Source organism: Cryptomeria japonica, chromosome 3 (assembly GCF_030272615.1).
Source record: "Cryptomeria japonica chromosome 3, Sugi_1.0, whole genome shotgun sequence".
NCBI lineage: Eukaryota > Viridiplantae > Streptophyta > Pinopsida > Cupressales > Cupressaceae > Cryptomeria > Cryptomeria japonica.
In genome coordinates this window covers 250,236,077-250,380,255 of record NC_081407.1, presented here as the reverse complement: position 1 = coordinate 250,380,255, position 144,179 = coordinate 250,236,077, and the positions used below count along the sequence as shown (strand labels likewise).

General features: G+C 35.3%; 5 protein-coding genes across 5 annotated transcripts; all 5 read right to left on the bottom strand.

Moving 5' to 3' along the window:
• Window positions 1-38,596: 38,596 nt before the first annotated feature.
• On the bottom strand, window positions 38,597-40,251 carry LOC131037196 (cationic peroxidase 1-like). The gene is made up of 4 exons (XM_057969264.2): window positions 40,009-40,251; window positions 39,723-39,914; window positions 39,358-39,523; window positions 38,597-39,257 (listed from the first exon to the last, which is right to left on the bottom strand). Exons 1-4 carry the CDS (start codon window positions 40,219-40,221, stop codon window positions 38,872-38,874), a joined length of 957 nt encoding a protein of 318 aa, XP_057825247.2. The 5' UTR covers window positions 40,222-40,251; the 3' UTR covers window positions 38,597-38,871.
• Window positions 40,252-46,808: 6,557 nt separating this feature from the next.
• On the bottom strand, window positions 46,809-48,319 carry LOC131037207 (cationic peroxidase 1-like). Its single transcript, XM_057969274.2, has 4 exons — window positions 48,107-48,319; window positions 47,821-48,012; window positions 47,451-47,616; window positions 46,809-47,350 (listed from the first exon to the last, which is right to left on the bottom strand). Exons 1-4 carry the CDS (start codon window positions 48,317-48,319, stop codon window positions 46,965-46,967), a joined length of 957 nt encoding a protein of 318 aa, XP_057825257.1. The 3' UTR covers window positions 46,809-46,964.
• A 21,136-nt stretch (window positions 48,320-69,455) lies between these two features.
• LOC131037205 (cationic peroxidase 1-like) lies at window positions 69,456-70,876 on the bottom strand. The gene is made up of 4 exons (XM_057969273.2): window positions 70,673-70,876; window positions 70,372-70,563; window positions 70,086-70,251; window positions 69,456-69,841 (listed from the first exon to the last, which is right to left on the bottom strand). Exons 1-4 carry the CDS (start codon window positions 70,874-70,876, stop codon window positions 69,456-69,458), a joined length of 948 nt encoding a protein of 315 aa, XP_057825256.2.
• Window positions 70,877-75,512: 4,636 nt separating this feature from the next.
• LOC131037216 (cationic peroxidase 1) lies at window positions 75,513-77,171 on the bottom strand. Its single transcript, XM_057969284.2, has 4 exons — window positions 76,925-77,171; window positions 76,634-76,825; window positions 76,289-76,454; window positions 75,513-76,188 (listed from the first exon to the last, which is right to left on the bottom strand). The coding sequence occupies exons 1-4, from the start codon at window positions 77,135-77,137 to the stop codon at window positions 75,803-75,805; spliced, it is 957 nt and encodes a 318-aa protein (XP_057825267.2). The 5' UTR covers window positions 77,138-77,171; the 3' UTR covers window positions 75,513-75,802.
• A 5,747-nt stretch (window positions 77,172-82,918) lies between these two features.
• On the bottom strand, window positions 82,919-84,543 carry LOC131037210 (cationic peroxidase 1). The gene is made up of 4 exons (XM_057969278.2): window positions 84,286-84,543; window positions 83,989-84,180; window positions 83,626-83,791; window positions 82,919-83,526 (listed from the first exon to the last, which is right to left on the bottom strand). Exons 1-4 carry the CDS (start codon window positions 84,496-84,498, stop codon window positions 83,141-83,143), a joined length of 957 nt encoding a protein of 318 aa, XP_057825261.1. The 5' UTR covers window positions 84,499-84,543; the 3' UTR covers window positions 82,919-83,140.
• Window positions 84,544-144,179: the final 59,636 nt, after the last annotated feature.

The window sequence follows — 144,179 nt, the reverse complement described above, 5'->3', positions numbered from 1 at the left end:
ACAAGATTATGACACTTGTTATAATCTTATGCACTCCTATGTTCTCACCTTGGCTATATAACCAAGGGGTCCCATATGTAATAATCATCTATTGTAATTCATGGGTAAGTGCACAAAGATGGTGGTAAAAAAGGGGGGTTTAAGTGGACACTTTTTTTTTGAAATCAGGTGAACCTGAACTTGAAGGCAAAATTTGAAAGTCATCCACTCAAGATATGAAGATAATAAAAGAACAAATATTGTATTACTATGAATCTAGTTTCCAAACTATGAAACATTTTCAAAATTGGATAAGATTAAGGGGGTCAAATCCTTCGTGCACGAAAAACTAACCCTATTTTTTTCTTCTGAAAAACATAACATAGTGTCTGACGTGCGCATCAAAAAAGTCATAGTTAGATTTAGTATTTTCACAAATATTTTGGTAGAACGATAGTTAAGAGTGAGAACTAGAAGATGTGTATTTTTTTGTAATTTTTTGTTGAGTATTTTGTTTTTTATGATTTTTCCAATTGAGCACATCCTGAAAATTAGGTACCTGTTCGTGCGCGAAGCATAAGTTGCACTAAACAAATCGAAAATACAATTTTTTTTTAAAAATTCTAAAGAATCAAGTGTACTACAATAATATATAAAGTTTTTAAAATTTGGATAAGTATATCAAAATTTATTCAAAAAATGGTGCACCTATGTCTGTGAGAACTATGAAGACACTGGTAAAAGAAATTCAATAATAATATGTTATTGTTGTTCAAATTGAAAAAAAATTATATGGTTAGAAAGCTCAGAAGATGGGTGAAAATATGGTGGAAATTTTAGAAATACACACTTTATGAAGTGTAAACTTGATGATGACAAAGTTGATAAAATAAAACACGTCAAAAATGAGAGAAATGGAGGGAAATCAAACTTCCAATCTGTAGCTTTGTCATCCAGGTCTATTTCCAAGCCTAAATAGTCAAAAGCGTGTATGAGGTACTTATGGTTTAAAAAGTGTGTAGGGGTACTTATAGTGTAAGAAGCGCATACGTGTTTGTTTCCCTATAAACAGCACGTACGCGCTATTGTATAATATGATATTCTATATATAATATGTGTATTTACATATAATATATGTAATATATAATATGTGTATAATATGATATTGTATATATAATATGTTTATATATATAATATACATATAATATATTAAACATATATATACACATGTAAGTGTATTGTCTCCCCCTCTCAAACACATACAAGGTGCCTCTCTCTCTCTCTCTCTCTCTCTCTCTCTCTCTCTCTCTCTCTCCCCTTCTCCCTTCCTCCATACCCCATCCCTCTTTCTCTTCTTCTCTCCCTCCCTCCCTCCATACCCCACTGCAATTGTGTCTGCACTTCTATAGAAGTGAATTTATTTCTTGTCTGCAACTTCCTCTTTGATTTTTACCATGTATCCTCTCCTAAAAAAATTGACTGATGGATTTGTGTGTGTATATTGAATAGGAGGAATTGGGTTTGAAATTGAACCATAGGTGTATTACTGTGACAAACAAGGAAACATGTAGCAATATTCTTCTCGAATGTGTTTTTAATGAGCAGAGCAGATGTGGAAAATACTGTCAACAAAGCAACATGATGAGTCAGAGTACCTGCAATATATTTTTCAGAAGAAAACAATAGGTAGGAAGAGAAAGAGGGAGAGTAACACAGATGATGTCCTATAGAATGATAGTGGTGGGTATGTGAGAGTTCCCATGTTACACAATGCCTGTCACCTAAAGAAATTAAAGTTTGTTGTATGCATGGCAGTGGTAGTATATGATGTTCATCACTTGTCAAACAACTTGGAACGGTATATACCCATGAAAGAAATCAAGTGTGTAATTCCTATAGTCACAATCAAGATCAGTCTTATAACCTTGCAAATTTAATAGCATTATATGTTTTAGAACTTAGGTAGTACTCTTAGGGTTAGGTCAAGCTCTTACACTTTCTTTTTAGTGAAGCCTTGTTGTTTGTTCACTTGGAGTCTCATTGTATGATGTTCTATTCATAACTTTAAATTTAATATATCATTTTATGAGCCCACCATATGACCCCTTAGGTGTCATTAGAGGTTGTATTGTTTCCTAAGAGGTCATATGGTATCCTGTGACCCCTTAAGACCCCTCCTCTTCCCCCCCTACTCTCCCCCCTCTCCCTCTCTCTCTCTCTCTCTCTCTCCCTCTCTCTCTCTCTCTCTCTCTCTCTCTCTCTCTCTCTCTCTCTCTCTCTCTCTCTCTCTCTCTCTCTCTCTCTCTCTCTCTCTCTCTCCCTCTCCCTTCCTCCATACCCCTTCTTCTCTCCCACCCCCTCTTCTCTCTCTCTCTCCCTCCCTCTACCTCTCTCCCTCTCTCTACCTTCCCTCCCCCCTCTTCTCTCCCTCGCTCCCTCCCTCTACCTCTCCCTTCCACCCCTCTTCTCTCCCTCTCTCCCTCTCTCTCCCTCTCCCCTCCCTCTCCCCTCTCTCCCTCTCCCTCTCCCTCTCCCTCTCTCTCTCTCTCTCTCTCTCTCTCTCTCTCTCTCCCTCTCCCACCCCCCTCTCCCTCTCCCTTCCTCCATACCCCTTCTTCTCTCCCACCCCCCTCTTCTCTCTCTCTCTCTCTCCCTACCTCTACCTCTCTCCCTCTCTCTACCTCTCTCCCTCTCTCTACCTTCCCTCCCCCCTCTTCTCTCCCTCTCCCCTCTCCTCTCCCTCCCCCCTCTCTCCCTCTCCCTCTCCCCCCCCCCCTCTCTCTCTCTCTCTCTCTCTCTCTCCCTCCTCTCTCTCCTCTCTCTCTCTCTCCCTCTCCCTCCCCCCTCTCCCTCTCCCTTCCTCCATACCCCTTCTTCTCTCCCACCCCCTCTTCTCTCTCTCTCTCTCCCTCCCTCTACCTCTCTCCCTCTCTCTACCTTCCCTCCCCCCTCTTCTCTCCCTCTCTCCCTCCCTTTACCTCTCCCTTCCCCCCTCTTCTCTCCCTCTCTCCCTCCCTCCCCCCCCTCTCCCTCTCCCTCCCCCTCCCTCTTCTCTCCCTCTCCCTCCCCCTCCCTCTTCTCTCCCCCCCCCCCTCTCTCTCTATCTACCTTCCCTCCCCCCTCTCTCTCTCTCCCTCTCTCTCCCTCCCTCCCTCTCCCTCTCTCTCCCTCTCCCTCTCTCTCCCTCTCCCCCTCCCTCTCCCTCTCTCCCTCATTCATATATTTTCTACTACCAATAGCGTGTATGGGGTACTGAAACTATTAGTTCACTGGCCTGCCATAACTTTTTTAAGGCAAAGGAGCGCATACGCGGGTACTTATTACTCATAAGAATGTACACAGTACTATTCCCATTATTTGTTACCCTGCGATAACATTGTTTAGGTTTAGTAGTGCGTACGCGCTACTTATCAGTCCAGAATGGGAAAAAAGAATACCGTTGGGCTTGTCAACATTTTATGGTCTAACAATGCATACACAGTTTATAGACATAGTTTTACTTGCCCAAGAGCCTCAACGACCTCAAAATAAGTTTTTGAGGTTGTTGAAGGCCCCATTGGAACTGTGTCTGCACTTCTATCATTGTTGTATACATAAAAGTAAGTGAATTTTTTGTTTTTGCATGATTTCAAATGATTGAATTGTTGTTTTTATTAGTTTTTTGTTTTTGCATGGTTTCAAATGATTGAATTGTGATTGTTTAATAGTTTGATTCCAAAAAATAGTGATAGATGCATATTTATGGTTATTTGTTTATTTATGAACTTTTCTTTACATATATATGTAATATGATTCTATTTAGGTCAACTGATATCAACCATGGGAAAGAACAAGCGAGGAACAATGGAACAATGAGAGGCTCAAAAGGAAAGACAAAGGCAGTGTATGAAGAAATTGCATGACATAAGAACAATGGGAGAAGAAGGTATGTCATCCTCAACATCTCAATTTGATTTACCGAACGAATATAATGCACCTAATGCAATTGAAGAAGAAACATTTGATAATTTACCATTTGAACCTAATGCAATTGAAGAAGATACCGCATTGAATAATCAATTAAATGGTGAACATATGACACCTTCTCTACTTGATGAATTGAATGTACATAATGCACCGATGTTAACGCCTCCTAGGTGTTGGTTGTAATTAGGGCCAACAGATTCCTATTGCCTTAGGCAACATTGGAATCCGCCCCCTTCATATAGGGCTAGGCCCATCACCACTCGGCACTTAAGGTTTGCTCGCCACACACTCAAATGAAAATGCCTCCTTGATAGGGCCGACCCCATCAAGGTAAATTAAAAGGAAAGCAATAAAATGGTTTAAAGGATAAAGGAGGCCGACATGATTAGGGATCTATATGTCACCTATAAATGCAACACTTTCCTCTCATTTAAATCAATCAAGTTTTATGTTGACAAAACAATCTTTGGTGAAAAGCGAAATTTATACTTATGTAAGATCAAAGTCTTCCACATAGTAAGCAACGAACTTTCATATAGTGGCAGCGAACTTCATAAGGGTTGCATTAGACTTCAACCAGCAAACAGCGAACCTCCTCACATGTTGTAGCAGACCCAAATAGGAGGATGTGAACTTGATCAAACAGCAGCAAACTTTACATTGAAGGCAGTGAACTCCCTTAGGGACAGTAGATCATCATCCAACATTGAAGACTCCATTAAAGGGTTGTAATCAGACTGTAACCTAATTATTCCTCCCTCATGGTGGCTGTAAAATCAGATAAGTGTGTAATTTCCTATTGAATTCTAAATCATAAATCAGATCTGAGGATCCTTTGGTTGGGTTTTCCTCCTAGGAGGTTTTCCCAGGGTAACTGTGCATTGTCTCTAGCATTTCATTTCCTTTATTATGCTTAAAGTCTGAAAACAATAAATTAATTAATCTAAATCTAATTTTCTAAGTTTTATTCAATCTGAAAGTACTAAAACTAAATTGGTATCAGAGCTAATTGGTTAGATTAATCTTCAGATTTAAAATTCAGTTCACCTTTATTTTCAGTTTGCTGTAGGTTTTGCAAATCAGGTCAATGGGCTGAAAGTTTAAGATAGGCTTGATGGGAATCTAAATTTTACTGCATGGAAAGTTTGAATCAAGTTGGCTCTCGAGGAAGAAGACCTCCAATTCATAGAAGAAAAGGAGCTAATTGTGCCATCAGATGCTGCTGAGTTAAAAAAATTCAAAAGGGATGCTGTCAAGGCCAGGAAGATCCTCATTGATTCAATCAAAGATCACCTCGTCACCTCTATTGCCTCATTCACCACTGCAAGGGAAATGTTCAACCATCTTCAAGGTACATATGAAGTTAACAATCTTAGTAGGGCAATTACGTTAAGACAACAACTACTTAATATCAAAATGGCTAAAGAAGATTTTGTTATTTCCTACTTCATGAGAATTTATGAACTTAAGAATCAGCTAGGATTAATTGGTCATAACATGGAAGACAAAGACCTTGTCATGATTGCCCAAGACCTTGTCATGATTGCCCTTAATGGCCTACCCTTCTCTTGGGAATCATTTATCCAAACCATAAGTGGCCAGTCTGAGCTACCTTCCCTTGATCGTCTTAAAAATGATTGCATTCAAGAAGAGTCTTGCCTCTTCACAAGAGGTCAATCCAAGAGCCCTCATGTAGATGAGCATCACATGCTTGCTGTCCAATGCAAGAAAAAGGGTAATTGGAAGCAACCTTATCCTAAAAGAAATAGGGAATCAAGACCTTTTAGTTCCCAACACCATTGGAAGAAACCAAGAGATACTTCACGTGTGCGATGCTTTAGATGCGACAAATTCAGTCACTATGCTAAGGAATGCCAGTTTAACCCTAACCAAAGTGAAGCTAACCTAAATGAAGTTTCAGAACACAATGATGACTTCCTATTCATATCTGCCCTATCTAGAAGTATTCCCTTAGATAGCAATACATGGTTGATTGACAGTGGTGCTTCTAGACACATCACAGGTTACTATGACCACCTCTCAGGTCTTGTAGAAAAAGATACCAGTCTTCACGTGGTAATTGGTGATGATGTTTGTTATTCGGTAAGAGGTTCTGGTTCTACTTCTATGAATTTAGATTCTGGCATTTCATTACATCTCAGTGATATACTGTTTGTTCTTGGAATTAAAAGAAATCTAATTTCCATTTCTACCCTAGAAGATAAAGGTTATCAAATTGCATTTTTTGAAGGAAAAGTTCTTGCTTGGTCTAAGAAAGCTAGTTTCAAATCTGCTCATATAATTGGTCATAGATATGATAGTCTTTATAAGCTCTCTACTAACCCTATTCAAGCCCTCATTAATGAGGTCCTAGAATCCTGGGAGCTATGGCATAGAAGACTTGGACATTTACATTACCAAGCTCTTCCATCTCTTGAAAAGTTACTCAAAGGTATGCCTAAACTTAGTCAAGTTCATGATAACATTTGTAAAGGTTGTGCTATTGGTAAGAATGTTAAAAGTCCATTTCATAAAAGCGAAAATAGAGCTGAAGACAAACTAGAACTTGTTCACTTTGATTTATGTGGTCCTATGTCTATGACATCTCCTAGTGGATTTCTTTATTATGTAATCTTCATAGATGACTTCTCTAGGAAAACTTGGATCTACTTTTTGAAATCTAAAGAATCTGATGAAGTGCTAAGTAAATTTAAAGAATTTAAAGCATTATCTGAAAATGCCTTTGGTAAAAGAATTAAATGTTTAAGATCTGACAATGGAGGTGAGTACACCTCTGGAAGCTTTCATGATTTTTGCATTGAATCAGGAATTAAGAGGGAGTTTTGTGTTCCATACAATCCTCAACAAAATGGTGTCACTGAAAGAAAGAATAGGACCGTTGTGGAGGCTGCAAAGGCTATGATCCACGATCAGACTTTTCTATGGGCCGAGGCTTCTAGAATTGCAGTATATATATAGAATAGATGTCCTCATCATGCTCTAAAGAACATGACCCCGGAAGAAGCTTTCACAGGTTCCAAACCAGACATCAGTCATCTCAGAATCTTTGGAAGTCCTGTCTATGTTCATATACCTAAAGAAAAGCGATCAAAGTTGGAACCATCCAGAAAGAAAGGCATGCTTGTCGGATACAGTGAATCGTCCAAGGCATTCAGGATTTACATCCCAGGTCAAAGGTACATTGAGGTAAGTAGGGATGTTACATTTGAAGAAGACATTGCTTTTAAGAAATCAAAAGGCTCTTGTGTTATTGATGAATCTAATGTTAATCAAAATACAAATGTTGATACTAACCCTGAGATTCCGAGGGAGCAAGTTGAACCTCCATCCCAAGAGGATCATGAGGATCCCCCTGAGCCCATGAATCCCACTGACATTCCCAGTGACATTATCATCTCCAAAAAGAGGCCACTTTGGGTAAGAAACACCATTCAAGAAGCAGAAAGATTTGCTGCTCCAAGTGGCACCTTCCGTGAATCTAAGAGACCTTAGGTATTTTCCAACTATGTTTCCTTAATGTGTAATCTCATTGAATCTAAACCTTGCAATGTTGAAGATGCCCTAAGTCATCATGCCTGGAAGCTTGCTATGGATGAAGAATATCAGTCAATCATCAAGAATGATGTATGGGACCTTGTGCCCCGACCCAAAGGTAAATCCGTTGTTTCCTCTAAATGGTTGTTTAAAATTAAACATAATACTGATGGTAGTATTGAAAAATATAAGGCTAGATTTGTAGCACGTGGCTTTTCCCAAAAGGAAGGCATAGATTATGAAGAAAAATTTGCCCTTGTTGCTAGATATACCTCCATTAGAATGATCATTGCTATTACTGCTGCGAAGGGTTGGAAACTACATCAGATGGATGTTAAGACTGCTTTTCTCAATGGTGTCATTGAGGAAGAAGTCTATATTGAGCAACCTGAGGGATATGAGATCCAGGATAGATTAACTCACGTGTGTAGGTTAAAGAAAGCTCTTTATGGTCTTAAACAAGCCCCTCGTGCTTGGTATGAAAGAATTGATAAATATTTGTTAAGTCTAGGCTTTCGTAAAAATGATGCTGACCCTAACATTTATCTTAAAATTTCAAATAATGAAATGTTGATTTTAGTTCTTTATGTGGATGACTTATTTCTTACTGGTAAAAATGAACTTATTATTGGATGCAAGAAAGATCTAGCTTCTGAATTTGAAATGAAAGATTTAGGTCTAATGCATTATTTCCTAGGTTTAGAAGTATGGCAAAGATCTAACGAAATCTTTCTAAGTCAAGGAAAGTATACTATTGACATTCTGAAAAGATTTAGGATGATGGATTGTAAGCCAATGTCTACTCCTATGGAATCTAACTTAAAGAAGTTGAGTATTTCTGCAGCTAACTCTGATTTTGCAAATCCATCCGAGTACCGATAGTTGATTGGATCTTTGATGTATCTAGTCAATACTAGACCGGACATATGTTTTGTTGTGAATGCTCTCAGGCAGTTCATGAGCCTACCCAAGCATGTTCACCTAGTTGCTGCCAAGCATATCCTAAGATATTTGTGAGGCACTATTGGTTTTGGGCTGAAGTATCCACTTAACACTCCAATAACCTTGGAAGGTTATTCTGATGCAGACTGGGCTGGAAGCGTCAAAGACAGGAAAAGTAACTCTGGTATTTGATTTAGCTTGGGTTCTGCAGTGATCTCTTGGGCTTGCAGAAAACAATCCTCAGTGGCATTGAGCACTGCTGAAGCTGAGTATATTGCTGCAAGTGTAGCTTCCAGAGAAGCAGTATGGCTTCACAAGCTTCTTGCTGGATTGTTTGGTCAGCCATGGGATCCCACAGTCATTCACTGTGATAACCAGAGTTGTATTAAAATGTCTAACAATCCAGTGTTTCATGATAGGTCAAAACATGTGGAAACTCATTTTCATTATGTTTGGGACATGGTGCAAAGAGGTGCCATTCAGCTGAAGTATGTCAGCACTGATGAGCAGGTTGCAAATATTCTTACCAAGCCTCTAGCAAAAGTGAAGTTTGTGTACTTTAGGGATAGACTTGGTATTGTGGAAAATGAATCTCCAATTGAGAGGGAGTCTCTAGTGTAGTGATACGTTGTATTGTATAAATCCACCCTCTGCGGGAAATGTAAGGTGGTAATGTAAACTTCTCAGGGAGAAGCATAATTCTTAATCCATCCTCTGCGGGCAATGTAAGATGGTGTTGTAAATGTTAACCACCCTCTGCGAGCAATGTAAGGTCGTATTGTAAACTTCTTAGGGAGAAGTGTGATTATTAACCATCCTCTGCGGGCAATGTAAGATGGTATTGTAAATGTTAACCACCCTTTGCGGGCAATGTAAGGTGGTATTGTAAACTTCTCAGGGAGAAGTATAAACTTAAACCATCCTTTGCGGGCAATGTAAGATGGTATTGTAACCTATGACCATCCTCTGCGGGCAATGTAAGATGGTAAGCAAAGGATCCTCTCCACCCTCTGTGAGCAATGCAAGGTGGATCCAATCTATGCTTGTGTGCAAGCTAGAAGATTATGATTATGATTCTATTCCCTAATTAAGAGGGAGTGTTGGTTGTAATTAGGGCCAGTGGATTCCTATTGCCTTAGGCAACATTGGAATCTGCCCCCTTCATATAGGGCTAGGCTCATCACCACTCGACACTTAAGGTTTGCTCGCCACACACTCAAATAAAAATTCCTCCTTGATAGGGCCGACCCCATCAAGGTAAATTAAAAGGAAAGCAATAAAATAGTTTAAAGGATAAAGGAGGCCGACATGATTAGGGATCTATATGTCACCTATAAATGCAAAACTTTCCTCTCATTTAAATCAATCAAGTTTTATGTTGACAAAACAATCTTTGGTGAAAAGCGAAATTTATACTTATGTAAGATCAAAGTCTTCCACATAGTAAGCAACGAACTTTCATATAGTGGTAGCGAACTTCATAAGGGTTGCATTAGACTTCAACCAGCAAACATCGAACCTCCTCACATGTTGTAGCAGACCCAAATAGGAGGGTGCGAACTTGATCAAACAGCAGCAGACTTTACATTGAAGGCAACGAACTCCCTTAGGGAGAGCAGATCATCATCCAACATTGAAGACTCCATTAAAGGGCTGTAATTAGACTGTAACCTAATTATTCCTCCCTCATGGTGGCTGTAAAATCAGATAAGTGTGTAATTTCCTGTTGAATTCTAAATCATAAATCAGATCTGAGGATCCTTTGGTTGGGTTTTTCCTCCTAGGAGGTTTTCCTAGGGTAACTGTGCATTGTCTCTAGCATTTCATTTCCTTTATTATGCTTAAAGTCTGAAAACAATAAATTAATTAATCTAAATCTAATTTTCTGAGTTTTATTCAATCTGAAAGTACTAAAACTAACACTAGGATCATTCGTAGGAAACCAAAGTATCTAATTGACATTGATGAGAATATATTGAAGTCAATGCCCAATAAAATAAAGGAACAAACTTTTAGGAGAATGGTTAAAAGAATATGGCAAAACTATTTAAAAAAATTAAATCAAACCGCAAGATGTCAATTAATTGTTCAAATGATTAAAAATTTGAATTTTAGAGAGACAATGAAAATTCTAGGCTTAAGATCATCTGAAAGTAACAGTGAAAGAACTATTCTCAGAAATCTATTTGATGCATATCAATCTATTGGTTCAAAATAACGTAGTAAAGATTCTAATGCTACTCGACATGTCATTACATCAGCCATAATGAGCAAGAAAATAAAAAAAGATTGTTTGATAAGCAAAACAAGTAAGTCATTAAACGTTAGTAGAACAACATTAAGTAAAGCATTAAAGAGGAGGGAACAAATAGAGGAACCTAACAATAATTCTCTTTGGACATTCTCGGGTAGACTACCACACAAAGACAAGGTTGTTGTTGATGCACTAAAAACATTAATTGAAATTTTTTGGCATGACAACACAAGAGTATCACCCAGCCAAAGAGATGTTGCTAGAAGGCGAATTGGGTCTAAAAATTGTGATCCACATGCGAAACACTATTTGGATATGACTCGAACTAAATTTTATGAAAGATTCCTTCAAAAGTTTCCTCAAATAAAAATTTCTCAAAGATTTTTTGAAATAGCAAAACCTTTTTATATTAAGATTAATCATGTATGCACCACGTGTTTTTGTAGGATTTATATTGAATTTTCCATTAATTATGATATTTTTTGTCATATTTGTTCTACTTTGCACACTAATGATGTTTTGCAGGAATGTAAGATACAAGCACCTCCTAAGTCGGCAAGAGAATTTATTTCAAGTGTGCTATGTAATAGACATGATGGTTGCATTTATTATAAGATGCCTTGTTTGGAAGGTTCTTGTGCTATATGTGGTGGTTTGCAACGTTTACCAAGATGCATACATTTGGAGAGCACACATGAAATCAGTACGAAACTAGTTTCTTTCGGAAAATACAACATAGTCACATATGGAGTTAAAGATAGAAAATATTTGAAGAGATGTGAGCTAGTGGAAAAAGATATATGTGTAGATCAATTAATGAAAATATTTCAAGAGAAACTAGTTTATGAGTACATAATGCATACACATAGAGCTCGATGGTTAGATGAGCAATTTAATTTATGTAAGGACACATTTCCTCTTGGCACCATTGTCTCTATCATTTATTTCGCTGAAAATTATACACTACAACCTCAAAATGAAGTGCAATCCATGTATTATCACTCTACACAAGTTTCTATATTTGTACACATAGCATTCATGCATGCAGATGATAGCACAGAGGAGGATAGAAAGGTTGTAAGAGAGTATAACTTCTACATAAGTGATGATCGTACTTATTCATTGGAGTTTGTACAAAGATGCTTTAAAGTTTTCTATGATAGTTTAAGGGAAAGGAACATACGATACAACCGACACTTAATATGGTCAGATAATTGCACTGCACAATTCAAGAATGGAAGGATGTTTTATTGGTTGACAAGGATGCATGTGACAAGCGGTGTACAACTTTTTTGGAATTTCACTAAGGTTGGACATGGTAAGGGAGAGCACGATGGTGCAGGAGCATGTATGAAAAGAGCCCCTAGCCAGGGAGGAATTGAAGTATGAAGGTGGTGCTGAGTTGGTAGATGCAGAAACAATTGTGCGATGATGTAAGTCTATGATGGGTCCAGGTAATCCAAGTACGTCATTGGTTCATAGATATTTTTGGTTGATCATTGAATCTAACATTGAAAACTATCTAGATTATTGTATAGTTGCAGGATCGAGTGACATGCACTCATTTATGAGTTCAAATTCAAGTTGACTAGTAATTTATACAAGATAGATGGTATGCTTTTTCTCTTCATGCATGTATTGTTTGTGGGAAGAATGTGCATCACAAGAGTGGGTTGACAAATGGTCTTGTATACCGTTGGTTCCCATTGATTCGTATCAAATTCCCAAAGCACTACAATTGAGCTAGATGGAGACATTAGTGGATTTTGACCATGTATCTGACCTAGTGGATTCAGGTGATTTTTTGAGTTAATTTTTTTGCAAGTATTCTTTTTGGTTCATTTTGTTGTACATCATACTTTATTTTTGGTATTAATTAACACTTTCTAAAATGCAGGTCATGCGTATGCAGTTGTTGCAGCAGAGAACAATGAAGAAGGAACAAATTACTATTTGTGTCGTTGTGTTGAGCCTAAAAGAAACTTGACAACCACAATCATTGATAGAGAGGGTATTGAGTACCCAATAGGGTCTGTTGTTGTGACAAGAACATGGCTTCGGAGATACCCCATCAAGAATTATGATGTTTGGTTGTTCAAGGACTTTGAAACACACATAAATATTCTTCATTTCTCTAACCTTGTTGTTGCAATAAATATTCATTTGATGAAGTATCGTGGTAGACCTCATAACAAGATTTTATGGAAAGTTCATGAATCTGACCACGAGGTAATACTTGACACAATACGGGTTAGAGCCGATCCTAAATGCTCACTTGATTGATTCTACGGTTTAGAGTAGAATGATTTTGAGAATTTTGTATAAATCATCAACGAATTGTTCTATATTCATTTTTTGTATATATAAATGCCCATGAGCTGATTTTTACATGTTTAGGGGCATAATTTTATATATTTAAATTACAATGAGCTAATTTGTACATATGTGCATGCCAAATTTTGTATATTTAAATGGCGATGAGCTGAATCGCACATATTGTAATGTCAAATTTTATATAAAAGCCCATGAGATGATTTGTATATTAAAATGATGATCAGTTGAATCACACATATTGTAATGCCAAATTTTGTATAAAAGCCCATGAGATGATTTGTAAGACATTTTTTTGTATTATCAAATAACCAAGAGTTGATTTGACCATATTTTGTGACTATGTTTTGAGTATATATGATGTGTCCCTGGTCAATCATGAGCATTCTTGATTCTTGTATAATCATGGAGAATTATTTGAGTCATTATCCGGTCATAGGGGTCATAGATTGAGACTAGATACAATTTGAGCAAAAATTGTCATTATTGTCAAAAAAATTGTCAAAAAAGTTGTCAAGCAACTTCTACATTGCGTCGGTAGGGTATGACTCTCGACGTTCTGGTGCTTTGGGATGCATGATAGAGGCATGCCTAGTGTAAACCTACCCACCCAAATGTGCTCGTGATGTCGGTTTGTGAATACGACGAACTGAATCAATTCTAGCCAATCTTGCAACTTTTCATTGCATGCAACTGACGGTTTTTGGAGCAGGCAAAAAAATGTTGCTAATTGAAAATGGCTCTGAGTCATTGAAAACTGAGATAGGCCATTGTAGAGGAGCCTCACATGAACCCATGGGATCAAACGGATTGACCGTATGTGTCCTGGATTGGAAGAAACAGTCCGTCAAGTTTTGAAATTTTTTTGGACTCAAGGCACTTGAGAGATTGCACCGGTATGGTATGACTCTCGATGTTCTGATGCTTTGGGATACATGATAGGGGAATGCCTAGCATAAACCTACCCACCTAGATGCACTTGTGATGTCAGCTTATGCATATGATTAACCGAATCAATTCTAGCCAATCTTGCAAGTTTTCCTTGCATGCAACTGATGGTTTTTGGAGCAGGCAAAAAAATGCTACTAATTGAAAATGGCTCTGATTCATCAAAAAACAAGATAGGAAATTATAGAGGAGCCTCACATGACCCCACAGGATCAAACAGATCGACCGTATTTGTCCTGGATTGGAAGAAACAGGCTGTCAAGTTTTGACAATTTTTTGGACTCAGGGCACTTGAGATATTGCACCGGTACGGTATGACTCTCGACGTTCTGACTCTTTGGGATGCATGATAGGGGCATGCCTAGCTTAAAAATTCCCACCCGAACATGCTCACAATGTCGGTTTGTGCATACGATGAATCGAATCAATTCTAGCCAATCTTGCAACTTTTCCTTGCATGCAACTAATGATTTTTGGAGCAGGCAAAAAAATGATACTAATTGAAAATGGCTCTGATTCATCAAAACCTGAGATAGGCCATTGTAGAGGATCCTCATAGAACCCCATGGGATCAAACAGATCGACCGTATGTGTTATGGATTGGAAGAAATAGTCTGTCAAGTTTTGACAATTTTTTGGACTCAGAGCACTTGAGAGATTGCACCGGTACGGTATGACTCTCGACATTTTGATGCTTTGGGATGCATGACAGGGGTATGCCTAGCATTATCCTACCCACCTAGACATGCTCGCGATGTCGGTTTGTGCATACGATGAACCAAATCAATTCTGGCCAATCTTGCAACTTTTCCTTGCATGCAACTGACAGTTTTTAGAGCAGGCGAAAAAATGCTACTAATTGAAAATGGCTTCGAGTCATTGAAAACCAAGATAGGCCATTGTAGAGGAGCCTCACATGACCCCATAGGGTCAAACTGATTGACCGTATGTGTCCTGAATTGGACGAAATAGTTCGTCAAGTTTTGAGCTTTTTTTGGACTCAGGGCACTTGAGAGATCGCACCGGTACGGTATGACTCTCAACATTCTGGCACTTTGGGATGCATGAAAGGAGCAAGCCTAGTGTAAAACTGCCCACCCGAATGCGCTCGGGATGTCAGTTTGTGCACACGACGAACCGAATCAATTCTAGCCAATCTTGCAACTTTTCATTAGATGCAACTGACAACTTTTGTAATAGGCAAAAAATGCTACTAATCGAAAATGGCTCTGAGTTGCCATTGTAGAGGAGCCCCACGTGACCCCATGGGATTAAACGGATCGACCATATGTGTCCTGGATTTGAATAAACAGTCCGTTAAATTTTGACAATTTTTTGGACTCAAGGCACTTGAGAGATTGCATCAGTATGGTATGACTCTCGACATTCCAACGCTTTGGGATGCACAACAGGGGCATGCCTAGCGTAAACTTGCCCATCCAGATGCGGTCGCGATGTCAGTTTGTGCACACAATGAACAAAATTTGACCATTGCGAGTGTGAGGGTGCTCTCGCACCAAACACATTATTATTTATATTCATCTTGTTGATTACATATGCCAATATTCATTTAAATTTATAATAGGGCAACCACCAAATACAACGAATACACAATAATGAACTGAATACAAGGAGTTTTGTAGGGTTAATTCAATATTTTAGAAATTTTATCAAATTATATTCCACGATTGCAATGTTTTATATCATATATTTTTGTTGTTTATATTCATATTATTGATTATAAATGAAAGCATTCATTTAAATTTATAAAAGGACAACCACAAAATACAACAAATGCAAAATAATGAATTCATTACACATTTATTGGATCGAATATTGATATTTATATATATAAAAAAAGGCATGTCTGCCAAGTCAATACAAGTATTACAAAAATGTGGCATATGCCATATCCAAATCGATATACAATAAAAATGTAGAATATATCTACATGTATTGGTCATTCTATGACCAAAAATAACACTATATGATCCTAAACTTGTGGTGGATCATCAAAATCAAGCCTCTTCAATGCAGTACGCGACTTTCTAGATGGCTGCAAAACCACAATTCAAAAGCCAAGTTAGAATTCTTTTGTAGAAAATAGTTCACAATTAACAACATAACTATGCATTTAACTTTAATTCCTTTGCAATTGAAATGTAGATTACCTCATCGGCTGATCTAGGAGATAATTTCTTCACTTTCCTCTCCTTGTCACTCTTAGGAGTTTTCTTGAAGACATAAATGGATCCACGTTATGGCTGTAACCCGAAGGGGTCTATTGTAGATTAAATGTACAATTAACACAATGTACTAACATAAATATATCAAAACCACTTAAAAGATATAATATAGAGAAAAATGACGTACATGTGCCTGAGATGCTTCTCCAATGGAATGAGGATGGCTCACCATCGATGTGGAAACTGCCGCTATTACCTATACAAAAAATATTCAAAGATTAAATACAATTAATATAATGATAAGTATTGAACTTGTTAAAAACAATTAATTTTACATATCAAACAAAAGTGTACCGGATCTTGAGATGCTTCTCCAGTGCAAGGAGGAGGGTTCGCCATTGATGAAATAGGTATGGATATTTCCTGTATGAAAAAATTATAAGATTATAATATATCACAAGTTCACATGTATGCGTGCATATAATTATGAAATCAAGAAAATAAAGTAGAGATACATACCTCCGCCCTCTCGTGATCCGCGGGCGAATCAGGTGCATTCAACAAATCCACAAAGCTCAATGGCCGTTGTACATGTAAAATAGACAAATAACACTAATCAATCTACAAACCCCAACTAATACTTGATTTCAACATTTTCAAACAAGCGTACAACTAAAAATGTGTTCAATTACCTTCTTCCCACGTTTTGGCGTCTTAGAGGAATTCTTTTTCTTAGGACGAGCCCTAGACGCAGAGGGGGTACCCTAAAAAAACAAAATTAACATGAGATATCAGTACAGATAATAAATTAAACAAAATTTTAAAAATCTAAAATGAAATGACTTGCATATTCCATCAAAACAATACATAAAAAGAGTTGTACAAAATATGATACCATATAGCCTTGTAGGCCAAAATCGATCGCTAAGAGCATGATGTCATCAATCTGGGACATTTCATCCCCTGTCAACACTTGCAAACCTAAAATTGGAACAAGCATTAAAGATAGTATAGTACTATTCTATTTTAACATGTTACAAAATTTATACCTCAGGCATCGAAGTTGCAGCTATAGTAACTGGGGGAGGTGTATGGGATACCGTTGCTACATCCTGAAATGCATATTATTTGTCTCAATTTAAATCGATGTATAAATGAAAATTCATTTATTTAATTACAAATTTAAAGTGACTGATATATAAAATGTTATAAATTCAAATCAACACACCTGTGTCTGTGGCTCATGGGCAAACACCATGTCCATCAACTCATCTGTCAGTGCAACATCCTCAACCGTGTGAGCCTAACATCTACAACCGTAAATCATGCATAGATGATATGAGGATCCATTTGCACTAGCTGCATCATCTATCCCCGAGCATATACCCGAGAAATTGACACACATATGCTCGATGGGCTCTTTGTCGCCCTCTAATGGGTCATCATCCAATACAATAGGGTGTGCTAATGACGTCCCATGCTGGATGATGGCACCAGTCAATGTTGTGGATGCTTGAAGAGTTTGTAGCTCCATCGACTCTTTCAACTCTAATGGGACAACATGATGCACCTTGGGTTTGGGTGCTAGGGGGTGGTGACTCTCTGCGGCTAACCGCCTACGGGCTCCAGGTCTATCTTGGGCAGAGCCACCACCTCTACCATGAAACTCTCTCATGTCAAAATACTTTGGCCGCACATTGAGCACAAACTTACAATATATTTTTCTCAAAAAATATAATGGTACCTCATAATTATTACAAGGTGGATCATCAAAGACCATCCACTACCTTTGCCAAAAAAGATTCTTCATTTCCATATAGGTACACCAATGTATGGGAAACCTCTTTGCATTAAGAGGTAAAGACTGACCATTTTTGGGATCAACAAAAAGGGCACATATTTGTTGTTTAGTAATATTTTTGTTTTTTACTCCATCGTATGATAGCCCATTGGCATAGAATTGATGACACCTATCCCTAAAGCTTCCCCATTTGGTAATTTCTGTAGAAACAACTATGGCACCACTAGCTAATGTTTCTAGGCTAGAGGCGAGGGATTGATGATGGTCAAGTTCAGAAGTTTTCAATTTGACAATCAATCTATTGATTTTAGACGTATTTTGTCCTAACTGATTAATTAATTCTTCCTGTGTTTTGGGTGTGCGGTCAAAAGGAGGAATCTGGGGTTGTTCTTGTGTGTTTTCAGGAGGTGCATTCGGTTGTTCTTGTGGGTTTTCAAGAGGTGCATTTGGTTGTTCTTGTTCTAGATTAGAAGAATCTTGTTTTTGAAACAAAAAATGAAAAAACCTAATCAAAATTAATGAAATTAAATTCAAAATGTAAAACAAATTGCATAAACCAGAAAGAAAGACAAAAATAAATAAAAAATAACCTTGATCCATAGCTTGGAGGACAAATCTAGCACCCCGTTTGCGGTTTAGGAGAGGAAATGGGGAAAAAATGAAGTTAAAAACGTGCTATTCATGGGTAAATGAGACCCAGTTTTTTTTAAAAAAACTTTTTGTACCAGGCACCGCGTATGCGGTTTTATGTGGATTATTAACGCGTACGCACTCATTTTCCTATGAGCAGTGCGTACGTGCTCAATTCCCTAGGAGTAGCATGTACAAGCTCATTTTCCTAAAAGAAGCACCACGCTACCTTTTCTAGGCTCGGGAAGAACAAACCTAAGCGCGTATGCGGGAATTTCAAATTTTAAAACCGCGTATGCGCTGCTTGTTTTTCCATGCTTTTTTGGGGTTGTGTCCACTTTTTTGACCACCGTCTTTGTGCACATGCCCTCATTGTATATCCATTTATACCACATCATTGATATGATTATAGTTTATTCTTGTCACATTATTTTTCTCTTGTTTATATACTTTTCATTTGATCTCTAGATCTCGAGTGGCTACCTTCATAACCAATTCTTACAAATTAACTTTTCTTGAAATGACACTTTTTAAATTATCTTGCACACATGAGTTCAAGATGTTCAACTCAGAAATTAGGGAAGGTCATTGGGGGTTTGCATACCTATATCATCACAATGCTCCACATTCCTAACCTTTCTTTCCTCACCTTTCATACTTTTTCCAAAAACCTTATAAATGCATTTTCTAGAAGATAATTCCCCTTTCTATTGTAGGAGAGAGAGCACATATGAAAATATGTTCTTCATTGATAAATGGCTAGCTGCTCATGTAAATATTGACTCAAGAGTGTAGCCCAATCGATGTATGAATTATTGTCATAGATAAGAATCACAAATTAGAACATGCAGAATAAAAAAACTTCCACTTTAGCATTTCCCACGAGCCGATGTAGAAGGGTAATGGCATCAAATATCATCTTGAAAATGATCCCTTTTTGTTGGCAATTGATTGTCACTAATGTCAACTAGATGTAGATGAGGTTGTAGATGATGGGAATGTGGGTGAAATACATGTGTCTCATGATTGGCATGTTGTTCTAGATATGTCTCTTTGTGTATTTCATCCATTGAATGAGATCTAAATAAGTCGCAAAGTGAAAATGGAGAAAATATCTTGTTTTTGTAGATTTCGATGAGACCCCTGTTTCATCTTGGCGACATAATATTTTTTGGGGTGACTTCTTCTATCAGAAAGACCCTTCCCTTTTCTCATTGGCTCTTTATGTTATACCGATAGCTCACAGTTTTCGGTGTGACTGATGTTTTTTCTGGGCGATGTGGTTTGATTTCAGCATGACTCAGCACTTTGGTATGACACTAAAATGCCTCTTGAAGACCTTTGGAGCTATATCAAAAAGGGGCCTGTGAGGAAGATTAAAGGCTCTGATGTGACACATTTACTATCATATCAGAATATGAATGTCCATGTGTTGGTGGCTCTTTGGTATGTTTTGGTTGTGTTGTGTCGAGTGGGGTCTCTTCTTCTATTTCCAATTGGTGGGCTTTGATTGATTCTCTTGAGCTATGACTTGTCTGTGTGGGTCCCATCTTATTTTTGATCAGTGTGACCTTGCCTTTTGACAGGACCCACCTTTTTTTTTGGTGGCCCTTGGAGTCTTAGCGACATGCTCTTCCCTTGGTGGGGCCTTGGTCGGGCCCACTTTGTCTACGTGTCAAGTTCTTGTTGGGCCCTTCATGTTGAGTTGTGTTTGTATGGGTCCCTTCTCCTTCATGCTCGGTGGTGCCATATGGTGGTCATAGATTTATCCTCCTGAGTCGTGATAATTTATGTGGGCCCTGCAGTGTGAGAAGGCTTTTCGCCAAGACTTGCCCTTTCGGCAAGACCTTTTTTCCGTTTGGGCACCTCTTTGTTGCTACATCAAAATACTTCTATTTAGGTGTGACCAACAAATGTCTGGGTGACATATGCTTTGTGTCGATGTGACAACCATCCCATCTTGGTGAAGTATTTTCTTTTGGGCGAGACTTTGGGTTTTGATATAACCCAAAATGCCTTGCGTCGGCCCGTGGGAGATACACCGAAATGCCTTTTCGATGTGATGGTTAAGATGTCTGGGTGATAAAACCCTATATGCAGAATTTGATTGATTAAGATGATTCTAACACCACAGATGCAACCCGATAGACAATTGGTCCATGTGGATTATTGATGGAGGTTGACTAGAAGACAAATAAGAAGATTTGGATGATGTGGAGCATGCAGAACAAATTTCCATTCAGATGAAAGAATTTTTATTTGTAGAGATGGTCAACATTAATGGTCCAAATTGGGTAGCTTGAAAAACCAATCAAAATCAATTGAGAAAGACATAAGGGAGAACTATGATTAATGAAGACATTGTTGCAAAACAATTTGGGGCTCAAGAATCAATTGAGATCTACAGTCAAAAATTTCACTTTTCCATGAGGACAAAGGGCTTTTCTAGTTGATATGACATCCAAGTAGGTGAGTGAATGAAGATTAATAAACTTGGCAATCTATACTCAGAGATATACTCAGGAGAGAATATTATGCAATTAATGAGGGTAGCCAATCAGATAGTGAGGAAGATTTCATAGATGTTTGAGAAGATCAATCTTTAATTTCATTCTTGGAGGGAAAATTATTAGAGTACAGAGATGATCGAATAAAGATAATTTGGACGTGATAATGTAGCAATTGAATAGAGAAGTGTGTGTGGCAGAATAAGAGTGAGTTGCACAGAGAATAACAGAGTAATACGAACAAGAGGAGTTTTAGATCACGTGTGTACAAAAAATATAGAAGGGTGGTTATTTTGAAATGAGATAGAATGTTGCAAAACTGAGATAAGTGAATTTTTAGAAGAGTCAAAAGTGCACAGTTAAGTGAATGACAACAAGAAGGTACTTGGAAGACAATAAAATGAAAATCCATCAGAGAGAGATTAAAGACCATCGAGAAGAATATTTATCATAGGTGCAGACACTAGAAGGCATAAGAGAGACTTCAAGGAGTCTCATGTCAGAGTAGTAGTGTGTGGAGGACTTCTATATTGAAAGGTGTTACAAAACTCTTTTGTAACAAGGTTTTACATTATGTCATTCTAATTCTCTGAGTGGGTGCTCCTTGAGTGGGTTCTCTAGATTCAGGTGTTGGTGCTCCTTGGGTTGGATCCCTAAACTATATTGTAATTAGACTCTCTATTGTGCGGCTGGATTGGAGAAGTAGACTCCAGTAGCTATTCTCACTGAGGTTTTTCCCACATTGGGTTTTCCTTGTAAATTCTCGTGTTATGTGATTTTATTTTATGTGTGAATTTAATCTCTTTCATCTGTAGTACTAACACATTAGACTTAAAAGTTTTAAAATTTCACTGATTCACCCCCTCTCAGTGACCTAATTGTGTTCTTCACTTTTTAGCTTCGAAGGGATTTTTGATTTACCCTTCTTCTTAACCTTTAACCAGCTAGTTTCAATTTGGTTTAGGAACCATTCCCTTTTATCCAAAAAATAATTCAACCTAGACACCACATATACATTTACAAATTATTCTCTTTTGGGAAGCCTAAGCACTTGAGACACAATTTTAGAATTAATTTTGACAAGCCCCAAACCATTAAAAGTTTGAATTTTATGAGATTTTGGATGGTGGTGGTAGGCACAAGAAACAACTATCTCGGGGAAAGGGATGACATGTGGGAAACTATTGACTTCAAGGAGACCACATTCAACAACTTTCTTATCAAGAGGGGAGGTAGAATCCTCCCTCGTTCTTCTTAAAATGCCATTCAGTCTCACATCAACTAGCTTTGTGTTTGCTACACCTTCTAAACTATTTTCTATATAAGGAGGCATGAAAAAATAAAAGGTTTGGAGCTGGTGATATAAAATGGAATTTACAAAAATCTTTGCGACACCAATGGGCAGGGAGTGACCATATACTAGAGTCTCACTAAGTAGACTCATGAGGAGATTCTAAATTTTTCATAGCGATCAGGCTCCTAAGAATAATTCACCCTTAAATTCAAGAAAAGAGAACAAGAAAAGAAATTTTCCAACCTGACCTATTGGTATGCGTCTGTAATCTCCTCCCACCCTGAAAAATCATAGTTTCTTTCTGCTAGATCTTGAGATTAAATGAAATATTTTGAAATAATATCATCTTAAAAGAAGGAGAATTAAATTCATTTAATTCTGGTGACGAGGTTACCTTAATTCTCTTTCAAAATTTGCACAAACATGCTTGTATTACTTTCACCACCTAATCAACCATTAGTGCCTCATACTCACAAGTAATTTGGAATGACCACTCCTTAAGGAATGAAAAACATTCCAAGTCAGGGTGTCGATGGCTCTTTTAACTTTCAAACCATTAATGACAAGGGCGTTAGGGTTTAGGAAACTATGGAACTTCTAACTAAAAAGACAAGACCGACTCAAAGTCTTAAAGATAAGGTATCCTAAAGTGTAGCCGGATGGTGATAGTTTTGATACTTAATGTAAGTACAGATCCAATAGACAACAAGATGAGGGGGGGTGAATCATACAAACTTAATCTTCCTTAAAAATATCAGATTCAACCTCGGTAACATATACTTTAGTAATATAACAATAACTGTCAAACATGCAAACTCAAAAGCATAGAAACATCATAAACCTCATAACACCAGATTTAACGTGGAAACCCAAATAGGGAAAAACCACTGTGGGATTTTGGACCCACTAAGAAATATACTCTTCTAGAGTATGGTCAGTTAAAAGCAAATCCTGTTAAAGATTACAAACACATTGCTAGATGTGACCCGGTTAAGGGATTTCCCTCAGATCTGTTAGGATCTTCACCTTGTTAGAAGTGACCTTGTTAAAGGATTTCAAACACTCAATTAGAATGTCACCTTGCTAGAGGGTTTTACAATTAAGACTATTAAGTCCACTCGGTTAAGAGATTTTCTGTCACTTTCACAAAATAACAATAATAAAAATCTAGCTGCAACTTCATATCTAAAATGCTAAAGCAGATTCTTATTTGTTCAATACAATCTAGACATAGAACTAATCTTGTCCATCTACTGGGCTTCTATACTCTGTTATTCAAACAAGTCTTCAAGCTTCTATGCTCGGTAATCACTATGTAGCATCCTTGTGCATACACTTGCCTGCATAGATTGTTTATCAACAGTTTCCTATTTATAAACAATTAGGTAACCGCTTAATCTCCTTGATCACGTTTCCCATGATCAATCATAGCCATCAGATCTTCAATCTTGTCCAGGTTCAATGCATCTTTCGATCTAAAAATGTTTTAGCTCGCCTTGGAACTTGCATACATTTCTTGGAACTTGTGCCAGGGTATTGCGGTTCAATCTATGTTGTAGATCTTCATGCCGACTTTCCATTGCCATAGATTCATTAACAAACTATATTAACGACATACCAATCATTCAATCAGTTCCAGCTCATCAGCTTCCTTCATTAAATAACGCATGTAAACATTTAATGCATTCTATTATAGCTCAGTTACAACTCGGTAAATACTAAACTTCACTCGGTAGACATTCCGCCTTCATTAACCGATAGCGATAACCTTAGGGTTTACCGACTAGGTTCCTTAGGGTTTACCGACTAGGTTCTTTGCTTGGTAACATAGTATAGTATTAACCTTACAATTTACAACATATGTATGATGTTAAAAAAATCTAAACATCATGATCTCATCATTGTCTGACTCGGTAATAGTTTCCCATTGAATACCTTATTCATCCCCTTATTCATCATATTCTTTCTGTGTCTTTTACCGACATCTTTCTATTCTTCAAATCATACTTCTCAAGATATGGCAACATCATACTGAATTAGAAAATCAATTTCTTGACATCAATGACAAAATAATAATATCAAGACAGTAAACATCCTTAATCAGTTATATCCATAATCATCAACAACCTTCTCAATATCCTTATTGAAATGCCAACAATCTTTCATTGTCTGTTATAATGCTATATTGCCAACAGATGGTTGACAGACTTAAGAACTTAAGAACCATACAAATGAAAGGAGCTAAAGGTTCATATTGAACCCAAATGACCAACATAAAGGCTTATTTTCATATATCACCAACAATAAGAACTTAAAATGGGGAGTGGTTGGGTAGTCGACAGTTTTGTGAACTTAAGCACCATGCACGTTGGGTTCAAAAAATCAAAAGTTGGCCAACTTGGTGTCACATTTGGAGAAAGGAGTGACTAGGAAACATGACTTAGTAACAAATGAAGGCAATAAAATGCTAAAGGGAAGCCTTGAACAAGAACTTGTGTTCTAAAGGGGGAGGACCCAAAATTTCAAAATTCTAAGGTAACAGTCTATTATTAGTTTGTGCCTATTTATAGGTAGAGACTAATTTGTTTCCATTGTGCTTGTAGCAATTAATACAATTTTTTGGAATCGTGCAACTTATATTTATTGTATGATCGGTATAATTTTTTCTATTAAATTTGAACCTCTAATATCTATTTCCATTTTCTCCCCATGGTTTTTTACCACATCCTATTTCATTACTTTAGAATTTGGTTTGGTGCATCTACATATACAAGTGGGCCTTGACACTACGCATCAAATCTAGTAGCAAGAAAAGTTTCCTTTTGTTTATTGTGAGCAGAATGAAATATAGTTGTGGATAGATTTGGGTATGATAATTTCTTTGCAAACTCTTTACATTTTCTCACATCGACATTTTTTACTACATGAGAAGCTAGGATGGGATAATTCATGGGTAAAAAGTAAGGAATGCTTCAGTTTTGTTTGCAATATTTTTAATGTAATAGTTTTTCAACATTGTTGTATAGATTAGAATATAAAATGTTTAATAGAAATGGGTCTTTCACTTCCATTTTATGTTGGATTTTGTGGCCACCTAATTGACACAATTGGCTTAATACTGCATAAGATGCAGGTATATGTACTTGTGTTTATTCGATAATGGAGTGGAAGTTGCAAGGTGAAAGATTGAATTTTCTCTGAGTCATATAATTTGACTTGAAATAATGCATCTAATGAATTTTCTAAGAAAATGGAAGTAAATGTAATTGAACTCTCGATTTTCTAGGGTCTATGATAAATTTACAAGCAACTATAATTTGAGGGAGGCAATTACAAGATTTGATCCCTCTTCCTACTACAATGAATCATCAATACATGAAAGTGAATTAGTTACACTAGGTAAGTTTAGAGACTTTAATACACAATTCTTTTATTTCTTTATTTGTTTTTCCCCAACTTAAAATCTACTTAACCTTAGTTTTTTTCAATAAGGAAGTGTTAAGCTTTTGTATCTAGAAATTATACAATGATATTATATAAAAGTGCAATACATAACTCACAAGGAATTACTCTAAAAAAAGTTAAATAATTAGTTAGTTTACCTTTTGACCCAATATATCTATGAATATGCATGCCAAATGTGAGTTATTCCACAACCTCAATATGCATCTTTCTATCAACCCCTAGATGGATGATGCAAAGTTATAGCAATGCCCTTGATAATAGTAAAGATAAATTGTAATGGGGTAAGTGCACAAAGATGGTGGTCAGAAAAGTGGACACCAAAAAACAAACATGAAAAACACCAAAACGCGCACGGGGTATTTCAAATTTAAAGAACCCCATACGCATTTAGGCTCGTTTTGCTAAGCCTAACCAAAGCTAAACCATGTGCGCGATTTAAAACATACTAACCACGTACACGGTTTAAAGAATACTAACCGCGTATGCGGTTTAAAGCACACTAACCGCGTACGCGGTTTAAAAACTAAAACTGCGTACGCGGTTCTGTCTGTCAATAAAATGCAATTCACTTAGCATTCCATTAGGTTTTTCAGTAGGATATATACATAAAATATAACATTTAAGTTATATTTCTCTTTGTCTTTTATCTTTCTTATACTTTAAGTTATATTTTATGTATATATTGTTAGGATGTTTGAGAGTGGTTCCAGATCTCTAAGAGTTATAATGCAGATTCTAGTTTTTTGAGTATTCTTATAAATTTCAGACTTAGTCAAATTTTAGTAATCAGCATGCTCATATTAGCATTATGTCTCTCATCTCTTCCCTACATTCCCCCTCTCTCTTCCTTAACCACTACATTTTTGTCTCTTAGCCATCTCCCTCTCTACTTTCTTCCCTTTCTCAGGTATCTCTCTGTCTATTTCTCATCTTCCTCACCCTCTTTCTCTCTTTCATATATCCGTCTCTTTCTCTCCCTCTCTCAACTATCTCTATCTCTCACTCTCTCCCCCTCTCTTAAGTGTCTCTCTCTCTCATTCTCCCCCTCTCCCTCTTCCTCCCCTCCCTTTCTCTTCCTTTTTCAATTATTTATTTCCCTCTAACTCTCTTTCTCTCTCCCCCTCTCGCTCCATTTCTCTTTCTCTCAAGTCTCTCTCCTTCTCTTTATCACATCTCTGGCTATCAACCTTTATCTATCTCTATCTCTCTCTCCTCTTCCATCAAGTTTCTCTCCCTCTCTCTCCCTCTCCCATTCTTTCTCTCTTAAGTCTCTCTCTCCCTATCTGCCTCTATCTCTCTATCTCACTCTCCTCCTCTGTCAAATGTATCTCTTTCCCACTCTCTCCCTACCTCCCCACCTCCCTTTCTATTTTTCAGTTAAGACTCTCTCTCTCTCTCTCTCAAGTGTCTCTCTCTCATTATCTCCCTCTCCCCTCTCCCTCCATCTCTCCCTTTCTCATTACCTCTCTTTCTCACTCTCTCCCTCTCTCCCTCTCTTTGCACCTCTCTCTCTCTAGTCTCTTGTACTATCCTTCCAACCCTTCCTCCCTCTCACTCAGACTCTCTCTATCTCTCACCCCCCCCTCTCTCTCTCTCTCACACACACACACACACACACACACACACACACACATTTATCTCTTGTCTCTCCCTCTTAGTCTCTATCTCTCTATCTCACTCTCCTCCTCTCTTAGGTGTATCTCTCTCCCATTGCCTCCCTCTCCTCCCCCTCTCTCCCTCTCTAGGGTCAAAAGGTATTCTCAAGGGTCATATGGTATCCTAGGGATCCATGCATGTGTCCTAAGGGGTCATAGGACACCATATGACCCATAACGACACATAAGAGGTCATATGGAGTCCTAAGGGGTCATAAGACACCATATGACCCCTTAGCACACCATATGACCCATAATGACACCAAATGGTATCCTAAGGGGTCAAAAAACACTATATGACCTCTTAGGACACCATACGACCATCAACGACACTATATGGAGTCCTAAGGGGTCAAATAGTGTCCTAAGAGGTTGTAGGAGACCATATGACCCCTTAGGACACCATATGACCCCTTAGGACACCATATGATCCCTAATGACACCATATGGTGTCCTAAGTGGTCATAAGGTGTCCTAGGGGTCATACGACACCATAAGACACATAACGATACCATATGGTGTCCAATTGGTCATTGGACATCATATGACCCTTAGAATGTAATACAACCCCTAACAACATCTAAGGGGTCATAGGACACTATATGATCTCTTAGAATACCATAGGACCTATAATGATGCAAAATAGTGTCCTAAGGGGTCATAAAACACCATATGACCCTTTTGGGCACCATATGGTGGTGTTATGGGTCATATGGTATCCTAAGGGGTAATATGTCATCCTATGACCCCTTAGGACACCATATGATATCGTTATGGGTCGTATGGTGTCTTAAGGGGTCATATGATGTCCTAAGGGGTCAAAAGACACCATATGAACTCTTAGGAAACAATATGACCTCTAATGACACCTAAGGGATCATATGGTGTCCTAGGAGGTCATAGAATACCATATGACCCTTTAGGACACCATACGACCCATAATGACACCATATGGAGTCCTAAGGGATCATAGAACACCATATGATCCATAACGACACGTTAGAGGTCATATGGAGTCCTAAGGGGTTATAAGACACCATATGACCCCTTAGCACACCATACAACCCATAATGACACCAAATGGTGTCTTAAGGGGTCATAAAACACTATATGACCTCTTAGGACACCATACGACCCATAATGACACCATATGGAGTCCTAAGGGGTCAAATAGTGTCCTAAGGGGTTGTAGGAGACCATATGACCCCTTAGGACACCATATGACCCCTAATGACACCATATGGTGTCTTAAGTGGTCATAAGGTGTCCTAGGGGTCATACGACAACATAAGACATATAACGATACCATATGGTGTCCTAATGGGTCATAGGACACCATATGACCCTTAGAACACAATACGACCCCTAACAACATCTAAGGGGTCATATGGTATCCTAAGGGGTCATATGACACTATATGATCCATTAGAACACCATAGGACCTATAATGATGCCAAATAGTATCCTAAGGGGTCATAGAACACCATATGACCATTTAGGGAACCATATGGTGTTGTTATGGGTCGTATGGTATCTTGAGGGGTCATATAGAATCCTATGACCCCTTAGGACACCATATGATGTTTTTATGGGTCGTATGGTGTCTTAAGAGGGCATATGGTGTCCTAAGGGGTCATAGGACACCATATGACCTCTTAGGAAACAATATGACCTCTAATGACACCTAAGGGATCATATGGTGTCCTAAGAGGTCATAGAATACCATATGACCCTTTAGGACACCATACGACCTATAACGACACCATATGGAGTCCTAAGGGATCATATGGTGTCCTAAGGGATCATAGAACACCATATGACTCGTTAGGACACCATATGACCCATAGCGACACATAAGAGGTCATATGGAGTCCTAAGGGGTTATAAGACACCATATGACCCCTTAGCACACCATACAACCCATAATGACACCAAATGGTGTCCTAAGGGGTCATAAAACACTATATGACCTCTTAGGACACCATATGGAGTCCTAAGGGGTCAAATAGTGTCCTAAGGGGTCGTAGGAGACCATATGACCCCTTAGGACACCATATGACCCCTAATGACACCATATTATGTCCTAAGTGGTCATAAGATGTCCTAGGGGTCATACGACAACATAAGACACACAACGATACCATATGGTGTCCTAACATAGGACACCATATGACCCTTAGAACACAATATGACCCCTAACAACATCTAAGGGGTCATATGGTATCCTAAGGGGTCATAGGACACTATATGATCCCTTAGCACACCATAGGACCTATAATGATGCCAAATAGTGTCCTAAGGGGTCATAAAACACCAAATGACCCTTTAGGACACCATATGGTGTTGTTATGGGTTGTATGGTGTCCTGAGGGGTCATAGGACACCATATGACCTCTTAGGAAACAATATAACCTCTAATGACATGTAAGGGATCACATGGTATCCTAAGGGGTCATAGAATACCATATGACCCTTTAGGACACCATATGACCCATAACGACACCATATGGAGTCCTAAGGGGTCATATGGTGTCCTAAGGGATCATAGAACACCATATGACCCATAATGACACCTAAGGGATCATAATACACCATATGACCCCTTAGTACACCATATGATCCATAAATATTATCCAACCAATATGTTCATTTTCTTCAAATGTTCTACTTTATATCCTATCTTCTTTAAAAAAAATGAAACCCGACCACCTTGTCAATCTTCTTATCACCTTATATATATATGCAAACAAAAAGAAGATATATGAGAGGGAGAGGAAGAGAGAGGGGATGAAGGGAGAGAGAGAGAGAGAGAGAGAGAGAGAGAGAGAGAGAGAGAGAGAGAAAGATTTAATATATATATATATATAAATATTATATATATATATATTTTTATATTATATATAAATTATATATTATACACACACACACACACACACACACACACACACACACACACACACACACACACACACACACATATATATATACACAATAGCATATTATACACACTCCCAAAATTTAAACAAACTTATCCTGTACGCACTTTTTATAGTTAAGATAGAACATACGCGCTTGTTACACCATAAGTACCTCGTACGCGCTTTATATACCATAGGTACCCCATACGCGCTTTTGTCTGTTTAGGCTTGGAAATAGGCCTGGATGACAAAGCTACAATTTGGAAGTTTGATTTCCCTCCATTTCCCTCCTTTTTGCCGTGTTTTATTTTATCAACTTGGTTTGTCGACTTTGTCATCATCAGGTTTACACATCATCAAGTGGGTATTTCTAAAATTTCCACCATATTTTTACCCATCTTCTGAGCTTTCTAACCATATAATTTTTTTAAAATTTGAACAACAATAACATATTATTATTGAATTTCTTTTACTAGTGTCTCCATAGTTCTCACAGACATACATGCACCATTTTCTTAATAACTTTTGATATAATTATCCAATTTTTTTTTAAAAAAAAATTATTGTAGTGAACTTGATTCTTTACAATTAAAAAAAAAAATTGCATTTTCGATTTTTTTTGTGCAACATATGCTTCGTGCACGAACAGGTACCTAATTTTCAGGATGTGTTCGATCGGAAAAATCATTAAAACTAAAATACTCAACAAAAAATTATAAAAAAATACACATCTTCTAGTGCTCACTCTTAACTATCTTTCTGCCAAAGGTTTTGTCAAAATACTAAATCTAAATATGACTTTTTTGATGCGCACGTCAGACACTATGTTATGTTTTTCTGAAAAAATCAAGGTCTGTTTTTCGTCGAAGGATTTGAACCCCTTAATATTATCCAATTTTGAAAAAGTTTAGTAGTTTAGAAACTAGATTCAGAGTACTACAATATTTGTTCTTTCATTATCTTCATATCTTGAGTGGATGACTTTCAAATTTTTCCTCCAAGTTTAGGTTCACCTGATTTCAGAAAAAAAGTGTCCACTTATACCCCCCTTTTTGACCACCATCTTTGTGCACTTACCCAATGAATATTATTATGCTTCAACCAAGTCCCCAAAATACACTTCATTAAAATTGAAGGTACATTTCATTGAATATCTAAAAAAATTGTTAAACAAAGGTATAAAATAAATGCAAAACTAATTTGTATCTAATAAAATTTTATAATAAATTGTTGTAGATAAATCCAATATCACTAAAAAGACACATCAATTTCAGATGAGGAATATTGATCACATTTTTTGAAACATTAAAAATGGCATCAACTATTAACTTATAATTCTACCTTTTGTACCAAAAGCAATCCATTTACCCAAATGATTAAGGTGAAAAACATGATGCACATGAGTAGATAGTGTAAGGGCAACATATCCCATAATAACTTGATACTTTATAATCAAGAAATAACATTAAATCGGTTTATTACAAATAGATCTAGTACATCATAAATGAATTTAATTCTATCTCTTCCTAAAAGGCCACTAAAAGTGATTAAATCATTGAATTTACAATTTTATATGATCACAAATGCATAATGTAGTCATGTGCATTTTTCCCTATACTCATACCATAAATTTATAAGGTGTAAACAATATGAATTAATATAATGTTGTTTTATGTTGAAAATTAGGGTTTTACCATTTGGGTTGATAAATCCACTAATTTTTCTTGACCACCAAAACATCAAGGGAAGGGCATTGAACTTGATTGATCTAATCTTAAAAGGTCCCTTGTTAGAATTGAAAACTAAATTTGACTTAGAGTTGACTTGAAATGTTAGATCTAGGACAAACAATGAGAAATTGAAACAAAATAATAGTAAAAAATTGTTTCAAATATCATGTAGAGCTGTAAACCCAGATCTGAGGAAGGAAAATAGATCAGAAACCATGATGGAAAGTTCAGGCTGAATTGTCAAGACCGGGTGGAGCAGGTCGCCCTAGTCCTCCAAATATCAGGGGCAAATAGATTGGATATTTTTGGATTAGGATAACACATAGAATCCACTATTATAAGTTTGTAAGAAATTTTTTGTAGTCACCCTAGTCCTTCAAAACACTAAGTTTGATTGTGATTGTCTACATTGTTGGATTCCTCATGTGCAGCTCCTGATAAGATAAATTTTGCACATAGAAAGAAGGGAATAGGTTTGGTTAATGGAGGTTTTCCTTAGTTCAAACCCCAATTTAGGAATTAACCTTTAAATTTAAATAATAATTAAAAAGGAATTGAATTGAAGTAGAATGCTTTCATTTTGAGGGAAAGGCTAGAATTGATATGAAAATGCTTGAAATTGATACCTTGATGAATTTTTCTTAATCATCATATAAAGTTTTAGGATGCATTGTAGAATGATGTCTTTATAGAAGGTTTATCATTGATACTTGAACATGAATGCTTGATCTTGACCCGACCTTCTCCTTCAATGCTTGATGAATACTTGACTTTTTGAATTTTTGGAGTAGACTAACATGGAGCCAAATTTCTCACCCACATCAAGTGATTGTTGTGAGGTCCTATTTTGGTCTTGATTAGGAGGATTAGGGTAGTTAGGGTGCCTTGGTCTTGAGCCAGGATCGAGGCACACAAGGCATCCTGGTCCTATCCATTAGGACTCAGAATGTAATAGAGGTTGAATCACGAGTTAAAAATATAAATTTCAATAGGGTATGAGTAGCATCAAACCAAGCATTGAGCACTGGAGGTCAAAATTCCAAGGTGAGGGCTATGCTAGGACAAAATTATATAGGGATACAATTTATGATGCTACATTTATCTCCCACTTTAGTAGGAGTATGAACCTATGTTCATACTCATGGTAAAGTACAAAGTCACATTGAAAAGATTTCACCAAGATACCAAAGAGACAAGATGCACCAAGCCACCAAGGACATAAGATTTTATCCATCTAATATCAAGATAAAAGAAACAACACATGAATAAGATAGAAAGAGCATGACTACACTCGACCTAGTAAGGCTTGCGCTTACTAAGAGTCATGTAGGATCAAAAAAATTGAAAAAGATCACAAAGCAAAAGGTTTAGTTTACAAAGTAACTTGAACATTGAATTGAATTGACTGGAAAGTGGGTATTGTATCATGTACTAAACAATTTATGGTGTGTGATCAAAGTGTACAAACCAAGTCTCATGGTGTGTGCATGAAATGTAACATTGAGTTGAGTGTATTCCCCCATGTTAAAGTGATTGCACATGCCTTACTAGGAGCAAAGGCTTTAAGGTAGCATAAATGCATCCAAAAGACAAACACATTTCCATAATGAGATTCCCCCAAGAAAGGACAAATCAAAGGGCAATGGTCACAAAACATATAGGAAAAATTAAATAAGGGATCCACTAGCTAGGGACAATATGCACTTTTGATAAATAATGAACATCAAGAATAATTGCATTGAATCGACCTCATACCCCAAAGGTATTGGAAATACAAACACAATGGAATAAGATCACATAAGATAAACAAAAAAATATCTTTTTGATTCAACATGGAAGAGACCAAAAAGAGATCTCAATGCCATCGTCCCCAAGTAGACAACACAAAGACACATTTGCAAAAAATAGCACATGTACAAGATACCATTGATACGACATATAGAATAATTGAGATTCAAATAGAGGATTTTTTTCACAAGATATTTATCCACATAAATTTACTAGCATGTGTCATATTCTTATTCTTTTTTTTTCTAGTTTACTATTATATACTTACATACATTCTCTAAATGATTAGTTAAATAATATTATAAATAGCCGAAGCCTGAATAGCTTTTGACTGGAGCTATGAACCAGTGGGGACATAGTAGGGGGCCCCATCCCCATTACATATCTTTGAATTATTATTATTATTATTATGTTTGATTAGGTTGACCCCAAGACCTTCTCATCCTATGGAAGGCCAAGAGTCATAGCTTAGAGTTCCATTAGATTGACCCCAAGACCTTCCTCATCCTATGGAAGGCCAAGAGTCACAACTTAGAATTCCACTTCAGATGTCCCTATTGGGAATTGAACTTGGGTCTCCACAGTGAGAACCCAGTGTTTTAGCCAGTTAAGCTAAACCCCTTGGACAATTATATGTATTTTACATTATATTCTAAAATATAATCATTATAGTGATTTTCCATTTACAAATAAATTCAAACCTCTAATAAGATGCACTAGAGTTTTATTAGTTTTCATTAAATATTATATATTATTTTAAAATAGAAAGGGTACTCAAACTTTTAATTTCGTTATTTTAAAAAGAATATGAAAAAAAATATTAGATTGTTCTTGAATTTTAAAATTAAAATAATTTTGATCATTCAGATTACTATAATAAAAACTTGAAAAGATAATATTAAACTTATTTAAAAAAACATAAGTATTTAAATATTATAAAATAAGAAAAAAATATAAATATTTAAATATTAAAAAATAAGTGAAAAAATTCATTAATATTTTACAAACAATTAAAACTCATTAATTTAGTATTCTTTTGAAAAAATCAATTTTATTTATTAAAATTGAAAATTATTCAATTTCCAAAATTTTAAGGGAAGAAAGCATAAAATGATTCAATCTTTAAAAAAGATTCAAAACATAAAGTTCTCCCATATCGCCTAAAGTTTAAGAACCAATTAAATTGAATATAATTAATTTTTTTAATATTCTTAATTAAAAAAATTTCTTCTACACTGTAATAAAGACTAATAATAATTTTGGCATAAACTAGTTAAAGAATAGCCTTGCCAATAGTTTTATGCCTACGACAAGAATTAATAAAAAATGTATGAATTATTATCATTTATATTAAATAAAGATGAAATTTAATACCAATCAAAATTAGAAAATTTAGTTTTATTCACTAATTAAAAATTGACATTAATATTGTAAAAAATATTAATTATTTTTTTCTCAATTATTTCTTACTTCTGGTCTATGAGATGATTGATATTTCCCATATTCACCATAGATGTTGCAAAATCATTGCAGAAACTAATTGAATTGATGCCATATACCATAGGTAGTAACTGGAGCATCATTAGAGCCCCCACCAAATAATGTTTGATCAGAGTGGAGAAACCCTTTCTGTATTTTTAAATTTTTGTAGTAAGTATTATCACGAGCAGCAATGGCGAGAATACCAGGACAAGACAAAATCCCAGTGCAAACAGCTTCTAACCGACTTTCACACATCGAATTCTCTCAGAGAATTCACATTTGCTAGTCCAGCCTTTTCTCCAGTGAATGTCGACGCATCATCATATATCCAACAGTCTGGACCCATCACAACCCTACAAACAAAAGCAATATTAGCATACACTTACAAATCTATTGGCAAAGCCCTTTGTAAAGAAAAAAGAACAGTTGGGGGATTAAATCTCTACTTGAACCATCCTTCTCTCCTTTGCCAGAGCCTGAGCAACAGCAATTTTTACTATAGACAATGCTTGTGGGCATGACACAGTATAAAACGTTGGACTGAGCTGCCCATTGGCAATACTTGAAAATAGTCTGACTAAAGCAATAATACATGCAAAAATACTAGTAGTCTTCATGGTTGATTTGCTTTGCTATGCAAGTCAAACAAATCAGACTAAGACGAATATGCAATAATAAGCGGTGTGTAGAGTTTGAGAAAACATGGGCTTTTCTAATGGCTGAGAAGATTCAAAGGAATAAGCTTTTTAAATGAATGACACTGACCTGGTTAAAGGATTACATTTTCCTGCCAAATTGGACAGCTGGGCAATGGATCCAATTGGTCCAACTTGATCATACTTTAATAGATTTCATGTGTGCTAAAATAATCATCCTCCTATGAGTTGACCTAGTAGTGCATGTTTTACGGCTTGACAAGAAGATTGCAACAAAAATTAGATTAAATATGTATTTAAGAAGCATTTATTGTTTGCATGTGCATTGACTATGGATGGTTTTTATCATTATTTTGTTTACGTTTCTCAATCAAGGCGTGTAGACTTGTGGAAAAAATTGCTCTTGATCTCTACATTTAGAGTTTGTCCAAATTATTGTAGCTGTCTGTTTATTAATTAAAGAGATTTTTTTTTGATAGTTAATGACTCACATGCAAATGTGATGTCAAAATAGATTGTTTGTTCAAACATGCTAACATCTCATCGCCGCATGTTCAGGCGGTTGATTGTCCACACTGTTGTAAACTAAGACAGGGAAGAACAGTCATGGGCGATTCAGACAAACTATGAGTTCAAATATTATGAATGTAGTTGTTCAATGTACAAACATTCTTTTTAAAACATAAAATATGAACACCGGTCTGAATGACAACTTCAAAATGGATGTGTGTATATATATATATATTGGTGAGAATGTCTTTTTTTCTTTTTTTGATTTATTATGGATGATTTTAAGTATTTGTTTTAAAATATATCTTTTTTATTGTTTAAGTGTTTTAAAAGAAAAATAGAATCTAATTTTTTAAATTGTTTTCAATTATTGAATTGTTTATTAGATTTCTTAATTTATGTAATCTATTGTCTAGTAATAGAAATATATTAAGTTTATAAATTATGATAAACAATATCATATTATAATGCATCCTAAATGTATATGCTATCTTTTTAATCATAATGATCAAAGATTATCATGGTTTTTGTTGCATATTTGTTGCAATAAGAATTTAGTTGATAGCTTCTATTCAGGGAATAGAGTAAATTTTGAATTCTCTAAATATGTTTTCAGTATTCAAGGTATTATTCTATTTGAGATGTTCTCAAATATCTAGTGAAGACTCAAATTAAAATTATTTATGGTGTGAAGATTAGTCACAACCTCTTGAAGAATCCATCTACAAGAATAATTTAAGATTGAATATGAAATGGATGAGATCCAAAATCTCTACTTGCAAAGATCTACTAATCTTAAACTCATGAAAATTTTCATAAACCACGATTTTCGGTAATAATTCTTTTGGATTTGACCATGTCAATTTGTATTACCAACATTTCAAAAATGGCTACTATAAGAAAGGGTACAAATGATTTTGTAGTTGATTTCGATTAGAGGTTTATTTCTACTATGATAAAATGTCCTCTTTATCTCAAGCCAAATGAATCCATGTGTCTAGTTTTATATGATGGAGCCTTTGACTCTATAATTGGGTTTTATCTCAAAGATTAAACACCTATAGAAATTAATAAGGGCTCATGATTTAGCCACTAACATTAAAGGGAATATGAGTGCATCAGGAAAAAAATTTAAGAGGGAATGTGTGAAATTTGATCCACCTTTAATAAGTTTCATCCAAACAAGCTTTTATCAACAAACAATAAGTTGGACAAGCTTATAGGTATATTGAAGTCATATAGAGTGATTAGGAATGAAAAGGATTGCCATCTCATATTGTCGGACAATATAGTAATGATAAAATATGCCTATCTAATAGGCCCTATAAATACTGCTTGTTAAAGAAGCCTAATCCAAATGAAAAACATGCAACACCAAAGCATTAAAATTATAGGTCGGATTGTCTCTAACATGGCTAATGTTCCTAATGATTTGCTAGACCCATTACTCTGGTGCCCTAGGGCTTGGTGTCCGATGTGTTACGGGTAATGTGTGTGGAGTGATGGCTATCGATGATTCTATTGGCATTCCTTTGAGTGACATTAAAAATCGATCGACCCAGTCTCTATTCGTGATAGGTCCCTCATGGTGTTGTTTCTAAACCTTGAACCATGGTTCATACAAGCCAAGAGGATCAAAGATGCTCATCAAATTGTTACATTGCCATAAAAGTCAAAAAACATAAGATATGTTTATAAGGTGTATTTTTTTGTTTTGAATGTAGCTTATAATAGTAGGGCCCTAATAACCCCTTGTTTGTTTTCACAGATTTACTATAATTGTATTGTTTAATATCATTTGAGTGGTATTTGTCTTATATTTCAATTGCTATATAAAAATGTTGGTGCTGTGTGGAAAACTCCTCTTACCTAAAAGTATCAGTTTTGTAAATAAATTTGACCCCCCCAAAAATACAGAAATATTTAATCACATGTAAGTATTTTACTATAAAAGTATCCATTAGGCCAAACTAATAAGAGATAGGATTGAGGCTTAAAAATTTAGCTTTTAAATATTCATATTCGACAATCTCCAAGAGTGAGCTACTACATTTTTTCAAACTGAAGACAGTGGGCTTTCCAAATTCTCACGCTGAATTTTTTTTTTGAACCATAGATATAAATTACAATGTTTTGGCATTTATTTTGCAAAACATCACTAATAAGACAAAGTAGTAGAAATTATAAAAGAGGAAACTCTAGCAACCTTTCAATTCATGCACACAATATCTTGGGATCTTGTGCCGCCTTCTGACCTAATATATTTTTAAAATTTCAGTTAATTTTCCTACAGTTTGTTCGTACTTCTCCGCTGGTCCCTGTGAGAGGGCTGATGTTCCCCATATTCACCATAGCTGCTGCAAAATCAATGAAAAAGGTGGGTGGATTGGTACTGTAAGTAGTAACCAAAGCATCCGCAGAACCTCCATTAAATAGTTCTTGATCAGAGTGAAGGAGACCTTTCTGGCTTCTCAAATTTTTGTAATAAGTATTGTCAAAGAAAGTGGGAGTGACAAGGTCTAAAGGTGAGAGGTTGTCATCACCACCATTGCTTGGACAATTTGCCTGAACAGAGGTGGCAAATGCAGAATCGATATTGGTGTCATTGAAAACGCGAGATCTGAAGTTGGTGCATCTTGCTTGACCAATCGTATGAGCACCTAAAATACATGGGTGCCATTAAAGTTTTTTCTTATTATCTTTGTCATCAAAAATTTAAATTAAAACCTTAAAAAAAAAAATTCGAAGGCTTGCAAATACCTGAAAGAGCAATCATATCCTTGGTAGAAAGGCCTTGTGCTTGAAATGCAGAGATAAGTGTACTTAAATCTGAAGAAGGAGAAGGTAGATTGCTGTTGGCACCACTTAAGCTTGCACTAGTTGAGTCTCTTCTTCCCAACGGCACTGTCCATGATGGCCCTCCCAACTAGCAATCACAAAACACAAAGATAGCCCACAATAAGATTTGGCAAGGTCCTGAAGAGAAATTTGTAAATAAAAACTTTACAAACCCTTTTGATTCTGAAGAATGAGTTAAAGTCTATTTGTAAAAGGCAAACGTTTATTGGTTAGCAAATAGAGATAAAGATAACAGTAGAGAAGGTGAAGAAGGGAAGAGTGTTTACAAGTACAACTGAATCACGAGCAGCAATGGTAACAATATCAGCACAAGACACAACTCCACTGCAAACTGCTTCTAACTGACTTTTAATGGTGTCTATCACATCGTACCCTTTCACAGAATTCGCATTTGGTGCTGCAGTTTTTTCTCCAGTGACTGTCGATGTATCGTCCAAAAGTATGGATCCATCACATCCCTTTCAAGAAAAAAAAAACTCATGTTATCTACAGATCTGTGAGAAAAATCAGAATAGAAGTGAAATTCTAAGATTATGGAGATTAAATTCTTACATTTACGAAACAATCATGAAAGTGAAGACGGAGCAATGATGCGGCCATTCTTTTCTCTTTTGCCACAGCTGCAGTAACAGCAGTCTTAACTGTACTCAATGCAAGGGGACATGACGTGGCATAGAATGTTGGACTGAGCTGGCCATTGGAGGCTCTAAAACATAGAATGATGAGCAAAGCAGTAATACATGCAAACATACTAGTGGTTTTCATTGTTGATTTGCTTTGCTATGCACGTCAACAATGCAGACTGTGGTGTGGGAGAATGTAGGAAGAGATATGCTTCTTATAAGGACTGGGGAGGTTCATCTTTGCTCAATTTTCTGCACAATGAAAGTGACTGAGTGTGCCGGGAAAAAGCTTTTTATTTGTCGACCTTGACTTTGCAAAAAAAACGGGTAATCCTGCCAAATGGGGCAGTTGGGGAATGGGCCCAAACCACAACGTGAATCTATTTATGGCATGTTAAAAAGGTGGTATAGTTATGGTTTTTTTTGGATTGTTTGATTAAGATTTATACCCTATTAATTTGACATGCTTATCAGTTTTAGAAAAGAAAAATGGCAATAGGTTGTTTGGTAAAACAAGAAACATGATCTTGAGTTAGTCTACAAAATATATAATTTTTAGAAGATAAAAAGTTGGCAATTAACATAATTTACAGTGATATAATAGTACATTGAAGAAAAATAATAATGACTTTTTAATGTAATTAAGTAAATAGACATAATTATTTATACGTTAGATTAAAGATTGAAATATGATTATTAGTTAGATAGATTTGAATAAATTAAATTAGATACTTTGAAATTGATGAATAATTGTTGTTTGTTTTAGATAAATTTCAGAAATGTTTTTGAAAGTCATATGTGGATCAGAATCGGAAATTCATTTTTGGTTTGCATTGGATCAACTTCTAATTATTGATCTAGTTTACAATTGCGAACTTGTTTTATATTGGTCTTTGGCAATCTTTGGATCCTACACTATGAACTATTTGAAAAGTAGAATGCTAGACAATGATATTCTTTATGACACTCTCATGGTTTTTAATTCAAGCTGGTAGTATTAAAAAATATCTTAGTAGACAAAAAGTTTCAACACATGCACATGAATCCTACAATGATTGCTAGGCAATTCAAATGTGCTAGAATGCGTATGATGAGATATGTTATATTTCTTGCTTGACTTGAATAGAAATCTAGATGATTATTTTGTGATAATCAATGACATTCAATGATCAAATGATGGACGGATCTTCAATGTTATGCCATGATCAAAATTAATGCAAAATGGATTATTTTTATGAACAAATGTCACACCACATTTTAAAGATTTATGCAAAGTGGGATTGGAACAAAATGTAGAATGGGGTTTGTTAGCTAAATATTTGATTTTGATTTTCCATTTAAGTGGATCAAGATTACAGGTACAAGGATGGCCTTTGCTGTGAACATAACTTGGGTCAAACAATTTTGTTGAATCTATATCTAATAATATGGATTATGGTTAAAGATTGAATTAATTATCAAAATTAGATAGATAAATCAATTAATTTAAGATTGTGTGTAAATAAATATTATAATATAAAATAAACATAAAGATAGATATAAACAAAATTAAACATGAAAACTCAATTATAAAACAAAAAAGTAATCCATTTATAACTATATAAATATATAAAACATTATTTTCAGTTAAAGAAACATAAATCAAAGATGCTTCACCATTACAATTCTATATTGATTTCTCTTCTGTAAAACTAAAATAATAATTAATAAGCGTGTCACATTCCTTAGAAAACAAGTTGTTTGCATATACCTCAATTATTACATTGACAAAAGGGGATTTTGATGTTACTTTTTCATCACTGTCTCAACTAAGGCCTGTAGACATGTTGAAATTTTGCTGTTAGACACTATAAAATACAATCACAATTGTTATCTGATCTACTGTATATATATTATTATTATTACAGTGGGCATTATATATCAATTAACATTGAAATTTTGAATGGATATAGAAGTATCGAATACATCATATCAAAGGAAAGTGTTCATTCAAACATGCTGACATTTCAATCAATATATGACAAATGAACACTGCAAAGTCAAAGGATTCTTTTAGATGATGTCTGTAAATAGTATAAAATAGTTCAAAAGATGATGTACTCTTGCTAGATTTTATAAACATGCTGTTGACAACTACGTTAAAATGATTCCACACAAATGTTTACTGAAGTTACCAAAAATCATAACTAAGTTCGCACAAAAAGAGAGAAATTTACAGTCCTCCTTGCAGGGCACAAAAGCCAACCTTTACTGGCCAAACGATCTCAAATTTGAAGTATTTTTTTAATTTTTAAATCATACATTGCACAACGTATACGATAATCCATTCTTTATTACCGATTACAAATTTTCTACAAATTTAATTTGAAGGATTCTCCTCAAAAAAAATCTACTAGTTGCAAACGCTTGGAACACGATACATTATATTGAAGTAATTAACTTATTAGGTCTAGATTATACGTAGAGAAAAGAATTCTTCTAAATTCGTTAAGAAGTAGTAGTGTATACAAAATTTTATATAATTTATAGAATCGACATAGTATTTAAGGGTAGTCAATTATTTATTATAACGAGTTCAATGAGAGAAATTTGCATCGAGGATAAGCATAGTAGGGTTTTGCATAATTTTGAAGTAGATAAGACAAAATTATTATTTTTGTCACAAGTATATAAGAATGTAATGAAATTTGATCAAAGTTGCAGGATTTGTCAAGTTTCAAGATGTAGTCAAAATGTGAGTTCAAATCGATGATTACCAATACTAGAGGGATCTTAAGAAGATGTAACTATGAATTTTATTTTAGAATTTATAAGAATACAAAGAGGGTATGACTTAATGTTTGGAGTTATAAATAGATTCTTCTAAAATGGAATATTTCATTTGATGCAAGAAAAGTAATGATGTGATACATGCAATTGACTTATTTTTTAAAGAAGTTATAGCGTTGCATGGCCTTTCAAACATTATCATTTTAGACAAAGACACAAAGCTTGTTCTATACTTTTGAAAGACATTATAGAAGAAAATGAAGAATGTTTTGAAACTCAATTTATCATATTGCCTACAAATGGATGGACAAAATGAGTTTTTGAATAGGGTTCTAAGTAACTTATTGAGATGCTTGGCTACGAAAAAGATAGGTAATTGGAGCCCTACAAAAAAAATAAAAAATAATAATTCAAATAATAGGAGGTATAGTTAAAACACCATGTGTGGTTGCATATGACAATAGTCCAAGGAATATATCATACTTTAGGGACATTGATAATGAAGAGAAGAGGAGTGTAGAAGTAGAATTTTTTTTTAACACATGTAGGAAATACATGTGGAAATAAGAAGTCATCTTTCTAAAGACAATGAATGGCTAATTCAAAGAGTTAACAAATAAAAAGAGAATATATAAGGAGTTTGAGATTGGAGAGGAAGTAGTGGCATATCTTAGCCGAAATGATTTTTATCTAGAACATATAACAAGTTGAAAATGAATAATTTTATTTTTAACATAAATTTGATGGGAGTGCATTGTTTCGAACCTTGGTGGAAGGATTGGTAATTATTTCTGAATACTCCATTTTAGAGTTATGGACCTTCTATGGCCTATTCATGTCTCTCACTCATCTACACATGGTGGATCAATTTAATCCCACTTGTATCTACATTCTTCTCATGTGGTTTAGAAAAAAAGGTTTTAAAATGTTTGAAATGCTAATCAAGACCCCAAGTTGGCTCACTTTTCTTGGTCTTTTTTATACCAAGGTCTTCCTCTAGGGACCCATCTTAGACACATGGAAATTCTCGCTCTAAATCATTTCTTCTATGGTTAAGTCAAGTCACTCAAGCATAACTTTTTCTTTGTCATTTTCTCAAGAACCCTTAGAATTGGATCGATGACTTTTTTAAGCACTTTGAGCCTAATCTCTTCTCATGGAACATGATTCTTCTTGGATATTGGCCTAGCCTACCTCACAATTTTACCTAGATGTGGTACACTTTCAAGGTGAAAATATTAAATTCAACATATGGAAAGACATAAATTTTACATTTTTTAATCACCCTTCTACTAATAAATATTTCTCTCTGTATTCTATGGCTATGATTTTCTCTTATGGCTTATCAAATTTAGGTGCAAGCTAGTAATTTTGTACATGAAGTAGCACAACTTCAAGAGCTATTGGACCACTAGGGAAATACCCCTTGCACCATTGCTTGGGTTCCTCTCGACTCCATCTCTCCCCATAGGTCCTAGCATAAACATAGCCACTCTTCCAAATGGGACAATCATGGAAAGAATAGGTCTCACTCTTGTGGTCAAGTGCCTCAAAAAAATAGGAAATCTATGAAGGATGGTCTCAACCCTCACATCTACCTTCTCCTGAGTAGGACACTAACTGGCCAAACACTAACAAATTGTCTCATGTGTCACTTGCCATCTCCCTAATCTAGACTCGACCACTTTTGAAGGAGAATGCTAAAGATTAATGTGCCCAGTAGTTGGAAGCCAATTTTTTACTCTACTCCTAGTGATTTTTGGGGGAAGTCGGTTAATAATTATCTTTCTTTGCCCAACATAACCCTGGATACTTAATTTCTATGGGGCTTAGTCTCATGTTTTTAGCTTTTATGTTTTAGGGTTAGGTCCTTATATTAAGACTCATGGCTGTGACTTTTCACCATCTGCCTTTTTTTTCTAAATATTGTGTTATTTCTTCAAATTAATGCAATGTTAAATATGATATATTCATCAAAAGAAAATATTTAATTCAAAAAATGTATATGACATAAAAAATATCAAAATATCTAAGCATATTGATAATGTTTATCATCATAAATCTATACTAGTATCATGAAGGTGATATGAGAGATAATACCATTGAAATACACTAGAAAAATTAGTTAAAACAACAGTAAAAAGAAGAGGTTAATTATTATTTAGATAGTAGGAATGCAAGAATAAAGAACATAGTATGAGTATTTGGTGAAGTGGAAAGGAAGTCTTAAATAAATTCAAGTCAGGTTTCAAAAGACTAAGGTAAACCATATGTGCTTTCCTCCAACGCATGAAAATTAAACAATCATAAGTGTCTTATGAAAGATAATTCTAGGGTCTAAAGTTTCAAAACTTCTTTTCATGTGGTAAAGCATGTAGTATTCTCTTGTATTCTTCGGGTATTTTCCTAGACAATTCATATGGGTTTTAGTGTGTGTGCAAACTAATATTGTGTCATCATGTGCTTGTGTATGGTATCTAGTGGGCATGTGATCTATATTGCCTTTATTTTGAAACATTTGGAGGATAGTGGATGTGTGGTAGCTTCCAATTTACCAAAAAATAAACATTTCCTAGTGAGTTGTTACTTCCATAAATAAAAATTAGTTATTTCAAATGCTAGACATTAGATCTTACACCCATGAGAATTGGTTGTTTGATATCTTACCATGCATGTAATCCATAGCTTTGATGTGTTTGTGCATGTAGAGTGGCTTCTCATAAGTGCATTGCGACAAAGTGGCAATGCAAATGGGTCATGGTGTATATAGATTAGTGTTTTAGTATTATGTATTCCTATTTGAAAAGTGTTGGGGCCAATTAGGTATCATTTTATCTATTCATTTATGTTCTACATAATTATTTATGCTCAATTCTTGTGTACACAAGGTCTATTTGTTATGATCCAAGGGACCAACAAATGAATTGTTTAGTGGGTTATAAAGGGCTTAGTAAATTAAAAAATTTCCTGTCTCTTAGAAAATAACTACTGTGGGTTCAAATGCATCTAATCAAAATGGTGTGTACTTTGAAGCAATGGAAGTGATAGGGGTAATTTTCCCTTGATAGTAGCTAAACTTTTCCTAGTGAGATTAACTTCATGAAGTTTTATTTTAGCTACTAAGCACTTATTATTCATCAAATGCCTAACCTTTTTTTTGATGTATGTAGTATCTCTAACTTTTGATGGACCTTAAAATTTCTATCTAATCCAATCATTTGTTAAACTTTGTAACCTTAATTCTAGCATACTTTTACAAATTTTACAAGGGCATGAGCAAGTTGTCGAGATTAGTAGGGAAGGTAGCTTAGATATGGACAACCTTGAAATTTTGAAAGGCCAACAAACATACAAAATACCAAGGAAGACATTAGAAATAGCCTAGACATTGACATTTTATAATTTACACCTTTTGACACTTAAGGGACCCATTTAGGATGTCTCAAATTGATTAAACCCCCTCAACAATCCTTGTGGATTACTCTCTATCACTCTAAAAGATCATGTTGTAATTAAATACTTTCACATATTTGTATTATATGGTGAGAGAGGACTTTTTTTTACAAGATCTCTTTTTCTTCTTTGAACAATCTTCCACAAAACATCACCCACTTTACCTTCTAGAATCTCAAATTAATCTAAATATAAGTTTGAATTATTCTTCCCATACGCATATGGGAACACAATTGATAATAATTTTAATCATAAAAGTTGTAAATAATTGATTTTTTAATTTAATTATTTTCTTAAATGAATGTATATCTTGTATAAAAAGAATATTAAAAATATTTTTAAAAAGGATGGATTACTGTGTTTTAATCACCCATATATATTTCTTTTGACAATTTAATATTTCAGAATATAAATATTCGTGGCAATTTCCAAGAGCGAGTTAGTCCAATTTTTAAAACAGAAATTGTTCTTTCCAAATTCTTACGCTGATTTTTTTTAAACCATGGATTTAAATTACATTCTTTTGGCATTTATTTTGCCAACGTTATTAATAAGACGAAGTAGAAATTACAAAAGAGGGAGCTTCGACGGCAACCTTTCAAACCATGCACACAATATCTTGCGATCTTATGTTGTATTTTTACTGAATACATTTTTGACATTTCAGTTGACTTTCCTGCAGTTTGTTCTAACTTGTCCGCTGGTGCCTGTTAAAGGGCTGATGTTCCCCATGTTTACCATAGCTGCTGCAAAATCACTGAAAAAGGTAATTGGATTGGTACTGTAAGTTGTAACCAAGCCATCTGCAGAACCTCCATTAAATAGTTCTTGATCAGAGTGAAGGAGACCTTTCTGGCTTCTCAAATTTTTGTAATAAGTATTGTCAAAGAAATTGGGAGTGACAAGGTCTAAAGGTGACAGATTGCCATCACCACCATTGCTTGGACAATTTGCCTGAACAGAGGTGGCAAATGCAGAATCGATATTGGTGTCATTGAAGACGCGAGATCTGAAGGTGGTGCATCTTGCTTGACCAATCGTATGAGCACCTAAAATAGGTGGGTACCATCAAAATGAATATTTACTAACTTTCTCATGAACGTGTTAAATTAAACCTGAAAAAACAAAAATTCTAAGGCTTGCAGATACCTGAAAGAGCAATCATATCCTTAGTAGAAAGGCCTTGAGCTTGAAATGCAGAGATAAGTGTACTTAAATCTGAAAAGGGAGAAGGTAGATTGCTGTTGGCACCACTTAAGCTTGCAGTTGTCGAGTCTCTTCTTCCCAACTGTACTATCCATGATGGCCCTCCCAACTGGAAATCACAAAACACAAAGATATATAGCCCACAATAATATTGACCAAGGTCCATAAAAGAAATTGTAAATAGCAATTTTACAGGCCCGTACATTCTGAAGAATATGTTAAGGTTATTTGTAAGAAGCAAAAACTTATATTGGTTTGCAAATGGAGATAAAGATAATATGGTAGAGAAGGTAAAGCAGGGAAGAGTATTTACAAGTACAACTGAGTCACGAGCAGCAATGGTTACTATATCTGCACAAGACACAACCCCACCGCAAACAGCTTCTAACCGGCTTTTAATCGTGTCGATCACTTCATACCCTCTCACAGAATTCGCATTTGGTCCTGCAGTCTTTTCTCCAGTGAATGTCGAGGTATCGTCTAACAGAATGGATCCATCACATCCCTTTAAAGAAGAAAAAAACTCATGTTACTTATAGATCTATTAGAATATCCAGAACAGAAGTGAAATTCTAACATCATGGAGATTAGATTCCTACGTTTACAAAACAATCATGAAAGTGAAGGCGGAGCAAGGATGCAGCCATTCGTTTCTCCTTTGCCACAGCTTGAAGAACGGCAATCCTAACTATAGTCAATGCAACGGGACATGACTGAGCATAGAATGTTGGACTGAGTTGCCCATTGGAAGCTCTAGAACACAGAATGATGAGCAAAGCAGTAACACATGCAAAAAGACTGGTGGTCTTCATTGTTGATTTGCTTTGCTATGAACGTCAACAATGAAGACTGTAGTGTGGAGAATGTAGGAAGAGATGAGCTTCTTATAAGGACTGGTGAGGTTAATCTCTTCTCAATTTGCGGCACAATGAAAGTGACTGAGTGTGCGGGGGAAAAGCTTTTTATTTGTCTACCTTGACTTTGCTAATCCTGCCCAATGGGACAGGTGGGCAATGGGTCCGAGCCACAATGGGAACAAAATAAGAGTCTACGAACAAATTGTGAATTTAAGTTTCACCTGAAATTATGATCTTTTTATGGGATTGTGTTCTTTTGGGATTGTTTGATTAAGATTCTACCCTGTTAATTTTGCATGTTTATCAATTTTTTTTTAAGACAATAAAAAAATTGATATAATTTTGAGTAATTCCACGTATTAGGATGAGTGTAATTGGATATGTTAGATTTCTTGTTTGATTTAAATATAAATTTGGATAATAGTTTTTATCAATAATCGATAGCATTAATGATGATAAAAGTATCTTTCATGTTATGACATTATCAAAATGAGTGCAAATGAATGTTTTTTATATACAAACATAACATTAAATTACACAGATTTATGCAAAGTGGGATAGAACCCAATGTGTAGAATAGCATTAATAAGTTAAAAAAACTATTTTGATCTTTCATTTAAGAGATCAAGATCACATCCATGAACATGACTTAGGTGAAACAACCAATTTGGATTTGTATCTAAAAAGATGTATTCTGGATAAGGATTGGATTAATAATCAGAATCAATTAGATAAATCAATTGAAATATGATTGTGTGCACATAAACATTGCAATATGCAATAAATATAAAAAGAAAGACAACCAAAACTAAATATTCAACACCAATTATATACAAAAATAATCTATTTATAACCATTTAAAACATTATGCCAGATGAAAAACTCATCAAAAAGACTTCACCATTACAAGTCTCTCTCAATTTTTTATTTAAAAAAATTAAAATAATAATTAATAAGCACAAACCAGTTGTTTGCCTTTACCTCAATTATTTGATTCAGGTAAGACATGTTGAAACTTTGCTGTTAGTCACTATACTGTGCAATCACAATCGTTATCCACTGTATATGATTATTATTATTATTTTATTTATAGTGGGCATTACATGTCAATTGACTATGAAAATTTTGATGAATATTATATCAAAGGAAAGTGCTCGTTCAAACATGCTTACATTTCAATCAAAATATGAGGAGAAAATTCTTAATGGAAATGAGCACTGCAAAGTCAATGGATTCCTTCAGATGATGCTTGTATTAAACATTTAAAAATAGATAGAAATGGCGGTGCCTACCAACTGGTTGATGTATACTCTTGCTACATTTTATAAGCATATGCGATTGATAACCACTTGCACAAATGTTTATTGAAGTCGCTAAAATTCATAACTAAGTGCGCACAAAAGAAAAGACAATTACAATCCTTTTTTTAGGGCACACAATAGCCAACCTTTATTGACCAAGCAATCTCAATTTTGAAGTTTTTTGTAATTCAAAACATTACATTGCACGAAGTATACAGCAATTGTTTCTTTATCAGCAATTAGATTTTTTTTAATTGGAGAAAGCTGAAATCAACTAGATATATTAAAAAACCATGTGTATTACTTAGCTAGAAGGTAATTTAAGTTGAAAGACTAGGATTCCTCTTTGGAAAATCTATTTATTATAAATATTTATAACATGATAAATTTTAATAAAGTAATTGAATTTCAATTATTTTATTTGTATAGAGATAATCCCATTCATTTATAAAAACAAATCAGATCCATAATTCTGATTGGAACAAAGAAAAATAGAAATTGAAATAGATTTGATTATGTATGGAAAAAAAAAATTAGTTAATTTATTTTTTTTAAAATAACGTATATATAATTTTTTTCAAATTATAGAATTAACAAAAAAAAAAATACTATGCAATATTTTATTTACAAAAAAATTATGGGTAAAAATTTTATAGAGTATAATTTTTTTCTATTATATAAAATTCAATCATTTCTTAATATAATAATAAAAACTCTTACTTCATTCTTAAGCATGTGTATTAGTAATACAAGCAATTTTACAGACTACATAAACTATGTAAAAGATAAACATGCATGCTTTAAAACTAGTGAAAAGAGTAAAATAAAAGAACAAAAAAAAAAAATTTATCCAACATAAACAAGATTATATTTGATAAAGGTTGTTAGAATTTATTAAATTAACTTATCCAAAAGGACACATATAACAATAGGGCTAAAGTGAGTACAAAACAAGTCAAGGAAAGTTCAAATTACTATTCATTAAATTGACTTAATTTATTGCATCATGGTTGAATCCACTCATAGGCAAAGACTACTAGTGATTTTGTAGAATACTTCAATAGCTATTATCCTTAATTGAAATTCAATACGCTTGATGCAAAAATCATAATTGCTAGTATGCAGTGCTCTATTATGAATGCTTTGATGCTTAATTTCTTTCTTGAATGATACTCTCTAATTAATCTATAAGGTTTATGAATTTTCTAAGCATTAACTTTTTCTTTTCCATCCTAGGTGCCAAGTAAAAATATTTTGCATGGAAGTCATCTTAGGGATTGTGATAATAGAATTGTAAAAGGTCCAATGTATAACTAGATTTACAATTATATCTAGTAGATAGAATCAAACCCACTAGGTAGAAACTAAGGTAATTCGAAACCACAATGACTATATTTGGTTGCAATTGCATTTAGAATTTTATCTAGAAGATTGAATCACAATCATAATTCTAACTAGTATATAGAAATAGGTACTAATTGAGTTATATACAAATCAAAAGGGTTACATTTGGTTGATTGTAGTGAAAATGGGTAGATTTAATTTTCTTGTGTACTGGAATGCATCAATTTAAGCACCAAATTGACACAATGACAAAGCTAAATTTAGTACAAAATAACTCGGAAATAATGTGATGTATTATGCACTTGAATGGATTTATCCATTTTCTCATGGTTCAATCCACTCATCTGGATCTTATTAATGCTTTTATTCAACACCTAAATAAATATTGGTCCTAAAGTTACAATTTTGGATTTGGTTTAAATACAAGATGCTTGATCAATGTAGATATTTCTATTACTATCATAGATTTCTTTGATCTAAATTTTGTAATGTTTGATTCTTTTTAGAAAGATAGTATCTAATTGATCTAGGATGATTTACATATGCCCCATTAATTATCTTTAAATATACCACCCTAGGTTACAATTCAAAATGGTTTGTATGCAATTCACTCGGTAGTGGTCCAATTTTAGATGGGAGTTAGCTCAATAAATGTTAAAATAAGATCTAAATAATTTATACAACTCTCACAAAACTTGTGAATCTCTCTCCTCCTATAGAGGGTTTTTCTCCTTTTTTTTTGAAAAAAAAAACTATGGCCTTTTGTAAGGCTTGATTTGTCTTCCTCACAAATTGAGGGCTTCACCTTTTTCATAGGTGGTTTTGAACTTTACTACATTGGATATTCTCAAAATCAACGCGATCTTTTTATATCTTGGTGATCTCTCTTGCTCTAGCAATCTCTTTGTTTGTTTGGGTTGCAAATTGTCTGGTTGCACCTTCTTTTAGGACATGAGGTTATTCAAAACCTCAATTTTTTTCTAGTTGACATGCAAATGTCAATTCGACTTCACCTTTGGATGGTGGCTTCTACATTGGTAGCAGGATTGATGTCATTGATTGAAAAATAATTTTCCCATGCAACTTGGACAACTTCCCATATGAAAAAAATATCACATAAATGACTTGTGATCTTTGTTGATCTCTTTTAGCATCTTCCCATGAATTGCTTTTTATTCTAAAAAATGATGATCTTCAACATGCAAATCATCCTTGTTTTATTTGTGATCTACCTAAGGCTTCAAACGTGGAAACAAAGCTTTGTCTTGAAAATGATGATCTTTTGATCTCATCTCGCTTCCTTCTTACTAGTAGGATCTTCTTGGATCTTTCTCTAGATTCAACAATTTAACCCAGATAATTTTTTGAACATGGCACTAATACTAAATGAAGAAAATAAAAAATAAAGACAAATTGCTACATAGCAATAAAAACATAGAAATTGTTGCTCAACAACTAATAAAACTTTATATTCATTCAATGAATTATAAATCCTCTTGATCACGAGATCAAGGATCAGTTGATCATAGAAATCAAAGACATTAAAAACATTACAATTTAACCTCAATAAGTAGAGGTCTTTGACATATTGAACGGTAACCAAAAATAGAAAAACAAACAAGCATGTTCACGCACAATTATAGTTAACTTCTTTTTTTCAATGTGAAGAAATTAACATGCTAACATTTGCAGATTAGTTATTGGGGCAGGCATTTTGGGATGGATGTCTTTCAGGAGCAAAAATGTGGGCAGCATTAGAGGATTGGCTTTACACCTACCATTGTATTTTCTTGTAAGTTTCTAACACCCTTTCTCCAAATCCATTTTGTGCAGTTGAATATTCCATGGGGCCATATTTCTTCGAGGTATTTTGTCAAAAAAAAGTAACATGTCCTAGCTATATGTAGAGCCCCTCCCTGATCAAGCTCTGGTTAACTTAGTTGACCGTGGTTGAAAGTATTAACAAATGCTATAATTCAATAGGATGGGCTATGTTAGATGGATAGATTAGTGGGGAAAAATAATTGAACCAAGTTATGGAATTATTTTGCCTTGCGGTGCATATTTTGATGTGTTATGGATTTAGATCCTATATGATCCACTGATTTCATAATCTTGATATGACGTATGTTAGCTATCTCAGAATTTACAGTACTTCTTTTTGATATTTAAAAACATGGACGCATGACGTATTAATGATTGACTTTCATGAGGATTATGAGGATGCCTTTTGAGTAAATTGCTTTATGTGGATTTTATTAGATAAATGATAAATTGATTGTTATGATTGAAATTGTATGCAAAGTGTCTGAATTGTATTCTTTCCATATGTTGATATTAAATGTGATTTTTGGAATTACTAATGTGCAAAATGAGATGTGCAGGAAAATTATTCCATGTGACCATGGAAACTATTCGGAGAATCAAGCCTAGGCCTATGTGCGTTTGTGAAGCCAAGGGTTATCTATTTGGAGAGACAACACCTCAATTGTATATGTGTTTTAATTTGTAAATGTTATTCTTGGATGTGTGTTTATTTTGGAAATTGTTTAATTTATAAATTCCAAAAAAAGGGACATTTGCCATGTGTATTTTAGTGATGTGTAATTTTTTTTGTAGTGTCACTTGACACATGTGTTGTAGGATGAGTTGGCAATGACATGTCCCTTTGGAGGAAATTTGTTTTACCAATGCATATTTTTCAATTATCCTAGTATGGTACCAAGAAAGTCTAGGATAGGGAGCCATTAGAAAGGTCAACTCAGGGTTGACTCGTAGGTAAACTTTGGGTGAATTTCTAGGGAGTTAAACTAACTCCTAGGGTCAAGTTAAGGGCATTTTTAGTGGGCCATATGATGTACCTATGGATGAAGGAAAAATTTAGCCATGTGTCCACTCCCTAGGGCCTTTTTAGCCACCCCAAAAAATGAATTTCCCAAGTTGGCCGAATTTCAACTTTAGAGGAGTCTTCCTAGGTTAGATAACCCTCCTCATGAGTGACATTGCTCTTCCCCATTCCTTTTACCTTTTTTGAGGTGTCTTGGCTAGAGATTTTGTAAGGTATTGGGAAGACCAACCAATGAACATCCTTCACCCTTCCCAAGTGGGTTGGAAAGAGTGAGGAGTGTCTTCTTAGGGAATAGTTTGGGAGGGAGAAGTTTTTTCACCCACTCTCCATGTAGTACCTCTTCCCCGATCATTCTATTCTTGTGCGTACTTTGATTAAGTTTGACTTTTTAGTACCTTTGTAGACCCCCCTTGGTCATGATGTTTTGTGCAAGTAGTATGCTATCATAATGATGTATGCTTTTATGTGTGTGTTTTCTAGTTAATGATGATTATGCATTAATTTATTGATGATGATTAAACATTGATTTCAATTTCACATTAATGATTATGGACTAACTCGTTTCCTTTATGCATGTTGTGCGCCATGTGAATGTATCATGTATGTGTGTGTATGGGGTGCGGGGAGGTGGTTTCTCGTCACTCACTTTGGTGAGACATGAGAAGTCACGATTCTCCTTCACTGGTATGTTTACCATGTTTTATGTATATATGCATGTGTGTATCGATGATGCAGGAAAATGCAGGTTTGAGTACCGTGTGGGTACAAGGTATCGACTCCACCTGGTTTCATAGGTTTGAGAGTACCTTATTGATTCAATGGATGTGGGAGAAGATAAGTTCTTAAACCCTTCGGGTTACCCCTATTCGTGCTCAATATGAGTGGTGTCGGTCATCCATAAGTTCTCTTTTTATTTGGTTTGTGAGTTGCGTGCTTAATTAGGTCACTTAAGTTTGTATTATGCAATGGGTGAAATGATTTAATTAATCTTAAATATTTAATTAAACTAAATATGTTATTATGCATTGGTAAATAAAAGATTAAATTAGATCAATTGCGACCCGTTTTTGTGATTAGTCGTAAAATCAATTTGTTCAATTTATTGTATAAGAAAGTTTGATCATGTTTTGTTTTCATGTGAGAAATAAAATGTGTAGGCAAATTTGAAAAAAATTGTAATAGAAATAAGAAAATAAAAATATTTTTCCTCATTGACTTTGAAAATGTAAATTTAAGTTTTTAAATAAATGGAGAAAATCAAATTTTGGAGAGATAAGTTTTTTTTGCATTTAAACCTTATGGAAAGAATTTGATTGGTCCAAAAATAATTTCAACCTAAAATAATTCTAGGTTAGAAATTTTCTATTTAACCATATTCTTTCAAAGGAAAGAGGGGAGAAGTTTGGGAGGAAAATTCTTGTGCATCCTTTGTTGAAGGAATTTATCCAGTTGCAGGTGGAGCTCTTCTTGCAAACACTACCCAAATTTCTTATTGAGGTTGGATTCTTGTTAATTACCTCTGTTTTGAAATTTAAATTATTTTGAGGAAATCCCTATGTATGTGGGCATATGGTTTCATTCTCTGTTTGGAAACTCTTCTATTTTTTTTTTGGTTAAAAGGGAAGGAGTGTTTAAGTTCTGGTATTGAATCCTTTGGTGATTGGTTTCAATCAATTTCTTGGTTGTGAGGAAAAAGAATTGAGTTAATAATCAGACTAGTGAGTTTTCCTGTGTAAATGGTTTGATTTCAAAATTATTAAATACATTCATTTAGTTTTGATTGATAAATTAGGATGATTTTAATTCAGATTTAGATATTTCCCCCAAATCTAATTCCTTGTTTGTAAAAAGAATGAACTTCAAAATCAGTTTTGTGAATTTCTTTCTGTGTGTTGAAAACCCAAGATTTCACTTTGATTCTCTCATCTTAGTATTTGAATTGTAAAATCAATTAGTGGTCTAAATTTGTTAATTTTACCCCTGGGTAGGGTTATACTGGCAAAATTTTGCCAATTTAAGCATTTTGTATATACTGGTAAAAACATATTAGTTCTGATTTTGTTTTCTAGAACTTTATTTCCTTCCTTAGAAAATTTTCTGAAATATTATATTTTGACAGGGAAATTTGTTTTGCTTTAAAAACAATTTAAAAAAAAAAAACTAAACAAAACCGTGTTTTCTATTTTTCACGGGGGCATTTTGGGTGCTGCGTGGGAAGGAAGTCCATGGTTTTCCATGATGGGAACCATGTTCCCCCCTCACCCGAGTTTACTTTAAAGTAAAGTTTGCTTTTACTTTATTAAAACTTGCTTTTTATTAAAGTTTGTTTTTTTAAAAAAAGTTTTAAAGTTTTTATTATTTAATTATATATATATATATATATTATTTTAATTTATTTTATTTTATCTTAGATTAAGATAAATTCATTATTAAGTTTTAATTTTTTTTTATATTTAAAATATATTAATAAAATAGATATATAATATTATAGGGCATATATATATATATAATATATTTATAATTATTAATATTAATTCATGAATTGGAAAATTAGTGGAAATGATTTAATGGGGAAAGTTGTATATTTATATATATGTATAATATATTAATATATTGGAATTGAGAAATATATGAGAATGTTTTGTTTAGGTAATTAAAGAAAGATTTAATTACATAATTTCGAGTATAGATCATTTATCTATATGTATGAATGATTTCTAGATAGATAATTAATGTCTTGTTTTTGTCAAAATCAGTGATATTGGTATTACATGAATCAATTCCTATTAAGTGATTTTGTCAGAATTTTAGAATTTTAGTAACTTGGTCAATTGAGATAACAATAAACAACATTATTGTATTCTTTTATGTCATGATGTATTATCTTGGGTTGCCTACTTGTTTGGCTTATGATTAAGTTTATGTGCAAATCATTAGTTAATTGTTATATGTAATCCTTTTGGTGTTGTTTTTCTGTTATAGTTTCCTCTTGTGATTCAATTGAGTTCTCTAGTTTACTCAACCTAGGAACTAGGTTCGGTGACCAAGTGAACTATTATTGTGTCTGAACTCGAGTATTTGGGTATCGTGAGTCGTACCTTAGAGTTCTGTAGGATTGTGGTGTCATAAGAGAGTGGCTTTCGAGTGAGGGCTACGCCCAAAGTGGTTAGTAGGATAACTCATCAGAAGTTGAGTAATAAGTGATAACTTAATTTAAAAATGGGGGGTTGGGTTTTACAAACATTAATCAAGATTTATTGTGCCTCGCTCATGGTTGAGTGCTTGTACAGACTCAGGATGCATTGGGAAGGCCTGGAATGGAAAACCATCTACCTTGTCTTCATGAAAGGATAGCTTGGGTTTGCATAGAACTTGGATGGGGCCAGGAGTTCGGGAGAGGCTACCAGGATAACCCATGATGGGGGTCGGGGTCTATGGAGGCTTTCCAGTATAACCATGCCAAACTATGCGATGACACTCTTCTCTTATGTACACGGTTGTGTAGACTTGTAGATGTCACCTGGTATTCTTTGTGAAGTCTTATCTCGTGTGTATGTGTATGTTTCTTGAGACGATTCGATGTCATGTTAGACTATGTGTTCTTTCCTTATGTTCTCTAGTGTGCAGTCTTGTATTGATTTTGCTTGGAGCACTATTGTGGGAGTCATATCTTTGTGTTTATACTTCATGTGAGTACCTGATATTCCTGTTAGACCATGGGATTCTTATGATGGTATGTGAGGCATTAGTTTTGGCAGGTGCTCTAGATGTTCTTTTGTATTTACTCCACTCCATGTATCAAATGGATCCTCTTTCTTCTTCTTGGATCATTCATGTATCTCTTGGACCCTATGTGGTCATATGTATCATTTGTTTTTGTACGCCTTGATGGAAAGATGTAATTTATGTGAACCTTATGTATTTTTTACCTATTATTTATTAGAAGGGTCTTGTATTTGAAGCAGACCCGAAGATGTAGCCCATTAGGGGTGAACTCCGATATCAATTTTGGTGTATATGTTCATTTGGTTCCTTTTTGTTTTGGATTTATGAATGGAATTATGGTTAAAATGAATAATTTAGTATAGATGATATTAATATTAAATGCATGTATGAAGTCATCATTTAGATGCAGTAATATAGAATATGATGGATGCAACTTAGTGATGTAATGTAGCTAATGTTAGATGTATATATTCAATCATGATAGTTAAATCTCTTACGGAATTTTATGGCTATGTTCATGTGGTAATCATTCTATAATGAGTAGGTTTAATCAATCTCTTTGTTAGTTGGATTAATACACCTTAATATTCATTGGATTAATTTAGTAATCTTCGTTGGAAACCCTTTAGGTGTTTAAGTTAGGTCTTCTGCTTGTGCAAATGTTATTGCAATATTTAATTTAATGCATCTTTAAGTTCTTTAATGTTAAAAAAAAAATTATTTGCACTCTATTCGAGAGTTTTAGTTGAATCCTTTAGGGTTTTTTGGCTGGGCATTACACTCCATTTTGGAGATTTAGATTCTTGAGCAATTTTTGTAAGTTTTTTTAAAAGATTTTGGCTAAGTCTTGAGGGGAAAAGATAGTGGATTTGGGAAGCTCTTCTACAAGATTCATCATCCCTTTTGGCAGATTTAAGGTTGGTTGTTTTCTAGCTCATGTATGTTGTAGTATTGTTGAAAAGATTGCTTGTTATAGTTTATTTTAATTATTGATATCTTAGTGTGTTGGGAAGATGTTGATTTCTTCCCTATGTGTTCTTTTCTTTTGTTATTGTGTTTTTTTTTAGTTTTGTTTTGGGAGTTTTCAAGGCCAAACTCACTCTTGGGAGGGAAGAGTGGCCTTGGGGTGAAGGGTTGTTTGATAGCCTATGAGTGTATATGATCTCTTTGGAAGAGAGTGATTTACAAGGGGTTATGGGACCCTTTCTGCATAGTGTTATGTTTATGCAATGGGGGTCATAAGGGGAGTTTGTTGGCTTGTATGCCGTTGGGGACATAAGGAATTGTTAGGAAAAGTTTGAAACTTGTGGATTTGTTTATTTTGTAGCCTTGCAATGGCATTATGTTCTCCTACTTGCAGAATTATCCTCTAGGTATATGGTCCACCTTCACCCCACTTGAAAAGTCACATTATGTGTATTTAATGTGTGTATCCCGTCTAGCCTTGGTTCTCCTAGCTCGGGGTGGCTTCTTGTAAGCGTAGGTTGGGAGGTGAGCCTCCATGGTCACAACCTACAACTTTTATTTGCAGGTTTGCTTGGGAAGAGATTGGAAATGAAGCTTGAAAATATCCTATTTCTTATTGTATTTAGTTGCAGAAAAGAAAAAGAATATATTTGATAAGCCCTCATTTAGTAGAAATGAGAGGCTTGAATTAGTTATTTCCTATTTTTAGTAAAAGAAACTATGGTGTTTTAAATGTAACTATTGGATTGTTTTACTATGTAATAAAGATGTATTTTATTTGAGTAGTCCTTGTAAGGAAAAGAATAACATTGGAGTTATTCTTTATGGTTGTTTACTTCTTGAAACAGATTAGGAATGAAGTATATTTCTGTCTTAACTATTTAATGCAGAAAGAAATGAAATATAGTCAAATGTGTAATGCAGTTTTTATTAAAGAAAGGAAATATTGCTTATGTCTACAGTTCAGTTACAAAGGAAAAATAAATAGATATCTTAGAGTTATCATTAATAATGCATTTCATCTTGTTGTTATTGATTAAAAAAAAAAAAGAGGTAAATTAGAAAAAGATAGTTGCAGTTGTGAATAAATTCTATTACTGTCATATTTTTCCTAATCTGAAAATGCATGAAGAAGTAGAATACATTTTTGTAAATCTAGTTATTGTATACTTTAAATCAAAGGAAAACTATAGGCTAATGAAAGAAAACAAAACTTATTCTATTCTGTTTATTTGAAATTAGCAAGTTAATGTAAAATGCTAGTAGTAACTCTGCAATAGAAAATAAATATTTAGTTGAAAGTAAAGTCAGGAAGTTAAAGTTTATATTTAAATCTTGTGATTTAATCAATAAGTACACTAAGTTATATTGTTGGTTAGTCTATAAGGAAGTAAAATCATTACTGATATATAAGGCTATTCTGGAAAGTCTTCTGTGAGATCTTCTTTTAGAAGATACTTATATATTTTGCTTAAAAAATTAAATGTTGTAGTAATATAGAGTATTCTGGAAAATTATAGTGAGTTTTGAGAATACAATTATTTTAACCTAGCCATTTTTTACATAGTTATATATTTATATATATACATATATAAACACATGTACATAAATAAACCTATGTAGCTAATAAAAGTAAAATGCATTACATGTAAATAAACATAATGCTGTTGTAGCATGCTAATCAGGAAAAAACAAACATGTATATATAAAAAGAGATTTACTAATGTTGTTATTAAACAACAGTCTGGAAATGACACTGTATAAAAAAAGGAAAAAAAAAAGAAAGGTAAATATGTCTACATTTACATAGATATATGCATCATTTAAAAAAATAAAAATAAAAAAATGAAATATTATCCTATTTGAGAATCTGGCATTCATGTTCTTGCTATGAAAACTTTTAAATATATATATATATCTTAAATAAAATAAATAAATAAATAAGAAAATTTTAGCTTGACACGGGGAATGGGAGAGCCGAGAGCTCTACCCCACCCCCCACCGCCAAGTGGGTACTCCGCAGTGGGCGGTGCGGCCGCCACTGTGGGTAACCACAGTGAGCGGTGCGACCCGCCACTGTGGGCAGCGTGGCCGCCACTGTGGGTATCCACAGTGAGCGGTGCGACCCGCCACTGTGGGTATCCACACTAGGCATGGCTCCCGCCTTCAAGCCCCCTCCCTATCGTCCACCATGGCCTGCAAAATCCGCCGACTTGCACACCCTCGACTGCCATGAATAAAACTAGACCTTGCATAAAAAGTATAAAGGTTTAAATGAATACCCTAACCCTAATGTGGGTTAGGGATTAAGAAGAAGAAAGAAGAAGAATAAGAAACAAATAGATAGTATGTTTATCTAAAAAAAAAGGGGGAAACCCTAAATAGGGTATAAAATAAAATAATAATAATAATAATAATAGAAGGGTTCTTTTCAAAATTTGAAATAAAATGAGTGGGAAAAATCCCATTTTAAAAGGGGTAAATTATAAAGTTTAGGGATCATTTAAATCTCTTAGGGTGTTTGTTTTCATAGTATATATAAATTAGATGGAATAATTTATTGAAGATTATTAGATGGTTATTTTAGTAAAAGGGGGTATTTTCATTATTGGTAAAATAAATGATTAATTTGTTTATAAGGGGGTATGGTAGCGAGTTATGTATGTTAAAAATAAGTTAATGGACTTTTGATCTTATGGATTTATTTAATCCAAGTGGAATTATTTATTAATGATTTAATTATTATAATGACGTTTGACACTTTATTTTTATTTGCCCAATTAATTAAAATTAATACACTGAATTTGTATTAATATTGATTTAATGGATTCTAGAATTATTTAAGTTATTAAAGCAGAGATTATATTATCAAGGATTTGGGGAAAACTTGATAGTCCTTTACTTAGATAAATAATTGATATTAATTCAAGAAATTGTATTAATGTCAATTTAGTAGAATTGGGCTATTTAAATGTAATCAAATTGAAGGGCTTTTGAGAAAATTTATTTAATATCAAAAAGGATATTGTCCTTATAAAAACATTAAATTTATTTTGTTTTGATAATAGGAGTTATCATAATGGTTGCGTAAGTAAGAATCTAATCCTATTGCTTCGGAGTTAAAATTAAAACCTAAGACTTCTAGTTAAATTTAAATCCATCGCTCACTTTCGAAACCCATTTTAACACCAATTATGATTTTGTTTAGAACAACTTGTTAAGTTGTCACATCCAATTAAGCATAGGTCGCAAGTAATTAAGTGTTCAAAACAAAATTTGTTGTTGTGTTTTTTTCCCTAAAGTTTGGGCATGACACTATACCTATACATCTTGGTCTTCAAAATGCAAGAGCCGGTACAATGGCATGAAATTGTGAGGAATTATGATGTGCATGGTATAACATGTTGTGCAAGAAAAAGCAAAATCCACAGATAATTAAATATTGCGGAACAAATTAGATGCAAATAAATTTTGAAGAAAAGAAATGAACATCAAAACAACACACAAGACACAAATTTGCATGGTAAAACCTTGACAAAATGCCAAGGAAACATCCACGAGGCAAGGTATCGGTATTCCTATTGCTTAAGAGAAAATAATTACAAATGTCATAGCTTCTACTCTCTTGAAGTCTGAATTTGCAAAACACAACAACAATAATTACATCATTTTTGCCTTCATAGGCAACATAGATATATACATAAATTCTTCTAAATGCAACCATCACCAACATAGAAATATCCCACTCCACTCCTTAAAAGAAAGTAGAAACTTTCTCACAAAGAAAAAACTCCTTAAAAGAAAGTAGGAACTTTCCCACAAAGAAGAAGTGCTATTCTGAAGGTGAGAAGACAATAGGAATTTTTCATTTCTAATATTTAATGTTTCTAATTGAACTGGCATTATCTAACCATGTCCACCTTGACAACAATTTACCTGATACTTTCTTAAAACCACCATCACCCCTTTTGTAAGCCAAGAGAAGCCACAATCCACTTCAGCTTCTCTACCAGTACTGGTTTAGTAAACATGTTTACACAATTTTTATGTGTATGAACTTTCTCAAGGATTACTCCACCTCCATCAATAACCTGTCTTACAAAATGGTACTTAATTTCAATATGCTTGGTTCTACTATGATAAATTGGATTTTTAGCCAATGAATAGCACTTTGACTATCATAGAATACAATCACTTTGTCCTACACTTTTCCAAGCTCACCCAGAAAACCCTTCAACCAAATTGCCTTTTTACATGCATGAGACAGCCATATGTTCTGCCTTAGTTGTGGATAAAGAAACCATTTCTTGAAGCTTCGTCATCCAACAAATAGCTCCACCTACAAGAGTAAAGACATAACCTAATGTAGATCTCCTTTTGTCCAAATCACCTGCAAAATCAGAATCAACATAACCACACATTGAACCACTGCAACCATCATAGGTGATACAATAATCACTTGTGACTCTAAAATACTAAAGCACCCATTTCACTGTTGCCCATTTCTCTTTACCTAGATTTGCCATGTATCTACTTACTACACCAACTGCATGTGAAATATCTGGTCTTGTACATACCATCACATACATCAAACTTCCTATTGCATTTGCATACGATACACGTGACATATAATCATTTTCTTCCTTATTACTAAGACATAAACTTGAAGAAATGTTAAAATGGGAAGCCAAAGGAATATTTACAGGTTTCACATCTTGCATACCGAATCTTGTGAGGATCTTCTCTACATATTTCTATTGCAATAACTAAAGCTTACCATGTTCCCTGTCTTTGTGTATCGCTATGCCTCAAATTTGTTTTTCTACTCTTAGATCCTTCATATCAAAACTCCTAGCCAACTGAGCCTTTAACTTATTGATTTCAGCCACGCGTCTACTTGTTACAAGCATATCATCAACATACTATACCAAGATAATGTATAAGCCATTTTCCAAACTTTTAAAGAAAACATAGTTGTCATACTCACTTCTTACAAAGTCTTGGCTCGCCATGAATGAATCAAACTTCTTGTAACATTGCTTGGGTGATAGCTTTAGGCCATACAATGACTTCTTGAGTTTGCAAACAAATTTTCTGTTGCAATCTTGAACAAACCCTTCTAGTTGCTCCATATGTATCTCTTCATCCAAACCTCCATGTAAAAACATTGTTTTAACATATAGTTTCTCTAACTCAAGGTTAAGTAATGAAACTAATGCTAATACAACCTTCATAGAAACAAGCTTAAAAACTAGTGAAAAAACCTCAGGAAAATCAATACTTTCTTTCTGAGAATATCCATTTGCTACCAACCTTTCTTTGTACCTAGAAATTTTATCATCGACATCCTTCTTCATTTTGTAGACCCACTTGCAACCAACAACTTTCCTTCCGTTTGGAATTTCTACCAAGTCCCATGTCTTATTCTTCTCCAAGGCATCCATTTCTTCTTTAATTGCTATTTTCCATTTAGCATTTTCAATGCCACTCACTACTTCCTGATAACAATTTGGTTCCCCATAGTTAGATATCTAAGCAATTGATGAAATGAAATCATCATACCTTTTAGAAGGATTTTTGACTCGTCTAGATCTCCTTAGAGATGGTTGTTATGTTTCCACACTTTCCTACGTCTTCTAAATCTGCACCTTCTTCTTTAGAAGGATTTTCATGCTCAATCTCTTTTGTAGATGGTTGAGTTTCCAACTAAACTTGTTGATATTGTGGTACTTGTTCATGTTCCAAATCATTTTCTACAATTTTTTATTTTGTTAGAGAAGATTCATCAAATGCTACATCTCTATTAATTATGATTTTGTGGGCAGTAGGATCCCACAATCTATATCCCTGAACTCCATCACCATAACCAACAAAGGAGTTTCTTGGATTTAGGGTCTAATTTAGAACATTGATCTTTAGAAACAAGAGCATAAGCATCACAACCAAAAAAATTAAATTTGAATAATCACATGAACAATTTGTCTATACTTCTTCGAGAATCTTACAATCTATTGCAACTAATGGTGACCAATTTACTAGATAGCATGTTGTATTGACTACTTTTGCCCATAAGTCTTGTTACAATTTGGCATTACTAATCATGCTCCTTGCTCTCTCTAGAAGAATCCCATCCATGTGTTTAACAACACCATTTTGTTGAGAAGTGTAAATCGTGGTTTTATGCCTTACAATCCTATCTTCTTTGCAATAATTTTCAAACTCCAAAGATGTTAACTCGCCTCCATAATTTGTTCTTAAACACTCGATTGATTGATCTGCCAGTACTCTTTTCAACCAAAAATCTAAACTGCTTGAATACACCAAACACATCAGCTTTGCTTTTAATAAAATAGACCCATACCTTTCTAGAGTAGTCATCTATAAATGTCACAAAATATGATATTCCTTGAAAATAAACTAAAGGGGATGGACCCTTAACATCTGAATGGACATAGTCTAGAACACCTTTACTTGTATGATTATTTGATTTAAACTTTTGTCTACATTGCTTCCCAAAGATACAATGCTTGCAAAAATTCAAATTCAAAGATTTTAAATTTGGAAGTAACTTAGGGTTTACCAATACCTTTAGCCCTTTCTCACTCATATGACCCAATAGTTGATGCCATAAATGAGTAGATTCGTCTTCTTCCTTAGATACCACCATTTCCTCATTAACCTTAATACTCCCTTCTAGCTTGTGTAGCCTTCATGACCACTAAAATACCCTTGGAAACTTTAAGTACTCCACCTTGACAATAGAATTTATAACCACTACAATCCAAAATACCCAAGGAAATCAAACTCTTTTTCAATTCTAGTACATGTCTTACATTTGTTAATGTCTTTACAACACCATCAAACATCTTGATTATAATACCCCCAATCCCAACAATCTTACAAGAAGAATTATTTCTCATAAGAACAACACCTCCATCAATAGGTTGGTAAGTGGAAAACCAACTCCTATGTGGATACATATGATCTGAAGCACTAGAATCCAAATCCATTCATCTTGATGTTATAAGATATTACAAATAAATAACACTTCACCAACCACACTTGAATAGTCTCAAGAGATTTTTCTTCCTTTTTGGATCCATCATTCTTCTCTTTCCTTTTCCAACAATCTTTCTTGAGATGCCCTGATTTATTTTAACAACAACATTGCATACCCTTTTTGCCTCTTGACTTGGATTTGGATTTACCTCTCGAACCCTCCCTCTTTTCTAACCTCTAGTCACTATTGTTTTTGATGTGGAGGTTTCTACATTAGACTTCCTTCGCACCTCTTCAGACAACAAAGCTCCCACAAAAAAATCAAATTCAAGAGAATCAATTGTACTAAAGCTAATAGAAGTGACTAAGTCATTCCAAGATTCAAGCAAAGAACATAACAGTGTGATTACTTTGTCTTCATCTTTGATTTTTACATCCATGCTACCCAATTGAAAAATAAGAGTATTGAAAACATTTAAATGATCAACAATTTTTGTACCTTCCTTCATTCGCAAACTATACAATTTACTCTTCAAGTAGATTCGGTTTGTCAAGGATTTTGTCATGTAAAGACTCTTCATTCTGCTCCATAAACTTGTAGTTGTAACTTCTCCAAGAATATTAAAGAGAACCTCATCTACCAAACGCAACCGAATTATGCTTAGGGCTCTCATATCCAAATCTTCCCAGTCCTCATCGGACATATTTATAGGTTTCTTTGATTTTCCAGAAAATGCCTTGCTGCACTAACAAATCTTGTGTCTTGAGCTTCCATAGCTTAAATTAATTTTTGCCATTAAATTTTTCCACCTTGAACCTAGCATTCAAAGCCTTTGTCTTTTGATGCTAGAAAACTCAACACAAAATTCTAACACATCCTCCGCAAAAATAATTGCTCTAATACCACACTTGTTGTGCAAGCAAAAGCAAAAACCCCATATAATTAAATATTGCAGAACAAGTTAGATGCCAAAAAAACACACAAGACAAGAATTTGCGTGGTAAAATCTTGACAAAATTCCAAGGAAACATCCACGAGAAAGGTATCGGTATTCTTATTACTCAAGAGAAAATAATTACAAACTTCACAACTGCTATCCTCTTACAGTCTGAATTTTTAGAATACAACAACAACAATTACATCATTTTTTGCCTTCATAGACAACATAAATATATACATAAATTCTTCTAAATGCAACCACCAGCAGCCTAGAAATATCTTGCTCAACTCTTTAAAAAAAAATAAGAACTTTCTCATAAAGAAAAAACTCCTTAAAAGAAAGTTGGAACTTTCTCACAAAAAAGAATGTTATTCTGAAAGTGAGAAGAAATTAAGAATTTATCATTTCTAATATTCCATGTTTATAATTATTGACATTATCTAACATAACATTGGTGAAGAAGAGTGTATTAACATATGAAGATAGTATGATCTCTACTATTCACTAATATAATTGTCAGCGATTACAATTGCAGCGCCAGAAATCGCTTGAATCCTATTAATACTAACTTGTTAGTTTTCGGCAAAACTTATCACACAAGTAACCCCAAGAGTGAAGGGACAAAATAAACGGTAATTTTGGACCATCAAATAAATGTGAATGTCAATTCACTATTCAAAAGATCTCGTCAAGGAGGAACAAATAGGGATCTAACACTAGATATTACAATAATATCATATACAAAAACAATAATAGATAGAACTACATGAGCAAAGGTCTTTTCTATTCCGGTGAATGCTCTCAACCAAATCATTTCACCAGGAAATATTCAACCATATATTTCTGTAAAGACTTGTTTGGTTCCAGTGCAATGGGCAGATAATCTGTAGATAACCCCTAATTCTCGTAGTTTTAACTTGTATCCACCATTATATTTTCTAAAACTATACTGATTATCTGAATAATTATTACTTAATGACTAGTTATCGAATTCTAGATACAGAGTATGCATGCATCTGCTTAGAAAATATTTATTATTCCTATTACTAAAAAAGAAATCAGATTTTATGGAATATCTACTAGTTAACGTTCCTCCACAAACACTCTTGGTTGTCAATTATCATATTCTGTTAATAGAACCCATAAAAGAGTATGATTTTCAAGAGCTTTGGTGGAATGTCAACAGGAACAATGGATAATATCTTGCACTTCCCAATGATTTTTCAATGACTGAAAAAGTTGAATGTCACACTTCATGTTAACCAAAGCCATATTTAAATGATTCCTTGTTAATTACTTTTCACTTCAGGATAGAAGTCAAAATTACTCCTTGCCTGAATTAAATATTTATGGTAATTACCAAACTTCTCCCTATTATAATTTCAGGTCTTTGTTGGGGAAGAAATCAGTAAGAATGGAGAATGCAAATAAACATCTTGTTATATCTTGATTTATTGGTCGAAATTACGTATATAAAGGCAAGGTTAATAATTTTAACATATTTTATTGTGGAGAAAAAATGTTGTTTTGAATTAGTACAAATATAGATTCAATTAATTGTTCAAGATTAACAAATTATTATTAAACCATGGTTTTGATCTTATTCTAGATAAATTTTAGTTAGTTAGTTAGAGTTGTTATAGTTTTAATAAATATGTATTTTAGCGCATCAATAGCAACAATTTTGATTAGTCATTCTAATTGAAAATTAATTTGTTATTTCATTTAGCAATTATTCAATTGAGGATAATGAAAATTTATTTATAATTTTATTAAATCTTATTTGAAAATCTATCCTACAAGATTGAGTAAATAATCAAAAAAAACTTTAAGATCAACAATTAAATTTTATGTCTAGAAGATACTTTGCTTAACCATAAATTTAGATGCTTGAGATTTGATTATTTGTGAGGATTAATCAAATAAAGTGTGGATTAATCTTGTGTTATTTTTGTATTAAACTACATGTGTATGAAGACTAAGAGGTAGATAGTGTTAATCTCTTTTGTAAAGTTGTTTTAAAGAATAAGCTAAACCTTAAATGTGGTTGTTATCTTTTAAGTGACGAAATTAAATGAAATTTGAAACAATATATATAACTTAATGACAGTCATCAATGAGATTTATGTGTTAAATAATCATCAAGTATATATTCTTGGTTTTTTTCTCAACAAGTTGATATTACATGGTTATCATTTGTATAATTGGTTTTTCCACTAGCATTACTTACTATAAATTTATATTATTATAATCTTGGTTATCACTTTGGCCTTGTTCATCTCTGCAATGATCTATGATTTGATATTGATATTCTTGTTTGTCAAGTTATTTTCATCTTGATAATTTAGATTATTTTTAGTGATCAAGTTGACATTCATTAACCTCATTTTCTTATAAGTTCATATATTTAGATAATTCATGTTATTCCCAACCACCAAATAAGTCTTGTCAATTAACATCCAATTTTTAAACCATCCTATAAATAGGCCACATTGACCACGGTGTAGAATAACATAAATGTGACCCAACTCTCTAGATACCTTAGAAGATAGTAGATCCCATTTTCACTATCTTTTTTTAGGAGAGGTGAAATAACCCTACTTTACCCATGTTGCATGTGTCATTTTGACCATCAGCACTTAATATGGTGTAATAGGATTTTATTATTTTTATTAAATATTTATATTTTTATAAGTGGAAAGTGTACTAAAACTTTTAGTTTCATTATTTTTTAAAAAATATGAAAAATAAATATTAATCATTTTGAAATTTATTAATATTATTAAAAAGATAAAATAGTTTTGATCATTCAAATTACTATAATAAAAATATGAAAAGATCATGATAAATTTTAATATAACCATAGAAGTATTTATCTATCCATATATTTTTAAGAACAAAAAACATATAAGAACTTTAGTTTTATTAACTAATTTAAAAAACTTACATTAATATCATAATACATATTAATTAATTTTTCTACAGTTATTTCTAACTTCTCCATTGGATCCTATGAGAGAATTGATGTTTCCCATATTCACCATAGATGTTGCAAAATCATTGAAAAAACTAGCTGAATTGGTGCTATAGGTAGTATCTAGAGCATCACTAGAGCCTCCACCAAATAATGCTTGATCAGAGTGGAGAAGTCCCTTTTGTACTTTCAAATTTTTGTAGTAAGTATTGTCAAAGAAATTGGGAGTGGTAAGGTCTAAAGGTGAAATGTTGTTATCACCACCATTTCCTGGACAATTTGCTTTGAGAGAAGCAGCAAATGTAGAGTCAATATTGGTATCATTATAGATACGAGATCTGAATGCAACACACCTTGCTTGACCAATTGTATGAGCACCTAAAATACATTCAATTGAAACACATAGAAGATTCAATCAATATCATTTTGGTATAATCTAGCTTATAGTTGATATTATTACTTTATATAATGAAAGTATCTAATTATATTGATAATTGAAAAACTAATATTTTTTATTAATCGAATCTATTTGATTTCAATACATCAACTAATTTTTTTAATCATTAAAATATAACCATTTTAATTGAATCTTGTAAATTTATGCTCAATACTTCAAAAATACCTGAAAGGACAATCATGTCCTTAGTAGAAAGACCTTGATCATTAAATGTCTTAATAAGTGCATCAAGATCACCAAATGGATTAGGTAGGTTGCTATTAGCACCACTTAGACTTGCAGTAGTTGAATCTCTTCTTCCCAACTGTACTATCCATGTTGGTCCACCCAACTAATATCACCAACACAAAAGTATGATAGATAAATTTATAATAATAATAATAAATTTAAAATCTCTAAATTTGTTGAAAATATGTTTCATTCCACATTCCCAAAATCAGTAGTAGTGTACCAGGACAACAGAATCACGAGCAGCAATGGCGAGTATATCAGCACAAGACACAACCCCAGTGCAGGCAGCTTCTAAACGACTTTTAATGGTGTCTATCACATCGAATCCTCTCAGAGAATTCACATTTGCCAGTCCACCCTTTTCTCCAGTGAATGTGGACGTATCATCCAACAGTACAGACCCATCACACCCCTGCAAACAAAAGCAATATTATCATACACTTACAAATCTATTGGAAAAGCCCTATATGAACTAAAACAAAACAAAAAGAACATGTGGGGGATTAAATTTCTAGTTGAACAAAACAGTCATGGAAGTGAAGGCGGAGCAAAGAAGCACCCATCCTTTTCTCCTTTACCAGAGCCTGAGCAACAGCAAATTTTACTATAGACAATGCTTGTGGGCATGCCACAGCATAAAATGTTGGACTGAGCTGCCCATTGGCCATACTTGAAAATAGTATGACTAAGGCAATAATACATGCAAAAATACTGGTAGTCTTCATGGTTGATTTGCGTTGCTATGCAGGTCAAAGAAATCAGACTAGGAAGAAATTGGTGTGTAGAGTTTGAGAAAACATGGGCTTTTATAATGGCTGAGAAGATTCTTCTTCAGTGAAATTGTGAGGGAAGGAGAAAGGAATAAGCTTTTTAAATGAATGACAGTGACCTGGATAAGAGATTGCATAATACTCCCAAATTGGACAGCTGGGCAATGGATCCAAATGGCCCAACTTGATCAAATTTTAATAGATTTCATGTGGACTTAATCATAATCCTCCTCCTATGGGTTGACGTAGTAGTGCATGTTTTACGGCTTGACAAAAAGACTGCAACAAAAATTAGGTTAAATATATATTTATGAAGTTCTTCTTGTTTGCATGTACCCATTTATCTGCATTGACTGTGGATGGTTTTTGTCATTATCTTGTTTACATTTCTCAATCAAGGCCTGTAGAAGTGTGGAAAAATTTGCTCTTGATCTCTACATTTAAGAGTATGTAGTTGTCGGTTTAGTAAATAAAGAGATTTTTTTGGACTGATACTACATAAATGATTCACGTCAAATGTGATATATATCAAAATAGATTGTTTGTTCAAACATGATAACATCTCATCACCATATGTTTAGGCGGTTGATTGTCCACACAATTGTTCAGACAAAATATGAGTTCAAATATTATGAATGTAGTTAGTCAACGTACAAACACTAATATAAACACCGGTCTAGATGACAGCTTTAAAATGATTGTATATGTATATTGGTAAAAAGTGTATATTTTATATTTTTATCATTTATTATGATGGATGGCTTTAAGTATTTGTTATAAAATATGAATTTTTTATTTATTTTTTTATTTTTTTAATTTAAATTTTTATTTTATTTTCAAAGATAAAATCTAAATTCTTTTATAATAATTTTCAATTATTGACTTGTTTAATATATTTCTAAATTTATTTTTTACTTATAATTTAATATATTTTACTTCTATATTTGTAAATTTGGTTTTTAAAGTTTTGAATTCAAGGTTAATTATGGGTCAAAGTAGACTCCCTTTTTAATAGAAAAAATCAAATTTATATGTTAAGAAAAGTATAATAAGTCAGCATTCATTAATGATATGATCATCAATTATCTACAAAATATACATCACACATCAACATATTCTAACCATTGTCTCAATGTTAGTCTATTATGAAACCCTAGCTCCATGTTAGGTCTTTTCATAACCCATTTAGATTGTGTTTTGAGTTTCAAGTTTTCCTCATTGGCACACTACCTAATGTATTCAGTACATAATATTTTAAAAAGTATAAATAAATATTTCAAAACAAATCCAAGGGTTGGGGCTTGTTATAACAAGAATCTCCATTTTTAGCAAGATCATAAAGGTGTAACTTATTAATACAATTATAAATCCAAACATCAAGGAGAATATTTGTTTATAGGTATAGAAGGTTTGCAGGTCTTGGCTTTATTTTTAGACTCATAGTTCATTTCTACACACCAAGCTTAGATTCATAAGTGCCTAATTCTCAATATTTAGATGCATAAGGTCCTTTCACCATGCCTTCTAATCTTTAGTATTGCCAATGCTCGCTTACAAAGCTAGTTTATGGGAAATGATGAGGAGTGATCATTCTTTGCAGTTGACACTATGGAAATATTGAGGAATGATTAGTCACCAAATTCATTTTATCTAATTAGTAGCCATAGGTAAGATTTTGTCTTCTAGTATAAATCTAATTAAGAGGTTGTCCAAGTTATCATGTATAAAATCCAATGTAATATTGTTTAGTGACACATTGTTTGGGAGTCTCTATAGATAATATATGGTTTTCTAGGCGATCAATTTTATTAGTTTTATTTATCTTTAATTATCAATTTTTAAACCTCTGGGAACATTCTCACACATCTCACACAATTAAAAATGAAAAAGAGATCCCTTTCTTAACAATTGGTCAACAACTAATTGCATTCTAATAATAAGCCTATCTCATAATCCTAAATTAACTTTATCCTTATGACTATATTTTGAGGGTCGGTCCTTAGGTTTGTGGGGCGTGTATTTTTGATAATAATCCATTGGCATCATTCTTGGGGTTTTGGTAAACTTTTATTTAGTACTTAAGGTATTATCCAATGGTTGAGGTGTTCTCAAAGATCTATTGAATACTCAAATCAAAATTAGTTTATGGTGTGAAGACTAGTGACTCTATCTTAAAGAGTTTTTCTACAAGAATCATTTATGATTGAATATAAAAGGGATGAGATCCAAAATCACTACTCCTGATATGGAAAGATTTTAATATTAAACTCGTGAATTTTTTATAATATGTGATGATTTTAGCAATATTTTTTTTATTTGACCATGTAGATTTGTATTACCAATATTTTGAATCAAACTCCATAATCCATCTTTAGGGTAAAAGCAACAAAAGAGAAAATATGGATAATAGAGTTTGATCCAAAATATTGATAAAGAAAATCTACATGGTTAAAGCCTAAATAATATTGGCCAAAGATACTAATATTCCTACCAAGGGACAACACTTTCCTTAGAAAACTAAATATCTATGAGAAATTCTACTAATACCTTCTCTCATGATCATGATGTTAGTGCTTTTACAAGGAAGGATATTATTTTAGAACTTATACATAAATATATATCTCATGATTCAATAGATAATATCATTATAAATGATAGAAAAACTTAGCATTATGGTCTTAATTTTCAAAATATAATATCTCGAGAGAATAGGAATAGAAATATAAATTTCTTGGTCAACTTAAAAACATGGTTATGCAAAATCCTTATAAAATAATCCATTTTCTAGCTCACATACTATTTACTCTACTTCCTCACATGGAAAAGTAGAAAATGACATTGTATTTCATTATTCTTAGAGACCTATTCAACCTAATGTAGATAATTTTGAGAAAACTATAGATGAAAGAATAAACTTTATTGAAGAAATTAGAGCTAGATATCATGATCTACAAGCCCAACTAGCCTAAAACCATATCCATCATAAAAGAAAAATTGGTCATTTACATCAGGAACATCCAACATATTAGCCTAATCATCCACAAAATAATAGAAGAAATTCACATTGAATAACTATATAAAAGCCACATCTTATTAGACAACCTTTTAAACTTGAAAAGTGTACACAACTAGACTTGTACAAAGTCCGCAAACTATCCAAAACTTATTCCAAATGATATTAGAGAAAAAACTCCTATTTTTCAAAGAAACAATATAGTCACTAGTAAAAAGTATTTAAGGTAGTTCATTAACATAAGAAATGACCATGAGATTGATGATGAGAATGTCATTATTAGATTGTTTATTGTCTTTATGGGAGAGCTCTATAGAGTAGCATAAAATTTTGTTTGTTAAAACTATTGACCATGGAATGAATTTATGAGAGCACTTAGGTTGTAATATTGAGATAATATTGATCCTGTAATTTCATAATTTGACTAATATAAAAAAGGGTACAACTAAATTTGTATTTGATTTCAATTATGTTTTTTTCTATCATGAGAAAATGTTTTCCCTATGTCAAGCCAAATGAATCCATGTGTCTAGTTTTATATGATGGATCCTTTGATTATAAAATCAAATTTTATCTTAAAGAAAAAAACCTATAGAATTTAAGTAAGGACCACAATTTAGCCACTAACATTGAAGGGAATATGAGTGCATTAATAAAAAAAATTAAGAGGGAATGTGCGAAATTTGTTCCACCGAATAAGGTTGATTCAAACAAGCTATTATCCACAAATGATCATTTGGACAAGCTTAAGAGTGTATTGAAGTCATATAGATTGATGAGGAATGAAAAGGATTACTATCTTGTATTGTTGGACAACATAGTAATTAGTAAACATGCATATCTAATAGGCCCTATAAATATTACTATTTAAAGAAGCCTAATTCAAATGAAAAACATGCAACACCAAGGCATCAAAATTATAGGTCGCATTGCCTATGACATGGCTAATGTTCGTAATGATTTGCCAGACCTATTACTCATTTGCCCCATACACTAACGTCCCATGTGATACAAGTAATTTGTGTGTAGTGATAGCTAATGATTATCCTATTGGAATTCCTTTGAGTGGCAATAAGCAATCCATCAACCCAATCCCTATTCCAGATACCTCCCCTAGGGTGTTGATTCTAAACCTTGCACCATGATCTATAGGAGGATGAGAGATGTCTCTCAAATTGTTGCATTGCCTCAAAATTAAAAAAAAAACATAAGATGGGTTTCTTTGGTGTAAGTTTTTTTTCTTTTTTATCATTGCTTAGAATGGGTAGGAGCCCTAGTATTCCCTTGTTGTCATTTGTCTTGGCAATTTTGCTATAGTTGTGTTGTTTAATACTATTTAAATATTGTTTGTCTTATCTTTCATTGCTTTGTAAAAGGGTTGGAGCCTTTTGAAAAACTCCTCTTACCTAATAAAATACAATCGATTTTACTAATATGTGTTTTGTAAAATCATAAAAATATTTAATCAGTTATAAATATTTTATTTTATTTTTACAATTTTGATGGTAAATTTTTTAACATTTGAAAATCATTTTATAAATATAAAAAATTGAAAAATATCCACTAGACCAAAATTATGAAATGAAAGATTGAAACTTAGAAAATATATTTTTTAGATATAAATATTTGACAATCTCCAGAGCGAGTTACTACCTTTTTTTAAAACAGAAGACCGTGGGCGTTACCAAACTCTCACGCTGGTTTTTCTTCTTAAACCATAGATACATATTACTTTGTTTTGGCGTTTGTTTTGCCAAAAAGTATTAATAAGACGAAGTAGTACAAATTATTAAAGACAGCCTTTCAAATCATGCACACAATATCTTGCGATCTTGTGTCGCGTTCTTTCTAAAGATGTTTTTGATATCTCAGTTAGTTTTCCTACAGTCTGTTCGTACTTCTCCGCTGGTGCCTGTGAGAGGACTGATGTTCCCCATATTCACCATAGCTGTTGCAAAATCACTGAAAAAAGTGGTTGGATTTGTACTATAGGTAGTGACCATGGCATCCGTAGAACCTCCATTAAATAGTGCTTGATCAGAGTGAAGGAGCCCTTTCTTGCTTCTCAGATTTTTGTAATAATTATTGTCAAAGACAGTGGGAGTGACAAGGTCTAAAGGTGAGAGATTGGCATCACCACCATTGCTTGGACAATTCGCCTTAACAGAGGTGGCAAATGCAGAATCGATATTGGTATCATTGAAGATGCGAGATCTGAAGACGGTGCATCTTGCTTGACCAATTGTGTGAGCACCTAAAATACATGGGTGCCATTAAATTGCTTGCTTATTAACTTTGTCATCAAAATTTTAAATTAAAACCCGGAAAAAATTTACTCTAAGGCTTGCAAATACCTGAAAGAGCAATCATATCCTTAGTAGAAAGACCTTGTGCTTGAAATGCAGAGATAAGTGTACTTAAATCTGAGGAAGGAGAAGGCAGATTGCTATTGGCAGTACTTAAGCTTGCAGTAGTTGAGTCTCTTCTTCCCAACGGTACTGTCCATGTTGGCCCTCCCAACTAGCAATCACAAAACACAAAGATAGCCCACAATAAGATTGTCCAAGGTCCATAAAAGAAAAATGTAAATAACAAGTTTACAGGCCCTTTACATACTGAAAATTAAGCAAACGTTTATTGGTTAGCAAATAGAGATGAAATAATATGGTAGAGAAGGTGAAGAAGGGAAAAGCATTTACAAGTACAACTGAATCACGAGCAGCAATGGTTACAATATCTGCGCAAGACACAACTCCACTGCAAACAGCTTCTAACCGACTTTTAATGGTGTCTATCACTTCGTACCCTCTCACAGAATTTGCATTTGGTCCGGCGGTCTTTTCTCCAGTGAATGTGGAGGTATCGTTCAACAGTATGGATCCATCACATCCCTTTAAAGGAAAAAAAAACCCTGATCATGTTACTTACAGATCTATTAGAAAAATCAGAATAGAAATGAAATTCTAACATTATGGAGACTAAGTTCTTACATTTACAAAACAATCATGAAAGTGAAGGCGGAGCAAGGATGCAGCCATTCGTTTCTCTTTTGCCACAGCTGCAGTAACAGCAGCCTTAACTGTACTCAATGCAGAGGGACATGACGTGGCATAGAATGTTGAACTGAGTTGGCCATTGGAACCTCTAAAACATAGAATGATGAGCAAAGCAGTAATACATGCAAAAAGACTAGTAGTCTTCATTTGCTATGCACGTCAACAATGTAGACTGTGGTGTGGGAGAATGTAGGAAGAGATAAGCTTCTTATAAGGACTAAGGAGATTCATCTTTGCTCAAACTTCTCCACAGTGAAAGTGACTGAGTGTGCGTGGAAAAGCTTATTATTTGTCGACCTTGACTTTGCTAATCCTGCCAAATGGGACAGGTGGGCAATGGGCCCAAGCCATACCGTGTATCTACGACCAAAGTATGAATTAGCCTTGTTTCACTTGGTTGTCAGCATCTCTATTGTCAGCATCTCTCTGGGGATTATGGCTTAACCATTTCTTGTGGATCAGATTAAATTTGGCATTTGTATCAAAAATTGACAGTTTGAACTTTTGATGCAAGTGCAAATGATTCCAACAATTGGTATCAGAGCCTTGGGTCATGGGTTCGAGTCTCCCTTCAATGGGTGCTGAAGGCTCAGTTGGTGTTGGGGGAGATTGTTGACTTTGTGGTCAGCACCTCCTTGGGGACTCATGACATGGCTTAACTGCCTTTCGTGGGTCAGGTTAAGTCTGACGTTTGTATCAAGCATTGATAGTTTGAGTTTTTGGCGCAATAGCAAACGATTCCAACATACCTATTGTGACATTATCATCTATTTATGGAATGTTAAAAAGGTTGTGTAGGTATGCCTTTTTCTTTTTTTGTGGGGGAGGGGGGTATTTGTTTGATTAAGGATTATACCATGTTAATTTTGCATATTTATCATTTTTAGAAAAGAAAATGGCAATATCTTGAGTGATAGAAAGTAGTCTACACAATATATAATTCTTAAAAAATCTGTGATATAAAATTATATTATAATTTTATTAAATACAAATAATAGAGATTTTTTTAGTTTAATTAAGTAAATAAATATATTTAAATTAAAATAATTTAATGGTTGAAAAAGTAATTTGTAGTTAAATAGATTAGAATAAATTAAATTAGCTAATACAAAAATATATATAGTTGTGATATAACTAATATCAAATAAAAAGAAGATTGTTTGACATTGGAATTGATGAATGATTGTTGTTTGTTAAAGATGCATTTTACAAATGTTATAGAAAATCATATATGGATTAGAATGAAAATAGTCTCTTACTTTGCATTAGATCAGCTTCTATTTATTAATCTAGTTTACAATTGTAAAGTTGTTTTATATTAATATCCGATGGTCTCTAGATCCTACACTATGAACTCGAAAAGTAGAATGGTAGACAATGATATTCTTTATGACACTCTCAAGATTTTTTGATCAAACTGGCAGTACTTAAAAATATCTTGGTAGATAATAAGTTCCAAACATGCACATGATTTATAGAATGATTGCTAGACATATAAATATTCATAAAGATAGATACAAAGAAAGTAAGAAAAAACAACTATAAACAAAAATTCTCCATCCTAGACAACGATATTCTCTATGACACTCTCAAGATTTTTTGATCAAACTGACAGTACTTAAAAATATCTTGATAGATAATAAGTTTCAAACATGCACATGATTTCTTGGTAGTAAAATCAACTAAAAACAAAAATACTCCATCCGTAATTATATAAACAGATAAAACAATATATCTGATCAAAATCGAATCTAAGTGAAACATACATAAAAGATGCTTTACTATTACAAATCTATATTGATTTCTCTTTTATAAATGACAAATAATAATTAATAAGCACATCACTTTCTTTGAAAAAACAGCTTTTTGCATTTACCTCAATTATTACATTGACAAAAGGTGATTTAGATATTGCTTTTTCCTTACTGTCTTAATTAAGGCCTGTAGCAAATGTTGAAACTTTTCTGTTAGTCACTATAACATGCAATCACAATTGTTCTTATCCACTGTATATTACTATTATTATTACAGTGGGCATTACATGTCAATTAACTTTGAAATTTTGAATGGATGTGCAAGTATCGAATACATCATATCAAATGAAAGTGTGCTGGAATTTCAGTCAATATATGACAAAATTCTTATTGGCAATGAACAGTGCAAAGTCAATTGATGCTTTAAGATGATGCGTGTAAATAGTATAAAATAGTTCAAAATAGATAGAAAAGCACTTACCAAAGAAAGTGCTGGCTGATGTATACTCGCTAAATTTTATAAACATGCGGATGACAACCACGTTAAAATGATGCCACACAAATGTTTAAGAAAGTTGAAAGGGTTAAATTTAATTTGAAGGATTCTTCTTAAACAATTCTACTAGTTGCAAACACTTGGAACAGGATACATTTTATTGAAGCAATTAAGTTGTTAAGTCTAGATTATATGTAGAAAAAAGAAGTCTTCTGAATTTGTTAAGAAGAAGTAGTGTATACACAATTTTATATTAATTATAGAATTGACATAGTATTTGAGGGTAGTTAATTATTTATGATAGGGAGTTCAATGAGATAAATTTGCATTTAAGAAAAGCATAGTAGAGTTTAGTATGACATTTTTAAGTAGATAAGACAATTTGATTGATAAGATAAAATTATTTTTAGTTTATTATGACATCTTAGAGTAGATAAAACAATTTTATTGATAACAGAAAATTAGTTTTAGTCACAAATATACGAGAATGTAAAGAAATTTGTTCGAAGTTATAGGACTTGTCAAGTTTCATAATATAGTCAAAATGTGAGTTTGAATCAATGATTACCAATACTAGAGGGGTCATAAGAAGATGTGATAATTTTATATTAGGATTTATAAAAAATGCAAAAGGGGAATGAATTAATGTTTGGAGTTGTAAATAGATTTTTGAAATGAAACATTTCATTTAATGTAAGAAAAAAAATGATGTGATACATACAGTTGACTTAATTTTTAAATAAGTTATAATGTTGAATGGCCTTTTAAAGAGTATCACTCTACACGAAGACTCATAGCTTCTTCTACATTTTTTGAAGACATTATGGAAGAAATGAAGAATGATTGAGGATTCTAGCTAAACTGTGAAAAAAATTACACACAATATTTCAAATAATAGGAGTATAGGGAAAACACCATTTGTGGTTGCATGTGACAATAGTCCAATGAATATATCATAGTTTAGGGACATCAATAATGAGGAGAAGAAGAGTGCAGAAGTAGAAGAATTTTTAGAATGCATGTAAGACTTACAAGTGGAAATAAGAAGTCATCTTTCTAATAAAAATGAATGTCTAATATAAGGAGTTAGCTAACAAAAAGAGAAGATATAAGGAGTTTGAGGTTGGAGATTAAATAATGATATATCTTAGAAAGAAACGATTTACACTTCGAACATTTAACAAGTTAATGACGAAGAACTTAATTTTTGACATAAATTTGATGGGAACTCATTATTTCAAACCTTGGTTGAAGGATTGGAAATGATTTCTTGATAATATTTTTTTTATATTTATAGGTCCTCTTAGGGTTATTCCTAATTCTTACCTCATCTACACATGGTGTATCGACTTAACTCCTACTTCTAGATACATTTTTCTTATGTGGTTTGGCAAAAAATGCTTTAGAGAGTTTGGGATGTTAATCAAGAGTGCAAATTGGCTCACTTTTCTTGGTGTTTGTTGCACCAAGGACTTCTTCTCAGAACCTATATTAGCCACATGGGCATACGCACTTTGAATCCCCATTTTTATTGCCAAATTGATTCATGCCCTAACATCTCTTTGGGTTTTGTCCTCAGCATAAGAACCCTAGAATGGGATCCATGACTTTGCAAGGCCCTTTAGGCCTAATCCATTCTAATGGAACATGATTCTTCTTCAAGATTGGCCAAACCTAACTCACAATTTTACCCAAATATGGCACACTTTTAGGGTGGAAATATTACATTCAATATAAGGAAACACAAAAATTTCATATTAATTAAACACACTTACACTAATAAATATTTCTCTCTATATTCTAAATTTGTGATTTTATCTAATTCTTATGAAGATTTAGGTGCAAGATATTAAATTTGCACTTGAAATAGCACATCTATAGGAGCTATTGGACCACCAGGGAAATACCCCTTGCACTATTTCCTAGGTCCCTCTTCACTCCTCTCTCCTTGGGCATTGGCATGGGCATAAACACTCTTCTAAATTGGACAATCATGAAAATCATAGGTCTCACTCTCATGGTTTAGTGCCACATAATCCCAAGGACTCTACTACTTGTGTCGAGGATGGTCTCAACCCTCATGATTTCCTTCTCCTCAATAAGACACTATTTGGCTAAACACTAACAAATTTTCTCGCGTGCCACTTCCCATATTTGGTCCCAGTGTGTGTGCATACTAATATTGTGCCACAATGTGCTATTACGTGGTATCTAGTGGGCATGTCTGTATTATCTTTATACATGCAAACATTGTGAGCATAGTGGATGTGCAGTAGCTTCCTATTACCAATAATTAAAATTTTCCTAGTGAGTTATTTTTTATTAAAGTAAAACAAGTTTTACAGGGACCCAAAACCCAGACAAGAAAAACCAGTCACAAGGACAAACAAGATACAAAGCAATAGCGAGCTAGTAGCAACACAACAAAACAAAATAGAGTCAAATGACCCAAAAACTACATAATATTGTTTAGCATTCGGACAAACTTGACATTTTTATCAATAACATTCCTATTAATCTCATATAACTCCTCCATAATGTTGGCATTCACCTACTTTCCTTTGTCCCTACTATGAGTGCGAGCCGACGGTCCCAATGTGATCTAAGTTTCATTCTCCAGATTAGGCACTTTTTTCTTGTTTCCTTTGCCAGAGACCGAAATTGAAGGGGCTGTATGAGTATCCAAGGGGGATATATTGAGGGATTGATCTTTTTAATTAAGTCTTCGAAGACCCTCCTAGTGAGTTGTTATTTCCATAAATAAAAATTGGTTATTTAATGCTAGACTTTAAATATTATCCTCTTGAGCATTGGTTGTTTGATATCTTACCATGCACACAATCCATAGCTTTAATGCTTTTGTGCATGTAGAGTGTCTTCTCATTAATCTAATCTGACAAGATGTAGTACAAATGGGTCATGGTGTATATAGGTAAGTTTTTTAGCACCATGTGTTCTTATGTGACAAGTGGTGGGACCACTAATATATCATTTTATCTATTCATTTATGTGCTACATCATTATTTTATGCTCAATAATTGTGTACACAAGGTCTATTTGTATTGATCCAAGGGACCAACAAATTAATTATTCAGTGGGTTATAGAGGGCCTTGTGAATTAAAATATGTTGCATGGCTCTAATAAAAAACCCATTGTGAGCTCAAGTGCATCTAATCAAATGGTGTGTACTTTGGAGCAATGCAGCTGATGTGGCTAATTCTTACTTAATAGCAGCTAAACTTTTCCTAGTGAAAAATTAATTTCACAAAGCTTTGTTTTAACTACTGAGCACTTATTATTGATCAAAGGTCTAGCCTTTCTTTTGATGCATGTAGTACCTCTAGCTATTGATGGACCTTAAAATTTCTATCTAATTGAATCATTTGCTAAATTTTGTGATCTTAATTCTAGTATACTTTTGATAATATTGACCTCCTGAACAATCCTTATGAATTAATCTCTCTAAATCATCATGTTGTAATTATATAGCATTATTAAAAACTAAATATTTTCACATACTTGTATTATATGATGGGAGACAAACTTTTGTATATAATCTCTTTCTTCTTTGAACAATCTTCTGGAAATATCATCCACTCTCTTCCTTCTAGAATCTCATGTTCTAAAAATAAGTTTAAATTATATAAATATTGTAAAAAATTCCAAAAGCGAGTTGCTTAAGTTTTAAAACAGAAGATTGTGGGCTTTCAAATTCTCGCGCTGATTTCTCTTTTTAAACCATGGATTTAAATTACATTGCTTTGGCATTTATTTTGCCAAACGTTATTAATAAAAGGAAGTAGAAATTACAAAAGAGGAAGCTTTGGCAACCTTTCAAATCATGCACACAATATCTTGCGATCTTATGTTGCGTTTTTACTGAATACATTTTTGATATTTCAGTTGGCTTTCCTGCAGTTTGTTCTAACTTGTCCGTTGGTGCCTGTGAGAGGGCTGATGTTCCCCATATTCACCATAGCTGCTGCAAAATCACTGAAAAAGCTAATTGGATTGGTGCTGTAACTAGTAACCAAGGAATCCGCAGAACCTCCATTAAATAGTTCTTGATCAGAGTGAAGGAGACCTTTCTGGCTTCTCAAATTTTTGTAATAAGTATTGTCAAAGAAAGTGGGAGTGACAAGATCTAAAGGTGACAGGGTGTCATCACCACCATTGCTTGGACAATTCGCCTGAACAGAGGTGGCAAATGCAGAATCGATATTGGTGTCATTGAAGACACGAGATCTGAAGGTGGTGCATCTTGCTTGACCAATCGTATGAGCACCTAAAATAAATGGGTACCATCAAAATGACTACTTACTAACTTTCTCATGAACAATTTATATTAAAACCTGAAAACTTTTATCCTAAGGCTTGCAAATACCTGAAAGAGCAATCATATCCTTGGTAGAAAGGCCTTGAGCTTGAAATGCAGAGATAAGTGTACTTAAATCTGAAAGGGGAGAAGGTAGATTGCTGTTGGCACCACTTAAGCTTGCACTAGTTGAGTCTCTTCTTCCCAACTGTACTGTCCATGATGGCCCTCCCAACTAGCAATCACAAAACACAAAGACAGTCCACAATAAGATTGGCCAAGGTCCTGAAGAGAAATTTGTAAATAACAAGTTTACAGGTCCTTTACATTCTGAAAAATAAGTTAAGGCTATTTGTAAAAAGAAAAAGTGTATTGGTTAGCAAATAGAGATAACGATACATTAGAGAAGGTGAAGAAGGTAATAGTATTTACAAGTACAACAGAATCACGAGCAGATATGGTTACAATATCTGCACAAGACACAACTCCACTGCAAACAGCTTCTAACCGACTTTTAATGGTGTCTATCACTTCGTACCCTCTCACAGAATTCGCATTTGGTCCTGCAGTCTTTTCTCCAGTGAATGTCGAGGTATCGTCCAACAGTATGGATCCATCACATCCCTTTAAAGAAACAAAAATAAGAAAAAAAAACTGAGTTACATACAGATCAATGAGAAAAACTTGAATAGAAGTGAAATTCTAACATTATGGATATTAAGTTCTCACATTTACAAAACAATCATGAAAGTGAAGGCGGAGTAATGATGCAGCCATTCGTTTCTCCTTTGCCACAGCTGCAGTAACAGCAGTCTTAACTGTACTCAATGCAAGGGGACATGACGTGGCATAGAATGTTGGACTGAGTTGCCCATTGGAAGCTCTAAAACATAGAATGATGAGCAAAGCAGTAATACATGCAAAAAGACTAGTAGTCTTCATTGTTGATTTGCTTTGCTATGCACGTCAACAATGCAGATTGTGGTGTGGGAGAATGTAGGAAGAGATGAGCTTCATATAAGGACTAGGGAAGTTCATCTCTGCTCAATTATCGGCACAATGAAAGTGAATGAGTGTGCGAGGAAAATGATTTTTAATTGTCGACATTGACTTTGCTCAAACCATAGGAATCCTGCCAAAAGGGGCAGGTGGGCAATGGGCCCGAGACACGTGATGATATGTCATGAGCAAAACAATTTTAAATGAATGTCTTTTTATATACAAACATAATACCAAATTCCAAAGACTTATGCAAAGTGGAGTAGGGTTCAAAGTTTAGAATGGGTTTGATCACATCATAGTTATAAGAATCACTTTGCATCCATGAACATAACTTGAATCAAACAACTTAGATGGATTTATGTGTAATAGAATCTATAGAATGCATTATAGATAAGGATTGGATTTTTAATAAAATCAAATAGATAAATCAACTGTGAACACATAAACATTATAATACATAATAAATATAAAATAAATAGAACCAAAACTAAATATGCAAAAGCAACTAAATTATCTAATGAAGAATACATCAATACCTCTTACAAAAATTAAAATAATAATCAGAAACCAGCTTTTTGCCTTAACCTCAATTATTTCATTGACAAAAGGTGACTTTGATAGTGGGCATTACATATCAATAACTTTGAAAATTTGGATGGATATACGTGATATCAAATGAAAGTGCTTGTTCAAACATGCTGACATTTCAATCAACATATGAGCAGAAAATTCTTAATGGAAATGATCACTGCAAAGTCAATGGATTCCTTTAGATGACGTCTGTAAATAGCATAAAACAGTTCAAATTAGATAGAAATGGCGGTGCCTACAAAAGGAAGTGCTGGTTGATGTATACTCCTGCTAGATTTTATGAGCATATGCGATTGATAACCACTTTAAATGACGCACAAAAATTCATAGCTATGTGCGCACAAAAGAAAAGACAATTACAGTCCTTTTTGTAGGGCACACAATAGCCAACCTTTACTGACCGAGCAATCTTAATTTTAAAGTATTTTTTAATTTTAAAACAATATATAGGGCGAAGTACACATTAGATTTTTTTATTAATTGGAGGAAGCTGAAGTCAATAAGAAATTTGATAAAAAACGGTTTATTATCTCAAGCTAGAAGGCAACTTTAAGTTGAAACGCTCAGATTTAATTGTGAAGGATTCTTTATTCATTGCAAATACTTGTAACAGGATGAATTTTAATGAAATAATTGACTTCCAATTCTTTTATTTGTATAGAGAGAATCAGATCAATAATTGAAAGAATCAAATCCATAATTGACTTCCATCTGTATAGGGAGAATTAGATCCATAATTCTCATTAGAACAAAGAAAGAGTAGAAATTGAATTAGATTTATATTTTGAAAAGAAGTATTCAAATTATAGAATAAACAGAAAGCCAAAAAAAATTGTAATATTTTATTTACAAAAAATTTAATAGAGTATTTTTTTTTTCTATTGTATCAAATTCAATTATTTCTTTAATATAATAAGAAAAATTCTTACTTCATTTTTAAGCATGCATAATAGTAATACTAGTAATTTTACTATGTAAAAGATAAACACGAATGCTTTCAAATTGGATGAAAAAAGAAAAATAAAAGAAAAAAAATACAAACTTATCCAATATTAACAAGAGTTGCATTTGGTAAAGGTTGGTAGAATCTATTAAATTTACTTGTCTAAAAGGACACGTATAAAAATAAGGCTTAAGTGAGCACAAAATAAGTTGAGGAAAGTGCAAATTATTATTCATTAAATTGATGTAATTTATTATGTGATGGTTGAATCTACTCATAGACAAAGACTACTAATGTGTTTGTACAATACTTCAATAATTATTAGCCCTAATTGAAATGCAATATCCTTGATGGAAATATCATTATTGCTAGTATGCAATGCTCTATTTTGAATGCTTTGATGCTTATTTTCTTTCTTGCATGATACTCTTTGATTGATCTAGAATATTTATGAATTTGTTAAGGATCAACTTTAAATTTGTCATCCTACATGCTGATTTGAAATATTTTACATGTAAATTGATGAGCAAAGGTTAAATTTTGCATGGGAGTCATCTTAGGGAGTGTGATAATAGATTTGAAAAAGGTCCAAAATATAATTGCATCTAAAATTCTATCTAGTAGATAGAATCGATTCGACTAGGTAGAAACTAAGTTAAGTCGAGATCACAATAGCTATATTTGGTTGCAAATGCATTTACAATTATATCTAGAAGATTGCATCACACTCATAATTCTAACTAGTTTATAGAAATAGGTAGTACTTGAGTTATATCCAAACCAAAAGGGCTACATTTGGTTGATTGTAGTGAGAATGCATAGGTTTATTTTTTCTTGTGTACTGGAATGCATCAAATTAAGCACCAAAACGATACAATGAAAAAGCTAAAGTTAGTACAAAATAACTAGAAAATAGTGTGAAGTATTATGTGCTTGAATGGCTTTATCCATTTTCCCATGGTTCAATCCACTCATCTATAGATCTTATTAATGCTTTAAATGAACATATAAATTTTATTTTGGTCCTAAAGATACAATTTTGGATTTGGTTTAAATGCGAGATGCTTCATCAATGCAAATATTGCTCTTACTAACATAGATTACTTTGATCTAAATTATCTCATGTATAATTATTTTTATGATAGATAGTATCTAGTTGATCTAGGATGATTTACATATGCTCCAACAATTGCTTTTAAATATACTACAGAGGATCCAGACACATTTCTGTTTGAGTTTGATGTTCGCTGTAGGAGTTTTGATTATACTACAGATGCCCATAGACTCAAAATATTTCATGCCACTTTGAAAGAATCATCTTTAAGATGGTTTATGAGTTTGGGTAGTAGCACAATCAATACATGGGATGAGATGAAATGATTGTTTCTTGCAAAGTATAAAGACTATTGTAGAGGCACTAATCATCATGGGGATGATATTTTTAGAATGACACAGAAAGAAGATGAGAGTCTTGAAGATTATCTGGAAAGGTTTCTGTTTAGTGTCAAAAAGTCCAAGCATAGTACTCTAAATGAATATTCCCTCAAGTTGATATTTTTAGGGGAATCAGTGATGACAACACTGATTCTTTGGATCTTATGAGAGGAGGTGACATTACACAATCTGTGTGGAATGAAATAGGACAAATTTGTAAGAGGTATTCTACATATGCTTCTAAAAAGAACAGGTGTTTCAAGCCAGGCGTGCCTTCATCAACATCTAGTACTGGAGTTTCTAGAATGGAACTTAGCCATTTGTTGAAAGACTTTAAGGAGGACATCATAAACAATATGGCTACTTAGTTGGATACACTCTCAGCTAAGAAGAAGCATGAAGAAGCTGATGCATTTCTTGCAGAATTTTGCCCTCATTGTAGACAGAGAAAAAAGGACTGCAGATGTAAAATGATTGCAAATCTTGAGGTTCCTGACTTCAAGCCAATACAAGGTGAGGATGAACAATTTTTCTATGTTGCTCAAAGAAGGCCAAATTTCCAAAGATAAGGTATGCTTCTAGATCCACTTTCTTTTTCTGGTTATAGTGGAAATTCTTATGTACCAAATAATCAATGGCAATCACCATATGCTCAAAATTTTGGTAATTATCCAAACTTGAATGGTTCTCAAGGCCAAGGGCAGCATTTTTCTAATCAAATACCATAGTGGCAACAACCATAGAGAAATTGGTATCCAGTTCAGGGCTAAGGGAGCTAGTTTCAAGGGAATTGGCAACCTACTCCTCAATGGAGGGGGAGTCAACCATGGACTACCCAATCTTCTGGATATCAACAGCCACAACCGCTTGCAATAATGCATCCCCCTGTAGCCATTGTTGTTCCACCTAAACCAGCACAATTTCCCACTCAGCCAATGCCAAATCCTAATATTAAATCTCAGCAACAACAACAAGCTTATTCAGCTGACCCTAATCAATACCCAACCTATTCTCTATATGTAAGTGATATTCACCTCACACCCGAGACAACTCTACCTAATCCATCTCCTCCAGTTATCATTGAGGTGCAAGAAGAACAAGAAATCTCTAATCCAACAGTCGCAATACCTCAAAAGTAGATATTACCACCATTTCCCTAGAGATTGCAAGAAAAGGAAGTTCTTACAGAACAGGAGAAAGGTTTTGATATCATAGATCAACTGAAACATGTATGTGTTAAAATTCCATTGCTGCAAGCAATAAAAGATGTTCCTATATACAGTAAGGCACTTAGGGAGGCATGTCTAAAAAATCCTGGCATGAAGAAGAAGGATCCACAAAAAGTGCATGTGATGGGTCAACTGACAGATATTATGCTAGGAAAGGTTTCAATTCCTAAATATTCTAATCTTGGTAGTCCTGTTGTGAATATAGTCATTAATGGCACCCAAATAAATAATGTTTTAGTTTATTTAGGGGCAACCATTAATGTGATGACAAGAGAAGTTGATGTAGAGGATCTTGGAAAACCAATAACAACTCTAGGATCATGTTGATCCATCCATATTTTAATCATGATAAAAATTCTTTAGAGGCATATTTCATCATTCTTCAACAATCAATCAATCAAGAAAACACAAACTTGATCCAGGTATCAAATTTGCCAACTTGTTGTCCCTTTGGATAGACTTGTACACAGAGGTATATAAATATCTAACCAGATACAAAAAACTCAATCCCTTCGGTCAGAACCTGAGTAGATTTCTTAAAAATAACATATCCCAAATTTAGCTAAATCCAACGGTTAGATTAATAGTTATGGTCTTTTCACCGAGACCCATTTCTGTTGTCCCCAAATAAGACATGTGTATGCCCAGTCCGTCTAGGGCATCAAATATCTTTCACAAAACAAAACCAAATGATTCCAAACTAATATAACATTAAATATTTATGGATCTAGTTTCATAATATGTAAGCCATTAAATTTTCAAATGGTTAAATCATTAGATAATCACAAACCCTTGTCTGCAACTCCATTGAAGATAGTTTGAAAACAGTTTTCACCAAAATCTTCATAACTTACACAAATGTGCATAAAAATGACTCAGACCAAAATGAAATGGAAGGTGATTCATATATATTTCCAATGAATCTATTTTGAGGTCATAATTATTCCCAATGAGTCTGTACCAAATGCTGCAACATGACTGTTCTCAGGAAATCTCAAATCTGCAAACAACAACTTTCACCAAAACTTTCATAACTTATTCATTTATTCATTAAACTACACCAAACCAAAAGAATGAGAAAGAGGATTCATTCCACTATCTAACCATTATAAATATACAGGGTTTCCAGGCCATGCATGGTCATACAAGGCCTGGAAACAACAACTTAACACAAAAACACTAATCAAAATGAAAGTTAAACATACCAATTTGTTCCAAAACTTTATCCTCCTTCTCTATTCTTCCCATAATGATTTGGTTCGACCAATAAAAAATATTTATAGACTCTTTGGTAGTTATAAACCATCCAACTACCTTTATGACCCTTCATCTTCCCTTTTACAACTTTATGTGCATTTTTGCAACTTTGCTTGACAACATTTTGTTGTCAAGTTGACAACTTTTACACTTTTGCACAAATGACTTCATGGCTTTATAAAAACCTTCAATACATGTCCAAATGACCATTTAACAATCTTATACATTCTTATTACCATTTCAAGGGTCATTTCACATTTTTTCAACCCATTTGACCAATTAAGACCTTAACTAGGACAATTTGACAACCTTTTACAAATGGCTCTAATTAGCCTTACATATTGATTCACCATGACTTAAAATGAACATAAAAACTCAAATGTGATTGAATTTACTCATAAATTGTATTTTATCTTCTTGTAGCCTCTTGGTGCTTAGGTACTCCTGCACCAGAAGTAATGCAGTAACTTGAAATCAATAGTCTGAGGCCTATACCTACAATCCTATAGCTTGTTGGAAGCAGTGTGACCTGATGGTATGATTGAAGATGTGGTCGTTATTTTGGATTCCTGAGAATACCCTGCAAACTTTATGATTCTGTCTCCAAAGGCGACACTGGGAGGATATCTGGTGATTTTGGGAAGACCTTGGCTTGCCATGACTAATGCATATATTAGATGTAGATAAGGGGATATGACTATTTCAAATGGGAACTCTACAAAAACATTAGCTTTGTATTCTCCTGCTCAACCCTAGTTTGATCAACAACAAGTCATTTGGCCTACTTTGGGAGAAGAATCTGAGGGAGTTGAATCTATTAATCACCTTATGATGATTTATCGAGGGCCATTCATGCAATTACATGATGAAGATTCAATTCTTTATAAAATTATGATAAATGAGTTAAAACAAGAACAACAATTGCAGGAGTTGGTACCAAATATTGTAGATTTAGACTTTCTTGCAGCCATTGATATATTGCATACTCTGTTGCCGCAGGAAGTTTGTACTTCTCATTTATCTGATATATCTCAGATTGATCTTACTATCAAAATAGAAGTTGATTTGAATAAATATTTGAATATCAATAGTGATCTTGCAGATACTCAAAAAGTAGCATTCATGGACTTGCTTAAATTTCATAAGCATGCCTTTGCATGAGATTACAAGGACATGCATGGAATAGACCCAACAGTTTGTACCCACTGTATCTATATAAAAGAAGAATGTTTCCCACTTAGATAGCCACAAAGAAGAATCAATCCTGCATTAAAATAAATAATTAAAGAGGAATTGCAGAAGTTGTTAAAGACTGGGTTTATCTATCCTATTTCTGATAGCCAATGGGTATCACCTTTGGTAATAGTTCCTAAGAAAGGAGGAAAATGGAGGGTATGTGTTGATTATAGAGCTTTGAACTTAGCAACAAGAAAAGATAATTTTCCATTGCCATTTGTGGATCGGGTATTAGACTCTTTGGCTAGAAAGAGATACTTTTCATTTCTTGATGGATTCAGTGGTTACAATCAGATTCAGATAGCCCCAGAGGACCAAGAGAAGACCACATTTACTTGTCCTTGGGGAACATATGCATATTATATTCTTCCTTTTGGATTGTGTAATGCTCTAGCCACTTTTCAAGGACCAGTGATCAGTATATTTTCAGATATTTCTCAAAACATCATGGAAATTTATATGGATGACTTTACAACTTATGGTTCTGAATTTGAAGAAGCATTAGGGAACCTGAAGAAATTTTTGCAATGGTGTGAAGACTATAGTTTTTCATTAAACAGTGAGAAGTACGTCATAATGATGTAGGAAGGAATAGTCCTTGGTCATCATATCTCTATCAAAGGAATACAGGTTGACCCAACAAAAATTGAAGTCATTTAGAATATCAATGCACCGGTAAAACAAAAAGATGTTAGAAGTTTCCTTGGTCATGTTGGATACTATAGAAGGTTTATCAAATATTTCAGAAAAATTGCAAGTCCCTTATATTCTCTACTTACCAAGGATATGGAAATTAAATGGACTTCTTCATGCAATGAAGCTTTCTTGAAGCTTAAGCATGCTTTGACCCAAGCACCAGTTCTTAAAGGCCCGAATTGCTCTTTACCATTACAAATTCATACAGATGCATCTGATTATGCAATAGGAACAGTCTTAGGATAGAAGATTGATAACTTGGAAAGTACAATATATTATATTAGCAAGAACTTGCAGGGGCCTGAGTTAAATTACACAGTCACTGAAAAGGAAATGTTAGCCATTATATATGCACTCAACAAATTTAGGCACTATATAATTGGGTATCCCATATTTGTGCATATTGATCATAATACAATCATATATCTCATGAATAAGCCTTCAATTACCGGTATATTAGCTCGTTGGTTATTGTTGATGCAGGAATTTGATATCACAGTTATTGATAAACTAGGAAAGTACAATGTGGTTGTAGGTTATCTTTCAAGACTTTATTTATAGAAAGATCCTACAGCCATAGATGATGCTTTTCCAGATGAACATCTATTCCTTATACAAGCCCACACTCCCTTGTATGCTGATATTGCCAACTATTTAGCTGCTACTAAAATGCCACTTCATTTCTCTCCTAAGGAAAGAAGTTTGTTAGTGGAGAAAAGCTTTAACTTCTCATGGATTGTTGATTGTTTGTTTTATACTGGACCTAACCAAGTTATGATAAGATGTGTAAGAGAAGATGAAACATATGATATCTTGCATGCATTTCATGATGAGTCGTGTGGAGGATATTTTGCTGCTAAAAGAACAACACTCAAAATAGTGAATACAGGATACTATTGGCCCACATTATATAAGGATGCAACATAGTATACAAGAAAATATGACAGATGCCAACGCATGAGGAGACCTACTAAATCTGATGAGATGCCATTGTATCCACAAATATTGGTTGCATCACTTGATAAATGGGGATTAGATTTTGTTGGCCCAATTGATCCACAAATATCTGTTTTATATGATGCTTCCGGACAGGCTGCTAATTTGAACTCTACATCCTTCATGATACCAACCACTGGGACTGATCTATTGTCCATGGCGTAGCATTTCCCAAAGGTAGTATCAACTTCCAATCCAAGTTCTTTCATTACCCCAACAGGCATGACATTTATGGCTGCTCCTGAATCGATCATACAATTCTTTATTTTTTTGTTGTTTATCACCAAAGTAAGATAAAATGGGTCTACCTGTGTTGGGCTTTTAGTTATAGTGGACCCTAAATATATAACTGGGGCCATTTGTTCATTATTGTCACCTGTTGGGACCTCTTGTTTCTGTTCATTAACTTTTTCTTCTTGGACACCTGAAATCATCTCCAAAGTTTTTTCTCTATACTCAGGAAACCTCATTATTTCCATCAATGGAACAAAAACTTTTAATTGTGTTAATGCAGTTGAGATATCAAATGAGGTAGAGTGTTGTGATGAAGGAAATTTTACTGTTTCTTTCTTTTGAACATCAGGACCCTTATTATTATCCCTTGATACAACCTCCTTAGTCTTAGTTGCCTTGTTTATTCACTTGAGTGTCTCATCAGTTTCTTTCATAAAAAGACTAGTAGGTTTACCCTGTTCTGGATTCACCATTCTATTTCTTAAATCATAAGTCCTTTTTGCTTGTGCGATGGCATAAGCTGTAATTTTCCTTTTCTCTTCTTCAGTAGGGATTCTGAGCTTAACACTTTCATTTTTGCTGGTGGTCACAGGTAAGACAGAGCATTGATCAATGTTCATGGAATCTGACCTTCCTTCCTGGGCAAATGATATCATGTTAACAGTTGAATCAGCCATATGTTCTTCATAACTATCCTCCTCCTCTTGCAATCCCTTTGCTACTGCACACAAAGAAGAAGCATGCGGCATATTGCAAGCATAACACCACATGTCATCATCTTGAGTATAATTTACTGTTCTTTTTAAAGGATCTGGAATTTGTTGATTATCTTTGTGGTTCTTGTCTACTGGCTTTCCATCCTTCCATGTAGTGTTATAAGGCATGTCATGTAGTCTGGGTCTCTCAGGACGGTAGTATTGTTGTTTCTCTGTTTTGTTCACTCTTACAGATAAATCTTTCAGGGCATTTAAAACTTTGTCCAGCTTATCTTCATCTCTATTAGCCTTGGGTGCTTTGGGATTGTATAATCTTGCATCCTCTCTTTTTCCCACTTTACCAGCAACCTTTCTATTGTTTTCTATAATAATGGCATCTTTCATAACATCCTGGAGATCTCTAGGATTTCTGGTTCTCAACTCATAGTTTGTTTTACTATCATAAGCATTGATGTAATAAAGAATGCTCACCTCAGGTACTGGTTTCATCCTATTAGGGATTTTGTTTAGAACCCTGTTAAATCTTTTGTTAAAATCTATCACTGATTCATTTTGCTCTTTCTTTATGCTAATGATTTCATGCAAACCAAACTCAGGGTTGTTATGGTCTCCATACTGCTCAAGGAACAATTCTTTGAATTCTGCAAGATTTCTAATGGATGCATCAGGCAACGTTCTAAACCAATCTCTCGCATCTTCTATTAACGACTGCATAAACAACCTGATCTTGACATCCTCATATGGCAAACCAAAATCCTCAATTACTGCATCAAAGGCTTTACAATGAGCCTCACCTGAAACTACATTACTTCCTGTGAACCTTGGTATCACTGTCCTGATTTCATTTGGGATAGGATATGGGTACACTATCATTCCTGAAAAATCAAACTGCCTCATTTGTTCCATATTTATTAGTCCATGCCCTCCATGAGGATTCACAAAGTTTTGGTTCATATTACCATATAAGGGCATTTGATTTTGATAAGGAAGAGGGTATTGATTCTGGTGTTGATATTGAAACTGATTAGGGGGTGGATGTTGGTTATAAAATTGACCAGGGGGTGGGTACTGATTATGAGTAGTGAAGCCTGTATGTGAATTTTGCTGGACTGGTGGTGCACTTCATTGCACATGATCATCCCTTTTGCTACCAAACAAGGGATTCTCATAAGCTTTGAAATCATTACCCTTTGTTTTACCCACTCCTTGAGCGTATTTTTTCTTGCAGTTGTTTACATCTTTATTAAAGTCATCCTCACCAACATTTATGCCTAACTTGGCACACAGTTCCAGACATTCCTGAGTCCTTCCTGAATCTCTCATTTCAGCAGCTGCCTCCATCATTTGTCTAGTTAAATCTGTAAATCTGTCTGCAGGATCTGCCATACCTGATCCTGATGAAAGCGGTGTGTTTTGTCTGGACCGTGCTTCGTGACTTTCGAAACTCGGGGGAATTTGGCATCGCCCCTTCTGAGCTTTATATGCTGCAACCAAATCCTCATTCACTGGGCTTGAAGTAGTTGCTCTATCTTGTTCTCTTAAGGGTGAATGTTGGTTGCTTTCATGTCTATACTGATTATACCTTTTTCAAATGGATTCATTCATGGATTCTTTGTCTTTGTTCTTTCACTGAGAGAAATCTAACTAGGATAAAGATTGTCCTTTTGTGACTGATCTTGTTCTGTGCATTGATATTCTTAATTCAGAGTCGCCACCTCTTTCCTAGAGGATATAAGTTACTTATTTCTTCTGAGTTCTCTCCCACAACAGAGTCTTAATAATTTTCCCCAGCAGAGTCGCCAATCTGTTGGGTCTCAAATCAATAGATTGGATAGGTTCTAAGGAAATGCCAAGTCCTATGGTTAAACCCTCCAATTGACTTGGCCAACATATAGAGCAAACTGATTCAAATTTTACTCTCTCACTTCAGGCTCTGCAGGACCTAGGCGGGTATACCTATTCACTGAATGTCTCCAATAACCAGTGCTTTTTATAGCAGATTTATTATCCTAATCTGATATCTCCTGATCTTGAAATGGCATAAGTTCCTTGAATGGAGATATAGCAGATGAGTTCAAGATTGTTGTTGTAATAATTATTTGTTTTATGTTTCTTAATTACTTCTATTTAAAATAATCAATGATGAATAAAACGATGAGTGTAATCTGTAATTAGCCAGTGCCTTCTTCGCTGTTAGGGCTACAGAGTCATTGCACTTTTCTTCAGGACTTATGGTGCGAACCTGTGAGACAGTTTTTTTAATTCATCCTTTTATGAACCTGTCAGTTATTATTTCTTTTGAAACCAAATAAATGCTTATATCATATGTTGATTGAGTGGATTTAACCCTACCCTTAAGGGACCAGTCAATTAAGCTCTGCAAGGAACAATTACAATCCGCAAGAAAAACTTTTGTTTCAATATTATGATACAAAGCATGGATTCGATCTCAAGAACATGAATAACCTTATCCTATCAGACAATATCACAGACGATTGCCAAAAGAAAATGAAATGATCCGTAACACATATGCAGAGAAATAATTGATCAGAATTTGTATTCCATTATAGTTCATATATAGAAGACTTACAGGCTGTTAAACATCGCTACTTTTTTCTTGATTCCTCCCCTACATTACAAAAATCATTCTCATATATATATGAGGATGAAGGCTTTTCATGAAGAGACATGACTTTTCGAAACACTAATCGTTAGTTTGAGTGTTTCTAACAAACTTAAGCAAAAAGAGATTTAGAAGTCCTAAATGATGAATGTAGTCATCGTCTTTGAAGGTTTTGATTCGAGCACTCTGTTTCTTCAATTCATCTCCCTGCGACAAATATTTGAATATCATCTGGTTGACAGTAGGGACCATATCCTTACTTCGATCTATTTCTGACAAGGCCCAATCCTTGACGCTGATGAGCTCTTTCCGCAAATCTTCCAGGGATATCACTTCTCCTTCTTTGTAAACAGAGGGCATTCCAACAGGTTTCTCATCATCCAATTCCTTCAGATCTCTTCTCAGCGTATCTTCAAGTTTAACATGATTCTCCATATACGCAGTCCCCTCAGTTTTTTCCTCTGGTGTCATGGCATCTACACTATTCAGTACTTCATGCAGTCGTGCTTTTAATCTCTCATGCTCTGTTAACGCCTTTATTGTTCCACTATATACTTTCCAATATGGTTCAACCTACAAGAGCATGGTGTTAAACCGATGTCCTATGATATCATTGACCATTTTGTCCATCCTTTGTTGGATACCTTCTGTGCGTTTATTGGCCTTTTCTGCTTGATATTTCCAGTACAGAGCATCAGAGACATCGTCCAAGCTACGTCCCGTGGGGTATGAGGTATACTCGCTTATAGGAGTCCTTGTCTCTAGTTGCAATATTTTTGCTTGCAACTTTTGATTCTCCTCTTTAGACTTTTCATACAACCCCTTATATGTGACGTTCTCTCTGACCAAAAATTCTGTCTGGTCCAGGTTCAATCTAGCAACATCCAAGTTGAGTTTAGCAGTGACCCTAGGGTCAGTTTTTCCAACCTGATGAACCATGAGGTGTCCAAAGGTTTCTTCAATGTCTACAATGATAGGCCTCTTCCCCTTTGGATATAATGCCCATTATAGGAGAGCTTTCTTGTCTGGATCATATCCAGAGCCTAGGAACAATTTATCTATCTCCTCAGGCAACACCTGTTGATTCAAGTCTTATTTTTTCAAGAACCCGTCGAATAAAAGTGCTGAGTTTATATCCCAACCAGAAAAGATGATTACACCGGCCTCTTTTAGTAATTTCCTCCCTTTCTCAGGAGTCATATCTTTCATGAGGACATCAATCTCATCCTGCAATTTCTTCATCTGTTCCTCCTCTGGTCTTCCAGCCATGCTTCGTTTTACATGAGCTCCTTTGTATTGGTATAAAAATGAGAGGAATTCCCTAGAGGAGGCGAATCCATCATCAGCAACAAAATCTTCATTCTCAGTCATCCTTATATCGACGACATCCTTGATATTAATTTCACCAGTGTCCATATTCATCTCTGCTTCGAAACCAGGAGGATAATCTTCTCTAGGAGAATCAACAGGGATACTACTAGCAGTCGATTTTGGTGACATGTGAGATAAGGGTTGACTATCCTTCTCAGTATTAATGAAATGAAGGAATTGCGAGGGCACTCTATGCATGATCTCTGCTTCATGTTGAAGCAGCCTTTTAGCCACTTCCAAAGGATCTTGGAGATTTCCAATTAGATCTCCATCTATCATTCCCCTTGCCCTTTTCCATTTGTAGGCCTCCCAAGTCAACTCACTCTTTTCTCTCAAAGCCTTGGCCTCTTCTCTTTCAAGATTCTTAATCAGGTCATCTGGCATTTTGGCCACATGTATTCCAGCTTTGAGTTTTTGTGATGCTCTGGCAGCTCTTATATATCCTTCAGGATCGAAGTTCTCTCTAGGCTCACCCAGAGTCATGCCATAGTAGTCTAACTTGTTCTGCAATAAATGATAACTTTTTGAACTTTTAACAATGAAATCAGAGAAACCCAATAAACCTGGAACGATGGATTGTTTACCGAAATCTGTTAAGTGTTTAGCACTGACAATAGACAATTGTCTTATGATCCCCAGGCTAGCCACCCTGTTTGGCACTGTAATTGGAAGCATGTGGGGTTTCCCTTCATATCCAAATATCCTTATTTCTGTGTGATTATCATGGCAATACCAATCACCCCAATTATGATCAATTTGTGACTCTGGAGAGAAGTCCTTTGATCTGAGGAATCTCTTGATTTCAGGGGACAAAGTGTAATCCCTGTGTTGCCCAAAAGCTGCACTAAGAGGTTTCACAAAATATTCTTGAAAGTGCCAATACTGGTTGTTCATGAACCTCTGGTCCCATGCAGAAACCCATAACTGAACTGGTTTCTTCAGACCATTCTTATCGTAAGATCTAATGCAGAAATCATCTGACCAGAAGTTAATTTCTTGTCCACAATAAAGAATGATATGCATTAACAAGGAGTATAATAAAAAATGAATATTCACAAGGTCCCCTTTCAATTTTTCCAACCCATGATTTAAGGCATCTGCAACATAAGTGGCAAAATCAAATGACCTAGGGTCTTTTGACTGTAAGTCAGCACACAGAACCATAACCCCAATATCCATGAGTGGATGAGCCTCTAGGCCTAGTAATTGGGCTGCAACATAATATGTATATTTGAAATATGGATGGAAGTGGTTGACATCAAACGGCACCTTGTCATCTTTGCTGAACGGAACAAATGACCCACCCACTTTTGGCCTGTGAATAGGTAGTCTCCAAGTCCTGTAGATGTTTTCCAAACTAAAGAATTCTTGTGAAAGTTTCTTCATATCGATACTCTCCTCCACCTCCCAGTCTAAATCAAACACCATATCAATAGTTTGTTTATTAATCACCACTAATGGATTCCCTCTATAATCACATATGGTTTTGGTCCTCGGGTTATAACAATCTACCAGAGCTTTCATTAATTCTACATCTACAAACACGTTCGGGACTACCAATTTGCCTAAGTTCTTCTTCCATAGATTACTTATGGGTTCAGGAGCATCCCTTCTTTCGTAACTAAATAAGAATAACTCATGTCCTCTGATTTCAGTCCAAATGTCTCCTAGAATTTCAAATCTATCCTCCAATCCTTCTTCTTCACTTTTGATCTTTTTGGACCTCACACTAGATGAGGGACACTGGTCTAACAATCCTGCGTCGGAGCTCTCCCTTCCTTCTTTTGTCTTTTGGGCTTCTCTTCAGGGTTTAGCTCTTTTCCTTTCCTACTCTTTTTAGAAGAAGAAGACGAAGGTTCCATGATTACAGCAAATACGAGAGACAACACTTACTTGGAGAAATGCCCAGCTCTTCTGATTGTCATTCGCAAGTTTCCGCAAGTTCTTCGCAATCTTCAGTCTTTTAGCATTGATCTGGTTCTTATGAAAATTCAATCAGTTCAACTGTAATCGTATGGGCAACTTGTGCACAGTTAATGTTCTGCGTCTACAACGGCTACTCAAGTGTTTAAACTTAATTGCAGATGTGACATTCCTCACTTGTGCCTTTAACTCTTTCGTGGGAAGTACAGTTCGATCAAAATGATCATATTTCATGTTATCGATGAAACCCTTGTCTTCGGCCGAATGTTTAAATCTTTCATTGAAAGCCCATTTTCTTCGATATTATTCTTTCGGTGAGTAGCCCATGTCGAGAAGCCACTTTCAAGACTCATTGAAATCATTCTTTCATCGACAAACTTTTTCGATAGGTCACTCGCAAGTTTCATCGAAATCATTCTTTCGATGAGTTCCTTTCTTCGGTGAAGGTTTATGTATGTTCATCGACAGTCCTTTTCCATCGATATCCTCCTTTATCGATGAAACACCTTTTCTTTTGTTCGATGTTATGTCATCGATGAAAACTTGCATTTCGATGAATGCTTTATGAGTTTCTTCGGTAATGATATTGCTTCGAAATTACTTTTTGCCTTTTTGACTTTTGTTTTTTAAATTTTCAATGAAACTTGGAGTATCGATGAGTGATTTTTTATATTCATCGAAGGTGACTTTTTGCCGAAATACTTCTGCTTGGTACTTTACACACTTTATTTCGATGAAAATACCCTTTCGATGAAGCTTCTTTCGAAATGCCCGACACAATTTGCTGGCCGAAAAATCCTTTAGTCTTTACACCTATGGAAGTATATATTTTTTTTAATATATATATATTTTTTAAATATAATGTTCAACAGCGGCTCTGACTGAGGATGGAGGCATATTGAATATGTCTTCAAGAATTCAGAATCTCTGGTTAGCGCAGATATATGATGGTATTTACAATGGAAATGGATCCTAATCTACTGTACATTTGATATAGAATGTTTAAGAAAAGAAGTTTTTTAAGAATTGCCCATGTACTGGCAATTCTTGGACCTCCCCTGTTGCGTTTTGAAGCACATAGGAATCCTCCCCCTTTTTATCTATGATCACATATGGGCCGATCCACAAGGCTTCAAATTTACCATGCTTGCCTTTGTCTTGACTCCTGGCATTCCACATTAAAACCCAATCACCTACACAAAATTTTCTGTTTGATGTCCTCTTGTCATACAACCTCTTCATTTGATTTTGAATCCTGATATTCTGCCTTTGAGCTTCTGCCCTGACTTCATCAAGTTCTACTAACTGCATTATCCTTTCTTGTGATGGATCTTCAACATCTATCTCTTCTTGAATCATAAATCTATGTACAGGCAAGAGATTATCCAAAGGTAGTCTGGCCCTTTTGCCAAAAACCAATTCAAATGGAGACTTTCCTGTAGATTTCTTCACAGTTATCCTGTCTGCCCATAGTGCAAGATTCAACTTTGAATCCCATGCTTTTTTGTTCTATCCCAACATCTTTTTAATGATCTTTAGGATATTCTTGTTGCTTGATTCAGCTTGCCCATTCCCCTGGGGATGGTAAGGAGAAGAATGTGATATCTTAATGCCATATTCTCCACAAAAAGTGTTGAATTCCTCTGATCTAAAGGACATGCCATTGTCTGAGATGATCCTTGCAGGAACACCGAATCTAGTAATAATGTTCTCCATTAAGAATTTTATCACCACTTTGCTAGTGGCCTGTCTGGTAGGTATTGCCTCCACCCATTTGGTAAAATAGTCTGTAGCGACTAATATCCATCTGTGTCCTCCACTGGATTTTTCTGACGTTTCCCCTATAAAGTCTGTAGTCACATAAATCTGTCCACTTAATTAAATGAATACTTAGTATTTATTTGATTATTTAACCATCAATTAATAATTAATTAAATTAATATTTAATTAATTCATCTTAACCCTCTTCTCCTATTAATTAAATAAATTATTCAATTTATTTGATTTAATTCACTTAACCAAATTCATACCATTAATTAAATAAATAAATCATATTTGTTTAATTAAATCTTCTCTCACATTTAAATAAATTAATATTTATTTAAATCCCCCAAAATCCCACCTCTCACATTTAAATAAATTAATATTTATTTAAATCCCCCAAAATCCCACCTCTCACATTTAAATAAATAAATCATTTATTTAAATCACCTTTATCCTCCACCCACTTGTATTTTCCTACAAAAGCAACTTGCACAATTATTTTAAATAAATAATTTATTTAAATCACCTTTATCCTCCACCCACTTGTATTTTCCTACAAAAGCAAGTTGCACAACTATTTTAAATAAATTATTTATTTAAAATCCTATTTATCCTCACCCACTTGAAACCTTTAATGGTTTCCCTTAAAGTATTCAAACTTGATGGCTTTAAAGTCTTCAAACTTGATGGCTTCCTTCTATAGTCTTCTTAAGACTTTAATGGTTTTCCTTAAAGTCTTCAAGCCTTTAATGGTTCCCCTCAAAGTCTTCAAGCATTTTAATGCTTTATCTTCCTTTTTCTCATTTAAATAAATTAATATTTATTTGAATATTTATCCAAATACAACTTGCACACATTTATTGAAATAAATGAATTTTTATTTTAATAAAATCCTATTTTCCCTCACCCACCAAATCCACTTGCAAAATCTAATCCCCTTCTAGATTCTTCTAACCCCTTCCTAATTAACTTAATCCATCCCCTAATTATTGTCACATTCCTAAGCAAAATGGAGTCACTTCTCAAAGCCTAAAAGTCTTTGATAACCATTAAAGGCTTTCAACCTTCAACCACTAAATGTCTCAAAGTCTTGGATAACCTTTGAAAGCTTCCAACCTTCAACCACTAAATGGCTCAAAGTCTTTGATAACCATTGAAGGCTTTCAACCTTCAACCACTTAATCCCCAAAGTCTCCAAAAACCATTAATGGTTAACCCAAACCTTCCCACATGGTTAAAACATTTGTTTTGACTCAACCTCTACCCAACCCAAGGGTCTCATCAGGCCATTAATGCTTTGACCATGATTATCTCTTAAACATTTGCACAAAGGTTTATCCTTGGATTAACTCTTAATCTAATGGGTAATCTTAATTTAGGCTTGACCCTTACCTTCTAGATAACCATGAGGTCTTCTCAAGCCTTTAATGCCTCCAACCTCTTCTCTCAACCCAATCCTGTGTTGACACTTGTCACTATTTTATTGGTGCCAATTGTGCACATGGATCCCCAACTTTCAAGCTTGACCCTTGATTAAACCTTTCAATCCTGGCCATCCATTGCTCCATTTTTCCTATAAATAGAGCCCATTCCTTCATAATCCAGATCCTGAAAACTTGTATGCATTTAGGCTATAGACATTTTTAGAGAGCATTTAGCATAGCATAACTAAAATCTTGTCTTTTGGTAAAATCAATCATTTTAGCATCAATAGCATAGCATTTAGCTTTTCATTTCATATTTGAAGCTTAATATTAAATCTCAATCCTCCATAAGCATCCATAGTGCAAAAAGCTACTGAGAGCTACACTCATTTGGGACTTGGAGAGGAGAGGAACAAGGGAGGAGCAACTATGAGCATCTTGATTAGCTATTTTATTCTATGTTTATATGCTTTCTATTTCATGCTTAATATCTCTCTTAATATGCCTGTTTAGGATAATCTTTTGTTGCTAACACTAACGTTTGTTTCTTGTGCTCTTGTGTGTATTGCCATCAAACAGATTTTCTAATCCTTTTTGCAGAGCATCATTTGGTGAACCCGACGTGAATCCAAACACCAAAAAGATCAACTTTTTTTTTTTTTTTTTAACCAATAACATGTTTGAATGTTGAAAATGTCACACAGGTTGCGCTTTTGACACTGTTTTGGTGCATTTGACATTATTTTGGCGCTATTCACCCTGTTTCAGTGCTTTTTCCTTCTCTGTCTTTCCCTTTCTTTTAGTGCGTTTGTGTTAAATAGTGCCTCTGTTCAAACGTAGACTAGCGCTATTGTAACAAAACGTTGTACAAATCACCTTGTAACCAAAAATAAAAATAAAAAAATTAGGCTTGTAGAAGCCCACCAAATATGCGGATTTTACTAACTATTTTTCTCTTTTGTGCAGATTTAAATTAGATTAAAAAGTAGATTTATATTTTTTACTAACTTTTTTTTTGAAGTTGGTTTTAAAAATGAATTCACTTTTTATTTTGGTTTAAAATTAACTTCACATTTCAACTTTGGGCTTTTAAAAAAAGAATCACATATTTGTTTGGGGCTCTTAAAAAGAATTTCATTGTTCCAAAGTAAAAAGAACCACAAACTTATACAAAAACAACTTTATTTTTTTTTGCAAGTTAGGAAACAAACTTCGTTTTGGTGCTTAAAATAAACAAGGCAAATTTTATTTCTTGCATCAAGGTAAAACTCACAATCCACACTTCCATTTTTGGTGCAAATAAAATTCACAATCAACTTGTCTCATTTTTAAAGCAATTTTACTTCATGCAAACGTATTTTTCATTAAGTTGACCAGGATTTTCAAATTCTAGTTTACTCAAACAATTGCCTTTGAAAATTAAAAAGAACACCATGATTGTTGGAGCAACATCTCCAAATAGTTAGATCACATTGCAATGATAGATTAAAAAGAACAAGTGTTTTTCGTGCTTGGCACACTTGTGCAAAGAGTTGGTCGAGTGGTCCTACTTCTAACACACACTATCCTCTCCCTTGGCTTTCGTGGTCCTAGGTGCAAGAGAAAAGTGTTAGTAACACTCAAATTTTATCTTTTTAAGAGAGGCCTGCCAAGGGATCGATACTCTTGGGAACGACCTCGAGCGGTAAATCCTTCGAGCCGCTATAGAAATCAGGTGTGAGCGAAAGCTATAGCCTTGGGTATAGCTGTTCCTACAGTGTACCTGACCGAAAGGACAAATGGGCCCCACCACCAGTTACAAGGCTCTTAAGTGAGTCACTGCAGAATGAACTTATGTCCAAAAACATCGAACATGACTAAACACCTTTAAGTAGTAGCCCACCCGTTCTATTGATTGAGGATATTTGAGATATAATTTAGTGCAAGAGCATAGATGGTTTTTCTCCCAAGATACTCACCATACATATTTCCTTGAGTAAAAACATAGCTTTTTGAAAAGTCACTTGTGGCTTGATAAAAGTGGTGACTCCCCCATCATAGGGATCATCTATTTGTTATGCTCGTGCAAGACTTAGGACATCACATCCTTACCTGCCAAGGCGGGATTCATAAGGTATGTAGTACCAAAGTCGAAGAAATATCAAGATGTGGGCTAAATTTATCACAACTGGCCATTTGACCTTAGGGATAAAAAGTGTTTGAAGTGTGTTCATTTTACAGACCTAGTGCAAATTGAGCCGACTTCAGGCTTTGGAAATACACCTTAAAATAAATCTAAAGGAAGGGTCATATACAAGTCCAAGGATTGGGTTGTTCTAGACCCATATTCATTTGTGCCTTTTAGGCAACATTCTTGTGTTTGTGTGCTTGCTTTGTTTTCTTGTCAAAGAAAAATCAGAAAATCACTTCCCAAAAACAAAGTATTCATCCAACCAAACATCTGTCAAAACAACCAAAAACATCAAAAACAAGGTACAAACAACAAAGAGTCAAATTTTATGACCATTCTTCACATCTTGCGAAAGAAGAAGCATCATCAGAATATCAACTTGAAAAGAAGACAATTAAGCTCAAAGGCTTTGATCAAACGAAGGAAATTCTTCTATATCAATAGACAAATCTTTGTCTCCCATAGAGTTTTCTTGCGTCACATGTGTCTCTATCTTCAAGGAAAAACAAACGAATTTGATTTTGAATCATTGAACCGCAGAGCTTTTATGCAATATAGAGCTCCGAGTTATCACAAAAACCAAGGAGGAAAGATTAATCCCAACTTCTTCCCAAACGTTTGTATCACATACAACACAGCTCGAGAAATACCACCAATGCCTGAAAGGGAAGAGATAGAGTTTGTCCCATTTGTAACACAAAGTTTTTATTGAAGTTGAAAACATTTTCATCCATCTTCTCACTCATACATCATCATTTCATCATCAATCCGTCCCAACTCTCAAAACATTAAGAGGTTCCTGTCCCAAGTTCTCTTTTAGATATTGCTTGAAATCAAACACATCACATCACTTTTTAGATTGTTTCTACATCTAGGATAAGCTCATCCTAAGAGACACATCTACGCAGGTTAAAACTAGTTCATGAGTGAATCCTCTCATTACTGGGTAGTCAAAATGTGTAACACATCTCAGATTTCTCTACACCTTATCACATCCAAACTTATCAAACAAACAAGCAATTCAAAGAAGGAATTTCGGTTACATCCACCTTAAAAGTGCTAGAGATCCCCATACAACACAAATCACCAACCATCAATCTTTCATTTCATCGACAACTCATCATCATCTTCAATCAACTTCACACAAAACTTGCAAACAAAATGGCTCAAACCCGATCACGGTCAAGGCAACGAGAAATAGAAATTGAGGAAGAAGAAGACGAAAATCTCAATGAATTTCAAGAGGCACTTGGAGGAAATATGAATGACGAAAACCCAAATACTCCCACTCCTGCAACAATAGAGAGGGCCCAGCATAACCCTCTCTTTAACAGACTGTTTGACGAAATACTCAGGAGTAATGCGGATGCTCACTTCTTAAAACTCGCTCAAGAAGGAGCCAAACTCCCCTCTGACTTTGATCTTGCCCAATTAAGACAAGCATCAGAAAGACAAAGTTGCCATGAGGAGGAAGGGCGTAGAGATCCCATCAGATATAACATCCCTCGAGGTAACCCACCACCTCCTCCTCCAAATGAAATGGAGATGTTGTGGCAACAAGTCGAGAATCTCGCCCAACAACTTCATAGTGGTGTCAAGATTAACCAATTCTCACTCAATGACATCTATCCCTATCCTTTTGATAGGAATCTTTATATGCCACCCTTTCCACGCGGGTTTGAAACACCCAAATTTGAAAAATATAGAGGAAAGGGGGATCCCCGTGATCATGTCCGAGAATTTCATTCCGCTTGTCTTGAAGTGGCATATGAAGACACCTACCTAATGCGCCTTTTTCCCCAAAGCTTGGGAGGAACAACCACATCATGGTTTTCCCGACTACCAGGTGGCATTAGAACATTTGAGGAACTCATCCAGAAGTTCCTATCTCATTACTCTTATAACATTGAACGCGACATCACCATGGCTGATCTGTGCAACACTAAACAAAAACCAGGTGAACTATTCTCAGTATTCCTGCAACGATGGCGCCAAATGTCTAGCAGACGTTCTCTTCAGTTACCTGAACGAGAACTAGTGGAAATATTCATTTCCAACTTAAACGAAGAAATGGAATTTCACTTGGATGTCAAAGACACAGACTCTTTTAACGATATGATCACCAAGGGTTTAAAATGTGAAAGGGCACTCATCAAGAAAGGACTCATCAAAATCTTTAATGAACCAAAAGATGGTCCTCGCCCGCACTTCAATAGTGATAAACCAAACTTCTGGAACAAGAATAAGAATATCGTCAACGATGGGGTTGTGGATGCTCGAACTATCCAAAATGCACAACCTGTGGTTCGGTTTGCAGGACAAAATCCTCCACCTCAGAATAACACAAATGTTCCTTCCAATCAAGGTCGCATCACGTCTCATGATGAACCAAGACCTCGTCAGCAAAAACAAAAATGAACATACACTCCCTTAGGGGAACCCATTGAAACAGTGTTGCGACAACTCATTTCTCAGAATTTGATCACTCTACCTAAGCTATCCAACTATGAGCCTCAGGTCAAACCGGCATGGTGGAGAGATACTGAACACTGTGAGTTCCATCAAGGAAGAGGACACAAGACAAGTAATTGTCACCGATTGAAAGATCTCATTCAGGATCTTATTGATCGAGGAGAAATTGAAATTGAAGGACATGACCCAAAAACAACCAATAATGATCATCTGATGTTCAAAAATCCACTTCCATCACAAGATCAAAGGGATCCTTCCACTTCCAGACGAGGCACTGATACCACTGATTATACGCAGGCTGCGTATAATTATACTGTAAATCACCTGTATGATGCCAGTGAACAAATTGCAACCATAACCTTCAAAAATCCCACCTCAAATTGCAATGTTGTTACACGTCGTGGCAAGGTCACCATCAAGGTAGCTCCACAAGGCACCACCTCCGTCCCAAAGCAGTACAATCTTGTGGAACAATTAGACAAAACGCCTGCGCTTATATCCATTTTAGAGCTATTGTGCCTATCGCCATCTCATAAAACAATCTTGGATCAAGCACTCCAAGAGGCGTCAGTCCCTGCAAACCTGAATACGGACCAGTTTCAAGCCATGGTTGGAAATCTAAAGTCATCACCTTGTCTCACTTTTTCTGAAAGTGACAACTCTTCTTTCCAACAACCTCATAATGCTTCGCTACGCATTGAAGGCTTTATCAACCAACACAGGATCAAGCGAGTCTTGATAGATAATGGAGCAGGCCTAAACATTTGTACACTACAGTTGGTCACAGCATTGGGATATGCAATAGAATCAGTGGATCTTCGCAAGAAGATCACCATCAAGGCCTATGATGATGCAGAGCATTCATCCAAAGGAGCTGTGGTACTACCAATCCGAGTGGGCCCTGTGGTAAAGCACATCATCTGTCAAGTTCTGGACCTTCCTCTGCCATATAATCTATTATTAGGGAGACCTTGGATACATGCCATGCAAGCTGTTCCATCTACCTACCATCAATGTATCAAGTTCCCACATAACGATACAGAGATCACAATCCTGGGCGATGCAAATCCCTTTGCATTTTGCCATAATATCAGCCATCAACCAGAAATTACTGTTCCTAATAATAGGGAAGCCATTTCCTCCACATCATATGTAAGTCCCGCCTCTCTTGCCAGTTTGAACACCCCTATACCCAAGCAAGAAAAGCTTAAGATGAAAGTAGCAGAGGAAGGTCCTGGAGAATACAACTTGAGTCAGCTCTTTTGTGTGGGACAAATGCCCACTTCTCCTAGAACTCATGGTAAACCACAGCAGTTACTCCAGCAACCACTAAACATACCAGCATGTGCTTTGACACCTTTCGTTCTTGGAAAGAGTCAAGAGGAAGAAACACAAGATGAGGACCTGGCGGAATGGATCTATAAAGATCCCATCACCACTGACATACCGCGAGTTACACTTCCTACGGATCAGTATGGCAAAGGCCTTCTCATTATGCAAAGAATGGGATATGATGGTCAGAGTGCTTTGGGATACTGCAAACAAGGACGACATGAACCTCTGCTACCAGAATTCAAGCCCAAAGGTAATACAGGCCTAGGCTTTGAAAAAGAGATCCTTCCTAAACTCAAATTCAAAGGAAAACCCAGCAAACCATTTTGCCCACCTACTACAAAGAGGACACCTTTCATAATCAAAGCACCATCAAGCACTATCCCCACTGCCCCATCGAGGCTCACAACCCCACCGCAACCATCATCAATATCATTCATCCCACCAAACGAACCAGTAATCCCATCAGCAACACCATTTGTAGCAACAACTGTATGGAAACCTACAACAACATCTATGGCACTAGCCATTCCAATAGAAGCCACTAAATCAACACTGCCGATACTTCCAGTAACAAATCCTTTAATCCCCATCACAGTTCTTGCAGCACCGATCACTACAAAGATATATAAACCAATCACATCTGCCGTGTTTAACTCCAAAGACATCCCAGTATGGTATAGCAATCGGATGCTGGAGAGTGATTCAGAGACTGACTCACATGAGTGGGAATTTGATTCTGTACAACTTAACACTTCAGATGAGGAAGACACATCACCACCTCCGCCATGCAAAGACATCCCTATTTACAGAGAAGCACAGATAAAGACCACTTGGGTACCTGAGCTGGAAACATCTTCCACAGACCCTATGTCTCATCTTACGCCTGATTCTAACAAGGAGAGTACCATTAACGACCTTCACCATAATGTCTTAACCCTCACTGATACATCTCCCACACTTAACCTAATCGATGAAGTAATGCCCATTATCCACCCTGAACTCATCGAATGGAACCAATCAAATCCTCCATGTCTTGACCTCTTCCAAAATGATGAGGCTATCATTGACTTTTTGGAATTACGGGATAATCTACCAAGCGGGGATCACAAAGCTGGATTCGCCATTGAACTTAATAGCGCAGCATACTTCAGGGCGGATGCCAAACCTTTCAGCTGCAAAAATATAACAATGAAACATGGATCTTCCAGTGAAAACCACACTGTGGCACTGTTTGATCCCACAAAAGTAAAAAGAAAGAGCATATCCAACGGTGAAAACCTCTCTGAGGCACCTGAGGATGAAGGGTTTGACATTCTCCCTGCTAGTACACAACAGGAACGATCCATGATTCTTATCGAGGAAACCAATGAATACAATGTGGGGACTCCTGAAAATCCTCATATCATACATCTGGCATCTCTTCTCACTCCAGAGGAACAACCTAAATTTATAGAGTTCTTCCAGAAGCATCAAATCAACTTTGCATGGTCATATGCAGACATGCCTAGGCTTGATCCTGATTTAGTCATGCATCACCTCACCATAGTAGAAGGAGCCAAACCTATCAAGAAAAAGCTTCGTAAGATGCATCCCCAGATTGCAGTGCTAGTCAAAACAGAACTCAAGAAACTCCTAGATGTTGGTTTCATTAGGCCAATTGATTATGCAGAATGGATCTCCAACATTGTGCCTGTCGGCAAACCAAAAGGGGGCATCCGCATTTGTACTGACTTCAGAGATCTGAATAAGGCATGTCCTAAGGATGACTTTCCCCTACCAAATATCGACATCATAGTGGATCTAACAGCAGGACATTCGATGCTTTCACTCATGGATGGCTTTTCCGGCTACAATCAGATAAAGATCACACCCAAAGATCAACATAAGATAGCCTTCACATGTCCATGGGGCACATACTGCTGGAATGTAATGCCTTTTGGTCTAAAGAATGCAGGAGCGACCTATCAAAGAGCAATGACCACCATCTTCCATGACATGATGCATACTATGATGGAAGATTATGTGGATGACTTACTAGCAAAATCACTCACCAGAAAAGGACATCTCCACATCTTAGATAAAATCTTTGATAGACTGGAACAATATCATGTTCGACTCAACCCAAAGAAATGCATCTTTGGAGTAACCTCCGAGAAACTTCTAGGATACATTGTCTCAAGCAAAGGCATTGAGGTCGATCCAGCAAAGGTTAAGGCAATCATGGACATGCCACCTCCAAAGAATATCCATCAGCTAAGGACATTACAAGGGCGGCTTCAATCCATCCGAAGATTCATTGCACAATTGGCTAATAAGTGTCACCCATTCACACACTTGCTACACAAGAACATCCACTTTCAGTGGGATGTCAGATGCCAACAAGCATTTCAGACGCTTAAAGACTATCTCATGAATCCACCATTGTTGATGCCACCAGATCCAAGTAGACCATTGTTACTTTATATCTCAGCGACAAGTACAGCATTAGGTGTATTATTGGCACAACATAATGCAAAAGGCAAAGAGTGTGCTGTTTACTACTTCTCTCACACACTGGTTGGCTATGAACTCAATTACACACCTATTGAGCGAGCTTGCCTAGCAGTAATCTTAGCAGCCACTAAATTGCGGCACTATCTGTTGACACACAAGGTACAACTCATCGTAAAGATTGATCCACTCAAGTATTTACTCAGCAAAGCAGCATTGACAGGTCGCTTGGCCAAATGGGTAATGATTCTAAGTGAATTTGACATCGAGTATGTGGACCGTAAAGCTATCAAAGGGCAGGTCATTGCAGATCAGTTGGCCGATGCACCACTCATAGGCGATCATCCCCTTATTTCCAATTTTCCAGATGAAGAGATATTCATGATCACAGAAGTACAACCATGGAAACTATATTTTGATGGTTCATACACTAGGCACGGCTCAGGGGCAGGCATTCTGTTTATCACACCTCAGGGTGATAGCATCCCGAAGTCTTACAGGCTCACATTTCCATGCACAAACAACATAGCAGAGTATGAGGCCTTGATCACAGGACTCAAGTTAGTCGTACAATGGAAATTACAAGAACTACAAGTATATGGCGATTCCCAACTAGTCATTCGACAAGCAACAGATGAATATCAGACCAAAGATGATAAACTCATGCCATATAAGAAAATGGTGGACACTCTAAAGACATCATTTACTACTATCACTTTTGAGCAGATACCAAGAGATCAGAATCGAGCTGCTGACGCCATGGCTACCATCGCATCTCTACTAGATCTTCCACAGAATTCAACACGCTACGAGTTCTTGGTAGAATAGCTTTGGATCCCCACTTATGATATCCCCGAATCTGAAATGATATGTCACCTTGTTGGTTCCGAATCCCCATGGTACGGTGAGTTCTACACCTATCTCCGCGATCATACCCTTCCTCCCAACCAATCAAATAACCAATGAAAAACCTTCATTCGCCAAACTTCTCGATATACCATTATTGCCGAAACCCTATACCGACGCGGTCTTGATGGTACTCTCCTTCGATGTCTGGAACAGGATGAGATAACAAAGGTTTTGGAAGAGGTACATGAAGGAATTTGCGGGACTCACTCAAGTGGTCCATCACTAGCCAAGAAGATCATGCGAGCTGGATACTATTGGCCATCTATGGAAAAGGATTCCTACTACTTTGTCAGGAAATGCAAGAAATGTCAAGTTCACGGTGACCTGATACATGCACCAGCACAGGAACTGCAACCAATCACAACACCATGGCCTTTTTGTCAATGGGGCCTTGACCTTGTGGGTAAGATTCATCCATCTTCATCCAATGGCCATAAATTCATTATTACCGCCACCGAATATTTCACAAAGTGGATCGAAGCTGTTCCACTTACTCAAATCACCGGCAAGCAGATCACCTCATTCATCCTCAACTACATCATCTGCCGGTATGGTGTGCCCATGTCCATCATCACAAATAATGGTCTTCCTTTCAAAAATTAGGATGTCCGTGAGCTTTGTGAGAAATTTCATATCCAACATCGCTTTTCCACCCCCTATTACCCACAAGGCAATGGTCAGGCTGAAGCATCCAATAAAAACATATTGAGAATCCTAAAGAAGACAGTCAATGATGCCGGTCGTGATTGGCATGTTCAATTGAATCCAGCATTATGGGCATATCGAACTAGCATTCGAACCCCTACAGGTGCAACTCCTTATTCATTGGTCTATGGTGCAGAAGCTATCTTACCTATTGAGGTTGAGATACCATCATTACGAGTTTCCTTGCATAATCTCATCGATGATGAAGCATACAAAGTCTCACGTCTTCAGGACTTAGAGTTACTTGATGAGAAGCGACAAGTTGCATACAATCACCTCAAAGCCTATCAGCAGTGCATGAGTAGAAGCTACAATCACCGAGTTAGATCTCGTACATTTGAGGTAGGTGATCTTGTTCTTCGAGAGAATCCTCGCAACCAACCAAACAGAGAACATCAAGGCAAGTTTGAATCAAATTTGCTCGGCCCATATGTTGTCACTGCTGTATTCGGGTCAGGGGCATATCAGTTGGCTACATCAGACGGAGAATCGCTCGCAGATCCAATCAATAGCATGCACCTCAAACGGTTTTATACCTAAGGTGTACAAGGCATCAGGCTCCCCTGCATATCAGAAAATACCAAAAACATTCAGAAAAATGTCCTAAAGAAAATACAAAAACATACAAAAAAGTAAAGAAAAATCATGCATCCAAACGGTGAACAACCACTCCAGTGGCACCTTGGGTAAGTACGATGGCGAAAACCTGGCAAACAGGTGCCACTCATAAAGGCAATGGCTCCAGTATCTTTCAGGATCATTGCGATCACATTCATACATACACACATCCATCCATCTAACCATGGCTTGTTATTTGATCTGTAATCCAAGAAAGTACTTCATGCGTCTGGCATCCCGCTTTTTCATAAATCACGTCCAACTTGGGGGCAATGCCCTTACAATCTAGATGATGGAAGTGGATTCTACATTACTGGTGATTCATTGGCAAAAACATTCAAAAATGTCTCGCAAAATCCAAAAACATTCAAAAATGACTCACAAAATCCAAAAACATTCAAAAACTATTACACAAAATCCAAAAACATCGAAAAACCCATCGAAAATCACACAAAAACATGGCAACACCTTGTACATATTCATTCAAGCAGATGCAAAACCAACATTAACACAGTACTCACACAATGACCATTTATCAATTGACCACACAATCCACATCCAACAAATCAAAAACTGTCTTTAAAAACAAGGATGCATCCTTCCTTACCAAAACAAAGACAAAAGTGACATTTTCTTTGACAAGAAAATTATGTTAAGCTATCAAATGCTTGGTTGATTCGTGAGTAATTCATTTGTTTATCTGTATCGGGATCTTTCAGCATTGTTTTGTATCATTTGCGCATTATTTCCGATGAAGTTCTGGGGCGTGTACTAATGGTGTCTACGTGGGAAGTTCACTAAGCTACGTAATCTTATGCCAAATACAATCATAGATCATTACGGCTTGCTGACTACAGCGTATACCTCGACCATATGAGCATGAACCATTACCAAGGATCCATATTCTTTTATTCTTTATGTATATACTATTTGTTTACAGGTACAATGCTCATTCTTTGGTTCCTCCTCATCTAATTTGGATAAAGGTTTTTATTTCTTAGTACGGTATGCACTTGTCTCAGGATATGATCAGCCTAAGATCAAGGAGGACGATCCAAGTCATGCATGAACGGAGATAATCCTTGTCTGTTCCACAAGCAATACTCAGATCAACTTGATCCATTATATCAAGTTGCTTGTATTAACTTGCTATATCAAATCCATGTAAGAAATACTCTAGTCATCTTGAATCATTATGTCAAGATGCTTGTATTCTCTTCCAACATTTTAAAGTTCAATGATGAAAATAGAGCACTATGGATCGTCATTCCATCTCATCTATATATACTGCATTTCGTTGCATTCCAACCATCCATACATTCATAATAGCTGCATATCATGCATACATAGTCATAATAATGCATACTCTATTTTCCTCTTCTTCCATAGGAATGAGTCATAAGTCCTCCATAACTTCTATCTAACATCAAATCCCCCCTCACCCTCCCTATCTTGATCATCAACATCATCCTAATCCCTTCATCGCTTCCCATCCTCACTCATCCACAAAATCAAGCAAGTTACTCTGTCTACACAGATACATCGACTCACACACACCTAGACTATCAACAGATACTCTGATCAAGTATCTTTGGGTCTCAACAGGTAATCGATTATGGCAATCCTAGACTACATCAGGCATTTATCATAATGACTTAGTCTCAACGGGGCTACCATGATTCCCCACAACCATCCATCACACGCACATACTATCAATTGATCAACCAATCAAACACAATCCAACGAACAATTACATCAATTGTCTACGTTTCAACGAGTATTTTGCTTCATATACCTTGACTTCATCGGGCAATTACATCAATTGTCTAAGTCACATCAGGTCACTTTGATTCACTTACTCAGACTTTATCATGTCCAAGCGACCAACTGACATCAACTGTCACGCTTTGACTTGCCGGGGCAATTAAACCGATTGCACCAGATTGTCCAAACAATTTTTATCAATTGTATAGCATCAATCCAAACCCCACACTACATCTGCTATGTATCTCTTGCATGACCTCAGGGTACTCGTTGGCTTGTTGTTTCTTCATATTCACTCCATTTTCTCCCATTCTTTCATCATTAGTTCTAATTTCTTCTATTCTACCTCCCCTCCGCTTTTCATTCTTTTTCGAGAGATCGCCCGATTTTTCAAAAAAATTCGGCCCATCCCTCGAGGGCGCATACCACCCATTAAATTTACATTTTATGGGGCATTTCTTCACACCTATTTTTCTTTCTTTGAAACGACGCGATAAACTGCACCGTCTCAAAGAGGGGCAAATCTAGTCACATAAATCTGTCCACTTAATTAAATGAATACTTAGTATTTATTTGATTATTTAACCACCAATTAATAATTAATTAAATTAATATTTAATTAATTCATCTTAACCCTCTTCTCCTATTAATTAAATAAATTATTCAATTTATTTGATTTAATTCACTTAACCAAATTCATACCATTAATTAAATAAATAAATCATATTTGTTTAATTAAATCTTCTCTCACATTTAAATAAATTAATATTTATTTAAATCCCCCAAAATCCCACCTCTCACATTTAAATAAATTAATATTTATTTAAATCCCCCAAAATCCCACCTCTCACATTTAAATAAATAAATCATTTATTTAAATCACCTTTATCCTCCACCCACTTGTATTTTCCTACAAAAGCAACTTGTACAATTATTTTAAATAAATAATTTATTTAAATCACCTTTATCCTCCACCCACTTGTATTTTCCTACAAAAGCAAGTTGCACAACTATTTTAAATAAATTATTTATTTAAAATCCTATTTATCCTCACCCACTTGAAACCTTTAATGGTTTCCCTTAAAGTATTCAAACTTGATGGCTTTAAAGTCTTCAAACTTGATGGCTTCCTTCTATAGTCTTCTTAAGACTTTAATGGTTTTCCTTAAAGTCTTCAAGCCTTTAATGGTTCCCCTCAAAGTCTTCAAGCATTTTAATGCTTTATCTTCCTTTTTCTCATTTAAATAAATTAATATTTATTTGAATATTTATCCAAATACAACTTGCACACATTTATTGAAATAAATGAACTTTTATTTTAATAAAATCCTATTTTCCCTCACCCACCAAATCCACTTGCAAAATCTAATCCCCTTCTAGATTCTTCTAACCCCTTCCTAATTAACTTAATCCATCTCCTAATTATTGTCACATTCCTAAGCAAAATGGAGTCACTTCTCAAAGCCTAAAAGTCTTTGATAACCATTAAAGGCTTTCAACCTTCAACCACTAAATGTCTCAAAGTCTTGGATAACCTTTGAAAGCTTCCAACCTTCAACCACTAAATGGCTCAAAGTCTTTGATAACCATTGAAGGCTTTCAACCTTCAACCACTTAATCCCCAAAGTCTCCAAAAACCATTAATGGTTAACCCAAACCTTCCCACATGGTTAAAACATTTGTTTTGACTCAACCTTTACCCAACCCAAGGGTCTCATCAGGCCATTAATGCTTTGACCATGATTATCTCTTAAACATTTGCACAAAGGTTTATCCTTGGATTAACTCTTAATCCAATGGGTAATCTTAATTTAGGCTTGACCCTTACCTTCTAGATAACCATGAGGTCTTCTCAGGCCTTTAATGCCTCCAACCTCTTCTCTCAACCCAATCCTGTGTTGACACTTGTCACTATTTTATTGGTGCCAATTGTGCACATGGATCCCCAACTTTCAAGCTTGACCCTTGATTAAACCTTTCAATCCTGGCCATCCATTACTCCATTTTTTCTATAAATAGAGCCCATTCCTTCATAATCCAGATCCTGAAAACTTGTATGCATTTAGGCTATAGACATTTTTAGAGAGCATTTAGCATAGCATAACTAAAATCTTGTCTTTTTGGTAAAATCAATCATTTTAGCATCAATAGCATAGTATTTAGCTTTTCATTTCATATTTGAAGCTTAATATTAAATCTCAATCCTCCATAAGCATCCATAGTGCAAAAAGCTACTAAGAGCTACACTCATTTGGGACTTGGAGAGGAGAGGAACAAGGGAGGAGCAACTATGAGCATCTTGATTAGCTATTTTATTCTATGTTTATATGCTTTCTATTTCATGCTTAATATCTCTCTTGATATGCCTGTTTAGGATAATCTTTTGTTGCTAACACTAACGTTTGTTTCTTGTGCTCTTGTGTGTGTTGCCATCAAACAGATTTTCTAATCCTTTTTGCAGAGCATCAAAGTCTATTCCCCATTGTTGAAATGGTTCCTCAGCCAACATTGGTCTCAATGGGAGTGATCCTTGATACTTTGTTTTGTTTGAAAACTTCTGACAAGCTTCACACTTTCTGACATATCTATAAGAATCATTGAAGACACATGGCCAATAATATCCAGCTCTCAATATTTTATGTGTTGTAGTCTTGGCCGAGAAATGACCACCACAAACCCCATCATGCATTTCATGAAGAACTTTGTCTGCCTGGTAGTTGTCTAGACATAATAACAATATCCCATCTCTATTTTTCCAATATAAGTCCCCATTGATAATTACATATCTTGCTGATTTTAGCTTCAAAGTTCTCTTCTGATTATCGGTCATACCATCTGGACATTTCAAGTGCTTAAGGTAATACATGATATCAGTGTACCATGCCGTTCTCTCAATACTGAAGTTAGCTTCTTCCCATCCAACTTTATTTAGACCAGATTCCTCAATTTCAATTCCTGTCATGAGTTTGGCCAACCCTTGTCCTTTGATAACCTGTGAAATTTTGAGCTCAATGTTAAAGTCTTGTATCTGATTGATCCATTTGCATCTTTTGCCCGTGACCTCAGTCTGTCTGAAGATATCTTTTACTGCTGCATTGGGGACATAAGCTATAACTTCAGCCCCTACTAAGTATGGTCTAAATTGTTTCACTGCTTTGACCAAAGCATAAGCTTGCTTTTCATTCAGTTCATATTTTACTTCTGAAGGGATCAAAGACTTGCTAAAGTATGCGATGGGCTGCTCATACCCTTCTGAATTTTTCTGTAACAACACTGCTGCTATAGTGTGACAAGAGGCGAATGAGAATATTATAAAAGGTTTACCAAAATCTGGGGAAATTAATACTAGTGCCTCGGAAATTGCCCTTTTGATTGCCACAAAGGAATCAATTGCTTCTTTGGTCCAATCTATCTGGGCCTCTTTTTTTAACATCCTTACTATAGGTTTCACTATGTCTGCAAAATTCAAAATAAATCTTCTCACAAAATTTATTTGTCCCAAGAATGATTGAATGGCTTTGATAGTTCGGGGGATGGGAACCTCATTAATAGCTGCTACCCTTTCAGGGTCAATTCTTACTCCCTCCTTGGATACTATGTGTCCAAGTAATTTTCCCTCTTCAACACCAAAGTGGCATTTTTTAGGATTCAAGGAAATCCCATATTCTAAGGCCCTTTTAAATATCTTTTCAAGGTGTTCATAATGATCATCAGCTTTCTTTGAGTATATAGTCAAATCGTCTTGGTATACTACCATGATTACATCAATCAATTCTGCAAAAGCCACATCCATTGCCCTTTGAAAAGTAGCTCCAGCATTGGTCAATCCAAATGGCATTCGTGCATAGACATAAGTGCCCCATGGAGTTGTGAAGGCTGTCTTACATTTTTCAGTTTCTCTAATTTTCACCTGATTGTAACCTGAAAATCCATCCATCATAGACAGCAACTCACACCCTGTTACCTTCTGCAGCATGTTATCCATATTTGGCAATGGATAGTTATCCTTTAGAGATGATATGTTTAAATTCCTAAAGTCTACACATAATCTAATATCTCCATTTTTCTTCCTGACTGGTACCAAGTTAGAAACCCATGTGGAATATCTGCATGGTTCAATTATTCCTGCGTCTTTCATCTTTATAATCTCTTCCCTCATTTTTGGTAACAATGTTGAATTAATAGGTCTCTGCTTTTGTCTGAATGGTTTAGCCTCTGGTTTAAGTGGTATCTCATGTTGAAAAATATCTTCCCTGTAAGCTTTGAGATCTTCATAAGACCATGCAAACACATGTTTGTATCTTTTTAGCAACATTATCAGTTGTTGCCTCATAGTGGGAGTTAATTTTTTTCCAATAAAAACATTTCTGGGGGCTCCTTCACTTCCTAGATTGATTTGTTCAACATCACTCTCTTTAATAGCTGACCCTTTGGTTTCAATCACATCTTGAGCATTAAAAGTTCTTTCTAATGCTACTAGGCCTCTTGGTAGTTTATTTGTCTTTAGTTGTATAATTTCATGTCCAAATAAAGTTTCCTTACCTTCAGTTTTCTCCACAAAGTCATTAAAATTTATAGCTTGAGTCTGATAATGATCAATACACTGTAAGAAGTTCAACAGATCTGTATCATCTTGAAACACTTGCCAATTATACAAGTTGTCAGGGACATATGGTCTTACTTTTATTTCTACTTCAGATATCCCAGTTAGCGTTATATCATTGCCTTTTAATGCAATATTTGCTAAAAAATCTACCATGATGTTCTTTGACCTGTCTATCCAGTTTATTTGAAAAGCATAAAAAAGCTCCATGGTATCCCATACAGCATTCCTGTATTGTTTCAGTCTTAAGTGTTTTGAGGCATATTTTTCCTTTACTTGTGAGACTATCAATTCTGAATCACCAAAGACACTTAGCAACTTGATTCCATGTTTGACTGCTATGTTAAGACCAGTTTCATATTCGGCAATGTTATTTGTACATTCAAATAACAACTTAAAAGAATATTTGTAGGTTTCCCCTGTGGGTGAAATAAAAAGGATTCCAGCCCCACTCCCTTCTTTGCTACAAGACCCATCAAAGAACATTTTCCATATCTGACCATCCTTTTCAGTTAGACATGACTCAATGGGGATCCACTCTTTAAATTTAGGTTTTGTTAACTGTACTTGGAAGTTGTCCATGTCAGTTTGTAAAAAACATATTTGGTTCACTGTTTCTTCCATGTCTTCTATGATATATGTGGACCGGGGTTCCCTGTCAATCTTTATTTCCTGTCCATTGATTGGAATCGTAGCATATGACAAATCCAACTGTACATATCCACCAATCAGATTCGGCCATTGTCTAGACAACAACATTCCATAGTTAGGAGGAACATCTACCACTGTAATATCTGTTTTATATGATGCTTCCGAACAGGCTGCTAATTTGAACTCTACATCCTTCATGATACCAACCACTGGGACTGATCTATTGTCCATGGCATAGCATTTCCCAAAGGTAGTATCAACTTCCAATCCAAGTTCTTTCATTACCCCAACAAGCATGACATTTATGGCTGCTCCTGAATCGATCATACAATTCTTTATTTTTTTGTTGTTTATCACCAAAGTAAGATAAAATGGGTCTACCTGTGTTGGGCTTTTAGTTATAGTGGACCCTAAATATATAACTGGGGCCATTTGTTCATTATTGTCACCTGTTGGGACCTCTTGTTTTTGTTCATTAACTTTTTCTTCATGGACACCTGAAATCATCTCCAAAGTTTTTTCTCTATACTCAGGAAACCTCATTATTTCCATCAATGGAACAGAAACTTTTAATTGTGTTAATGCAATTGAGATATCAAATGAGGTAGAGTGTTGTGATGAAGGAAATTTTACTGTTTCTTTCTTTTGAACATCAGGACCCTTATTATTATCCCTTGATACAACCTCCTTAGTCTTAGTTGCCTTGTTTATTCGTTTGAGTGTCTCATCAGTTTCTTTCATAAAAAGACTAGTAGGTTTACCCTGTTCTGGATTCACCATTCTATTTCTTAAATCATAAGTCCTTTTTGCTTGTGCGACGGCATAAGCTGTAATTTTCCTTTTCTCTTCTTCAGTAGGGATTCTGAGCTTAACACTTTCATTTTTGCTGGTGGTCACAGGTAAGACAGAGCATTGATCAATGTTCATGGAATCCGACCTTCCTTCCTGGGAAAATGATATCATGTTAACAGTTGAATCAGCCATATGTTCTTCATAACTATCCTCCTCCTCTTGCAATCCCTTTGCTACTGCACACAAAGAAGAAGCATGTGGCATATTGCAAGCATAACACCACATGTCATCATCTTGAGTATAATTTACTGTTCTTTTTAAAGGATCTGGAATTTGTTGATTATCTCTGTGATTCCTGTCTACTGGCTTTCCATCCTTCCATGTAGTGTTATAAGGCATGTCATGTAGTCTAGGTCTCTCAAGACGGTAGTATTGTTGTTTCTCTGTTTTGTTCACTCTTACAGATAAATCTTTCAGGGCATGTAAAACTTTATCCAGCTTATCTTCATCTCTATTAGCCTTGGGTGCTTTGGGATTGTATAATCTTGCATCCTCTCTTTTTCCCACTTTACCAGCAGCCTTTCTATTGTTTTCTATAACAATGGCATCTTTCATAACATCCTGGAGATCTCTAGGATTTCTGGTTCTCAGCTCATAGTTTGTTTTACTATCATAAGCATTGATGTAATAAAGAATGCTCACTTCAGGTACTGGTTTCATCCTATTAGGGATTTTGTTTAGAACCCTGTTAAATCTTTTGTTAAAATCTATCACTGATTCATTTTGCTCTTTCTTTATGCTAATGATTTCATGCAAAGCAAACACAGGGCTGTTATGGTCTCCATACTGCTCAAGGAACAATTCTTTGAATTCTGCAAGATTTCTAATGGATGCATCAGGCAACTTTCTAAACCAATATCTCACATCTTCTATTAACGACTGCATAAACAACCTGATCTTGACATCCTCATATGGCAAACCAAAATCCTCAATTACTGCATCAAAGGCTTTACAATGAGCCTCACCTAAAACTGCATTACTTTCTGTGAACCTTGGTATTGCTGTCCTGATTTCATTTGGGATAGGATATGGGTACACTATCATTCCTGAAAAATCAAACTGCCTCATTTGTTCCATATTTATTAGTCCATGCCCTCCATGAAGATTCACAAAGTTTTGGTTCATATTACCATATAAGGGCATTTGATTTTGATAAGGAAGAGGGTATTGATTCTGGTGTTGATATTGAAACTGATTAGGGGGTGGATGTTGGTTATAAAATTGACCAGGGGGTGGGTACTGATTATGAGTAGTGAAGCCTGTATGTGAATTTTGCTGGACTGGTGGTGCACTTGATTGCACATGATCATCCCTTTTGCTACCAAACAAGGGATTCTCATAAGCTTTGAAATCATTACCCTTTGTTTTACCCACTCCTTGAGTGTATTTTTTCTTGCAGTTGTTTACATCTTTATTAAAGTCATCCTCACCAACATTTATGCCTAACTTGGCACACAGTTCCAGACATTCCTGAGTCCTTCCTGAATCTCTCATTTCAGCAGCTGCCTCCATCATTTGTCTAGTTAAATCTGTAAATCTGTCTGAAGGATCCACCATACCTGATCCTGATGAAAGCGGTGTGTTTTGTCTGGACCGTGCTTCGTGACTTTCGAAACCAGGGGGAATTTGGCATCGCCCCTTCTGAGCTTTATATGCTGCAACCAAATCCTCATTCACTGGGCTTGAAGTAGTTGCTCTATCTTGTTCTCTTAAGGGTGAATGTTGGTTGCTTTCATGTCTATACTAATTATACCTTTCTCTCATGGATTCATTCATGGATTCTTTGTCTTTGTTCTTTCACTGAGAGAAATCTAACTGGGATAAAGATTGTCCTTTTGTGACTGATCTTGTTCCGTGCATTGATATTCTTAATTCAGAGTCGCCACCTCTTTCCTAGAGGATATAAGTTACTTATTTCTTCTGAGTTCTCTCCCACAACAGAGTCTTAATAATTTTCCCCAGCAGAGTCGCCAATCTGTTGGGTCTCAAATCAACAGATTGGATAGGTTCTAAGGAAATGCCAAGTCCTATGGTTAAACCCTCCAATTGACTTGGCCAACATATAGAGCAAACTGATTCAAATTTTACTCTCTCACTTCAGGCTCTGTAGGACCTAAGCGGGTATACCTATTCACTGAATGTCTCCAATAACCAGTGCTTTTTATAGCAGATTTATAATCCTAATCTGATATCTCCTGATCTTGAAATGGCATAAGTTCCTTGAATGGAGATATAGCAGATGAGTTCAAGATTGTTGTTGTAATAATTATTTGTTTTATGTTTCTTAATTACTTCTATTTAAAATAATCAATGATGAATAAAACGATGAGTGTAATCTGTAATTAGCCAGTGCCTTCTTCGTTGTTAGGGCTACAGAGTCATTGCACTTTTCTTCAGGACTTATGGTGTGAACCTGTGAGACAGTTTTTTTAATTCATCCTTTTATGAACCTGTCAGTTATTATTTCTTTTGAAACCAAATAAATTCTTATATCATATGTTGATTGAGTGGATTTAACCCTACCCTTAAGGGACCAGTCAATTAAGCTCTGCAAGAAACAATTACAATCCGCAAGCAAAACTTTTGTTTCAATATTATGATACAAAGCATGGATTCGATCTCAAGAACATGAATAACCTTATCCTATCAGACAATATCACAGACGATTGCCAAAAGAAAATAAAATGATCCGTAACACATATGCAGAGAAATAATTGATCAGAATTTGTATTCCATTATAGTTCATATATAGAAGACTTACAGGCTGTTAAACATCGCTACTTTTTTCTTGATTCCTCCCCTACATTACAAAAATCATTCTCATATATATATGAGGATGAAGGCTTTTCATGAAGAGACACGACTTTTTGAAACACTAATCGTTAGTTTGAGTGTTTCTAACAAACTTAAGCAAAAAGAGATTTAGAAGTCCTAAATGATGAATGTAGTCATCGTCTTTGAAGGTTTTGATTCGAGCACTCTGTTTCTTCAATTCATCTCTGTACGACAGATATTTGAATATCATCTGGTTGACAGTAGGGGCCATATCCTTACTTCGATCTATTTCTGACAAGGCCCAATCCTTGACGCTGATGAGCTCTTTCCGCAAATCTTCCAGGGATATCACTTCTCCTTCTTTGTAAACAGAGGGCATTCCAACAGGTTTCTCATCATCCAATTCCTTCAGATTTCTTCTCAACGTATCTTCAAGTTTAACATGATTCTCCATATACGCAGTCCCCTCATTTTTTTCCTCTGGTGTCATGGCATCTACATTATTCAGTACTTCATGCAGTCATGCTTTTAATCTCTCATGCTCTGTTAACGCCTTTATTGTTCCACTATATACTTTCCAATATGGTTCAACCTGCAAGAGCATGGTGTTAAACCGATGTCCTATGATATCCTTGACCAGTTTGTCCATCCTTTGTTGGATACCTTCTGCACGTTTATTGGCCTTTTCTGCTTGATATTTCCAGTACAGAGCATCAGAGACATCGTCCAAGCTACGTCCCGTGGGGTATGAGGTATACTCGCTTATAGGAGTCCTTGTCTCTAGTTGCAATATTTTTGCTTGCAACTTTTGATTCTCCTCTTTAGACTTTTCATACAACCCCTTATATGTGACGTTCTCTCTGACCAAAAATTCTGTCTGGTCCAAGTTCAATCTAGCAACATCCAAGTTGAGTTTAGCAGTGACCCTAGGGTCAGTTTTTCCAACCTGATGAACCATGAGGTGTCCAAAGGTTTCTTCAATGTCTACAATGATAGGCCTCTTCCCCTTTGGATATAATGCCCATTGTAGGAGAGCTTTCTTGTCTGGATCATATCCAGAGCCTAGGAACAATTTATCTATCTCCTGAGGCAACACCTATTGATTCAAGTCTTATTTTTTCAAGAACCCGTCGAATAAAAGTGCTGAGTTTATATCCCAACCAGAAAAGATGATTACACCGACCTCTTTTAGTAATTTCCTCCCTTTCTCAGGAGTCATATCTTTCATGAGGACATCAATCTCATCCTACAATTTCTTCATCTGTTCCTCCTCTGGTCTTCCAGCCATGCTTCGTTTTACATGAGCTCCTTTGTATTGGTATAAAAATGAGAGGAATTCCCTAGAGGAGGCGAATCCATCATCAGCAACAAAATCTTCATGCTCAGTCATCCTTATATCGACGACATCCTTGATATTAATTTCACCAGTGTCCATATTCATCTCTGCTTCAAAACCAGGAGGATAATCTTCTCTAGGAGAATCGGCAGGGATACTACTAGCAGTCGATTTTGGTGACATGTGAGCTAAGGGTTGACTATCCTTCTCAGTATTAATGAAATGAAGGAATTGTGAGGGCACTCTATGCATGATCTCTGCTTCATGTTGAAGTAGCCTTTTAGCCACTTCCAAAGGATCTTGGAGATTTCCAATTAGATCTCCATCTATCATTCCCCTTGCCCTTTTCCATTTGTAGGCCTCCCAAGTCAACTCACTCTTTTCTCTCAAAGCCTTGGCCTCTTCTCTTTCAAGATTCTTAATCAGGTCATCTGGCATTTTGGCCACATGTATTCCAGCTTTGAGTTTTTGTGATGCTCTGGCAGCTCTTATATATCCTTCAGGATCGAAGTTCTCTCTAGGCTCACCCAGAGTCATGCCATAGTACTCTAACTTGTTCTGCAATAAATGATAACTTTTTGAACTTTTAACAATGAAATCAGAGAAAACCAATAAACTTGGAACGATGGATTGTTTACCGAAATCTGTTAAGTGTTTAGCACTGACAATAGACAATTGTCTTATGATCCCCAGGCTAGCCACCCTGTTTGGCACTATAATTGGAAGCATGTGGGGTTTCCCTTCATATCCAAATATCCTGATTTCTATGTGATTATCATGGCAATACCAATCACCCCAATTATGATCAATTTGTGACTCTGGAGAGAAGTCCTTTGGTCTGAGGAATCTCTTGATTTCAGGGGACAAAGTGTAATCCCTGTGTTGCCCAAAAGCTGCACTAAGAGGTTTCACAAAATATTCTTGAAAGTGCCAGTACTGGTTGTTCATGAACCTCTGGTCCCATGCAGAAACCCATAACTGAACTGGTTTCTTCAGACCATTCTTATCGTAAGATCTAATGCAGAAATCATCTGACCAGAAGTTAATTTCTTGTCCACAATAAAGAATGATATGCATTAACAAGGAGTATAATAAAAAATGAATATTCACAAGGTCCCCTTTCAATTTTTCCAACCCATGATTTAAGGCATCTGCAACATAAGAGGCAAAATCAAATGACCTAGGGTCTTTTGACTGTAAGTCAGCACACAGAACCATAACCCCAATATCCATGAGTGGATGAGCCTCTAGGCCTAGTACTTGGGCTGCAGCATAATATGTATATTTAAAATATGGATGGAAGTGGTTGACATCAAATGGCACCTTGTCATCTTTGCTGAACAGAACAAATGACCCACCCACTTTTGGCCTGTGAATAGGTAGTCTCCAAGTCCTGTAGATGTTTTCCAAACTAAAGAATTCTTGTGAAAGTTTCTTCATATCGATACTCTCCTCCACCTCCCAGTCTAAATCAAACACCATATCAATAGTTTGTTTATTAATCACCACTAATGGATTCCCTCTGTAATCACATATGGTTTTGGTCCTCGGGTTATAACAATCTACCAGAGCTTTCATTAATTCTACATCTACAAACACGTTCGGGACTACCAATTTGCCTAAGTTCTTCTTCCATAGATTACTTATGGTTTCAGGAGCATCCCTTCTTTTGTAACTAAATAAGAATAACTCATATCCTCTGATTTCAGTCCAAATGTCTCCTAGATTTTCAAATCTATCCTCCAATCCTTCTTCTTCACTTTTGATCTTTTTGGACCTCACACTAGATGAGGGACACTGGTCTAACAAATCCTGCGTCAGAGCTCTCCGTTCCTTCTTTTGTCTTTTGGGCTTCTCTTCAGGGTTTAGCTCTTTTCCTTTCCTACTCTTTTTAGAAGAAGAAGACGAAGGTTCCATGATTACAGCAAATACGAGAGACAACACTTACTTGGAGAAATGCCCAGCTCTTCTGATTGTCGTTCGCAAGTTTCCACAAGTTCTTCGCAATCTTCAGTCTTTTAGCATTGATCTGGTTCTTATGAAAATTCAATCAGTTCAACTGTAATCGTATGGGCAACTTGTGTACAGTTAATGTTCTACATCTACAACGGCTACTCAAGTGTTTAAACTTAATTGCAGATGTGACATTCCTCACTTGCACCTTTAACTCTTTCGCGGGAAGTACAGTTCGATCAAAGTGATCATATTTCAAGTTATCGATGAAACCCTTGTCTTCGGCCGAATGTTTAAATCTTTCATCGAAAGCCCATTTTCTTCGATATTATTCTTTCGGTGAGTAGCCCATGTCGAGAAGCCACTTTCAAGACTCATCGAAATCATTCTTTCATCGACAAACTTTTTCGATAGGTCACTCGCAAGTTTCATCGAAATCATTCTTTCGATGAGTTCCTTTCTTCGGTGAAGGTTTATGTATGTTCATCGACAGTCCTTTTCCATCGATATCCTCCTTTATCGATGAAACATCTTTTCTTTTGTTCGATGTTATGTCATCGATGAAAACTTGCATTTCGATGAATGCTTTATGAGTTTCTTCGGTAATGATATTCCTTCGAAATTACTTTTTGCCTTTTTGCCTTTTGTTTTTTAAATTTTCGATGAAACTTGGAGTATCGATGAGTGATTTTTTATATTCATCGAAGGTGACTTTTTGCCGAAATACTTCTGCTTGGTACTTTACACACTTTATTTCGATGAAAATACCCTTTCGATGAAACTTCTTTCGAAATGCCCGACACAATTTGCTGGCCGAAAAATCCTTTAGTCTTTACACCTATGGAAGTATATATTTATATATATATATATATATATATATTTTTTAAATATAGTGTTCAACAGATCCCCTTTCTAATGGCAAATCCTACATTTTAGTATATACAAAATATGTAACCAAATGGGTGGAGGTTCGCGCCATGACACATGCAAGAGGTAATAAGGTGGTTGAGTTCCTTTATGAGGAGATGTTTACAAGATATGGAGTACCAAGGGAAATTGTATCAAACCAAGGCCCACAATTTACTTCAACATTGATTGCAGCCTTGGTCAATGAATACAATATAAGACACAAAAAATCTACCCCATATCATCCACAAGCTAATGGACAAGTAGAAGTTACAAATAGGGAGCTTGAGGCTATTCTTACCAATAAAGTAGTTGTTCACAAAAAAGATTGGTCTCATAGACTTTCAGAAGCAATTTGGGCATACAGAACAACTTGGAGGACACCAATTGGTTTTACACCTTTTGAGATGGTGTATGGAAAATCAACAATGATGCCTATTGAGTTTGAGCATAAAAATCTGAGGACAACTTTGATTTAAATATGACACTTTCTGAAGCACAAAAGGAGCGTATTTAGCAATTGAATGCTTTGGATGAATGGAGAAAAATGGTTGTCCAGCAGACAGAGCTGGTACAAAATCAAAGAGCAAATTGGCATGATAAATACATCAAAGAGAAAACGTTCAAAGCAGTTGACTGGGTAATATTGTATGACTCCAGATATAAAGATACTATGGGAAAGTTGCAAACCAGATGATTAGGTCCATATGAGATAGAGGAAGTTTTCAACAATGGAGTTGTTCATTTGACCATAATTGACCCGATTCGGTTCAAGCTTTTGGTAAATGGTCATAGATTGCATCTTTATCACAAGCTGGCCAACAAAGAGGAGTTCCCACGACAATTTGCTAAAAAGGATCCAACACAAGTTCTTGCAGCAACTGATCAAGTTCTTGCAACCACTGATCAAGTTCCTTCTGCAATTGAGCAAATAATTGGAGGTAAGGTTCCTGCAGCCACTGCAGTGAACATGCTTGTCACTTCATAATTCTCCTCGCGTCATTTCACAAAAATATTTCCATGTCTTATGGAAATATTATTCTCCATAAATAAAATTTTCCATCCACGTCATCCCGTCTCATTTCCTTATCTATCATTTCATTTCATTTCGCCATTCTTTTCGCACGACTGCAGGTATATACATATTTTATTTTATTTTAATTAGGCATTTATGATTTTATTATGATTATTGTCTTTTCTAAATCCGCGTACACTTCCCTAAATCCTTTCAACCTATGTGGACATGTGCCAAAGTAAGTGGGGGGGTGTTTTATGGTTCGGTTTTCAAAATTAGTAATTACTCGTCCTTTTCGATACCTTGATTTGATTGCTTGCCATCATTTCTAAGATATTCTTTGGCATAAGAAAGTAATGAACTTTGTCGCCAAACTCTGCCGCAAAATTTGGAAATAGGTAAGGAAGCTTCAATTTTCAGTCTGTAAAATATTTTGGTTCTTCATTTCTCAACTACAGAGTTTGCTACATTAATAGATTAAGAAATGGGTGGAGATCCAATCCGCCATGAACCAACAATCCATGATGTGTTGCTACAAGATTCTCTTTGTGAGCATTATTTCAGGCAGCATGGTTGGATTGTCTACTTTCTGAAAATAAGGGATTATAATGAAGAAATTGCCTCAGAGTTTATGCATTCATTCAACGAATAAGAGGCTATTGTTAAAGGATTAAGGGTCATTGCTACAGAGTAGCGGATAGCTGAAGTTACAGGGTTGCTACTGGAAGGAGAATTGTTTCTGGAATCAAAAGATGCTAGAAATGCCAGAGCAGAGTTTACACTTCCCATAGATGGACCTCTAACAGTGGACAAGCAAGGAACCAGGAGGGTTTCCCTTGCAATAGAGTAGCCCCAGGTGGCTTTATATGTAATGAAGTACATTATTTGCAAAGGAAGGTATTCAAATTTACATTCACCACATTTCAAATTGCTTAGTCATTTACGACATGGTCGGAGAGTGAATGTTCCTAATTTTCTATACCACCTCATTTCTATAAGTGCCAAAGAAACATGGAAGAATGGAAATCGTTATGTCAGCCATCATAGTCTGATTAAATTATTGGTAGAACATTCTCTTAGGGATGTTTCATAGATGGAATGGGGGATATTTGAAGACATATTGTAGTTTAGGGTTGAAGATGCTCCTGTTGCAGATGAGCCAATAGTTGAAAAAGAAAATATTGAAGAACCCTCTTCTCCTATAGTTTCTGCAGAGAATGAATCTCCTACCACTGAAGGAGTTGTGACTATTATGGAAGAAGATATGGTTGAGACAAATGTGGAGTAGCCCTCCACTTCTTTTCAAATGGAATCACCATCTTCTAAAAGAAAAGGGAAAGAATTGGAAATAATTGATGCAGATGATGAACCTATGGTTCAACTGCAGGAAACTCAAGTTTATCCTACAGCCAAGAGGCATAGGTCGAAAAGAAATACTCCTGCAGCAAAGCCATAGGTAGAAACCATTCCTGCAGTCATTCCAAAGGTTTATGTGAGAAGGAATCAGAGCAAAACCCAGAAGGCTCATCCAGCAGGTGATCCGACAGAGGTTATTTCAGTGGAAACATCAGAAGAAGGGAGCCCTACAAATGTTGAAACTCGGAAGGAAGATGATGTTAATAGACTCTCAAATCTGGCTTATCTGGTAGAGTAGCTTGAGGAACTTTTTGAAGAGTTTCCACGGCCTACGGTAACAGCTATTAGACCTCCATCATCCCTAAGCAGTTTATCTATTGCATTAACATTTTATAAGCCATGGGAAATAGAGAGGGCTAGATTACAGGGGATTATTGACAAACAACAAAGGGAAATTGAAAAGAGGGATAATAAAATTGAAGAATTAGAGGCTAAAGTTGATACAATCACTAGTATGGTCCCCGAACTGATGCAATGTAAGGCATCGCCAAGAGTTTATGCTCTCCATTTAAGGGAGTGGTATTTAAATTTTAAATTGAACCATATTTTTAGGGACATTAGCCCCTCTTTAGAAACCCCTGATAAATTTTATGATGCTTACCAGACTTCCCCAGCAGCTATGAAAAATTTGTTGTGTGAACTTTATTTGCATAACTATGTTGTAGCTTCTGATAGTGAGTGGGATTCCCTGTTATACATTGGTGATATCCACATAAAGGCTTTAATGTCATGGATTCAAAATGAGATCAGCATGGAGGAAGCCATAGAACACAAGGATTTTGAATTTGATTGTCCATTGCCATTGAGGAAGGAAGAAAAAGAGCCAAGAGTTCTTTATTATGAATGGCAGAAGCTACATGTAAGGCAAGATGTTAGGAATCTAGTGATGCCGATGAGGGAAGAAATATTCCAAGAATATGAGCATTTAGTTCAAAATGAAAGTGCAACTGCAATTGATGGCTTAAATTAGTGCTGGAATAACTTGCCAGAAGAATTGAAATAGGGAGAACCTCATTCACTGCCAAATTTCCATGCAGCTATGCAAAGAGACCCTAAATATATACAACTGGGCAGAGTGAAAACCAATAACTGGGTACCTTTGCTCTTTCAGCCTCCTATTCTCATGTGGTCATTATTGGGATGTAAGACTACAGATAAGCCCTATGAACCAGTTACAAAAAAGGTCAGATGGTCCTGGTTGGAAAAGATGAAACAGTTTTTACTGGAATTTAGCTTCAGGAGGAACAGCTCAAGGAACCATTGGTGACATAAGAGTTAGTGAAAGAATCGTAAATTTTCCTCTTGCTAGAGGATCAACAAGACCTTAAAGTTGGGGGGCATGATGAGTTGAGACATTGGCATATTTTTATCCTTAGAACCTTTAAGCTTTTGTCATATTTTGATTTACATAATATTAATGATGTATCAGAAGTTTACTATATGTATTTCAGATGTTAGCCTGAACCTATTAAAACATGTTTTGTCTTTGCCAGTTTATTCCTGCGGCCATGTTATTCATTCATGTTGTCATGCGGATTGTTTAAGGCAATATCATGTGTGAAATTAATAGATGTCCTAATTAATTAAACTATGTATTTATGTTCTTGTATGTTATTTCTTTTGAAGTGTAGGGAATAAATGATGTTGTGGTGGAAGCTCTCCTATCATGCCAGTTGCAGGAAGAGATATTCAAGGAGATGACTAAAAGATCGAACAACAGAGATGTTGAAGAGTGTAAGGAATGGTAGAGGAGAAGTAATCACGTGATACTATTGATATCTAACTCAAGTGGACATTTGTGTTGTAAATACCACCACAATATGTTATGATTGTGGTTCGGTTTAGATCCGCATTTTCTGTAGCTTAACTCCAGCTATCTCCTTTCTGGATTAAGTTATCCGCCTCTTCTCTTCGGCGTGATCTGTGTTGTTTAAATGAGATGTTTTATTTTTAAATAATCTCTTCATCTCTTCTCGGAGGTTAGAAACAAAAGAGAGAAAGAAGAGCAAAGGATTTTGGAAATAAAGTTACAAGTGTTTTTGAATTTCTTTTTATGTTGATTCATGTAATGACTTCCAAAGAACAATGAATAAAAATATGTTATTCTGAGCACTTAGAGTTGTTTTTGGGAAGCTTGGAATCACTCATCCAAGGGGGGCCACTTGGTGAGTGTTCCTGTGCCTTTATTAAGATTAGTTTTCTTCTTTAGCTGCAGTAGATGTTCTTGCATTGACCATTCCTGCAACCATTGGAAACAGATCCATTGATTGTTCCTATAGCCAAACCAACATAGTGTAGTTTTTGTTTATCAGCATTGAAATTAGCCAGTATTGCTGGAATGAATTTATGTTAATGCAGAATTTTTCCTGTAGCCTTTCAATAGTTTCAATTCTTGCTTATCTTTTCCACATAATGTTAGTTGCTATAGTAATGCAGCGTAGCTGTTGCAGGAACTTAGTTCATATATAATGCAGACCCATTTCAAGTATTACGTCTCTGGGTTGACAATCAAATGAACACTAGCTATAGAAATAGTGACTTTACCAAGTGAATGTCCAAACTTCGGGTTGAGACTTCAACTAGAGTTATTATTCTTATTTTTGGGTTGAACAATATGCAAAGGTAGAGTGAAAGAGAAAAAAAAGAAGAAGGTTATTTTTGTAGGAAAAGGAAAGAAAGAGAGCATTAGGAAAAAAGAGGGGCCAAGTTAAAGAAGGATTCAAAATTGAATAAGTGATAGTATATAGAAATTAAAGGGGCTTATATGGGCACAAAAATGAGGTGTGAATTGTACCAGGTTACACTTTACAAAGATACATTTAGCCCCCACCTTAGTGGGAGTAGTAGCCTATGCAAATACTCATGGTAAAGTAGAAAGATGAGGAAGAGAGAGGGATAGAGGAGAAACTAGGAGCAAGGTCACAAAAAGATAAGATATCACTAATTTTGAGGAATCAAGCCCCCAATATTAGGATCTTAACTTGTATAATCACATAAGAGGGAACACAAAACAAGACAAAGATTAAAAAAAGGCAAAAAAATAAAATCAAAGACAAAATACACACAATAAAAGGGATTAGCACTCAAACAAAAAAAATGCTCCAAGTCAACTAGTTGAAGAGACCTCGGTACTCAAAATTTCTTATCCACAAAACTCATTCTCAAAATGTTATTACAAGAATACAAGTGGTCACATGGAAATAGAAAGAGAAGGCATTGAATGATGAACCATGATCCAGTGACTACCAAAGCTATGAGATCATGGGGAGGAGAAAGGAAAGAAAATAGATGCCACAATTTAGCAAGTTGTGTTATGCTAGGTGATCCATGAGAGAGAGAGAAAGAAGGAACGTGGATTCCTAAGGATAGAAAGTTATGTTATGTTAGGTGATCCACAAAAACATGAATTCTCATGGGACAAAAAACTATGTTATGTTGTGTGATCCATGTAGGAAGGAAGAGTCGGAATAGTCTAGCAAGTTGTGTTATGCTAGTTCCACTCATTTGAAAATGTAGCACAAGGAGGGTTGAAAGGTCTAGCAAGTTGTGTCATGCTAGTTAACCTAAATTAAAAAATTTGGAAAAAAAAGGATGAGTTGACATCCTACTATGTATGTCATTGTCAAGTTATAGGAGTTAAGCATCTCATCTAAGACTTTGATATGGTTTAGAGGATGCAACAACCTATCTAAGATATGCAATTGAAAATATCTATTTCAAGAATGAAACATGTTGTTGAAGACTTTGGTTTGGTTTTGAGCATGTACATCCCATCTAAGACATGCAATGAGGATAACCCAACAAGGCATCATGTAAGGAAATCTGCAACTTTAATTGAAAATGGATAACCAAGCAAGGCATAGGAAATCCATAACTTTAATTGAACATATGTTACAAGGAGGTTGTGATGTATACCCCCCACCTTAAGATGTCAACATAGTCAGGTATGTTGATGCCTTAAGGAATATAGAAACAATGATACACACCTTTGTCACCAAGGAGGTATCGTTAAGGCGACAATGTACATAAATCCAAGATAAAGAGGCATAACTCTTATAAGCAAGGAAAAGATACTTGTAAAAGAGATATCTTGCAACAAGTGTAAAGGAATAATTTTGAGAGATGCACGGAGAATGAAACCTTTATTAAAAGATATTCACCTCCAAAAATAGTAGGCATATTTGATAAAGATAACATCTTTGAAAATGAGAAGGAAACTAAAGAACACATAAATTCTCCCATTGCTAGGAAAAAGTTGATTCTTAGTAAAAGATTGCACACATTCACTAAGGGGAGATCGTTCATAAGAAGATGCACCATTGCAAACAAAGAAAAAATCCAACCAAGGGACATATATGTGTAGACACCTAAAATTGTCATGTCTAATTAAATAAATATTTTTATTTATTTAATTACTTTAGCCTAATTCTTCTATTAATTAAATAAATCTTTATTTATTTAATCAATTCATTTATCCTCTTCTAGCCTTATTTCTCATTTAAATAAATACTTTTATTTATTTAAATTACCCTTTTCTTAAATTAAATAAATATCTTATTTATTTAATTGATCCCACTTCCTCTATTAATTAAATGAATCTTTATTTATTTAATTAATTCATTAACCTTTTCCACCTATGACACATGTCGTTCATCTCTTAATTCATACACTACCTACCCCTTTCATTATTTTATTATTTTCTTTACCTACCCTCTAATCATAGCCGACCTCTTTTACACCTCTCAATTTTATCCCTCCATTTCTTATAGTGTCTTCTACATAAGGAGATGCTTCCTTCATTATCAAACCCTAACTAACTACTTGATTACTCGACTACAGTACGCCTTTGCACTTTCATATGTGATCCTACTTGCAACCACATTTTTGTTCTTTGTTGAGCTCTTGTGCACATAAAATCTGAGAGCAAATATATCAAGCAAGATCAATGGAGATAGGAAGAATGGAGATCCAAACCCTATTGGACATGTGATGGTATAATCTTTGTGATTTCATTTGATTTGCATTGTCTTAGGTAATCTTCATATGTTATGGTGGATCTTTGTTGTTGTTAGTCTAGGGTTTTATGGTTGAATTCATTTAGTCTTTCAATGTTATTATTGTTATCCATTTTCACCATAAACATTTTGGCATGCCCGATGGGACTCTTATCATGTTTTCATTTAACATCTTTTGTTGTAGATTTTGTGTTTTTGAAGTTGCAGATCTGACATTTCTAACAACATTTCAATATTTTCACGTCTGCGTACTTTCGGATCGCGTTTTTTATTTTCTGCCGCATCTGTGTCACTTGGAATCGCGTTTGCATCCTCGACAATTTTTTTTTTTTTTGTAGATTCTGGGAAATGTGTCTGTGTTCCCTAGTCACGTCTGTGAAGCCTTTAGGCGCGCTTGCGTCTAGGAGCCGTGTCCATGTTCCGGAACCGCATTTGTGTCAGATCTAAGTGCGTCTGAGAGGTTATATAGTGTTTGTGTTTCTGAACCGCGTCTGTGTGAAGTTGTTACATTTTGGGTTTCTTTGATTCCATTTTTCATCATTCGGATTTTCAGATCTGGTTTATTTTGAGCTAACATCTTCATATCTAGCTAACAAAATTGGTGCAGCTTGTCTTGAAAGCAAAATCATTTTGTCGAAGGCCCCTATTTCACAAAGTCTTTTGGGTCTAAAATTTACCTAACTTGTGTACTTACAGGAAGGGGTGATCATTTGAAACAATCCAAACTACTAACAAATCTTTGTTGCAGGACCTTGGCAAGGGTTTTTTATCTTTATTGTGTGCCTTGTTTTCATAGACTAGCAAACACTTCAATTGGTGCACTAAAATTGAACCATTATCTCTTGTGTCTTGAGCAATAGGCTCTTTTTGTTTAATCTTTAGAGGGTCTGTCTCCCCGTGTGGTCATTAGGACTGCTAGTGAGGAGAGAATGACCCAATTGGTAGCGGGGAAAAGCCATCCTCTTCCGAACCACTATAAATAATTGTATTCATGGTGAAAACTATGGATAACATGTGTTGATTGGTTCATATCGACACTATGTCTCCCTATAAACCCGTTTGATCAAATTTATTTGATCAGTTGTAGGGCATAACCCCTATCGGCTGGGAGCCATCTATATTTACAGAGCTGAAAGTGCTGCATGTATGGCCACATGAGCGGATGCCCTTACTAGCACCTTTTTGTTGTAAAAGCCAAAATTCTTCTAGTTGTTGGGGCAGGAGGTCGGACCTCTGGTAGCGGTCCACACACATACGGTTCTTAGTAGAGATACAAAGTTCACCACTATGAGTTTTCATGGGGACTGATGCTTGGCTGCCCCGAGAAGTGAGTGCTGAGGGTGGATCCAGTGGGGTCAAGCATCTAAGTATCCACTCTGAATAGCGTAGCCTCGGGGGAAACTCCATGTGGGATCAACAACTATTGTCCTGGCCAACCATAAGAATTGTGCTTGACTTATTTTAAACAATCAAACATTCAAGACCAAACATCAAAACATTGTGTCTTTTGTGTCTTCAAGTGTATGCAAAATAATTTTACATCAAACAACACACTTTTCTTTGGAGTCATTTTTGAGTCTAAACACTTGCAAACATTGAGTCTTCATCAACACTGTGTCCTCTTGTCACGAAAAAAAATAGTCAAACATTCAAATTTGGTCACAACAACTTCACAGATTGGAAAAATTGCACAAAGTTTGCAGAAATGCATCTATGTCTGATAGAATAGCGTCTGTGTCGTCTAACTGCATTTGTGAAGGGCAGAAACGTGTCTGTGTCTTTTGAGCAACTTCGCATTTCCAACATCTCAGAAATGCGTCTGTGTCTGACAGAATAGCATATGTTTTGTCTAACCACGTCTGTGAAGGGCAAAAAAGCATCTATGTCATTTAAGCATGTTTGTGAAGTATACAGGGACGTCTGTGTTCAGGATTGAAAACTTTCACAATTCAGCAAATAAGAACAGTCAGTTTCAGGCTTATTGAGCTTCCTAGGTTATCTCTCTGGGTTTTCATCTAGCATTCAACCTGTCTTTGGGTCTCACAAAGTCCATCATTTCTTTACACCTTACATTACATTCACATTTGTCTAAACTTGAGTCAAAAGGTCACTTGCTTGTCCTCATCATACTTTGTCAACACACTACATACAACAACATTTTGCTAAGTGGTCCCTCATCAAGGTCTATCACCTTTGGGTCTCATTTGGTCTTACTTAGAGTCAAGGTCAACTTACCTCATCAAGAGAAACTATCATCTCTTTGGAAGCCACACCTACTCTACTACATACATACTTGGTCTTACACTTTGGACATTGCAAGTACACTTAAGATTCATTTACATTCCATCCAACTCTTGGTCTTCCATACTTTTTCCATTTTCATCTAGTCTCACACATCTTGGTCAATACCTAGTTCATGGTTGAAACCCGTTCCCAAAAATCTAGAAAAGAAACTAAAGAGGCTCAAGAGTCCGCAAACATGAGTGTCTATGAGTATGACAATTATGTCTTTTTCAATTCTGATCATAACACATTACCTAACATGGATGCCTATAGAAACATTCCAAATGTTGAGAACATGGACACTACAAACAACAATGATACACACAATGACAATATGGACAACTTTTTCGTACATTCAGCAGAAGTGGAAGACTCCATTATTTATCCTCGTTTCAATAGATTGGTTGAGGAAATAATGAGGAGAGATAGACAATATTTCTTACAAATGATGGCACAAAGTGGAGCCAAGATACCATTATGGAAGTCTTATGCAGAAAAATATGTTCAATCACATACCAATGCTAAGGATCAACCACCAAAGCAATTGGATATTCAAAGGCATGCTCAAAATTTGGACACAAGGAGACCCCATGTCAAATTTGGGGGCAACACACTAGAACAAACTCATGACATGCCTATAGAGTATGGTATACATGGACAAAGCAGATATTCCACTCCTCAACATGACTCTATACCAAGTGGTCCATACATGCAGCATCACTATAGACCTCCTCCATATGAACATGTGTATGATCAATATCATCCATATATTCAACATGCTCCTCCTCCACCTGGTGGTTCAAGCATGGAGTATGGTCCAAGAAGTCGATCTCCACCTAAGAACAATTTGGAGCAACAAATAAAGGACTTACAAAAGAAAATGGAGGACATAAACACACCGAAGCCAACTTACACAATGAGAGACATATGTCCCTATCCATTTGACAAAAGCATTCCAATGCCTCCATTTCCTACACACTTTGTGACACCTAAGTTTGATAAGTATAGAGGTAAAGGAGATCCTAAGGCACATATAAGATAGTTTTTCATAGCTTGCATTGAGGTAGCAGCAAAAGAGACATATTTGATGAGATTATTCCCACAAAGCTTAGGAGATCAAGCTATGGAATGGTTCTCCCAACTTCCACCTGGTATTAAGTCTTGGGGTGATCTAGCAGAGGCATTTATCCAACATTTCTCATACAACATAAAGACAGATATATCAGTCACTACTTTGTGCAATGCCAAACAAAGGGATGGAGAATCTTTTTCATCATTTTTACAAAGATGGAGAAATCTAGCCAGCAGATGCTCTTGTGAAATTCCACAAAAACAAATGGTAGAGATGTTCACCCAAAATGTTAACAAGGACATTGGCTATGATCTAAGGAAAGCTTGGATGTCCACCTTCAAGGACGTCATTGAAAAAGGCTTAGCAATAGAGAAGGTCCTAATTGAACAAGGAGTCATTAAGATATTCAAGGAAAACAAAGATGACTTTAAAGGAAAAGACAAGCCAATATTTTGGAATAAAAATAAGAACACAGTCAATGATGGTGTTGTTGATGCCAATACGATACGACCCAAAATCATTTTTTCTGGATCAAGCTTGACAAACAATCAAGTGAATACTCAAACAACTTCCAGATCATGAAGGAAGTACACCCCATTGGGAGAACCACTTGAGTCAGTTTTCAAAAAGCTAGTGGCAAACAAGGCAATCACTATTCCAGATTTTCCTCCATATGAACCAAAGGTTAAACCAAATTGGTGGAATGATGATGAGTATTGTGAATTTCATAAGAGAAAAGGTCATAAAATAGTAAATTGTCATCGACTAAAGAACATCATACAAGATCTTATTGATAGAGGTGACATTGAGATTGAAGGACACTCATCCAATCAAGAACATGAAATGTTTAAGGAACCATTCCCAAAGCATGACAAGGGAAAGTCTAAAGCCACAAATGATCAGACCAACTATACCAAAGCATCTTATAACTATGATTCAACTATAAATCATATTTCGTTGGACAATTATGTCTCTACCATTATCATCAAGGACAAAACACCTGAGAATTCTACCCAAAGACCCAAGATTGTCCTAAAAGGTGTTGGATCTTCTTCCGAACCTACCTCTGAATGTAATGTCACAACTCATCGAGGTAAATTCACTTTGCAAGGTGCTCCAGCTAAAAACACCATTTTCTCATCAACCAAGCCTGAGTACGATCTTATAGAACAGTTAGGGAAGACACCTGCGCTTATTTCAATCTGTGAGCTCTTACGCATATCCCCTGCACATAAAGCCATTCTTGATAAAATCTTGAGAGACACTGTTGTCCCCACTGATCTGAATGTGGACAAGTTTCAAGCCATGGTGGGATACCTTTCCATTCCACACTCTCTTATATTCATAGAAGCCGATGACGCCTCCATAAGTCAGCCACATAATGCACCACTACACATTGAAGCCTTCATACACAAACATCGAATAAAATGAGTCCTGATAGATGGAGGAGCAGGTCTAAACATTTGTACATTGAGCACTATTAAACAATTGGGATATTCCAATAAAGCTGTGAATTCTACAAACAAAATTACTATCAAAGCATATGATGATGAAGAGCATTCATCCAAAGGCACAGTCACCTTGCCTCTCAGAGTTGGGCCAGTTACAAAGGATGTGGTTTGTCAAGTCCTAGACCTGGATCTCACATACAATATATTACTAGGACATCCTTGGATTCATGAAATGAGGGTAGTCCCATCTATATATCACCAATGCATTAAATTTCCTCACAATGGAGTTGAAATAACAATTAAGGGAGATCCTAATCCATTCATATACTGCAATAACTTGAGACCAAAAACTGAGATGATTATTCCAAGTAATCAAGAAGTTGTTCCTTCTTCTGCATACATTAATCTTGAATCATTAAAACCTTCGACATCGAAACAAGGTGAGCTTAAAGGCAAATTCCAGGACAAGGGCATGGGTGAATACACTTTGAATCAAACCATGTACTTACAACAAGTCATGAATTCACCAAAAGAATATGGACGACCACATCCTAATAAGCGAGTATCCATTATTACACTTAAATGGGATCCTACAATCTTCCAAAAATGGGGTGAAGTGGAAGAATAAGACTTATACAAAATGCTTTACAAAGACCCTGAAAATGATACACAAGATCATATCAGCATACCATGTGAAAAGTATGGCAAAGGGTTCAAGATCCTACAAAAATTTGGGTATGAAGGCAAAAGTCCTCTTGGCTTAAGAAAGGAAGGCATCATTGAACCTTTACAACCTAAATTGACATTAAAAAAGGAGCGCTCGAAAGGACTTGGTTTTAGTTCCAAGGTAAATGCTCAAAAGACAGGAGAAGCATTACAAATCAAAGCTACCAAAATTCAACAAGAAAATCGCTATTCGACAGACTCTAATGAATGGGAATGAGGTTCAGACAAATTCGTTAGTGACTATGAGCTCACCGAGACATTCAGAGAACCAGATGAACCCATAGAAGAAGAGGAATTTTATAGAAAATTCAAAGTTGGTCAAGAAACAACCCCGGAGGATCCCATACAGTCCTTGCCTCTAGGTCCTAGGTTGAAATCACATAGAATGAGAACATCTATCCCAGAATGCGCTACTAGTGATGATAATTTGGATTCATTCACAATCGAGACTGATGAGGAGAGTGCCAACGATGACCTCGATAACTACCTCAACATACCTGAATATAACTGTATCTTCACTCTTAACCCTGCTAACTTTGAAGACATCAAAGGCCTTCCCCTTGTTCACCACCAACTTATTGACTGGGACCATGAAGGACCTGCACAGTTTGACACATTCCAAAATGATGAAGCTTTTATTGACTTTCTTGGCACACGAGATGATCTTCCCCCTGGGGACCATAAGGCAGGATACACTATAGAACTCAACAGCGTAGCATATTTTGGTGAGGGTGTCGGGCCTTCCAGTCGCAAAAATATAAAAATAAAAACAAATCAAGGGTCTTATGGCGAAAACCACGTTGTGGCGCTGTCTGACCCCAAAAAAGTAAAAAGAAAGGATGTATCCAAGGGCAAAAACCTCTCTGAGGCACCCGAAGATGGAAGGCTCGACATTCTCCCGACATCATATGAGGAAAAATCATCTATGTTGGTAGAGGGGACTATCAAAACAAACATTGGCACAAAAGAAGTTCCACACAACATATTCCTGTCTCAATCTTTGACAGAGACAGAAAGGTCAAAGTTCATAAGTTTCTTCATAGAATGACAAATCAATTTTGCATGGTCATACGCTGATATGCCTGGATTAGATCTGGATTTGGTAATGCATCATTTGACAGTTAAATCAGGGGCAAAACTAGTGAAACAAAAATTAAGAAAGATGCATCCACAAGTGGCATTATTAGTCAAAGCAGAGCTTGAGAAATTATTGGATGTCGGATTCATACGCCCAATTGATTATCCTGAATGGATCTCCAACTTAGTGCCTGTCAATAAACTAGATCGTAGCGTTAGAATATGTACAAATTTCAGAGACATCAACAAAGCTTATCCTAAGGATGATTTCCCATTACCAAACATTGACTTAATCGTTGATCTCACAGTAGGTCATGCGATGTTATCTTTGAAGGATGGATTCTCTGGTTATAATCAAATAAAAATTGCATCCGAGGATCAGCACAAAACAACATTCACTTGTCCTTGGGGAACTTTCTGTTGGAATGTCATGCCCTTTTGGCTAAAGAATGCAGGCGCTACATATCAAAGAGCCATGACTACTATCTTTCATGATCTCATGCATGTTACTGTGGAAGATTATGTTGATGGCCTCTTGGTCAAATCAATAGACAGAGACACACATTTGGACATACTTTTAGTTGTCTTTGATCGGTTGGAAAAATATAAAGTGAGATTAAACCCCAAGAAATGTGTCTTTGGCGTAACTTCCAGGAAGCTCCTGGGATTCATTGTCTCAAAAAGAGGAATCGAAGCTGATCTAGCAAAAGTCAAGGCCATCCTTGATATGCAACCACCAAGAAATATTAGTCAACTTCAATCTTTGCAAGGGAGACTCTAGTCCATACAAAGATTCATAGCGCAACTTGTAGATAAATGTAATCCTTTTCAACACCTGCTACACAAAAACATCAAATTCAAATGGGATGAAAATTGTCAACGAGCTTTCCAGACACGCAAAGATTATCTTTTGAATCCACCAGTTTTGATGCCACCAGTTCCAGATCAACCTCTATTACTATACATATCAGCTACTTCAATAGCACTAGGGGCACTCTTAGCACAACAGGTTGTTGAGGGCAAGGAAAAGGCAGTATACTATATCAGTCACACATTGGTGGGATATGAGCTAAATTACACATCAATTGAGCGTGCATGTCTCGTTGTGGTCTTTGCTTTGCAAAAATTATGACATTACATGCTAACTCATAAAACTAAGTTGGTTGCAAGGATCGATCCATTGAAATACCTTCTCAATAAAGCAACGCTTACTGGGCGACTAGCTAAATGGGTGATGCTCCTGAGTGAATTCGACATTGAATATGTGGACAGAAAAGAAATAAAAGGACAGGATATCATAGACCAATTAGCAGATGCTCCCATGATAGATGATGTTCCTCTAATTTCAGAATTTTCAGATGAATTCATTTTAATAGTGTCACATGCAAAACCTTGGCAGCTATACTTTGACGGCTCATACACATAGCATGGGGCAGGAGCTAGCATCCTCTTCATAACTCCTCAAGGGGATTCTATACCAAAATCGTATCAACTATCATTTCTCTCCACTAATAACATAGTAGAATACAAGGCATTAACAACTAGATTATGAATAGCAGTTCAATGGAAGATCCAGGAACTTCGTGTTTT

What these genes read in the sequence shown, in the direction of transcription:
- LOC131037216 (XM_057969284.2), bottom strand. Translation starts at nt 77,137, where the DNA reads ATGAAGACTACTAGTCTTTTTGCATGTATTACTGCTTTGCTCATCATT. An exon ending in TTCATGATTGTTTTGTAAAT is followed by an intron (nt 76,826 to 76,924) that starts GTAAGAACTTAG and finishes TTTCCTTTAAAG; the next exon opens with GGATGTGATGGATCCATACT. An exon ending in GGATATGATTGCTCTTTCAG is followed by an intron (nt 76,189 to 76,288) that starts GTATTTGCAAGC and finishes CATGTATTTTAG; the next exon opens with GTGCTCACACAATTGGTCAA.
- LOC131037210 (XM_057969278.2), bottom strand. Translation starts at nt 84,498, where the DNA reads ATGAAGACTACTAGTCTTTTTGCATGTATTACTGCTTTGCTCATCATT. An exon ending in CTCGTGATTCTGTTGTACTT is followed by an intron (nt 83,792 to 83,988) that starts GTAAATACTATT and finishes TGTGATTGCTAG; the next exon opens with TTGGGAGGGCCATCATGGAC. An exon ending in GGATATGATTGCTCTTTCAG is followed by an intron (nt 83,527 to 83,625) that starts GTATTTGCAAGC and finishes CATTTATTTTAG; the next exon opens with GTGCTCATACGATTGGTCAA.
- LOC131037205 (XM_057969273.2), bottom strand. Translation starts at nt 70,876, where the DNA reads ATGAAGACTACCAGTATTTTTGCATGTATTATTGCCTTAGTCATACTA. An exon ending in CTCGTGATTCTGTTGTCCTG is followed by an intron (nt 70,252 to 70,371) that starts GTACACTACTAC and finishes TGGTGATATTAG; the next exon opens with TTGGGTGGACCAACATGGAT. An exon ending in GGACATGATTGTCCTTTCAG is followed by an intron (nt 69,842 to 70,085) that starts GTATTTTTGAAG and finishes AATGTATTTTAG; the next exon opens with GTGCTCATACAATTGGTCAA.
- LOC131037196 (XM_057969264.2), bottom strand. Translation starts at nt 40,221, where the DNA reads ATGAAAACCACTAGTATGTTTGCATGTATTACTGCTTTGCTCATCATT. An exon ending in TTCATGATTGTTTCGTAAAT is followed by an intron (nt 39,915 to 40,008) that starts GTAAGAATTTAA and finishes TTTTCTTGAAAG; the next exon opens with GGATGTGATGGATCCATACT. An exon ending in GGATATGATTGCTCTTTCAG is followed by an intron (nt 39,258 to 39,357) that starts GTATTTGCAAGC and finishes CATGTATTTTAG; the next exon opens with GTGCTCATACGATTGGTCAA.
- LOC131037207 (XM_057969274.2), bottom strand. Translation starts at nt 48,319, where the DNA reads ATGAAGACCACCAGTCTTTTTGCATGTGTTACTGCTTTGCTCATCATT. An exon ending in CTCGTGACTCAGTTGTACTT is followed by an intron (nt 47,617 to 47,820) that starts GTAAATACTCTT and finishes TGTGATTTCCAG; the next exon opens with TTGGGAGGGCCATCATGGAT. An exon ending in GGATATGATTGCTCTTTCAG is followed by an intron (nt 47,351 to 47,450) that starts GTATCTGCAAGC and finishes CACCTATTTTAG; the next exon opens with GTGCTCATACGATTGGTCAA.